The sequence below is a fragment of the Talpa occidentalis genome, unplaced genomic scaffold, assembly GCF_014898055.3.
Source record: "Talpa occidentalis isolate TD23 unplaced genomic scaffold, MPIMG_talOcc4v2.1 talOcc4.3, whole genome shotgun sequence".
In the NCBI taxonomy this organism is placed as follows: Eukaryota; Metazoa; Chordata; class Mammalia; order Eulipotyphla; family Talpidae; genus Talpa; species Talpa occidentalis.
Genome location: NW_023603184.1, coordinates 113,334,599 through 113,445,581, shown reverse-complemented (window position 1 = coordinate 113,445,581; position 110,983 = coordinate 113,334,599). Strand labels below are relative to the sequence as shown.

Genomic DNA, 110,983 nt, shown 5'->3' with positions numbered 1-110,983 from the left:
ATGGGCCCTAACTGTGCTATCACGTCTGGTACCTTCATAGTTGATCAATGATTTGACCAATTGGCTGTTCCCATTCCTCCCTCAACATTATGTGCCTTCCTCCCAATGTTTCCAACTTGCCAGAAAACAACAAACTTCTCAGTAGCGCAAAATTATTCTTTGGTCAGGGGAATGAAAGTAGTGTCTACCTTAACGGAATGACTTGTAAAACAGATGCTGACATGAGGACCCTCCGTCTGGACGCCATGGTTCACCATGCTTTGCCTCTCCTGTATAAGCAGAAGCAAGCAGGGAAGAGCGAATGCAGAAAGTCTTCATCAGCATCATCAAGCTGTTTTGTTACATTTTCTTCCAGCTTAACCTCTGCTCCTGGAAATGGAAAATGGAAACAGCTCCAAGAACCTGACTGGCAGATCAAGAAGAAAGGAACACTGCCAGGATTTCTGTCATCCTGCCTATGGTGGCCAAGTCATCTTAAATATATTAAAGCTGACCTCCTGGAGGCAAGCCACTAACTTCACGGCCCCCAGAGGAGGGTGGATGTCAAGTCCTTCAATACCATAGACTGTTTAAAGATGTAAAAGTTGTCATTCAAGATCATTTTTAAATTCCCTACTACTCATAAACAAGTTTAATTTCTGTGCAGTATACAAGAGCTGTGTTATCTGATGCAATCAAAGCTAGAAGCTGGTGAACTGAAAAAGTTGGTCAAGATAAAAATCAATATATCCTAAATATATTTTAACTGCTTATTTTAGCTTCAAATAAGTAAGATTTATTTTTATTTATTTATGCATTCAAAGAACTGGGGTATAGGCCAGAGGTAGGGGTGGTGAGAGGATTCACCAGAGACAGAGTAGGGAGCAGAACATGTGGATATACTGAAATACACTGCTGAGGGAAGCAGTGGGCAAGACAGGAGATGTCTGCTGTGTCATATGGGTTAGCTTCCTGGTCAGAGTAGAACTTATGCCACACTGGCTGGTGGTAGCTTAATAGTACCAAGACTTTAACCCCTGCGACACCAGGGAGGTCTCTCAATGGCCAATATTTTGATGTAGGGCCAATATTTTTTAAATTTCAGTATCTACTTCCTAGATATGGCATCATAAGCCACAATTACAAAGCACCCCTATGATTTGCAGTTTTAGTTTAAACAGTTCTAAAGACTCTGGATAAGCATTTTGAGTGCACTATCCTTCTATTTCTATTTTCCCCATGTTTTTCCATTTTTATTACCCTCTTAATATTGACTAGTTTTCATAGATCTATACACTTCATTCAAAGTTATATTTCATCCAGGGCCTCCCCTGGTGGTGCAGTGGTTGAGCGCTGGGCTGCGAAGCTGCCCACAGCCTTAGCAGCACAGGTTCGGAGGGTCCCACATGGCGCAACAGACCTCTCCTGCCCCGCGGGCTGCTCCCCTTAGCAGTGTGCTTCGGTCCTTCTGCCTGCTCTGCTCCCCACTCTGGCTCTGGTGAATCCTCTCACCTTCCCGCGCTTCTGACTGTACCCAGTGCTTGTATAAATAAATAAATAAATCTTTAAAAAAAAGAAATCAGAGTTATATTTCATCCATTCCTTATAACACATAGAATTTTCAAAAACAAACTTGTGACTATAGAGGGAGAAATAATAGAAACTAAAGGAGGTAACAAAGAGAAATTACATGCACAATGCTTAGTTTATTGCCATAGGAACTGTTCAGTAAACATCAGCTATTAGTTCTTTGGCAAACATAAGGTTGCTGTTATTTATTTATTATACTAGTATATTTTATAATATCTATAAAATTTCATGTTATATAAGTCAATTCCCATTTTTCTTGGTGCTTATGTTCTATAAAGGCACTTAAACATGAAATTAGCAAATACCAAACCATTGCTCCATGAAGAAAAACAGTCAGTTCTTCAGAGCCTCAGGTCAAAACATTTTCATCAACTGATAGTGCATAGCCTTAATTTGTGTGTGCTTTTGTTTAAAAACACCTTATTTATTATACACTCTTGGTTCATAAACATTGAGCTCATAGCTCATAACATTACACCTCCTGCCCAAACAAAACTTATCTAACACATGCATTTTCTCTATAAGGCACATCCCAGCATTCTTGTTTTTAGGAACACTATATAGCACCTTGGCACTATAATTGGGGGATATTTTAAGCAAGAAAATTACTAACAAGAAGTGCAAAGCTACAAGAAACCTAGCACTAAATAGGTCACATTAAAAAAAGAAAAAAAAAAAAAACACACCTATACCAGTATGACAAGTAGAAAAAGAAGAAAGAGCATTGTCTTGTTGGTAATGTCCATGATGGGCAACCAAGTGTTTCACTGCTCTGCACATTACCATGAGTAACTATGAAAGTACTGATTTGTGGGTTACAAATACATCTTAGCAAATAGGTAAATTCAAAAGTAATGAGAGGGCCTCCCCGGTGGCGCAGCGGTAGAGCGCTGGGTTGCAAAGCTGCCCGCGGCCTCTGCGGCGCCGGTTCAATCCCCGGCTGCTCCCCGGCCACCGGAGGAGGGTCCCACATGGCGCGCAGACCTCTCCTGTCGCCCGCTGCTCCCCTCAGCAGTGTACTTCGGTCCTTCTGCCTGCTCTGCTCCCCGCTCTGGCTCTGGTGAATTCTCTCACCCTCCCGCGCTTCTGACTGTACCCAGTGCATGTATAAACAAAACAAACAAACAAGCAAACAAATAAATAAAGAAAAACATGCCTCTATTAAAAAAAAAAAAAAACAAAAGTAATGAGAATTGCATGTGTATATGTATCTGACTATATATACATATATGACAGTTTCATACATATAGAATTATTTTGGTGGAAGAAAAAAGATTGGATAAAAGAAATTACAGGGAAGTCAAATAATTCTGGAAAAAATATGTTGGTTCCAAAAGTTAAGAAATGATGCTACTCTGTAATCATGAGCTCTAGGTCTACCTCAGTGCCAGGCTAGCCCCCTCCATGGCCCCAAACCAAACTTTAGACCCACCTCAGTCTCAAACCAGTCCTATACCACCAGGCTCTAAGCTCATCTCGGTGTCAGGCCAATATCCATACACCCAGGTTCCAGGGGACACAAGGTTCAACACTGCCTTTGGACCCGAGCTCCCCTCTATTATCCACAAATCAATGTGATACCATACTAACAACATGAAGGGAAAAACGCATATGATCAGAAAAAGCATTTAACAAAAGTCAATACTTTCATGACCTAAAAAAAAAAAACTCAACTAATTTGGTATTGAAGGAATGTACCTCAACATAATAAAGGCCAAAAGCTAACATATTTCAACTTGAAAGCCGGAGTTTTTCATCTAAGATCAGAAAGTAAAGATGCCCTTTCTTAGTTCTATTAAATATAGTACTGTAAGTCCTACTCAGTTAGGCAATAAAAAGCAATGCATCCAAATCATAGAACTATAATTGTTTCTGTAGATGGCATTACCTTATATATATAGAAAATTCTGAAGACTCCCCCAAGATGGTTAGAATAACAAATTCAGTAAAGTTGCAGGATACAAAATCAGTATACAAAAAGCCATTACATTTCTTTATACTAATAATGAACTATCTGAACAAGAAATGAAGAAAACATTCCCATTTACAATAGCTTTTTAAAAAGTAGGGGGCAGAGGAAGGGAAAGTGACAGGGTTGTGGCACTGGAGCTTTGGTGAAGTGTGGGTGAGGCACAGTGACAAATGGAGATGTGAAAATGTACTCCCCAAATTATAGTTATATAAAGTAATGGCAAATAAATAAAACAAAAAAATACATTTTAAAAAAATAGTATGAGTTGTTACTAAACCCCCCCACCCCGACACACACACACACACTGCTTCAGGAAATGGGACTGACCCAGGAAAATGAACCAGAGTGTAAAAGCCTCTAGCCCTATAACTCTAGGCAACACAGAACAATTCAGAAAGTAAACAAAAACATTACCTGGGAAAATATTGGTGTTGTACCAATTGATACTCAGACATCCCAGTCTGTTCGGTTCACTAAATAACAGCAAATCCCTTTTATAAACTGTGGTTAGTATCTATCTGGGAAGTGTTGCACAGAAGAAAGCACGCTGCAGTAGGATTTGCATACGTAAACTTCTGTCTTAATTCTGCCAATAACTGCTATGGACAAGTAACCTCCCTGGGCATCATTAACAGTGTGAAAGGGATGACGCTAAGCCCTTCTAATTTGTGGTTATCAGCAACTTTGACATAAAAAGCACTTATTATGTACATACATGGTGTTCTTTTTTTTTTTTATTTTTAGTTGTTTTTTTTTTTTTATAGAGGCATGTTTTTATTTATTTATTTATTATATTTGTTTGTTTTGTTTATACATGCACTGGGTACAGCCAGAAGCGCGGGAGGGTGAGAGAATTCACCAGAGCCAGAGCGGGGAGCAGAGCAGGCAGAAGGGCTGAAGTACACTGCTGAGGGGAGCAGCGGGTGGCAGGAGAGGTCTGCGCACCATGTGGGATCCTCCTCCGGTGGCCGGGGAGCAGCCGGGGATTGAACCGGCGCCGCAGAGGCCGCGGGCAGCTTCGCAACCCAGCGCTCAACCGCTGCGCCACCGGGGAGGCCCCATACATGGTGTTCTTTGTGACTGTCCTTTTTGAAGTTCATTGAGGTTTCAGAATTGGAGGTTATTATTGTTGTTCAAATTTGGGGATTTTCTGGTTCCAGAAACTTTGTCCAATTTTTTAAGAAGACCCTTTTTGGATGTAGATTGTTCCACAGGTGATTTTTGCCATCTGCTTCAGTTTGAACTCCACTGATCTCTAAATTTATTTCCTTTATTTGCTCTACTTTTAATTCTCCTCCGATGAATTTTATTTCAGCTGTACTTTTAAGTCCTTAGATTTCCACTTGAGTTTTTACCAGTCTCCAAAAATGCCTATTCCTTCACCCATAATGTTCCTGTTTTCCTAGATTCTTTAACATATTTAACATAGTCAAAGTGGTATCTGCTAAAATGTTTGTAGGACTGTTATGCTGACTAATTTTTCTCAAAACCAGAGGTCATTTTCCCTTCCCATTTTCATTTCCACACTAGACACTGTGGGTGAGGCACTGCGGTCCTCAGGCGTAGTCACCTTCCTCTGAGAGAGTAAATGCCTTTATGACCAGACAGTTAATTTATAGGAGGATAAGTTGAAACCTGTGGAAGCTTGGTTTTATGCTTCCTTATGCTAGACCACTTTGACTTGCCATTCTTTGGATGGAGTATTTATCCCTGAGGTATAGATCCTCCAGGGGTTCAATGGAAAGACATGGGTTTCCAAAGCTCTGTCAGTGGGTAAAACTCAATCTCTTTCTCCTGCAGTGGACAGTAGCTGGTCTGCTCAGGTCTTTGGGCATCTCGTTTTTGTTGAGGGGCTCTTTGAAGTGTCATAGAGAAGTATCAGCCAAAGATTTGAGGGGAGAATTTTTCCCACTTCACATGCTGTGGGTCCTTCCTCTCTCTCCAGCTCTCAGGCATTGATGGCAGCCCCATCATCCCAGGAAATTGAGAGGCCAAGTATTTTCCATTCTATCCACACAACAGAGACCTCCAGTTTCTAACTACTTTTGGTAACTTCAGTATCTTCAAAAAGTTCTTTTGAAAGTCCCCTTCTATTTTGCTCATCATTTATCACTGTTATGTGACACAAGGTTTGCTGTCATTGTAGGAATTAGAACCCCCTTTTAAAATTTAAATATCCATGATTGTTATGATCTGTAATTATTGTATTTTAATGTGAGGGCCCTTTGGCTCTTTTTGTGTTACCTTTTTATAAATAACTAAAACTCAAGAATTGAGACTTTTAGGTATTTCTCCTCTTTGAGGTAATGTTTTCAGTGACTTGTTACTGGCTCATGTGGTTAAGAAATGAAGCCTCCCTGGTGGCGCAGGAGTTAAAGACAGGGCTATTAAGCTATCTCCAGCCACTGCAGCACAAGTTTGATCCCCAGCCAAGCAGGGAGCAACCCACATGGCGCAGGAGACCTCTTCTGCCTCGCCCGCTGCTCCCCTCAGCAGTGTATTTCAGTCAGTCTGCCTGTTCTGTTCCCCACTCTGGTGAATACTCTCATCCCCCACAGCTCTGGCCTGTACCCCAGTTCTTGTATGCATAAATAAATAAATCTTTTTTAAAAAAGGAAATGAAACACATATTAGAAGGAAATATAAAGTCCATACACAAAAGTGGCAACATATGCTCAAGTTTATTGTACAATCACAAGTTACACACTGGAAACTAAGTAGAACACTGTACCAGTTTTCACTAACTCAAATCAAGTTTTTAGAACACACTCATTTTATGCCTCACCCAATGTGGGTGATCACAAGAGAAGCAGAACAAAAAAAAATTACTTTCTATGTTATGTAAGTAGGTAGCAAATTAATTTTATATACACAACTTCCAAATTACTTTAAGATAATTCAAAGTGTTTTAAAACTAGCAGGAAATAGTTTATGTCCAGTCTGAAATAAAACATAGAATGAACCGCTTAGGAGTAAATGTCCATAGCAGAACCACTCCTTCCTGCTAACAAAATACCAATAATATCTTCATTCAGATTAGGCTTACTAAATTAAGAATGACTAGGTTTGGTTACATTGTTATATTGCACTTGAGAACAATGACAATAAAAATCAGAAATTACGTACCTCTCCCAAGAAGTTCATATTGTATTGGAAATTACAATGAATACAAGCATAGATGCATGCTACAGGTCCATAGGTTCATCCTTCAGACTAGCCTACCAACAAGTGAAAAGAGATAACTCTCCAAAACAGAGTAGTAAGTCATTTCAGTCAATATTTTTGATCCTATATTCAATATTCAAATTTCATATATTTTTCTTATTACCAAACTACCACACATACAATCTATCCAAGAGTACAAATAAGGTGACACTGTGATAGCCAATGGTCATACACAGGTATTACAATAACAATTTATTTCTCCAGACTTGGGCGCTACATTCTCCATCATAGGAATGTCTATCAAGTTACAAGTTGTCTGCTTTATAAAAATCAGATGATCTATTACATACAATACTTTTGCCTCATGAAGCTCTCTCTTAGGGTCATGGTTTACTATCAAAAAAGCTTTCATAGCTCTCTTAAGCCAGTATAATCTCTTTTACTAATATTTATGTGTTTTCTTTATATAAATATAAACAATGAGAATTTTCCACAAGTAGTTTCAAAAGACAGAAGAATTGTGGCACTAATATTTTGAGTAATTGTTTTACAGCTCAGAATTAAGAACTTAATCAGCATGAATCATGAGAACAGTAAAAGCAAAGAATGTCCCTCAAATGTTTCTCCAAACATCAATTCTGAAATAAATGCATATATAAGAATTCAACAGTACCAACATTCCTTACCAATATCAACTGCTTTCAACTATTCTCTGCCTCAGTGATAACTGTTTTTTTAACTTAATCAGATTATAGAAATTTTATGTATTTAAAATGAATTTTAATTTTCAGTAAGTAAAAATAGCATTATTTAAAATGTGTGAAAATTAATATAGATTTCATAGGGTTATTTTTCACATTTGAACCAAGTACATTCAAGTGCTATTTTAGGGTAAAAATAATCCCAATATTTTCCCCAAGGGGCAGACTTTTAAATTACATTTCTTCCTTATTTTTATAGAGATATAATATTTCATTTTTTAAAAGAATATACTACTTCATTTCACAAAGGCTATTTAAAATGCATGGTAATTTTCAGCGACAAAGTCCTTGAATCTCCTATATAAAAATATACCTTAAGATAGAAGTCATAAGGAGAATGGACTGTGCAGAAGCAAATATTTTTTTCAAAGAGTAGATTTCTACCCAACATATTTTCAGGAATGACTGCTACTGGGGGAAAAACAGGTAATGTAGAAGTTGTTACAAACCAACTTTAAGTAGTTTATAACAGATCATCAGATAAAAATTTTTTTTTCTTAAAAAATTTAAAATATTGGTAATAAAAATACCTAATGCTTATGACTAGGATCTTTTAAACTATTAAAAAAAATCTATACTAAAAAATCTATAAATTTTGAAATTTACTCAAGTTTAATATAGGATCTTGTCAATGTTCTATTGTAACTTACCTACATGTGCATCCAATTTATAAATAGATGCTAAGCCAATTATGCAGGGAATTAGAACACCAGACATGGCAAGATAAATTTGTTATTTTTAAAACACAGAAAAATATTGTTATTTATGGAAAATATTTATCATTGCCTAATGAGAACAGTTAAAAACCTATTAAGCTCTCAATTTCTAATGTACAATATGTTACTGCATAAAAATAGCTGTAATTAATAGTCATCCCCAGGCCATGGGAAACTGAATAAATCATATATTCTCCTAGAAGTTTCACTGCTTTATAGGCATATAAAACTACAACTTGCCACCTGGTCAGCTTTTGTTTAAAAAATCTTAGAAAACTAATTTATGTTGCTATACCTAAAAAAGTTTAAAAAGGCTTCCATTTACTTGAATTGCTTATAAAAAGTATCTTTCAAATTCATTTTGATAGCTGAGACTGTTTTTTTCACATTACCTTGTGTAAGGTGAGGTAATATGCCTGTAAGTCGCATATGTTATTGCCAAAGTAAATTGGTGACTTACTTTAAGATTTTTAATTTCCAAGCATTTTTCACGGGAGTTGGAGTGGGTATAGATTCCTATAAGTTGCAAAGATTCCTCATTGATCTTGACAGTTTTGGAGTATAAGGAAAAATACATACATAGGTGGAAAATAAATTAATTCCAACTAGAAGCATTGCTCTAATCTGAGAATATACCATTAATAAACAAGAACTACAAATACAGTCTTTTAAGTAAAATGCCTTTTTTGTATTGTAAATAGTCAAGACTAATACAATAGAGTAAGTGTACTTTGGAAGTGATTTCCAATTTCATTTGGTTTTAAGCATTATGATGTTAAGCTAAAATTAAACTATTACACAAAAAGGCATTTCTGATTATAGAACTAATTTTTAGTGTAGGTTGGCTTAAAGAATTTGAAATTGAACTTAATTACACAAATTAAAATGTAATAAAATGACTGTGGGTTAAATATAAATAGAAATTTAATAGCATGTATCTAATTTTCATATTAAAACATATTACTGTAACTTTGCTATTAGAGGAAAAAATTTTGATGGGATCAGGTTTTTGTTTTTGCGTTTTAGTTCTACCATATAGAACCATTAAAATCCAGTTTCTGCAGTTATAAAGTCTAGTAGCTTGAAAATTCAACTGTAGTGTAATATGTATTAACATTAAGTATCTGTACAAAAGATGTGCATAGGACACAAAGGTTCAAATGAGATTGCTTTAAAAAAACAAAAATAATAGAAATGACAACAAAATCTAACATAATCAAAATTAAGAAATGTAAGAGGTACTATTTTATATATAAAGTAGTAACTCAAGCACTACCTGCCTTATGTACATTGAAAAACTATCACTTGAATTTTTTTTTAAATACCTAAAAACACAAGTCAGTAGATGTGCATTAAATGTATATCTGAACATATTTATAATGAAAAGGTTGACAAATATTGCTCTCATGTTGTGGTTAATACCAGTGGGTACCATCAGCAGTACAGTCTCGGAATTTTATTCCTCATGAAGGAAATCAAAATCTACAATGAAGTTGGTAATTCTAATGGGTCAGGATGTAGCATAACTTAAGAATCCCAGTTAAGTTTCTGAGTTTCCTTCACCATTTTCATGAGGCTGAAGCTGTTCCCTTTCCTGTTCTTCCTGAGGTGGCCGAACACGTTTAAAAAAGCCCATCTGTCAGTCAAATGAAAATCACCATTACTGCCACATCAGTGAAAAATACTAAAACTTTTCTGACTACAATATCATTAACAAAATAGGTACAATTTTCTTTCCTTCAAATAATATGTAATACTCAGCATGCATCATTATTAAGGTCCCTTTCACTTCCATTCGTCCTTTTCTCCTCCCTCCCTAAGTCCACTACTCACCCGGTACATTACAAATACCAAAACAGCCAGCAACAGCAATCCTGCTAGAACCGCTAAAATGATCACCCACACAGGCACAGGCATGGGTGCTGGCTGAATGCCCCAGGTGACATTAGTGGTAACCTGTGGGAAGGGAAGGTTTTTGAGTTTTAAAAATAACGCACTAAGAACAAAATGTAGTATATACAGATGCTGATTTATAATATCATGGACCTAAAACCTATATAATGGTGTAAATGAATGGCACTTCAATAAAAAACTTCCAAAAGTACAAATGTTATAAGTTTACCCAAATAATTACTCAAAAGTTTAATTATGAGTCTATTTTTCACTTATTTAATTTTGTGAAGTTTTCATGTGTGCACGTGTTTTTGTGTGGTGGTTTCTGGGTAACTTTGTCAGATTGAGGATCAGGAGCAGTGCATCACCTCCTTGGCCTCCAGGCTCCCCATTTCTATTTCTAGTGAATGTTGTGTTCATTCTCAGTCCATTCATTTGGATTACTTGACCACATTCTCCTTACATGCACCTTCTTACATTAAACCCTGACCTGCCTACTTCAAAAAAGTAAAACAAAACAAAACAAAAATATTCATTCAACAAATATTTGAATGCCTATTTATATTTTACTTTAGTGGTCTTCACATTGTTTTCTTCTTGTGTATGAAATTTATGATTATAAGTTTGATATTGACAGCATGTACACGTACACATATATACACAAATTCCCAACAATGGGCTAACTTCTGATTGCTTCTGAAATGATTTTTAAATAATCTAATCCAGTTCAGGACTCTGTAGTCCCATTTAATCCTCAAATTAAAGATCTTTAAAATACCTTCACTTGTTACATTTAATTTTCAACTATATAACTTTGTGGGGAGAAACTTCCCTCTATGGGGACCTCCCTGCTGGCCTAAGGGTTAAGTCTCAGTGCTATCACCTCCACAACCTGAATTCCCAGGCAACTAACCCACATGGTGCAGCAGACCTCTCCGGTCTCTTCCCCTGCTCCCCTCAGCAGTGTATTTAAATAGATCTGCCAGTTCTGTTCCCCACTCTGTCTGGTGAGTCCTCTCACCACCCCCCTCCACCCCTGGACTGCACCCCAGTTCTTTCACACAAAAATAAATAAAAATCTTTAAGAAAAAAAAAAGAAATTTCCCTCTATGAAATTTAGTAATATGCTAAGAATTTCTTAGACAGGACAAGATGCTAAAGGAAAAGGTCTACCTTTGATAATTCAGGGAAGGAGGGTAAAACAATATTAAAGTAGGTTATAAGTCTATCAAATAACTTAATTACTTTAAGTTGTCAAAATATTTAAACGGCCATCATTTAAATAAAATAAAAATACTCATGGCATTGAACTAAGTGCTTTTTTTAGAGGTTTTTTTTTAAAGGCTTATTTATTTATACAAGAACTGGGGTACAGGCCAGATGTGTGGGAGGGTGAGAGGATTCACCAGAGACAGGCTGGGGAACAGAACAGGCAGACTGATGAAATATACTGCTGAGGGGAGGAGCGGGCGAGACAGGAGAGGTCTGCTGCACCATGTGGGTTGCTACCTGGCCAGCCAGGATCGAACCCGTGCTGCAGAGGCTGCGGACAGCCTCACAGTGCTGCGCTCAACCACCTGCGCCACCAGGGAGGCCCTGAGCTGAATGCTTTTATTTAATTTCCCCAAATCAGTATCTTACCAATGTGGAGTTGAAGATATCCTCAATTGGAAGGTTCTTATAAGGAAATTCTATGACATTAAATGAAGCAGATGACTTCAGAGAATATGAATGATTCTGGTTTTCCTTCTATATGGAAATAATAATGAAGTTACTTCCTAGATATTAGGCAATTTCTTATATCTTTGAAAAACTGAGTAAGTTTGCTTCTGTCCACTTACATTCATAAAGGTCTCAGTCCACAGTAGAGACTTTACATACAGGATTGCACTCTTTCCTCTGTCTAATCGCCCAACCTGGCAGGCAATCTTCAAACACTCAGCAATTCCACAACCCTGCCAACAAATTAATTACATACAAGGAAATGTTATTCTACTCTCTCTCTTAAACATTTGAAAATTAGACATTTTGGTCATTTCATCTGAAAGTCAAAGATTTGACCCAGGTTCTTCTGACTTACAAGAATATGTTTGACATGAACAGGCTAGTAGTTGAGTCTGTTATGAAGGAGTTGGTTTTAACATGATGCTATAGAAGGATCTATAATTATAAGATATATAATATCAGAAGATTTGTCTTTATAGCTAAAATTTGGCATTCTTTAGGCAAATGCAGAGTGTAGTGATTTTAGTCAGATATGAAAACCAGATCACAAGATCCCTGTGGGGAAAAAAAGTAACAAGTAAACCCGTAATAGTGCTTCCATGTCAGACTTGTAAATGTCAAATGGTAAGCTGATGGTCTCTCCACAGTCAGAGATTTTTTTATCAATAACTTGAAGGTAGGTAGCCTGAAGGTAGGACAAATATTCACCACCTTCTATGTGTTGGTTAAACTGCATTAGATATGTCACCTTCATACAACTCATCATATTTCTAGCCTTTAAGTGCTAGAAATATGCTTGGGGCTGTCTGTTTGATGAAAAGTAAGATGTGCAAAATTGGAAGAGCAGAGTAAGGAGAGGAGATGAAACTAGTCAGAAAGGTAGAAGGGCCTAGACTGCGTTGGGCTTAAAACTATGCAGGCTTGGCTTTCTCTCTGAGTTAAATATGAAAGCACTGAAGTGACATGACCTGATCTTTATTTAAAAGGAAAACTGTGATTCCTGTGTAGCAAACAAACAAACAAAAAAATTTTGGGCAAAAGGGCAGAAGTATGAAATTCAACTAGAGGTTTGGCAATTGTCTGAAAGAGAGGAAGGTTCCTGGGTTAGGTCTGGCAATGGTAGAGCCACTGAGAAGGGGCCAGATTCTAGGTATTTTGACAGTACATATTGCTAGAGTTTGCTGATAAAATAGAATGAGAGGTTTAACAGGAAAAGAGAAGTCAAGCACATGTCCAGGTTTTAGACATAATGGAGTTTATATTTGCTAAAATGTAGCACATAATAGAAAGATAAGACTTGGGAAAACTGAAGGGTGTGTTGTTAAAACTAAGTTTAAGATTCCTATTAAGTAATTAAGAGGGATTCTAGGAAGTAACTGGAGTCTGGAGTTAATAAAGAGGATCAGGTAGGAAATAAACCAAAGTCATTCACATAGAGGTGAGATTTATAGCCATGAAAGTGATAAGATTATCTAGTGTAGCACTGTCCCAACTCTCTATGATCATGGAAATCATCAGTATGGAGATACCTGCACTTCTGGTACAGTAATCATTAGCCACGAGTGGCTACTAACCAGTGAAATGTGGCTGGTGCCTACAGGATTGGACAGCACAGATCTAATGGAGGAATATAGGTAGAAGAGATAAGAAATCAGATTATCTTAGTCCTGGAATACTCTATAGAGTTTAAAGGTCTGGAAATGGAGATTAAAAGTTGCCATAGTTGTGATGGGTAGAGAACCAAAGGAAAGTGGTGTCTGGAATGAGAATTTTCACAAAGAAGGAAATGATTAACTGCCAAAATGCCAAGTGAGCAGTTTAATTGGATGAGAATTAAGAAGGACCATGGGATTTGGTGATCTAAAGTAACTGGTGATCACTAATGAATATAAAAATTATACCAAGTTTTCTGCTAGGTGAGGTGATTGTTACAGAACTGCTGAATTTCAAAAACTCAAGAGATAAGTCCCTTTATAATGTTAGTCATTACACAGGATGACTCAACCAAAGTTAATCATCATGCTAATTATTCTTTTAATAAATTTTCATTGAAGACTTCTGGACTTTTCTTGCAATATTACATTATAGCCTCAAAGACTAGAGTGTGGACAAGGAGTCAGTTAAAGGAGTGCTATCAGAAAAATAAGATGGCTCATAAAATATTTTTATTAGCAATCTACAAAGACAGATCATTTGAAGAAAATGTGGTGATAATTTGACAAGGAACAAGGAAAGAAAGAGGCCTGAATGGTATAAAAATATATGTTGTTCTTTTAAGCACAGCTGTTGTTATTTTTGAAATGTTCTTTGGCATCAGTTCTATAATCACATATTTTTAAATGTTCAAAGTGCTTATTGAAATGGCACTTACCAAAGTGTGAATATCTCCTACACTTACGGTGAGATCTCGCTTGGTGATGAGATGGTTTCGGTCACCTTGTCCAGCAACTGTGTCATTCTTTTCATTTGTTTGCATATTTGAGATCTAGAATTACATTAATAAACTGATAGTAAGTAATAATCAAAATGCTTTACACTGATGTTTGGCATAAACTTTCATATGTGATTAAAACATGGTGACTAAAAATTTGGTATGACAGCAAATTCACCACTTGACACATATGGCAAAAAGTAAACAGAGAAAATAAAGATCAGTGTAGTGTCCTTAATATCTAGAAAAAAGGGGAGAGGGATCAGAGAGAGGGAGGGAGGAGCACAGGGGACTGAGATGATGGTGCACTGGTGAAGGAAACTCTATGGGGACTATATCTGAGGGGGAGGAGGGAAGCAAATATTATTAAAAATGAATAATGATGTAAAAAATTTAAAAAAATAAAAAAATTTAAAAATATATATAGAGAAAAAGGTACTTCTGCCTAGCTGTGATTGTCTTCTGTTGAATAGTTTGAGAGGAAGCTGATAATATACACAGAGTCTGAAATTTTATAGTGTACATCTTTGATATTTGTCAATCATGAGCACAGATTTTTTTTGTTTGTTTTATTTTCTTAGATTTCCTTAATCCAAACTGCAATAGTTCTCTATCCAAATAGAGGTGGCAAGGATGGAGATGACTACATCTAAAAGTATACAGAATTCCATAAAATGGCATTTACCAAGGTTATGGAAGTTAAGAGAGCCAGCAATAAAATGCTATATCTTGTCCCAAAGACAAAAATTTCAACAACAAAATGCCCTTGACACAATATGACAAGTGGGTGAACCACAGTGCTATGGAACCAAAATCAGATTGGGTCATTTTAAGAACATCACCTAAGGTGTGTGTGATATGGTGACGTACACTTTAAGGGTGTTATCCCAAACCTGTGAATCATACACAGTGTTGTAAATCAAGTTTACCTCCATTAAAAGAAATATATATTAAAAAAAGAACATCTCCAAAGGCTCCCAACATAAGACACAAATACCACAAATACAGGTTCCCTAGAACTTCATCAGGTTAGTCCCTGTTCATTACACTAATAAACAACTTGGTTATGAACTAAAGTATTTTTTTCAGATTGGGTTTTTGTATAAAATAGTTTCATTTTATGAATTTCTCTAATAGGTTTTGGGGAAAAAAGCAATAAAACATTGTCATAATGAAGAACTGTTGTTTAGCACATTACCTTAATTCTCAAAGGATTGATCTCCATATCTGAAGTGCAGTTCATTGGTCCATCAATATCATATTGAAGGATGTACAACAAAGTGTTATTGTTATATTTGTAAGGCCACTGAAGATTTAGCATCGCCTTGCTGAATGAACTTGGACCATTGTTTCTCAGCTAATGAAGAAAAGAAGACGTAAATACTTTAGGAAAAATCTATTTTATAATTCTTTCCCTACATAAGCTTCAGTAATCATTAGCAATAGGATTTGAGGAACAGCAGAGTTACCATAGTTACTCTAATATCATAATATGAATATCATCATGCAAAAAAGATCAAACTCAGTATCTGCCTCTAGTAGAGGGCAGGATATGTCAGGATGAAAATATAAACAAAAGAGGAAAATATAAAAAATTATTGATGAAAGATAACATGGAAAATTTTCTTCCGAAGGAAATAAAATTTTGATGATTTGCTATAGAATTTTCAATTTTTAGTTAAAACTACAAAATGTCCATGTGAAAATATTAATGACCTACTGCTGTCAGTCAAGTAGAAGCAACTAGTTTTAAGCAACAATTTGTCTAAACTGCCTTCTTTAACCACTTGAAACTACTTGTCTAATAAAAATGATCTTATGAGTCAGGAAAAAAATTGCAAGAAATCTCTGGTACAAACTTAAACTGCAGAATTTACATGAAAATTAAATAGGCTTGTCCTTGAAAAGAGCCTATCTGATCTTCCCATTGTTGGCTCTCCACTAGGTATCAGTTACACCCAACAACTGCAAACCTCATAGATGTGCTGAACAACTGGCCCAATGTCTTCCTCAGTCTCAGGGTTCTCCTTGTGCTCCCAATTTGGAATCGGAAGAAAGATATGATCGGGACTTGAGACCCTAAACGATAAGCAAAGAAAACTACTATGAATATCAACAGGATATGGTCAGTTTCAAAAGTACCCAATATCCAAATGAAGAAAATGAGAACTGATTAAAAAAAAAAAAACACACATTTTAAAAGAGAAAGAATGATGCATGTATGTGTGCCTGCACATATACATAAACTATTCTTCATTGATGTGATATAACAGGTAAATTGACAAGTCAGCTTGCATAAAAGTTCCAAAAACTTATTTTGTGACTGCTGTTGCTATCTCTGGTTCATGCCCAGAGTACACTAAAATATTTGTGACTTTGGAACATAGCTAGGACCTTCTTTCTGGAGAAGCTATAGCTTTGTTATAAGCAGTATGAAATACGGAGTGCTACAATCTGGAAGAAACTAGAGGGTCCAGTATAGCAGACTTTGAATCGTATTATTTTGCTTAACATCATTTCCTGGCAACATTGATGAGAAAAAAAGAATTACAGTTGACAATAACAAAAGATTGTTTGAGAACTTGCTTTCCTTATATGTTGCTTTGCTTTTAAGTCAGTTTCCAAGAACCTATGGACAACATTGAGAATTTACTGTAGTTACTTTTAGAAGTAACTACTTTTTAAGTAGAGACAATCCCTTATTTACAATGGTTCAATACAGGGTTTTTCAACTTTACAATATGCATTCAGTAGAACAATCACTACGATTCTTGCTCACGATGCTGTGAAATGGCAGTGAGCAGCAGCTCTCAGACGGCATTTTCAATTTATGACATTTTCAAATCACGATGGGTTTATATGGCTGTAACACAACCCTAAGTTAAGGAAGATCTATAGTTTAAATCATGAGAATGAGATACTCAACTTGGTAATCATACTGACCCTCTTATCTCAACAGCAGCTAAGACAGCAAGGTCAACTCTGTAAGATACAACTGGGCTTACTTTGTCAAAAAGATTCGAGCTAAAAAAAAGAAAAAAAATATGTATTATTGAACATAATCATCATCAAAACAATACAGAAGCTAATGCAATGAAACTAAAAATGAATAAATTAACAGCCACAAATAAATGACTTACAAATCGAAAAAAATATTTAGCATTTAATTCCAATGATTGTTTCATTTCTTAACTAAGTTCATTTTAAACCCTCAAAAGTGACAATGAAACTATTCTTATGATGTAAATACTGATTTAAAAAACATTATAATTAAGTCCTGAAATTTCAGTCTATTCTAGTACCTTAATACTTAAAGTATATTGAATGATTAATTTATTATTAATATTTCCTCAATAGTTAAGGATTAAAGTTGTTTTATACCTTTGGATTTGTAAATCAAATTTCACAGTAGTATCCATCTCTGATTGCTGGTGCACACTAAAGCGAAGACCAGCTAAGAGCTACAGGGAAGGAAAAGAAGGTTATGTTGGTTTCAACAATGTCTCAAATCTAATATCCAGATAAAAAAGGTTCCAAAAGTTTTTCCAAGGTTACAATATGAATGAAAGTACTCTAACAAAGGTAATCAAATCTGATCTTTTTTTTTTTTAAGATTTATTAATTAATTTATTTATACAAGCATTGGGTACAGTCAGAAGTGCGGGAGGGTGAGAGAATTCGCCAGAGCGGGGAACAGGACAGGCAGACTTGACGAAATACACTGCTGAGGGGAGCAGCAGGCATGGCAGGTCTGTCGCACCATGTGGGACCCTCACCGGGGGCCGGGGAATCTCTTTTATTTATGAAACTTGAGTCAATTCACATTGGAATATTATATTTCCTTATAACATCAATTATTCTACAACATATCTCCTCATAATATTAATAGTATAACTTGCTGAAAATGTAAAAGCAAATGTTGATCCAATGAAAATACAGCAATTATGTAAAAAGATTTGGTGACATGATTCTAACAACTGAGATTGTGTACCTCTCATATATCCTAGATCCCACAGGTAGAAAACTGTTGTTATAAAGAAAACAATTGAGCAACATTATGATTTGTCTTGATGCAGCGGATGGCAGATCTATTTAGAGTGGGCAGGTCTGGGGGTCCTGGGGTGCCCCTCACCCCACTCTGTAACAATTTCTCCTAATAATGATAATTTTGATACTTGTCAGACTTGTTTTTAAGGATTCACTAAATTATTATTTTAAAATATCGAAGTTACAATTTCAGTTCTTAGTTTAAACCATATTCTCATCCTCTTACCAAACTGAAGGCAGTATAAAGAGCAGCTTATTGAATACAGTGTAACAGCATAACCCATTATTCTAGCATCTTTGTCAAAAGTTAAGAAAATTTTGCTAATCATTACACTCAAAATCAAAATATATTTAAGGTCTTTATTATGTGGTGTTTACTAAAAAAAAAACCAAATTATGAACACATAAAAATATGCTATGCTCTTAAAAAGAATATTCATTTAATTAAAATATCTTACCTGAGTACCAGCCTTCATTGGGTTTCCAAGATCACATACCACCTGGCGGGTTTGGTTTTCTGTTTTAAATGCACAGGAAAGTCTTGCTAAGGCCTTTAGTAGACAAAGAAAGAGGATTGAAAGGAAAATAATGACCAAATAACAGCAGAAGCCATAAAACCATAAATTTTCTAGATAATATATGCAGTTGAATATCTGTTCCTTGCTTTACAAAGTAAATACATTTATTTGAGTAAAAAGGGGGTAAGAGAGAGGCTAGGAATGTGTATAACTGCCAAATGTAAATGTAAGTGTTTCTAATAAGTCCCGAGAGAACTTAAATACATAACTATAAACCCTCTCACAAAATATTTGATGGACAGGCTTTATTTATCTGACCTTGTTTTCAGGCACTTAGCTAGCAATTCTAGAAGTATCCTATCAGTGTATTATGCAAAGTATCAGGCTTGAAAGGTTATGTAAGAAAGGCATTCTATTGTCTAGCAATTTAGCCTTAGGTAGAGTGGCTAAACTGGTACAGCACTAAACTGGAAGTAGCTCATCAATGTTAATGAGACCTAAGAGTGCATTTCAATTTTTAAAGAGACAGCATACTTACTTCACTGTTGCGGACCACCCCGATGAAATCAGCCTGTGGTGGGATGGAAACAATGAGCTCAGCTTCATAGGCACCTTCTCCTTGATTTTGAGCCTTAACAATCAATGTCAAAGGGTTGTCATCCCCAACATAGATCTTCTTTTGATCACTGCAAGTTAATATAAATCCAGACAGTGAAAAAAAGACTACATGCCAAGAGCATGAAGTTCAAAGAACCAAGAGATAAATACACAGACAGCGCCAACATGTATACAAGAGTAGCTCAAGATACTTTAAACTACTTCTCTGCTCTACAGAAGACAGGAAATAGCACACTGCATGCAAATCCAATACTTGTCTCAGTGAAAAAAACACTGATGTCACTAAATATATCACTAATTGTTCATATTTGATGTGATAGGATTTTATATCTTTTTATACATGTGTATTAATTTCCCTGATTTTTTCCTAAAAGCTGGATTAATCATCTGTCTTGCCTCTAAACAATATTCTTTATCATCTATATATCATAGAAAATGGTTCACTTTGTGACATTACTCAATGTTGAATGGAACAGATTTACCAACTTAGGCAAATAGTGAAAACACAGTGCATACTTTTTTAAAGCTCAGTATTGGTAATTTTACTAATATAGAAAACCATGCATTATCTTCAGTGTAAAGAATTCTTATTAAAATGTCATTACAATACAAAAATGCATTCTCTATTTAAATTTCTTATTATACTGTTAATTTTTGGAGTAAAACTTACCTATCTACAGAAACTTCCAATTTGGGCTTACAGACATTGTCTTCACCACAGTCAAGTAGAATATGAGCCTAAAAAGAAAATATTTTATTTTTTTCTACATCAATAAATACCAAGAGTCACATATGCACCATACATTAATCATACAGATGTATATGAATAAACTTGTATGCATATACAATTATTTGTATATGCTCATCAACTTGTTTGCATATCTTAATGCACAAGGATCAAGGCTGCTTATTTTAAAACAGGTCAGTACAGCTAGTCAAATATGAAAAGGAAAAAAAAAAGATTCATATGATAAAATAGAATTACTTGGAAGCTTTTTGTGTTATCTCAAATTGAGCTGTTAGAATTCTGGAATGAAGCGTCATGTAAGAGAAACAGTCAAGAAACGAGAGTTCCATTGGATCTACTGTGGCTAGCTAGCTCCGTTGTCTGATCTTGGGCAAAATAAAATCCTTTCTAGACTTTCTCATCACAGAGAGTGCCTTGGCCAACATCATGGAAATATGGCTGTAGTGTGGAAAAACTAAGGAGCTGTGGAAATATGGCAGCAATTCCAACAGGCAGGTAAAAGGGAACAGAATCTGGACAAAAGGAGCACAGAGTAAGCACTGCCACTGGAAAGTGATGAAAGAAAATGAACTAGAAGCATCAAAATGAGCTGATCCAGGATAGGTGAGATAAACAAAAACCTGAACTTTCTCCTAGATCTGGCCATAAGTGTGTGCAGCTATAGTACTGAAACATGCTACCAGGGGAAAACTAGTTTCAGAAATAGAAAAGCACACTGTAATGTTCTTCGTGATCACAGAACCAAATATCTATAGTTATATATCTAACATCTTACACACAGTAATAATTAATACATATTTGAATAAATAAATGGAGGTCAGGGAGGGAAAAAAACCTCTTCCTGCAAAAAGTACTAAACTTGGGGCCTCCCTGGTGGTTCAAAGGGTTAAGTCTCAGCACTAAGAAGCTATTCACTGCAGCAGGAGTTCAATCCCTGGCCAGGGAGCTGACCCACATGGCTCAGCAGACCTCTCCTGTCTTGCCCCTACTCCCCTCAGCAGTGTATTTCAGTAAATCCACTTGTTCTGTTCTCCACTCTGTCGCTGGTGAATCCTCTCACCCTCTGCAACCTCTGGCCCACACTACAGTTCTTGTATGCATAAATAAATAAATCTTTAAAAAAAAAGCAATGTCATTGCTAAAACAAATGTGGCCACAAAGGAAACAAAAGATTCAAATAATTTTAATGAGAGCAGAGGAAGGAAAAAAGGAAGACAAATATTACTAAAATTATTACTTTCCTCAAAGGGTTTCAAAGTTAGCCTACTTGATTAGCTGACTTTAAAACCGTGTTGATATTAAAGATTGGTGATTGCAGTAAGTAAATCAAAAGTAATCCTAATGTTAATATGATTTTCAAGAAATTCTAAAACTATAAAGAGAAAATAATTATAATTCCTATATGCAAGGGGACAAGTAACAATTAAATAATTTTTTAAAATACTTTAAAAAAAGGAATAAAATTGAGTAATAGACCCTAAGAGGCTCACATGTTCATTACTAACTTATTAATCACATAATATTGTATAACCACAATAAATAAAAAATAATACATGGGTTATTCATAAATTTTCTAAAATACTATAATACAATCTTTGTGATTTTTATTTTGTTTTATGAAAAGAATTATTTATGTACTATATATGTACATTTATGATACATAAACTATTATTTAATGAAAGTAACAGATATAAAACTTGTTCAACAAAATACAAAAATACAATATAAATAAATGGACACAGTTGTATTCTGTGAATTATTTTACTGTTATATGTCTATATAAAATGGTACCCTATCTTCCTCTGCATACTATTAAGTTCTAAGTGGATTTAATTATCTCTGACCCAAAAATTCAGATTTCTTTCTCGCTGGCGTATTTGACTAAGTAGCTGTTCCTTATGATATTTAAAAATGTGGAATTGTAAGACCTCAAAAAAGGGCTAACGTATAAAATTAGCAATAAAGTGAGATAGTACAGTACCTGTCGACTAATGTTGGCAGGAGTGAACTGGTTAAGAATGGGTTGCAACCCCGTTGAATCGGCTGCTGTTCTATAATCTAGTCGATACTCCATAAAAATAGTAATTGGAGTGAGTTTGTCTCTGAATTCAGATTCATCCTAGAAATGGAAAAGCTTTGAATTAATAATGACATCAACCTATAACAGAAAACCATTTAGAGAAATCCATAAGGGCACAACACAATGCTGGATGTATTCATTCCCTGATTTGATTTTATCAAAACTCTCTGAAAAAGCACATTTACATTAAGATAGTGAAAGAGCGTTATTCAATGAGAACACTTAATCAGTTTTATTTTATATCTGATTCACATAAAAATATGAGGCATGTCAATAAACACGCAAAATGCATACCCAATGCAGTAACTAGAACGGGCCTGATGTCTCTTAAGTTATCCATGTACTCCTTTCTCTTTTCCTCCCTGTGTTCCTTCTCAGAGGTAACTCTATCCTGAATTTTAACTTCACCATTTCCTGGCTTGCTTTCAGTAGTTTTATTATAGTGTATATGTCCCTAAGTAATATGTTTTTCAGCTTGCTTTTCCTTTTTCATTTATTTAAAAATGAGGTCACATGTATTCTTCTGTAATTTGCTTCCTGCTCCTGCTCGATGTTCTTAAGATTCATCCATACTGTTGCATGTAGGGGAGGGTAATTTTTATTGTTGACTGATATTTCATCATATGATGAATACAGATCTTTTTATCTATTCTTCTGTCAGTTTTTTTTTTTTTTGATTGTTTGGATTTTTTTTGTTGTTTATTTTTACTATTACAAGAAAAATGTTGTAATGATTATTCTTCTACGTAGTGGCAAACAGAACTGTCAGCTCTATAGTACCATATTATTTTCCAGTATTCATAAAAATTTGGGCCTCTCTGGTGGTGCAGCAGCTATCAAACTATCCCCAGCCACTGCAGCATGAGTTCAATCCCTGGCCAGCAAGCTAACCCACATGGCACAGCAGACCTCTCCTCTCTTGCCAGTTGCTCCCTTCAGCAGTGTATTTTAGTAGATCTGCCTGTTCTGCTCCCCACTCTGTCTCTGATAAATCCTCTCACCCCCATACCTCTGGCCTACACCCCAGTTCTCATATGCATAAATAAATGAAAATTTTTAAAAATAAAAATTTATACCACCATCAACAATGTTTAAGAGTTCTCATCAATTGATAACTTGACCAACTAATAGGTATTGGCAAGCAAGATGGTATTTCTTCATAGTTATAATTTGAAATATTAGTCTTGTTTAAACCAGAAATTCAATCAAATGTTTTTTGTTGCCTTTAATTAAGATAGTCATTACTGTTTTTTTTCTCTTTGTCTAGTCATATGTTAAGTTGCACTTTTATTTTTTTAATGTTAACTCACGTAGGATAATTCCAAGTTGGTCTATTTATCTTTTTTATGAACTCCTGGGTTGACTTTGCTTATATTTGGTTGAATAATTTTATATCTATGTCTTTGTGTAAGACTGGCAAGAACTTCCCTCTGGTGAACTATCCTTGATAGGCCACACTATCAACTACACTAACATCAGCGTTAACAACATGAGCTGGAAGTATTTTGCTTTTCTATTCTTCCAAAGAGTTTAATATTAGAATGTCTTGTTCCTGACAGCTGTGTGGACAGTGCCTATAAAATCATTTTACTGCCCTATTTACTTTTTGAATGGCTATAGGATTGTTCAGGTTTTTTATTTCTTCTTACAGCAGTTACATTATATTTTTCTAAGAATTTCTCTGTTATGTCTAAGTTTTCCTATTTCTTGGCTGAAGGTTATTCATAATATTCTGTTATTTTAATCCCTCCTTTGACTGTAATTAACTTTCAATTCCAAATTTTGTGGATAATTTTTATTCTTTCCTTCAGTTTTAATCTTTCATTTAAATAACATTTAAAGCTATATATTCATCTATATATTTTGCTTCTGTGACATCTCACACATTTTAATATACAGTATTTTCATTATGATTTATTCTAAGTAAATTTGTACTATAATTTCTTTTTTGATCCGTAAGTTATTTAAACTCACAATTCGTAATTCCCAATTTGTTTATTACTGATTTCTAAAAATAATACCTTGACCAAAGATCATATTTTCTGTAACTCCACTTTTTAAAATTTTGTTTAGACACACACAGTTTTTATTTTTTACTAATTGATGGTAATAAATTCTATATAGGTTTGCTAAATCAAACTTGTTGATTATGTTATATATTCTAAGTCTCTACTAAGGTTCTTTGTATTTGTTAAAAATTACATTTTATTTCTTCAATAAATTTTATTTTTTCAATAAAATATTTATACAAATTTATATTCCATAGGTGATAATTTCAACATCTGAAGCCTCTGCAGGTCTAAATTCTGTGCTATTTCTTAAATGTTAGTACTTTTTAAAATGAATTCATACTTCATTGAATTTAATCTGTGGAAATTGTGGGGCCCATTGTAGACTGTTCTAGAGAGATTTTGTATTTGCTCTTGCTGGAGTTAGGGTGCAGTTTTGTCCTGGGAACACTTTAGCTTCATGGAAAGGTCTGAATCTCAAGCAGAGGCTCAGGCCACTCCCATGGCTTGCAGGAGACCCCAGGCAATTCTGAATGCTGAGCTGGTATCTGCAATCACTGCTGACTCTCTTCCCAGGCTCCACAGCTCCCTTGCAATCCTGGCTCACATATTTGCCTACTACTTACAAGTCAGATTTAGTCAATAGAATTTTTTAATTGATTGCTTATATTTTGGACTCTGGAGATTTGTCTACTGTTTTGACAGTCCAGCAATATTTAAGAAATGTTTCTCATAATTTATTCAGTAGCACTGTTGTGGAAAGGCCATTTGGAATATCTACTCTGCCAGGAAGAAGAGTCTACTTCTAAGGTTTGACAGTACAAAGTCAGATTTCCTCCATTGTATCTTTCTCTTTTTTTCCTTTTGAAAATATTTATATAAAAATCATTCAGATGGTGCTCGCTGAGGCAGCACAAATACCAAAAATCACTTAGATGAAAATGAGTAAAAAGAAAACGTAATGGAGCAAAAAAGTATGTCTTACCCGCAGATACGTTATCAATTCCTCACATTGCATCTGTCCCCCCTTTGAAATGGTCATGTTCTTGGAGTGACCTGGGGACCTGTTATGGAGAAACAGTGCTCGTCGAATTGCTCCCTTTTGTTTGAGCTTATCCAAGAGAAGCTCCACCTGGAAGTCTGTACAAATCAAAAAATTTATAATCTTTACAGACACCTAGGTACCCTAGATATCAAGAGTTCCCACATAAACCGAGATATTTATTCCTTAAAAAGTAATTAATTCATTAACTAATTCATTAACAATGTCTATATATTATAGTGAAATAACAACATATTCTGAATAAAGGCTTAATAATTAAATAATTAACCCAACTATCCTCAATGCAAAATCATATATTAATTCCAGAAAACAGACAATACTGGCAGTGAAACAAGTATCAGATAGAGGAGAAGCTTTTTCTTTTAAGCTCAGAGGAGAAAGTTCAGGGAGTATAATACATATCAATTAAGCCTTCCACCATTAATGCCAGTAGCAGGACTCTGGATGATTGGAATGAAAAAATATTTATTGACATGCACCCAGACCATTATATTAAACATTATGATGATTGAACAGTTTGCATCACTTACAGCGCCTACTTCCAATGAAGCTACTATATCAAATTATCAGATAAATAGGTCACTCTTGAAGTAAATGACCAAATACAGATGATTCAATAAAGAATCATCCTAAAATCAAAGTACAGCAGATAGTCTAAAGCAGGGTTGCTAGCTAGCATCACTGCCTTCTAAGACTCAGTTCTTCTTGAAGTACTTTCCCCGGTGGTGCAGTGGGTTGAGCACAGCGCTGTGAAGCTGTTCGCAGCCTCTGCAGCATGGGCCAGTAACAACCCACATGGAGAGGCAGACCTCTCCTGTCTCGCCCGCTGCTCCCCTCAGCAGTGTATTTCAGTCTATCTGTCTGTTCCAGTCCCTGCTCTGTCTCTGGTGAATCCTCTCACCCTTCTGTGCCTCTGGCCTGTACCCCAGCTATTGTATGAATAAAATAAATCTTTCAAAAAAAGAAAAAGTACTTTCTTCAAAAGAAATGAGTGCAGATCTTTAACATCACAAACCTCTTTCCAAGATTTTCTAACTGCTGAAATTTATGTCAAATTCAGGTAAAAATTCAGGGTTATTTTTTGCTTCCAGTTCTTTGTTCCACTCACAGTACCCTCCTTGCTGTTTTGCAAATACAATGATCATGTTCTTGCCTCAGGACCCTTGAAAAGTGCCATTTTCTCTGGGCAAAATACAACTCTGGATATGCCAAGCTCCTTCATTTCCTTCAGGTATTCCAGTTAGACCTTGTTTTGCACCCTATGTGGACTTTCAAGCACAAACCCAGCAGATTCAGCCCTCTTCCTTTGCTCTATCATTACTCTCAATACTCTTCACTAACTTACTGATAACACTTGGCAACAATTACTTAACTCTCCTACCTGGCTCTCAGGACCACATAAATCATGTTTTTGGAAAGGAAGAGTCAAGACAGAATTTGCTATTTGGGTTAAATTTAGTGCCAAACTTTTTCTTCTTTCCTAAACTCCTTCTGTTCCTAAAATCATGGCAGGAGGCATAGGAGAGGTGGGGGAGGGGATTTCTCCAAGATTTTTAGCAGATCATCTACTTACAAACACTGACACCCATTTTCCCTGGAGTTCATTTATCACACACTGGCAACCACCTAATTTTCTGAAGACCATCTTTAGCATCCCGTGGGCTTCTTTGTTCACAATATCAATAAATAAAAGTATTATTTCAGAATTTACTTAAAAGTTGTCACACAAACTAATGATGTTGCAATTTTAAATGTCTTTGAGCAAAAACATTCAAATAAAAAAAAAACAATAACAACTACTTGAGTAACTATTCAAATATCTTAAAACATTTTTTAAGAGCTGTTTATGCAGCATCATTAAAATAATAGTTTTTCAAACTTAGTAGAACACTTACTAAGTTTCCCGGGAAGCGCTCCTTTGCCATCTGCCTTTAAGCAGAACCTGACATTAAAACTGTAGGAAAATAAAATATATATACAAATCTGATAATCCAGTGCAGACATATTTTTGAATATTACCCAAATCTCACACATTTCAAATATACATTTACATTGTGATGACTTATATCTTTATGCCTTAATATTATTCTTAAAACATAAAATTACATAGAATAATCTAACTCTGTGAGGATTTAACATATTTCCTGTCAATGTACCTTTATGAGAAAAGGACAAAAAAGAATTTCCAAGCCACTTCTCAAGTTTATAGAACTTTTTGATAAATAGAAATGAGGGAAGTGACAGTCCAGATATAAAATAACAATTTGTTTAATAAAAGGCCCCACAAAATCTTCCTTTAATTAGCAAGCTCCTCTAAAACAATGCTTCTCAAAATTTATTAATAGGTTATTAGTGACCAGAATCCCAAAAAATTAAATAACTTAAGTATTAATTAAATGACTTTAGTATTAAGTGTAAAATTTTGTGAAACTTTTAATTACATACATGTGTTTACTGGATTTTGATAAAAATATACTTTGTATTATGTGCTATAATAAAAAATGTGAAAATTACTGTTCTAATGAGTATATGAGAAGTCTCTGAATTATTAGCACATTTATGAGCATATTATTAGCAACTTCACAGGGACATGAAATGTGAGTGAAGACAAGTAAGGCAGTAAAACCAAAAGTCAAAATTTTGAAAACAACTTCACTTGCAATCAGTAAAAACAAAGAGCAAATATTATTAAATTTTTAGCACAATTCAATGATAGAAATAAAATTTTGAGGAATGATTTCTAATAACTATAATAATAATAGTAGAAAAACAAAATGAGGGAAAACATCTTTTCATTAGCTAGCTCTATTGAAGTAAAATTTTCCCAATTTCAATTATTCTAATCTTCTTTCATAAATTCTCCCTGAGTTTTCTATATGAGCAAGAAACATGAGCAGTGCTTCCCAAAGTGGGGTACTCAGGGTGATTTTAACAGCATAGGGGGACAATATTTTTTAATTTCAGATCTATTTTTACAAATATGAGAAAAATATTGGTTTCCCCAATTTTTAAAAAGTGTTTTAAAATATCAATTTAAAGAAAAAACTTTTAAGATGATCATAAATATAGGCAAAATGAAAATAAGCAAAAATCATACAATATAGCAAAAAGTAGCATACAAATAACGGAGATTTGAGAAACATTCAAGAAAAAAATTCAGACATTAAATTTACAAAATACTGTATTTCTCTTTAGAAACTAGTAAAGAAACAAGTGAACAATATATTGTAGCAAAATAATATTTTTCATATAGCTATTCACAGACATTAAATCTGAAAATGATATTTTAAAAATTAAATGTTCATAGGCCTTTCTAAAATTAAATGAGGTCTCAGATCTTACAAGCTTTTCCTGTTCTTTTTTGAACATATTCATTGTGCATGCATCATTAAAAAAAATTTATACGAGTTTATAGCATATTTCCATAAGTCTTCTACTTATCATCTTTAGGACAGTATTTCTATAATCTAATCTGTGACATGAAAATATAGTATATCCATAGAAAACACTTCAGTCCCTACCTTCATTTGCATTTGTTTCTATAACAATGAACGAATAATCACAACAATAATAACTATCTTACCATGAAACTTTGATATCTGTCCCAGGAAGTGGGCAGGTTTTATTGTCTTGATTTAAAATGCTAGGGTATACTTCAAGGCCAGCATTTACGGTGATAACTGGTCTGGCCCTGATTAAAAAACATTTAAAAAAAAGACTGATCTCAGCATTTTAGTTTCACATTCACTGTATATACAGAGCAATATTTACTAAAGCATTGTTTATAATAGCAAAAAGAGCAGAAACAATCTCAACAAAGAATGACCAGCATTTCTAGTTTGCTAGAGGACTGTTTTGATTTTAATGCTAAAAGTCCCACATTCCTGGGAAATCCCTGCATCCAGGCAAAGCAGGACAGTACCAGCCATTTGAATCCAGTCTATTATAGAAGAATAGTTAAACAAAGTGTAGGATATCTACCTAATGGAATGACCTCTTTACATCCAAGATATAATTGTGGTATGAGAAAAAAAACACAATGTACAAAGGATGGGCACATACACATTGACACACACAACACACAGGCATGATTTTTTAATGTGTAGAACATTTCTGGTACAATATACTAATGAAATAGAAATTGGTGTAAGGGAAGGTATTTGTTTTTATTATATATCCTTTTTGTATTTGAATTTTTACTACATGCATGTAATAGTTCATTGACAGCAATTTTAAAAACTGAAGCACTAAATTAAAAGAAACACAGTTCTCCAAAATTCAGATAAGGGGCCTCCCTGGTGGCACAAGGGGTTAAGTCTCAGCACTAAGAAGCCATAGGCAGCCATTGCAGCAGGAGCTCAGTTCCTAGACACATGGCACAGCAGACCTCTCCTGTCTCACCCTCTCCTCCCCTCAGCAGTGTATTTCAGTCAATCTGCCTGTTGTGCTCCCCAACTCTGTCTCTGGTGAATCTGTTCATCCTCCCACACACACACCCCACCTCTTGAATTGCATAAATAAATAAATCTTTAAAAAAATTCAGTTATGTAGGTTTAAATTCTGAACAAAAACATAGTAGGCCAGGTGAGTGTGATGTCTCAGTTATGATAAATCCTGGTGTGTAAGCACATGCTGCCCAAGAGCTACAATCAGCTTGGCCCACCACAAACCCCACTATCCAGCACTATTTTTCCTGCTATGTATAAACAGAGCCCATAGAAGTGTAAACAGCTTAATCTCTTGGGAGTGCCAGATGATTCCAAGGCATGAGGAATTGATGAAACACCGAGAATCACTGGGAACATATATGAAGCCAGGAAACATAGGTGGATTATATATATATATTGCTTGAATTAAAACATTCATTTTCAAGTTGTTCCACAGTGTCCTTGTGAACACAGAATGTTGTGACACACACCAAGTTAATTTCTTGCCCCTTAGAGGAAAATGTAAGCTCAAATAATTTTTAAAGAGAGATTTAAAACACAGAGATGAATAACTCTGAACATAATTTAAAGAACAAAGAGGGAAAGTTCTGAATGCTTTTCTAATTAAAAAATCCATAGCCTTCTTTACTTTAGATCTCCTTATGTAAATACTATTTGCCTATAGCAAATTTTGAATTAAAAAAAAATTAGCACTATTTCAAGAACATTAAACTGGCTATAAAACTTTCAAATAATTCAGAATGAATCCTATGTTACAAGATACAGAAACAAGCTTACCTGTACAAGATGGCTCTATCTACACCAAAAGCTCCCACAATTAAGTCTTAAACAGAATAGAAAAGGCATGTTAATAGTAGTGGTTTTCAAAATTTATATACCACTCTATAAAACATTCAATTCCGATTTAGACATAGTCTCAAAACCATTCTTCAATAAGTTCTAAATAAGCTACCACCAATGGCAAATGTTCATCATAAAACTAGTCTTTCATTTCCACTGCCAAGATCTTTTTAACAGATACTCAGGAAAAAAAAACCAAAACAAGAAGGAAGAGTATACCCCACCACACACACACACACACACACACAGCCCCAAGGAAAAAGCAATATAGATGCTTATGCCTGTGGATTTTATATTTCATCATAAAAATGTATTTCTTAAATTTAATTATGTAGCCAATACAATACCAAACCAGAAAGGTACATTACATATATTGAGAATGATAGCAAATAACATTCAAATCAGCAGAAACATAATGCCTGATTAGTCTTTTAAAGTAGCTGGTACAACTATTTAACCATTAGGAAAAAAATGGAATCAGAGCTCTATCTCACAGGACACCAGGCCAAATTTGAGGAGGACGATTCTAGGCAGAACAGAACATGAGAAACCATAACACAGGACGACTCTATTATATAAAAATTAAGAATGTCTTGGGTGGGGAAAGGAGAGGTTGGGGTCAAAATAAGAGGGTTGCAATTGCGTGGGGAATATAAAAATAAAATTAAAAAAAAAAAAAGAACTTCTTGACTCTCCAAAAGCAAATATGACAGGAATTAAGGAGATGTTATCATCAATATTTAAGGTATTCATACAGTTTTTCAGGGAAAAAATGAGGAAAAATAATAACAACAGAAAAGGGAAAAAGGCATAAAAAGGAAATTCACAAAAGTAAATACAAATGCAAACAAAAATGCTTGCTCTCACTAATAATAAAAAAATAAAAAATTTAAGATATCATTTCCACATATTATGGTAAAACTTATTTTAAAAGAAGAAAAGGCGACACTCAGTATAGGCAGATGTGGGAAAATGATCATTCACTTACTGCTAATGAGTGCTTAAAAAGGTTGGAAAACTTTAATTTGGAGGGAATATCAAGTGTCTTAAAGAAAAAAAAGCGCATATCTTTGACACAGCAAATTTATATTTTTGTCCTAGGAAGTAATCAGAGGTATGTACCAGAACTATATATCAGACTATGATGTCTGCAAGTAAGGTCAAATAAGACATGATAGTTATTTCACAGAAAGACAAACATCAAATCTGTGCTTAGAAAGAATAATTAATAACATAGAGAAATATTTCTGATATTTGAAGATATAGACAGTGCATGAAGCATGTTGTTTTACTCGATAAGCATTAAAAATAGATTGGAAGATATGATTTGATATATTCTGTATTCTATAATAAATATATTGCATTATAAAATCTTTCAAAATAATAATAATGTCTTGAAACAACACATAGATTAGAATCAACTTCATGTGCTATTTCTAAAAGCACTTCAATGTACTTGGATATATTGTTCATGGTAACTGTTTCAACAAAAAGACAATCTAAGTTTTCTGCATTTCCTCTCATTTAAAGAATAGATTCATCATGATCCTAGAACCATTCTAATACTCCAAAGTATTAAGAACAAGAAAAAGTCCTCACTTACTATACTAGCTCAAACCAGTAAGCAACTTTGGGTAAATTACCTTTCTCAATCTGTTTTCTCATCCAGGAAAATGACATAGTAATGAGCTGAGCTAGCTTATACACTTCACAGTCTTTAATGGAAGAATTAAATGAAATATTTTTTAAAAATCACAATGACTAGTCAAGTCCATAAAAATTCTAGAATAAAAAAATTGACCACTGACATTTAAAAACTTAGAATGAGCATTTAGCTCTTCACATTTCATTGTTTTTCTCTCACATTTCATTACAGACTTCAAGACAATAAAAGAAGAAATTCAGAGTGCTTTACATTGGAAGTTCCCAAGAAGTAAAGCAGGCTTTGCTCCCTAAGCCCTTCAATAATGAGAAGAATACCTTGAAAATCAACAGCAGGGATTTAATATACTTGAAATAGTGGATTGAAATGATTTATAACAAATTAATAGAGCAATAATGTACTCTTTGCTACTAGTACAGAAAAATCATAGAGCTCCATGTATTCTAGAAAAGCACCTGGATATCCATTTTTGTCTATATCCGTGGCTCCTTTCATTGAATAACCAAAGCTTGGTGGCATGCTCCGAGCAGCCCACTTCCCTTCAAGGATTTGAGATGGTACTGCATTCAAGCCTGTCGATCTTCCATTGAAAATATAAACAATTCCTTTTTTATCTTCACCCCCATATGGAGCAGCAATTGCAATATCTGTGGGGAAAAGTAAAGGGAGAAGAGAGAAGGAAAAAGAGGAGGTAGAAGAGAGGCGAAGGAGGGCAAGGGTGAAGAGAAGTTTTAGTACTTATTATTTATATGGAGAGATCTTAGTATTTATAGACTCATTCATCACGGTAAATACTGATTCAAAGTTCAGTAGCATACTCTTCATTAAGAAGCAATGATCAAATTCAAGGATATTCAAGCAACTGGCTAGAGATGATATTAATATGGAGTCAGATATTCTGTATCTGACCTTAGACAAGTCACTTGACTTTTCTGAACCTCAAATGCCTCAACTTTGAAACAGGTAGAAGGGGACACATTAAAAATAATCATTTGAGGCTTCATTCTAGCTCTCAAAATTCTAAGTTAATTTATCTGTACATGGTTTCTATTTTTTTTTTCAGAGCTAAAGCCAATCTGGTTCAGAAATTAAACCTTCTGATTTCAGCCTCGATCTTGATCAACTTATTTTAAAATAATATCAGTGTGAAATTCTTAAAAATAAAAATAACACCAAACTATATATCTAAATCATTTACAGTGCCATAAACTGTTACCTCAATAAAAAGTAACATTAGATAAAAATAATGTAGTCTCATGTTTGAATATTATTTTGAAATAAGACTGAAACAATAAATCAAAAAAAGAAAAATGAAAGGTGAAAATGCCATAATGTCATTTTAGAAAGAATAATAACATGGGGAAACATTTCTGATATTTGAAGCTATAAACAGTGCATAAAGCATGTTGTTTTAATTAATAAGTATTAAAAAAGAGACTGGAAGATATGATTTGGTATATTCTGTAATTGGGTATATTCTATATATTTTGGTATATTCTGTATGTTAATTTTCATTTCTTTGATTATTAATAGTATCAGACATTTTAAAATATGCATACCATGTATGTGAAAGTGTATACATGCATGTGTGTGTCTTTTTTAAAAGACATCATCCTTATCATCCTTCATCTGTTCTTTAAACTAACTGTAATAGTTCTTCAAATAGGAAAAAAAAAAAACTTGAGTTCTTCCTCCCACCCATAATAACGTGAAATTCTTCAAAAAAAAAAAAAAACAAGCAGCAAATGATCACTATGACCTTTTCAAGCCCTAAAATAAATTACAAATAGGTCCATTTATTTCCATCTCTGTTGCTATCACCCTAGACAAGTCACTCTCATCCTTTGCTTGAACCCCTAAAGCAGCCTAAAAGGTCTCCCAATTCTCTAAAAAGGGTTTTAATGGTATTCTTTTGGTAATTTGTAATCTATATTTCATTCTCTACTAAAAAACCCTTTTTGAAAAAGGTATCTAAAGCAATTAATTAAATTATTAAATGGGGCTATTATAAAATGATGGGCTTTGACCTTTTTTTTGCAAGTAAAACCTCTGAGCTATGCATTGGAGTCAGCACTGCCTTGACAAATGTGCCGGAGAGCATTTTTTCACATGTATTCAAATGAACAGCAGAGGGCGCTGCCACTAAACAGACAGAAACAAAATCAGCAGGCTGGCTCCAGGTCCCTGGGACTGCAGGTTCCTGTCAGAAATAACCACTGTCTTGTGCTTTGAGGTTGCACGCATAATAATAACAGTAATAATAATATTGCTCTTATTTTTTAAGGAAAAAGAGCAACCTGTCATTAAACCTATTAAGTCACTCACTTTCACTCAATTCTTTCCAGGAAGGAGGCATACCCATGTGAACTTCTACAGACAAGGGAACAGGACTATCCCACAGTGGATACAAAAAAATCAGACTGACACTTGCTTAGCTTTTTGATCTTACCATTGAAGCCGTCCTGGTCTAGATCTCCCAAAGGTGCTATGGCACTGCCAAACCTTGCAAAAACTTCAAAACCATTCAGCTTGGTCGTCTGGAAGTCTCCTGACGGTCTTTGAAGAGACACTGAGACCTGCCCCACCTCTTGGAGTTTGCCATCAGAACCTCGATCCATGAAAAGAGGTGCTCCAATAAACACATCTGCATAACTAACAATAGAATCATTTTTACCAAACCAATATCAAATTCTACCTGAAAATAATTATTCTGTTTCTTATTAAAACTTATTTTAATAAAACTTAGTTTCACTCTTCATATATCTCTCATAGTCACATTGAAGCATAAAACGATCATTTCAAAATCAAACTGCTTCAATTCTTTTAAGAAAAACTACGAGTAAATTTTAACAGTACTTTATTCCTTCATATTTTAAAAGCTACTAAAAGAAATTATGACAATATAGAGGTTTTCTAGTATTTGTGATAGACTACTTCAAATTGTTCCTTAAATAGATAGTTTGCAGGAAGAGGACATAGAAACAGAAGAAAAAAATGTTTAGATTTTTATAGAGTGTTCATAAACACAAGAGGAAAACTGTCTCCAGAAATATTTTTTAAACTTACTCATCCCCATTAATGTCAGTGGCAGCAACAGAAAATCCGAAATATGCAGCCATCTGGATAATAAGATGAAAACAAAATGCTTACATTTGATCCAATTAGTTTAGATAATTAATATTTGTAGTATATGTATAGATATAAATGGTTATTTTTGTCCTCTGCATATGGTATTTCAATCTAAATTTCTTTTACTGTACCAACACAATGACAATTAGGTAATGAGGTTTAGTTTCAAAGATTTATGGGCAAAAATATATTCTATGTATGTCATTTCAATGTCTTCAACACATGCCATATAAGTACAGTCAATATTCCTTCCAGGCCTCACCTATTATCTCTCTGCTCCACAACCCAAAACAAACCAGCCACAGACATCCTAAAAGGACATGTCACAGACAGACATTTTAATTAACCCTAAGAACTTATAACTGGGTAATTATACAGTAAAGATAATAGATAATAATTATTAGTAGGTCATAATTGGCTCTCCATTTGTGAAACTACAATTACTCTAAAGAAATTACTGTTTGGTAATCAAAACTCTTCCAAAAAACAAAAGCCCAGAACCAGATGGTTTCACAAGCAAGTTCTAACAAAATTTGAATGATGAACTAATACCTATCCTGCTTAAATTCCTTCAGAAAACTGAGAGAGAAGGACTATTTCCAAAAACATTCTATGAGGCCAACATCACACTAATATCAGAATCAAACAAAACAACACAAGAAAAGAAACTACAGGCCAATCTCCCTAAATGAACACGGATGTTAAAATCCTCAATAAAATCTTAGCAAATCAAACCCAACAAAGGATTATACACCATGACCAAGTGGGATTTATTCCAGGGACACAGGATGATTCAACATTTGAAAATTAATCAACATAATTCAAAACATCAACAAGAAGACAGCTAAAAACCATATGATCATATCAATAAATGCTTAGAGAGCATTTCAACATTCACTTATGATGAAATCTCTAAAAACTTACGATAACAGGAACACATTTTAAGATAATAAAAGCTATTTATTACAAACCCATAGCTAGCATCATTCTTAATGGTGAAAAACTGAAAGCCTTTCTGCTAAGATTCTGTACAAGACAAGGATGATCACTCTCACCACTACTACTCAACACAGCATTGGAAGTCCTAGCTAGAGCAATTGGGCAAGACAAAGATATAAAAGGAATCCAAATTGGGAAAGAAGAAGTTATCATTATTTACATATGACATAATATATATGGATGCCTAAAAAATTTATGGAAAAACTAATCAAAACAATAAACCAGTTCAGTAAAGTGGCCGGTAACAAAATCAGTGCACAAAAATCAGTAGCTTTCCTATATGAAAACAATCAACCTAAAGAGGATGAAATTAAGAAAACCATCCCATTTAAAATCATACCCCCAAAATAATTAAATACCTAGGAATATACCTAACCCATGAAATGCTGTTAAAAGAAATAGAAGATGACACAAAGAAATGGAAAATATGCCCTACTCATAGATTGGAAGAATGAACATTATCAAAATAGCCATCCGACCCAAAGCAATTTACAAATTCCATGCAATCCCAATACAAATTTCAATGGCCTTCTTCAAAGAAATGGAACAAATATTGCTGAAATTCATATTGAACCACAAAAGTCCCTGAAAAGCCAAAGCTTTCCTGACAAAAAATAGGGGTATTATACTTCCAGATTTCAAATATACAGGAAAAAAATCAGAAATACAGACCAATGGAATAGAATTCAGAGCACTGAAATAAAGCCACACATATATGGAAAACTAACCTATGACAAAAGAGCAAATAATATACACTGGCACAAGGAAAGTGTCTTCAATAAATGGTGCTGGGAAAATTAGACTGCCATATGCAAAAGAAAGAAACCAGACCACTACCTCACACCATACATGACAATTAACTTGAAGTGGATAAAAGAATTGGATGTAAGACTTGAAACCATGAAATACATGGAAATGTAGGCAAAACACTCCATGACATAACCCAGAAACATCATTAAAGATGCATCTCTAGCAAGAAGGAAAACAATGGAGAATATAAACAACTGGGACTGTATCAAACTAAAAAGCTTCTGTATGGTCAAAGAGAAAGTAACCAAAATAAAGAGACACCCTACTGATGGGAGAAAATATTTGCACACTAAACATATGATAAGAGGCGGATATGGATGATCTACAAAGAGCTCATACAATTCAACAAAAACAAATGACAGAAAGGAAAAATGGGATAGGTACTTTTCCAAAGAAGATATACAAATGGTCAACAGGCATATGGAAAGATATTCATCATCACTTATCACAGAGATGCAAATCAAAACCACAATGAAATGCCACCTCACACCTGTGAGAATAGCCCATATCAAAAAAAAAAAAAAATCAAACAACAACAACAACAACAACAACAACAACAACAAAAAACAGACAACAGTGTGGAGAAAAAGGAACCCTCTTACACTGTTAGTGGGAATGTAGACTGGCCCATCTCCCATGGAAAGCTGTGTGGAAGTTCCTCAAAACACTAAAAATGGATGTGCCATATGACCCTACAATTCCACTGCTAGGTATCCACCCAAAGAATACAAAAACATTAATTCAAAAGGAAATTTGCAGTCCTATAATTTATTTCAGCACTATTTACAATAGCTAAGATATAGTAACAACCTAAATGCCCCAAAACAGATGAATAGACCAAGAATGTGTGGTATATACACAATGGAATACTACTCAAGGATCAAAGAAGATAAACCCATGTCATCTGTGGCAACATGGATGGAGCTGGAAGGGATCATGCTAAGTGAAATAAGTCAGAAGAAAGATAAATACTGGATAGCTTCACTTATATGTGGAAGAAAGAGAAACCAAACAAAAGGTCAGACAAAGACAAACTTTAAAAGCTAATCATAGATCTGAGATATCCAGGAAGGGAAGGGGAGAGGGAGGCAGAGTGGGTGGGGTGAAAATGCGAGAGGGCATAGAAAAGTGTTTTAAAAATTATTCCTTAGAAAGACATGGAACAAACTTCATTTTTGTCTTCTATCTCAATTACTTGCTAGAGATTTTGGTTTGGCAACACACACAGTGCAAATGTATTTGGGTTTATTACATCCTTAATATGTGAGTGGAGATGGAAAAGCCTCTCTCCTATCACAGGAGACTACTGGTCATCACAGACTGGAAATAAAATGTGAAAAAAGGAAAGTTGTAAACAGAACCCAACATTCAAAACAAAATTAGGAGAGATGACATATTAAAAGTAAACCAAAGCAAAGAATGAGTCAACAAATTAAGTAAAGGAAAGTTAGCAAAGCTTCTATAATTTGATTAGCTAAGCTATCAGGAGGGAATGAGAAGGGAAATTCCTACATCATCTTCTTGGGGGTTGATACAGTAGAACAGAGGAAATGAAAGGCACACTCTATATTCAATAATGAGGTCAGAGAGCATATAATAAAATGTATTGTGTCTGGGGTACCATGTTGATATACTGACTGGAATTTAACAGTATACTATTCTTGGCATTAGTCTCTCCAAGTGTTTGACCTGAAAATGTAAAGAGAGGATGACATTTACTGAGATAATTTTGTCCTGGTCATTGTTTGAAAGGACACTGTCCTTTCAGAGGACACAAGGACACTGTCAGTATCCCTGTATTAATAAAAGAGCAACCAATTAATAAAAGAGCAACCTGTATTAATAAGGGTAAATATCCTGTCTAAATACGATGGAGAATGGAGAGCCCCAGTCTGTCCAAATGCAAAGCCCATGTTCCCGCTGTCCCCTACCCCAACCCAAAAGCTGAGCAACAACAAGGAATTCATCGTGGACAGCAGAGAACATGACTGAGAGACATGCATAGGCATCTGCCAGGAGAAGCTGCTTGGGGTGAAGTCATCACAACAGCAAAACAGGATAACCACACCAACCTACACCCTAATCGCCTGTCAAATGCTGGTCATTCCACGCTGTGCACTAACTCTGACTCCTTCATAAATGGAAAAGAATTCCTGGACCTTGAGTCTACTTCCTCAAGCTATCATCATCTCACAAAGCCCAGAAATCACCAAACAAAAAGTGCTTTAAACCCTGATCTGCAAACTAAGACTTTTTTCTTTAGCTACTGACTGGATTTTCCTTTATCATTACTAATGATATCATCCAGTTCTGAGACACACAATACAGAATATTTCAAAATGCCCATACTTGCCTTGTAGAGAAAATCTAATACCTAAAAATACTACTTTTTCCCTTAAAGAATGTTTTATTTCATGTGCTACAAATAGTTTACTTGTAATATCTATGACACACACACACACACCTGTGCCATGCTATTTTGCATCTAATAAAATGAAAATATCAACAGCAAAGAAAAAGGAAGTTGTGGTTTTGTGGAGGTGACATGTATATGCGTAAGTTGATTGTACATTTCCCCAAAAAAAGGCATAACATGAAATTACAAAATACTTTGCTAAAACAAATTACTTTGGTTAAAAAAAAGGTAAAGTATGTAAAGTCTAAGTTATATATATGTAGTACTAAATATAAAACTAAAATTCATAATAACACTCATTATATATTGAATATTAAACCATTAAGATAGAGTCAAAGTTTTAAAACATTAGGAAATGCTGATATGAAAATGCAAGTAGAAAAAAATTTTAAAAGCATACCTGCTCACCAGTAAAATTATGCAAAGAGGACATATTTTTTCCATCATAAATATAAACCTGTGAAGGAAAAACAAAAGTAGATAAAATACATGATATAAAAGAACCCAGAGATTTTTAAAAACACCTTTTAACTTTCTTACCATTCCCAAAGTTCTTGCTGCTCTTGGCACTCCTGAAACAAAGTCTGAAAAGAAAAAAACATAATTACTCATTTTTAAGACAAATAATGGAAACCATAAGAGGAAGTGGCTATATCAACAAACTGTTTTATTCTCTCAGTAGGAAATACTGGTACCTCATAATAAATAACTCCACCATTTCTAACCACAAAATTAAATCTTTGCAAAATGTGGCAAGACTCTTGAGGACCCTGACATAAAGGCAAGCATGTCATCCTCAAGGCTTTTGTAATCTTGTTAAAAAGACAACAGATATGATAAAGTGATCCAAGAATGAAGAAAAGTAGTATTTATAGTAATGAAAAAAATGCTCAGCAAACTGAAATAGGGTGGGGGTGGGGGTGGCACAGACATTGATCAAAAACTGGTCAACTCTGTGAGTCTCAGATTGAATTGGGAAGGAAGACAGCTGGATAGAGAGAGGATGAGCTAACCACATGAGAGCCCAGAAGATTACAGACTACGCCTAAAGAAAGAAGACACAAAGACTTTCAAAAAGGACTGAATCTGCTGAAAATAAGGAAGGAGTTAAAGAAATAACTGAAAGCACTGGGGGCTGGAAAGAGGCAGGAAGGAAAGAGAAAGGTCCCGAGTTAGCAGCTGCTGGAGGAGGCTGAACAGAGACGTAGTTGTCATCAACACATTGATTGACATCTCCCTCATTTCTCCTGGTATAGTCCAAAACTCACGCATTCCTGAAATTTCTCAGTGCCATTTCTTTCAAATGCTTAGCCTAAATTTTCTTTAAAGGATGAAATATGGTTCACGTGCATCATACCGTCTATGCCGTCACCATTGAAATCTCCAACAGCCACGGAGTAACCTACACAGGGAAGCAAAGGTGTAGTCAGGCCAGCCTGTCATTCAGAATACTTCCTGACCAAGGGTTCTTGGAAAATATTTTCAAGTAACTCCTTTAATTATGTAATTTTATGTATGTCCTTTACGAGTGCGAGAGTCGTGTGTATATGACAAATGCATCTTAAAGAAAATAATTGAGTTAATTAACTCAAAAAGTACATCTCGATTAGAAAAATAAGACTGTTTTGTTAACTTTGCAAAGGTGTCAGCTAAAAACAGGATACATTTGCAAAAGGAGAATATAGCAGATTTTCTCAAATAGCAAAATGATGCTTCTGTCATGCATATTTGGTTTAATGAATAAAAAAAATTCAAAGAGAGAACAAGTTCACACATTCTAGACCAAAACTGTATTTTAACACAGTCAGGAGTCAGACTACTTGGGTTCGACTCTCAGAAGAGCAAGGGATAAGTGAGTGGCTATAGGAGAATTATTTTGTCTCTCTGTATTTCAGTTTTTGTTTTGTTTTAATGTATACAGTGGGATTGATAACTGTGTACTTCCATAGACTTATTGTGAGATTAAATAAGGAAACACCGTATTAGAGACTTAGAACAATGTCTAGAACATAGTAAGCATATCTTAGAGGTTATCTATTATTACCTTTGTTTAAATAATAACTCTTGCTAAATTCATTATTGAAATAAACATAACCTAAGTAGTCAATAACAATTTTCAATTGAATGTCCCTTATATTTCAAAGTAATCTGAATCTATTTCACATAAGAAATTCCTAAAGGACAAATAAGGACAAATACTCTATAACTCCATAAAATGAATTGGTATTTTGCTTTTACCTACCCAAGTAACTGTCATCAAAAATGGCTTGTGCAGTACGAGTTGCTAACTGATTATTATACTTGATGCTATAAACTTTGGGGTCATATTTAGAAACAATTTCTGCCACTTGATCCGAAATGAGTTGACCTGAAATATAAATATAAAATAAATAAACTTCTAATGAAAACTTTATTATACTGACAATGAATGGCCTTTGCATGAAAGAAACTAGCAAATATCAGATTTCATACTATTTTTTAATTATGTCTATTAAAAGTAGTACTAAAAATTATTCTCTTGTAATAACAAAGATTACAGACTTTATTTACTAAAATAACTAAATGGAATAAAAATCAAGGATTATTAACAACCAAATCCATTAAAACTTAAAAAATCTACTGAAATAACTAAATATGTTTACCTTTATAGTAAAAATAACTGATTCAACTGATTTTTTAAATGAATTATTTGTACACCTTTATGAAGCAGCCATGTAGGTGAGTTCACTTTTCTGTACACCCACGTCAGGGAGATAAGAAATCAAGATGGCTACATAAATGTGAGACTGCTAACTGTCCCAAGACAGGTTGACTGATCTGCCAAATGCCATCTCCACAACATGGGGAAAATAATCTCTTTATTCTGCTGTTTTAGAAAGAAATTCATAGTGTTCATTACTATTCCAATTTGTCCAAATTGGGTCTAAAGGCAAAGCACTTCTGAGTCACAACTCAATCTCTGAGTCTAAATAGTAACTAACATATAGGAAAAAAATAATAAATAGTTCTTGAATCAAAGAATAATTTATCATTTCTTCAAAATAAAACATTATCATAATTTTCTCTATTCTTACATAGACTAACATACATGGAAAAATTTATTCTTACTTATCCAGGGGGAAACCTACTCAGTTCAGTCTTATTAAAAGAAAATACTCTCTGGTTCTCCCCGGTGGCGCAGCGGTTGAGCGCTGGGTTGCGAAGCTGCCCGCAGCCTCTGGAGCGCTGGTTCAATCCCCGGTGGCCGGGGATCAAACCGTCGAACCGGTGCTGCAGAGGTTGCGGGCAGCTTCACAGCCCAGTGCTCAACCGCTGTGCCACCAGGGGAGGCCCATCAGTTTATTTTCTACTAGGAATATATGTAACAAATTATACTCTGTACATAGGTAATAAGCTAGGTAAGTCTGAGGCACAGTCATTATTGGGGAATTTAAAAAGATAGTAACTTACCTTGCCAATAAAAACTACCAGGACCACCAAGGAGTACTCGGTCAGCCTAGATGCAAAGAACAAAAAGATATATAAATTTAAAAACAAGTAGCTTTAAAAACTGAAAGTAATGCAGTCCACACAAAAGGTACATATAGATACGTAATTATATTATATATATATTATAAAGCAAACAAGTACATCTAAAGTTCCCTTAACTCAGTTTCAATGATTTTAATTACACCATTCAAAAATGGCAATACAATAAAATTTTAAAGTTGTACTGCATTCACTTATTATATTAAAATATAAAAGCATATTTATTTATTTATTTCCCCTCCCCACTTCCACTGTGGCTCTCAGTTGTTTTGTATACTTGATACAAAATACTATAGCAAAGTATTATGGGGTTACAATAATGGATAAAACATCACTTCTTAATTTTGTGTATAAGGTTTGGAACAACATGAGACAAATTCTCTTTCTAATAATCACTAAAGAACTTTCTGCAAAAGGAAAACTACTTGTAGTATCTTGCAGAACTAAACATGAATGAAGTTAGCAGGTGAATTTTTCAGGATATATTTTATATTTATTACACTTGTGTAGCATTTCTTATATTTGTGACATATTATAAATGAATAATTTAAGTTACTCAGTTTCATGGACAATATTTTGAAAACATCTTCTTGTTGGGGGAAAGAAAGAGAAAAATGTACATAGATCTTTCGACAATCTCCTGCACTGGTTATGTAATAGGTACTTCTAAGTTGTCTTCTTTAAAAATGTTATATTCTTTTCAGAAATGAGCTTAAGAACATGAACAGTTAATATAGAAATGACTTTTGGGTATGAGATTATTTCTGGAGTTATAGTTGTATACAGGTATAAAGAAAACACTTTTTTTAAAAGAACACTTTTTAAAAAATAATTTAACACCTCCTTTAACACATAATGCAAGTTTAAACCCAATAACTACTATAATTTATCTCTCCTTGTTCTGCCTCCTTAAATTTTGAATTATGAGTAATGTAATATCAAATTAAGTAAAAAAAAAAATCAACTACTTTAGCAAGGAAAGTTAACTAATTATAAGTCTAGAAAAGTTTAATAAAGACAAAATACAAAATTTTAACAAATTAAAAATACTTTATTAGTTTTTGTGTATCACATGATTGTAGTTTCTGCTATTTTCATACATTTAATGCACTCTTCTTGCTTCCACTCTCTAAGAAAGCCATGTTAAGCTTTCCAAGTTCTACTTGTAATCAAGCAATAATATATTTTTTAGATTTCTTTAGGAAGAATAAATATGCTCAATTTGACATTCAAAATGTTCATACTCTACCAAAAATCATACACACACAATAAAAAATTATACAAACAAAATTACTTAAGAAATTTTACCCTTAAATTATAAATGAAATTCTTATTTTAGAAAGCTAGTAAAAACTGTCACCTCTAAAGAGCACATTAGTTTAGTTAAAAATATGAAGAGCCCTGCATATGAGATTTCTTTTTTTTTAAAAGATTTATTTATTTATACAAGCACTGGGTACAGTCAGAAGTGCAGGAGGGTGAAAGAATTCACCAGAGCCAGAGCGGGGAACAGAACAGATAGACCAACGAAATACACTGCTGAGGGGAGCAGAGGGCGTGGCAGGAGAGGTCTGTTGCGCCATGTGGCACCCTCACCAGTGTCAGGGGATCAAACTGGTGCTGCAGAGGCTGAGGGCAGCTTTGCAGTCCAGCGCTCAACTGTTGCACCACGAGGGGAGGCCCATATGCGATTTCTTATAATGATTAAATTGCTTTATCATCAGCTTGATACATACAGGCACAAAACAGATGGCAAATAGCACATGTCTCAGCTTTTATTGTAAACTAAATTCTGATATTTCAATAAAGCTTTCATTGATAGCTTTTGTGAAAATTCAATTTCAGTTGAATGCAGGGAACTTTAACAGTCTATAGATTTATCTAACTGGAAATTTTAATATTAAGTCATAATAGTTACCTATCATTTACTGAGAAGACTCTCTACTGTCCTCTATCCCCATTTTGATGTCTACTTCAAATAAGCAAAGTCTACTAGGGAGGGAAGAACATGAGGCAAAGAATGTCAAATTGCAAGGGTCACTTTAATTAGCTGTTTTCATAAAACAGGAATAGTTATAGAGAAGCTAAAGTATTACCAATTTATTTTTAACCAAGATTTGGACAATAAGGTAGATTTGAATCTCTTTCAGTCTTAAAAGAGAACTTACTTTAGTAAAATCAATGCTGAATCCTCCTTGACAAAATCCCTGTCCATCAGCATCAATATTTTCTAAAATAAAAAGATTGGAAATATATACAAGCCCCAAAACAAACAAATAACAGATAATAAAACATGAGAAAAATCTGCTATCACTGTTATCATACAACAACAAACTAGTTTCTGGCAGTGCTCACTCACTCAGACACTAAATTATTTATCACATTCTAAAAAAGTTATTAATATGGATTTATCTGTATCATTTTCTCAATTATGAAAACAGAGAGCTTAAAGAACCTGGGCCAGTTACCAAGGAAACAGATAGTCTATGATGATGGATTTCAAATTTATTATTTTTACCCACAACTCACAGCAAGATCATACATTATGTCAAAGTCCACAAAGCCTAACAAATACACATTGTGTGTGTATCATAGATACAGAAATAATACAGAATTTCATTGTGTACAACATACTCTGATATTTTCTATTCTATTCATTCCATTGAGGAAAAATTACCAGTTAAGACAAAAACACACATGTGTGCGCGCACGCACGCACGCAGACACACACACACACACACAAGGAAGGCACTAAACATAAAAAATACAGCCATTTTGATTTCCTAAGATACTGATAAGTAGTGATATGTGAATTAAAACCTCCCATCTGGGATAGTAATTTCTTAGCACTATTACTCCAGTTTGCTAAGCTATTATGACTGCTAGTAAAAAGATACATACATTCTTAGTACATACATTTTTCTGTACATATTTTATACATGTATAAAACCCACATTTTATCTATAAAATACATGTGTAAAAACAACAAACTACAAGGAAGGAAGTTCTAGAAATACAGAAAACAGATACCCTAATTCAATGTTCTGTGAAGAGCAACTGATGCTCTTTGGGTACTGGGGTCTAATGAGACTGAACCTCTTTAAACATGACACCTACATACAGTTTCTCCATAACCGACGCAATAGTTTTACTACTTTGTAGCTACCCCTTTTTTCATAGTTCTCACAAAATGAGACACTTCCGGACAATTAGCCAATTAAACTCAATTCACTTCGATCATGAGTAATAGTGTACCTGGAATAGAGTTAAGAATGAACCTGAAGTCTCGCCCTTATTTCATTTTGAGGATAATAAGGAACTATGAAAAATGCTACTCTTGTTATCAAGAAGTTCTTATGGCAATGTCACAACATGTAAGTAATTATGCTATACCACTGCTGTATTTGCCACTCAAATAAAGAAACCAAAAATAATGATTTTCAGTCATAAGGGTAACTTACAAGAATTTTTGTCAAATACTCCCATCAAAAATTTTGAATCCACTTAAAAAAACCTGGGAACTGCCCCAAGATTACACATTAAATATTTAAATTTAGAATTTTTTTTTTAGAGTAGCCTCAAGAATATAATGCTACTTCAATGTAAATTTTTCTAACCAAAAAGGAATGGGAAAATGTGGGGCTGGGGTTTCCAGTGTCTAGTGAATCATACTAAGGAATTCTGCTCTGACCTCAAGTCAGCCATTTATTTCCTTTGTTCAAATTGCATCTGGGGATTATTTCAGGCTGTTTATAAAAACATCCTTTTTTCTTATTATTATCATACTGTTCATATATGTGTTTTATTTGGTTTTCCAGGAAATTCAACTAGAATATACGTTTACCTTTTTTTTTAAGAGGCACATATTAAAAAGGAAGGTTATGTCAAGCTAAAGAATCTTATGCTAACTATAACTTATTTCAGTGAAGGCTTTTGTTTATGTTTCTATGGACAATTAATATTTTTCTCAATTGTCTAGTCTGACATTATAAATAGTATGATTGATTATGATGGTATGAACAAGGTATGTAAGCCCTACTGGGAGCAGGTACTTTACTAAAGTATTTTCTATGGCATTATATTTTCACACCTTTACAGCAATCCTATGAGATACTATTATCATTCACAATTTACAGATAAGAAAACTAAGATTAAGGAAATTAAATAACTTGACAATAACCAATCAGTTAGCAAATAAGAGTCTGGATTTGAACCCAGGCATGACTACTTTAGACTTCACTATCTCAAATTAGCAATATATTTATAATTCCCTACATAATGACCAAAAAGGATAGTCAACTAGAAATTATAACTGAGAAAAATCTCAAATAATGTCAGAAAAAAAAAATCTGCAAATAATATCAGAAAGTAGAAGAAAGACTCTAGCCAAGCATGGATTTGAAAGAGTATTTAAGTCATATGATTTGTGGCTCACACTTTTAGACAGAAGGATACAGTGGCCTATTGTGTAATGCCAAGAATGGTCATGGGATACAATTATGAAAAACCATAAGCAAACATAATCAGCAATAAGAAAAAATTTTTACAGACAGTAAAGTTCTTTGTCCAGGGTATCCATATAGGTCATAAAAAGCAAATGAGCAAACAATTAAAAAAACAACACAATCTATTGCCACTAAACAAAGTTATGAAGAAGTTAACACTGTGGCCCTACAAAAGTGGCATCCCCATGTAAAATCAATCATTGCGCTGCAAAAAGTAGTGAAGTATGAAGGAGATACAAAATACTGAAATTGTACCATTGAAGTCTTAACATCAATCCAAATCATGGCTCAAATCAATGTTTTCTTTGTTTGGGTTTTTTTTTTAAAGATTTTATTTATTTATTGATTGATTGATACAAGCACTGGGTACAGTCAGAAGCGTGGGAGGGTGACAGAATTCACCAGAGCCAGAGCGGGAACAGAATAGGCAGACTGATGAAATACACTGTTGAGGGGAGCCGCGGGCGGCAGGAGAGGTCTGCACGCCATGTGGGACCCTCGCCAGCGGCCGGGGATGTAACCAGCGCTGCAGAGGCTGTGGGCAGCCTCACAGCCAAGGGCTCAACTGCTGCGCCACCAGGGGAGGCCCTCAAATCAATGGTTTTTAAGATGAAAAACAGGCAGAAAATGGTTAAGTGAATCACCCTCAGCTAAAGTCCGGTAATAGGCTGAATGAAAGAATATAAGCCAGGCTCTCATACTCACATTCATTTTTTCACCTGCACATATATAGCCCTTTTTTGTAAGTTGGGCCTGTAGGTTGCTAAATATTTCAAAGGTTAAACTAGAAAAGCATGTAAAAACAATCAAGGGATACTGAACATCATGTCTATTAGGAAAAAAAAAAAAACATTTACTTTGATTTTTTTAAGGTTGTTCTTTGTTCTTCTTTAAATATTTGAGGTTTTATTATTTAGATCAGGGCTCAGCAAACTTTTTCTGGGAAGGGTCAGACAGTAAATATTTCAGATTTAGGGGCTATATGGTCTCCATGGCAACTCCTCAACTCTCCCTTTATAGAAAACATGTAAACAAACGGGTGTGACTATGTTCCAATAAAACTTAATTTACAGGGCCTCCCTGGTGGTGCAAGGGGTTAAGCGCCGCACTATGAAGCAATCCCCAGCTTCTGAAGCACAAGTTCGATGCCAGGCTGGCCAAGGAGCAACCCACATGGCACAGCAGACCTCTCCTGATTCGCCCACTGCTTCCCTCAGCAGTGTATTTCAGTCAGTCTGCCTGTTCTGTTCCCCACTCTGTCTCTGGTGAATCCTCTCACTGCCCCCGCCCCCTGCCGATCTCTGGCCTGTACCCCAGCTCTTGCATGCAAAAATAAAATAAATCTAAAAAAACAAAAACAAAATTAACTTACAATAAAAGGCTCACAAGCCATAATTTGCTAAGCTAATTTGGATAGTAAATACTTCAGAAAATAAAGATTTTTATATCATTTTATAATTCCTGTGCCTAAACCAAGTAAGTGAAAGCATTATGTAATAGGTACATCATGCAAACATCACCATAGTCCTTTACATACATGTCGAGAAAAGAACTGGTCATTACTAAAGACACAAAACGGCAAGAACAATTAGTCTAACACAGCAATATATCTACAAGGGATCATAATTAGAATACTTTTTTCAGAGGGATTCTGTGCACTCTTAAACATAAAGAAATATCCAAATCCACACTCATGAAAGTGAATGTATTCTTCGTAGAAAAGCTGTGCTTAAAAAAAAAGAAAAAAAAAGCTGTGCTGAAGACAGAAGCAAATGAAATAAAAAACATTTACTGTTGTTAGTAATATGGGGGAAAGGTTCCTTTGGAATGAGACAAACCTGCTTCAAACCAAATCCTAATTAGGTGGCTTATTACCTTAAAATACAGGGAAAAATTACCTTCTCTGTTTGAATCTTAGTTTCTACTTCTTTTTTAAATTTTTAAAATATATTTATTACATCATCCTTCATTTTTGTACAATGTATGATTTAGGGGCAGGAACGGCCACCGGGCAGGTTTTCTGATCCAACAGACCAGGTAAAGGAGGAGTCCTGGAGCCCTCAGTGGCTTTTGCAGGCTTTTTATTTAGATTTACCAGGCACATGGCAGGCAGGGGTGCTGGGGGCCAGGAGGCTGGCAGGCTTCCCAGCCCCCAGCAAGTCTTCACTCTATCTGGGCTCTCCGGCGTTTTCTCATGGCCTTGCTTCTCTGCTCTCTCGTGGTTCTCTCTCTTGGCTTCTGCTGGCCTCCCCGCGACGCTGCCCCTAAAAAGCCCAGTCTCAGCCCAGGTGAATCCTATCTACATATGCCCACACCCTACTCCAGGTGCCCGCCATCAGGCATGCATTCAGGACCACAGGGTTCCATCATCTATCCTAATGGTAGGAGGGCAGAAAAGCCTGATACTTTTTACCCTACCCTACAATGATTTCCCTGTGAAATTCCCACCACCAATCCACCCGTGCACCATCACCATAATTGGAATGAGACAAACCATAGTCCCTTGTGCTCGTCCCATCCCTGACCTGATCCCTCTCCCTCTTCTTCCCCTACAGAATGTCTCTGGTCTATGGTTGCCTGTTGGTTTTGATTTTCACTTTATTATAGTTACTTTTTTTCCTGATCCCTTCTTTGGTTCCTCTACATTCCTCCTATCAGAGAAACCATCCGATATTTTTCTTTTTCTTTCTGGCTTATTTCGCTGGGCATAATCCCATCATGGAATATTGCTCAGCAATAAAAAGGATAGACTCTTAGTTTCCACTTTTATCAAATGAAAATGGGGGTGACTTTATATGCTTGTATGTTTGAAAATTTAAATGTAGCCTGCACATGTTCCGTCTACCACCAAAGATGGCAGCTCTGGGGACCAAAACACTAACACAAAGGTGATGATACAGACGCCATCAAGCCCGGAGTGTGTGACGCTGTGGCTTCCCCCATCCTGTGCAGGTTGTGCCTTCTCACACAGCCTAAAAGATAGCACAATTCTGGACAGATATTCCCTTGATGTTTGCTTCTTATGACAAGTAAGATTTACTAAGAAATACATGTTCAGTGAAATCATTTCCTATTTCTTAGTGGTTCAACTACTTAGAATTTTGAGATCTGAGTACTTCCTCTGACCTGGTGTCACAAGTTGCTTAACATGGGGGGAGAAAGAATCTAGGGTAAGAGTCTTGCATGGTGTAGTTCTGTTACTAATTCTCTCCACTAATTTACCATGGGATACAAAAAGTACTGGCCTACAAAGTGTTCCACTCCACATTGCAGTAAGTTGTATCTATGCATTTGGAATAAAGAGACTCTGCGCTGGTGGCCAGTTCAGCAAAGGTGGGGAGGCAGAGGGAATAGAATTTCCAAGGGGAAAAGGATGTGCAGAGTTTGGAGAAGCATAATCAAAATGGCAAGTGTTCAAAATCATCTTTAGTCACAGTATTAATTTCATTTGAAATTTCACATAACACCAGAGAACAGTGTGAGAACTTTAGATCTTCAGAAAAACAATAACCTCAGTAATCACATAAATAAAGTCTGGTTAAAGGCAGGGAACATTCAAATTCAGGTTCTTAAGCTTGATGCTTCAACTTCATATACAAAGTCTGCATCTTCAAAACATAATTTTTTGCTTTTAACATCATTTTAATATAAAACTGGTTTTCAAACATCAGTAACCACCAGAATTACCTTGCAGACCTTTTGAAAATGTAGGTTCCCAAGCCCCACCTATACCTAATGAATCAGAATCTTTAGTTATGGGGACTCCATACCTCTGTTAGAGCAGCTCTCAGAAGCATTTTAAGGCTAATGAAAGATACAAGTTTCCATTATCCCTTATTAATTACTACTAACCAAAGAAGACAAAAATTAGGTCTTTGGAAGAAAAGACAAACATATTGACTACGCATTCATAATTTCTGAATATTAATAGAAATGTTTTCAGTTTGCTGTCATCACATATCGCATTATCTACAAATTTTATCACACACACACACATACCACACATGCACACACATGTACATGTACACTTAAACTAAGCTTTCCACCCTTCTTCTGAAAAGCTGGTACAAATTCCCATACATACTCGATCTGCATGGAGCATACTCAACAGTCTTTGTCCCATCCTGAAGAAAGCATGTTCCAACTGGTTCTCTCTCCTGTTTCATTTCAGTCCTCCAGTGGTAAAGTGGGGCACAGGCCTAAAACCAAAGAGGGTATACAGTTCATTGCATAAAAATTATCTGAAAACATAGTGCTTCAGGCAATCCATACTACCTCAGAATATAACATCACTTTTTTATTTAAAGATTTATTTATTTATGTATACAAGAACTGGGGTATAGGCCAGAGGTGGGAGGGCAATGAGAGGATTCACCAGAGACAGAATGGGGAGCAGAACAGGCAGATCTACTGAAACATACTGCTGAGGGGAGCAGCAGGTGAGACAGGAGAGGTCTGCTGCACTGTGTGAGTTATCTCCTTGCCCGAGGATCCAACTCATGTTGCAGTGGCTGGCAATAGCTTGGTAGTACTGTGTCTTTTTAAGCACTAATAAAAATTATCCAAATCAGGGTGCCTCACTGGTAGTGCAGAGGTTAAAGAGACAGTGCTTTCAAGCTGTCACCAGCCACTGCAGCACAAATTCAATCCTCAGCCAGGGAGTTAATCCACATGGTACATCAGACCTCTCCTGTCTTGCCTGCTCCTCCCCTCCGCAGTGTATTTCAGTGGATCTGCCTGTTCTGTTCCCCGCTCTGTCTCTGGTGAATCCTCTCACCCCCCCATACCTCTGGCCTGTACCCCGGTTCTTGTATAAATAAATAAATAAATCTTATTTTGTTTACTTTCCAAATAAGTTACGACCTTTTTGTTTTCAGTTATAGATTTCAATACCATGTATAATCCGTATATAATGCAAGTTTTAATAGCATAGAAATCTACCAAAAGTGTAACAATAATCTGCTGAAAATGTTCAATAAATACTAGATAATATTTTTTTTTTTAATAGAGGCATGTTTTATTTATTTATTTGTTTGTTTGTTTTTGTTTATACATGCACTGGGTATAGTCAGAAGCGCGGGAGGGTGAGAGAATTCACCAGAGCCAGAGCGGGGAGCAGAGCAGGCAGAAGGACCGAAGTACACTGCTGAGGGGAGCAGCGGGCGGCAGGAGAGGTCTGCGCGCCATGTGGGACCCTCCTCCGGTGGCCGGGGAGCAGCCGGGGATTGAACCGGCGCCGCAGAGGCCGCGGGCAGCTTCGCAACCCAGCGCTCAACTGCTGCGCCACCGGGGAAGCCCTAGATAATATTTTTTGAAGCAAAAACACTAACACTCCTGATATCAAGATTGGGTTATTTTATAATCACCCTGAAAAACTACAAGTAGGTAATCGTTACTTCTCTATGTGTAGTCCATCTTCCCCAGTACATGGTTTGCTTCCTCTGCTTATTCTGTTTCTTTTAACCAATTTCTGGCTAGAATGACCCCACTCTCAACCCTATTCTTCAACTCCAACTGCTAAAATTTGACACAAATTTTAAAGCTCTTATGAAATTCTACCTCCCACACAAATTCTTCCCTAGTATTACACAATTAGATGAAAAAAGAGAAAGAAGTGCTTTGCCAATAATTAGAATAGGGAAGGGTCCTCTGAGGAAATAAATTTAAAGCTGAAACCAGAATGATGAAGAACAAGCCAAGTGAAAAACAAGATGACCATTACAAGCTGTGAGAACACAAACATTAAGTTAAGTTGAGATAATCTGGCATGTGGAAGGAATAAGACTATTGTAGCTAAAGCATGCACGGTGGATAATACCAGAGATAGCAGCCGGCAACCTGATTATGGAGATGCTATATGCATGAACATATATCATTGTTCTGAGAGAGATAGAAAGCTACTTGACTGTCTTCAAATCAAGAAGGTGAAATGCCTAGTTCACTCTGGTCCTTTTATGGAAAATGGATAGTTACTGAAGCAAGAGGGAAAACAGAGATATGAGAAAGGCTACCACATTGGCCCTGATTAGAAATAGAGGAAATGATGATTTCTGGATGGCTGTGGGATATATGTACAGGCAGAACTGACAGGGTTTGTCAGTGGATGGGGCAGAGTCATTCCTCTAAGATGGGGAAGTTTTCTGTGGAGAGTCATTTCGGTGTTTTCTCCTTTTTGACAAAGGGTAACAAGACTTCTACAGAGCCATCTTCATTTTGAGCAATATATGAGACATCCATATGGAAATGCCAAATAGTTTGAAAATATAACTTTAAAGATTCAATGAGAAATACGAGTTAAAGATACAGGTTTGGGGATGAAGACATATAGACTGTATTTATAGTTCAGGGATGAGCTAGGAACAGCTAAGGAAAAGGTATAGTTAGAGAAGACAGGGGTTCAGATCAGAGTTGAGGCAGACCCCAAGATTTAGAAATTGAGCAGAAGAGGGACCACTATAGGAGAGTCTTGCAAAGGAAAAACCAGAAAGATGGAAAACCAGGAAAGTAAAGTATCCCAGAAGACAAGAAAAAGATTTCAAAAGAATGCATCAGCTGTGCCTACCCGGTGGCGCAGCGCTCTGAAGCTGTCCACAACCTCTAAAGCTGCAGAGCGGGTTCGATCCCGGCCAGCCAAGGAGCTACCCACATTGCGTGGCAGACCTCTCCTGTCTTGCCTGCTGCTCCCCTCAGCAGTGTTTTCAGTTCGTCTGCCTGTTTTGCTCCCCGCTCTGTCTCTGGTGAATCCTCTCACCCTCCCGCACCTCTGGCCTGTCCCCCAGCTCTTGTATAAATAAAAATAAATCTTAAAAAAAAAAGAATGCATCAGCTGACCACGTCAAATGGTCCTGAGGGGAACAAGGAAGATTAAAAACAAGCATCAGGAGATTTCAGGAACCTGAGAGCTAAGGGTGACGTTACCCATACCCAGCAAGCTGCCTAGAGAAGCTGGAAGAGAATGTGAGGCGAGGAAGTAAATGTTTACTTGAGAAAGCGCTTTCAAAGGAAAGGAAGGGATGAGCTGGAGGATGATAAATAAAGAGAAGGTTGGACTTTTAAAGAGAGGAGGTACTAGAGCTTTTGATTAATCAAAGGCACAGTGTCCCTCAAACTGACTGGATAGAAACAAACTGATAGAAACAACCAAGTGGGTGGGAGAAATGGACAATGTAGGAATGAAGGTGGCAGAAGCGAAGTCTGTGAAACAAGAGCGATGGTGTCCTTTGATGAGGAAGCTTCTGATCGGAGTTATCTCATTATAACTGAGCCCTTAAGCACACTGCATTTGATTATCAGCTTTCAAATATAAAGCTCTGTGCTTCCATATAAATTGACTAAACTCACCCATGAAGAAATATCTAAAACACTTACCAATATTTTATCCTGCTTTGATCGTACAGATGCTCCAAACCACTGGTGGGACTTAAACTCCAATGGGTCATCTTTGGTAAAATCTCTATTGCCTGAAAAAAAATATTGTGAGGATAAGAAGAAAAATATATTTTCTTAGTACAATAGTTTATTTCAATCAGCCAGATTTAAGAGTCATGTGCCTTTGATGAATCAACCACTACCTTTGTCCTTTATCTTATACTTTGTACATTAGGGATTTTCGACTAATCAGGAAAATAAACAATATGACTTAGAAGTGTATCAGGGTGTTACTAATCAATTACCATAATGTAGGTGTGAAAAAGCAACAGTAAATGAAGCTTTTCAGTTGTTAAATTGTGAGATAACTATTCAACAAATACTTACAAATAGTTTAGTCCCTGAAATTCTGCAGCATAAAGATATTTCTAAAAACAAAAGGTTACGTATTGAAACAAAAAAAATCAAATACTTGGGAATAAACCTAACAAAAGAAGAAAAGGACCTATACAAAGAAAACTATAAAACATTGTTAAAAGAAATAGAAGTAGACACAAAGAAATGGAAAGACATTCCCTGCTCATGGATCGGAAGAATTAACATTATCAAAATGGCCATCCTACCAAAAGCAATCTACAGATTCAATGCTATTCCAATTAAAATTTCAATGTCATTCTTCAAAGAAATAGAAAAAATATTGATGAAATTCATATGGAGCCACCAAAAACCCTGAATAGCCAAAACCCTCCTGAAAAAAAGAGAAGGGAATGGAGGCATCACACTCCCAGACTTCAAACTATACTACAAAGACATAATAATCAAAAGTGCATGGTATTGGAACAAGAACAGACACACGGACCAATGGAACTGAATAGAAAACCCAGAAATAAACGCACAGATTTATGGTCAACTAATCTTTGACAAAGGAGCAAAGAATATGCACTGGAGCAAAGAAAGTTTGTTCAATAAATGGTGCTGGGAAAACTGGGTCACTATATGCAAAAGAATGAAACTTGACTACTACCTCACACCATGCACAAAAACCAACTCAAAATGGATTAAAGAACTAGACATAAGATCTGAAACCATAAAATATATAGAAGGAAATATAGGTGAAACACTACATGACATGCACCTCAAAGACATCTTTACAGACACATCACCCAAAGCAGTGATAGTGAAGGCAAAGATAGACAGCTGGGACTACATCAAATTAAAGAGCTTCTGCACAGCAAAAGAGACAATAACCAAAACAAAGAGAAACCCCACCGACTGGAAGAAAATTTTTGTACACAATACTAATGATGAAGGACTGATCACAAAAATCTACAAAAAGCTGATGAGACTCAACAAAAACAAAGAAAATAATCCAGTCAAAAAATGGGCAGAAGAGCTAAAAAGAAACTTCTCCAAAGAGGAAATGCAAATGGCCAACAGACATATGAAAAAATGTTCAACATCACTTGTAATTGGGAAATGCAAATCAAAACTACCATGAGATACCATCTTACACCAGTGAGAATGGCACATATTAAAAAAAACTAGCAACAACAAGTGTTGGCGAGGATGCGGGGAAAAAGGAACTTTCTTGCACTGCTGGTGGGAGTGCAAACTGGTCCAACCACTATGGAGAGCAGTGTGGAGAGTTCTTGACCTACTAAACATAGAGCTTCCATACAATCCAGCAATTCCACTCCTAGGTATTACCAAAGGACACAGAAACCTCAATTCCAAAGGGCACCTGCACACCTATGTTTATAGCAGCACTGTTTACAATAGCTAAGCTTTGGAAACAACTCAAATGCCCAAAAATAGATGACTGGATCAAGAAGATGTGGTACATATACACCATGGAATATTACTCAGCAATCAAAAAAGATAAACTCATGCAATTTGCAGCAACATGGATGGAGCTGGAAGGGATCATGCTCAGCAAAATAAGCCAGAAAGAAAAAGAAAAATACTAGATGGTCTCACTCATAGCAGGAATCTAGAAAACCTAAATAAGGGACCAGGAAAAAGAATAACTATAAGAAAGAAAAAAATCACAATCAACAAACAACTATAAACTAGAGACACACTATGGTGATGCAGGGAAAGTAGGGATTGGGGTCAAAATAAGGGGGGGTGCAATTGTATGGGGAATATAAAAATAAAAAAAATTAAAAAAAATTTTTAAAAAGCCTACGAAGTGCTCTTGTAGAACACCAGTAGTAAAAGATAAAGTAGAAAACTAAGACATGTTACTGACAGTATAACAAGAGTTAGAATCAAGGAGACATGATTTGGCTGGTGGGAATATGAATTAGACTTGGTATACAACATGCTAACATTTACTTTTAGCCTACATTATTGTGAAAATTACCAGGCACACATGTAAAAAGCACTGTAGATTAAAATAATATAAATAAGATAATAAAATCTAATTTTAAGGTATATTTTGTTCCTCTTAAATTCTATTATAACCATCATTCTTCATAAAAAAATATGTCAGTAATTACTTGGATAAGTACCCCAGCCATAACAATTTTAAGAATTCCATCCAACATGTAAATATTATCAAAAGATTTGGTTAAACCTGCTCCTTAAGCTTTACCCATCTAAGGTATTGCTAATGATTACTCAATTCTATTCTGAAGACTTAAAACCAACTGAAAAGTTAACAGTTAATGAGAACCTTAATAATGTTAGGAGCCATACAGATAAGATGAAAGGTGTAGCACTGTATATTGTACCAATTTTTTAAATTTTATTTTATATATTTTACATCATTTTTCATTTTCGCACAATGTATGCATTTTCATCTTGGTTATATTTCCCATACAATTTCCACCCCCCTTATTTTGACCCTAATTCCTCCTCCCCTCCCCCCCATAGTGTATCTCTGGTTTATAGTTGCTTGTTGATTTTGACTTTTACTTTATTATAATTAGTCTTAATTTTTTTTAACTTTTTTCATCATTCTGAAGCAAAAAAAATTTTTGTGTCCGTGTGGATGGTAGATATTTATTTATTTATTTATTTACTATTTTATTATTTTATTTAAATATTTTATTTTATATAATTCTTACATCTTTTTTCATCTTTGCACAATGTATGCATTTTCATTTTGGTTATATTCCCCATACAATTGCACCCCCCCTTATTTTGATACTAGTCCTTCCTTTCCCCACCACTCCTTCCCCACCCCTTGTAGTGTGTCTTTGGTTTATAGTTGCTTGTTGATTTTGATTTTTGCTTTGTACTGATTAGTCTTTTTCCTGGTCTCTTATTTAGGTTTTCCAAATTCCTGCTATGAGTGAGACCATCCGGTATTTTTCTTTTTCTTTCTGACTCATTTCGCTGAGCATGATCCCTTCTAGCTCCATCCATGTTGCTGCAAACTGCATGTGTTTATCTTTATTGATTGCTGAGTAATATTCCATTGTGTATATGTACCACAAATTTTTGATGTATTAAATCTCTGAAGGGCTCTCTTTATCTGTTCTTTATCAGTGGTCACAAAGGCAACTTTTTATAAGTAGGGGAAGAAGAAAGGAGAAAAGGAATTAGGTAGTATATGTCCTTCATTATGAACATGAAGCCTTCCTAACAATGGTATGCTGGTCTCTAAAGTCTATGTCAACATGCTATCCCGAGCTGAAACAATACATATGAGTGACCTTCAGATCCCCAAATGGCTCTGAGACTCCCTTACATTACCCGTCCTCCCATAGGTAGATGAATGTGCCATGTAACTAGTTCTTGCCAACAAAAGCAGAAGTGGCATGTGTTGCTACTGAGTTCAACTCAGTTATGCATGGGTATGAGCTCACTAATCATAGGAAATGCAAAAAAAAAAAAAAAAAAAACAAAAAAAACCTACAATAAGATATCACCTCACACAAGTTAGGAAAGTCATTATCAAAAAAAATAAAAGATAGCAAGTGTCGGTGAGACTATGGAGAACAGGAAACCCCTGTACACTGTTGGTGGGAATGTAATCAACACAGTCATTGGGGAAAACAGTAGGAAGGTTATTCAAAAGTTCCGAGCTACAATCCCACTTCTGATACATATCTGAAGGGAATTAAATTATTACTTTCTGCACTTCCATGTTCTGCACTTCCATGTTCATTGCAGCATTATCCACAGCAGCCAAGATGTGAAAACAATCTAAGTATCTACGGATGGACAAATGAACAACAGAAATACAGTATATACAGTAAATCCTCACTTAGGGTCAGCAATACGTTCTTGCAAACTGAGACTTTAAGTGATTTTAAAGTCCTTGAATGAGGTTGTTTCAGGTAAGTGATATAAGCAGAGACATAATGACAAAAACTTCATTTTATATAAAACAGTTAACTCATTTTAAAAAAGGGAGGGGGGCAGGTATTAGCTGTTTGTTTCCCTCTCCCATTGTAGAGGATGGAAGAATGGATGGTGGAATCACTTGATGGAAGCAGCCTCAGTCCAAGTTTCTAAGCCACCAAAACAGTCAAATGACCCACACCAGATGATGACAAGCAAAAAATAATCTTAAGTGAGTGAGCCTTGGTTATTTGTTTTTAAATAAACAAATGTAGTTACTGTGGTTACTAAAATATGGATTCTAACATAGCTTGAGTTATACTATAAAAATATAATGTATTTCCAAAAGGATCTGAGCATACAGAAGAAGTTTAACCTCTGGAAGAACTGGCTTTAATTGATAATTTTTAAAAGAATTTTAACCACAAAATTTATGGTTACAAGTTATTTAATAGTTATTTTTTAATCCCACAGCAGCTAACAGGGTTCTCTTGCTGTGTTGCTGGCTTTCCATTCTATTCCTTTCTACAAAGGAAATGAAGGCATTTCTTCCCCTTACATCAATGAAGCAGAGGAAGTAAGGTAGGATTGTGAAAGAAATAGCTGGGGATTGGAAATACTCATTTCCGCTCACTGTACTTTAAGTTCACAAGCATTATGCCAAACACACGTAATCACAGTCTGAGAGATTAGAGTTTATGAACAATTGTATTTGAGTAAAAAGTGCAACATTCTCATGACTGCTACCACCTGCTTCTGCTTTCAATTTAAACACAGTCCTCTTAGAAAGAACCTAAAGATGTCCGAGCAGAAAAAAAACTTTCCTATAATAGGGAAAACCTTAGTTTGAAGAGAAGTGTCATATCAAATAAAGGCTCCAATATTTTTCTTGTAATCTAAAAGATCCCACTTCAAAAACAAAATGATAGAGGAGCAATACCACTATATTCTTGCAAATACAAGCATTCCTGCCTACAAGACACCCGATAGTAGATTCCTAAACAATGTTGTGAAAGATAAAAAATAAGTAGCAACTGTTCAAGATTAAAAAAGAACAATGAGATGTTAGTATTGTGGTTATGAAAGAGAAGGTCCCAGTTCTTAAGAGATGTATGTTTAGGTACAAGGGGGGTGAAGTGCCAATATCTACAACAATGGATGAACCTAGATGAAGGGTATATTATTGTTCATTACATAACAGTTTCAAATTTTCTCTAAGTTTGAAAATTAAAAAAAAAAAGTACAGCAATCAACTAGCACACATTGTATATATTATAAGGCCGGCAACAGGTATCTTTTACTTCTTTTCACTTGAATTCTTTACTGTATTTACTGATTTTAAAATATTACAAAATGAATTAAAACATAAACTATAAAATAAAGCCATATGTAAAGACATATCTATTTTTTATAGGTTTTTTTTTATAGAGGCATTTTTTTTTTATTTATTTATTTGTTTGTTTGTTTGTTTTGTTTATGCATGCGCTGGGTACAGTCAGAAGCGCGGGAGGGTGAGAGAATTCACCAGAGCCGGAGCGGGGAGCAGAGCAGGCAGAAGGACTGAAGTACACTGCTGAGGGGAGCAGCGGGCGGCAGGAGAGGTCTGCGCGCCATGTGGGACCCTCCTTCGGTGGCCGGGGAGCAGCTGGGGATCGAACCGGTACCGCAGAGGCCGCGGGCAGCTTCGAAACCCAGCGCTCAACCGCTGCGCCACCAGGGAGGCCTGTAAAGACATATCTAAATGCCACAAGCCCCCTATGAACAAATAACCACTACTAACAATTTGGTGTCTATCCCAAAGATTTGTTTCATGAATATGTTTATCCTTTTACATGTAAAAGACATTTTAAGTGAACAGTTTTAAATTGTTGAAATTATTGTTTTATATATATATATATATATATATATAGCTATTATACACATTATGTCTTCTCCCCTTAATATATCAATAAAGGTAGATCTATAGCTTTGTTGTGTGACATATCATCATATAGTCACACAGCATTTACTGAACCAATCCCATTTATCTCTTTCAGTCGAAGTTTTGGAATATTTATATTTTGATTTAAGAAATATCTAGCGATTGATTGATGAATAGATAAGATAGATAGATGCCCTCAAATCATTATCTATCTCCTCTTCCAATGTACCAAAAAATCTTAGTATCAGGTTATTGTTAGGGAGTGAGGCAAGGACTCATGGTCAAATTAAGATGACAAGTCCTCTAGAAAATGGTAAAGACAAAATATTATTCTAATGGGTAAATTTTTATCAAGGTTCCAAGATGTACTCATTTTACGTGTATCAGTTCCTTTATCCTCAATCTCTATCCTTTAAACAAATCATGCTCCTTCGCACATGCAAGACTTCGTCGCCATGGCACTCTAACTCATAAAAAGTTCTTCCTCCTAGTCTTGATTCAAACTACTTGAAAACTCAGTGGTTCTCCATTCATGACTCTTAACACATTTCCTGAAGGAAATCTCTGTCTAACACTAGAGACAATCATGGGAACAAGTACTTATGGTGGAGCAATTGGTATAGGAATGAATAGAGTTATGGGGATAAGGTGGCAGAGTCCACAGGAGGGAATACTTTATGGTCAAGAGACTATCTAGTGCAAATAAATGAATGAATGAATATTCTTGGATTCTTTAGAAAACTATGAGCTGTTCACTCTGACTAGAGCAATCAACTAGCACACTATATGTCAGGAGGGGGGCTGTTAGCAAGAGCTTTTATGCTGTGCCAAGAATGTTCTGTATGGGGTTTTTGAATAACCTTCCATATTGAGTAATTTTTCTTTAACTGTATTCCTAGAAGTTGACGTTAAGTTTCCTCATCATAAAACATTATCCAGTTCTCTTTCTACCACTTTGAAAAGTGGCAGATAGGAATAATTTTACAGGTCACCATAAATTTTATTTTTTGAATAAATATACTTTTCTCTTTTTTTACAGTGACACAAGACACTGCTATTCAATGTCAAGTAACATGCATTTCTCATTATTAGCTATCATGTTCCATTTTCTATTTTTTTTAAGCATTCAATTTTTTAAAAAGGCATTATCCCCTGCTGTAATGATTATGGATATCTTCCTTCATGGACATGAAATCACACTTAAGCTAGAAAATGTCATGGTATACAAGTACAAATCTTACATATATTTTTGCTGTTATTTTTATCATTAAGCATTGTGGAGCACAAAAATCCATATTTCTTTCCATATGGCAAACAATTTACCCATAGTATTTAATTTGAATGAAAGAGCACCGAAGGTTAAAAAAAATCAATCAACGTGACTCTTGATCAAAAAAAAATATTTGAAAAACCTGGAACTTCACTAAAACAGTCATGTCCCAAAACAACAGCCATCTCTTAAAGCATCATGTGATTAAATATATTTCAATTACATTTCAGAAATCAAATATATGCAGCTATAATGCATTGGCATACAATGGTACGCAAAACTTAGTCAATACTCATCAAGAAAATATATATCATTCCTTGCCTTCAGATTCGACACAATCATCACCTCATAGTGATTTTTTCAATAGGAAGTTTGCTCAACAGGAAGTTCTTTACCAATCAGAACTCCTTTTTTTTCCAGAGACCAAATCTTAAAATACTTGATTCGACAACAGCAGAGGTTTCACTCTGAGGAAGTGTGAATAGAGGGTGGGTGGGGAATAAGAAAAGGGAAGCCTGCGCTCCAAACAAACTGACAAGCAGTTCATTCATGACCTGGCTTGAAACTGGCAGCTGTTCCGGGTAGGGAATGAAGTAAATATTTTGAGTCACAGTCCTGAAGTCACCATTTTGAGCGATGCTGGAACTCCACAGGCTGCTTAGACCATGCTGCCAACCTTGAAAAGGAAATCTCACACAGACAACTGCAGAAATTCCAGGGCTGGAGGAAATGCTTCCTCAGGCAACCGTCAAGAAAGAACTAAGATTTCTGCCCATAATTCTGTAAACCACCTTGGAAAATAAGCTCTGCTCTCCCAAATTATGAATAAAAGGGCATCTCACACAATGTTAAAGAAGAGAAGAAATTGTGCCCTATTATACAAATTAACATTAGATTCTATACTGTAACTTTCAAAAGATGAAAATGCTATTAGAGAAACTTGAAGGTAATTAGCAAATCAATCACTAGAGATTTAAACATGTAATGTCTACTTTTCTAGGCTTTTAATTCTATCAGCTGCAGTTTATTAAACTCCCATGATTGTGAACTTCAGGACAAAAGGATCTTAAGCAGAGCAGCCTGTCACAGCTTTAGATTCTGACCCCTGATTAGTAACCAATTCTCATTTCCTCAGTGTTTCAAGAGACCCTGTGAAACACTCAACTCGCCAGATAATTACAGGAACGTTTAAAGACAAATAACCTTATTACCCTAAAGTTAAAATTTTTGTTACCTCTCAAGTCCAAGAATATATTTTGGGGAAAAAAAGATTCTATCACCTTTTTGACAAGGTCAAATTCAGATGTACTAAAGCATTAGAAAAGCAAAACAAGGAATTTCTACTTGGAAGTTATCGTGCTTTTGGTTATTTAGTCTCATTCATTACCATACAACTCTTTAAATGAAATGCTATAAGCCACCAGAGGACTTATTTTTTGTTTAAAAAAAGTGGCTATAAATAAAAAAAAAAATTTTTAAAAGTGACGATGGGCTATAAAGATATAAAGCTATCCCCAGCTACTGCAGCCTGAGTTTGATCCCTGGCCAGGGAGCTAACCTATATATGGCCATGAGACCTCTCCTGTCTTGCCCGCTGCTCCCCTCAGCAGTGTATTTCAGTTAATCCACCTGTTCTCTCCACCGGTCTCTGATGAATCCTCTTACAGCTACCTGCACTACCCCACCCCCACTCATCCCGACCTCTGGCCTACATGCAAGTTCTTGTATACATAAATAATAAATCTTAACAAAAAAAATTAAATTCAAAAGTGGCTATTATAACACTGCTACCCCTCATTCACCCTTTAATAAAATAAACAAATTCTAGGCTTGCTTAAGCAGCTTTTTGTCTCAACATCACTTCTGCTCTGTCATATTTCCTATAAAGCATTTGCTTGAAAGCAAAATTTTCCAATACTTATTTATTTGAAAATTAACAGGTAAGAGGATGAAATTTCTTTGATCACTCATTTAAATAAGTCATGCATACCTCCTATTTACTGCTAAATATAAAGAATATAGCAGCAAAAGAAACAAAATCCTTGTTTTCAAGGCAGAAAAATAACAATCAATTATATTCTATGAAATGCTATGAAAGGTATTTGAAAGAAAATGATGAAAGGAGACCACTGCTAGAATCAGGTATTTGTAACCAAATGCTATTGTGAAATCATGTCTTTCATTGATTTGGGACTGTAAGTATTTAGACATTAGCATTTCTGAAATCTGGATTTATATTATAATAAACAATGACTTAAAATTAGCAGCATTTTTTAGTAGAATATGCATAATAGATTTTAACATCAATAGCACTCTCACATTTACAGTCAACTGATTTTTGATAAAGGTGACAAGATAATTCAGAGGGAAAAAAACAGTCCTCAACAAATGATGCTGTAACAATTAGATGTCCATAACCAAAAGTTTAATTTGGAACTCGACCTCAAGCCATAAAAAAATAAAACAAACAAACAAAAAAACCCCCACAAAATAGGTATAGGTCTCAGGCTTAAATAAAAAGCTGAAACTGTAAAACTTAAGCAAAGGGATAAACCTTCATGATTGTAGGTTAAACAATGATACAGGAAACCACAACTGTATTGACTTAAAATGACATAAGACAAAAGTCCTCACAAAAGATTTAGGAATTACGAATGAATGAAAAACTATCTGTGAATATAAAAATAAGTTCTGAAATTATAATAGATGATCATGAGAAAGTATGAGAAATCTGCATAAAACTGTACCAAAACATCTTTAACATAAAATAAGATATAACTGTTATCTGAAAGCAAACAAGAAGCGTCAGAAACGTAGAGCCAGAAGAAAACAGGGTAAGGCTTGTTTCACTGGAACTGGTATTTATTTATTTATTGAGTTATTACTACAACAGGAAACAGAGAATCAAAATCTCCCTCTCTTTCCATGAGCAATTCTGATGATCTTGCTGGAGGCAACACAACATACAGGCTCTTTGAAAATACCCACTGCTTTATCAATGCTGGTTTGTTTCCTCCTAGTGATGAGAAGGAAATGATCCTGAAAGCATTTAACATTTTAAAACAAAAACTCTTTGCTGAAGATTAAAAAAGGAAAGAAAGAAAGAAAGAAAAAAAAAAACCAAGTCAATGTTAAATCTTAAAATGGGTATGAGTTAGGTCAAAGCATGCAGGGAAGGGGATGGACTTGAACTTTAGAGAATCATATGAATATAGTTGGTTTCAGTAAAACATTTAAAGTATTAAAATACTAACTAACTGCAAGAGTGTTACTCAGTAATAAAGAAAATGGACTAATTGATTCCTAGGTGGTCTACAGTTGTCTGATTGTATAATTCTGTGCCAGAGGTAGACAGATTATATCAAGTAAAACATAAAACATCTTCATTTAAAAAGTATTTCTTTAAAATAAATTTATTTTGTATTCCAAGGGAAAGGAAATTATTTTTTCTTAGTTTTTGACTTTCTAGTTTGCAAAACTATTGCAACTATAGAGGTAGCTGAACACACTCTGAGCCAGAAAATTCACCCAGAGGCTAAAGTCAAACCTGGGCTGTTTTAGAGTCTGCATGTTTTAATTGTAATGAGTTGGAAACTGTATGGCACAGAGGCCAGAGAGCAGCTAAAAGTCTTATATAGTCTATTAAATACAAAAGCTTTGTAGTATACAGAAAATATTTCACAGCATTTTTCTTGACTAGACAACTGGCATGGCCAGGGTTTGCTCACAGCTTTTATATGAGAATATGGTTGCATGTTCCAGCAAACCATTTTGGGTGGGAGAGTGAGTAATCTCACTCCTGATCTTCTCTAGTACAGATAATGTTGGCCAGAGCTGACATTCATTCACTGAATTTGGAATATAAACATAGGAAAATCTTTTTTTTTTTTTTTGAAGGGATATATTTAACAAACATGCAGGCAACCCATATTTCTAAACAAAGGCTTTGATAGGGCCAGATGATACTTGTTCTTCTCCCTCAGTGCAGATCAGGCTTTGTTTTGGAAAAGATTTATTGTTGAGAAAATGAGGTGACAGTCTGTTAGTAACATCTACTTCCCTAGAAAAAGAAAGCACGTTCTAAGAAGATTTCCCAAATACTAAGCAAGATAAAAATCCATTTAACAATAGACACAATTATCTTTCTCTCCTTTTCCATAATTATTCCCTTCCCCACACTTTGTAGTATGGGCAAGATATAAACAATTCTTCCTTCATTCCATTGTTTACAAAATACCTTCACAGACATTCTCTCATTTGACCTACATTTCAACCCTGAGGGTTAAGTATTATTCTTATTTGACAAAATGGAAAAACTGATGTTGGCAAGCTTAAGTAAATTGTCCACGGTCACATTTTGTGACCACATCAAGTGAGTATCTCAGCCTGAATCAGAGCCTACATCTTCTAAGTCTACCAAAGCAAAAAGACAAAAGAAGGGGCAATGCTTACTTATATATACATGGCTCTTGCCCTAAATTAGTTTGCCATATCATAAATATCAAACAACAAAATACACAAAAGGGCACTTTATTAACACTACTCTGTTTTTTCTAAGGAGAAACACCCAAGATGAATAAGCCGAGAATATCTCATATGGTTAAAGACTTCAAATGTTGGTACAACAATCATCAGGGAGCCTTCTCAAGACTCAAACTTTCAAACTCACAAAACTACCACTGGCTACACCCCGCACCAGTTTATTTAGAGATTACAGGCCGGAAGCAGACTATCTCCATGATAGGAGTCCTGACATGAACTCTCCTGTGCAACAGTACACACAGCTGTCCAGAGCTCTCCCTTCTGCCCCACACATGGCAGAACCAAAATGAAGAAACAAGATCTGCTGAGTGTGGGAGCCACCCTGGCTTCAAAGCCTCATGCCCTGCAGGAATGGTATCTCTTGTAATGACTCCATAGTCATAGCTTTCAAAGATTCCACAATGGACATTCCAGCTAGAAGAATCACTATACCCAGGGAATCCCAGCCACAGCATCCCCATCAGATACTTATAGTCTATTCATAGCTTCTCACAATTCACATGCAATTTACTAATCAGGGGCCACTTTTAGCATAAGCAATGACAATCAGTCACTTAGCCACTCAGAGATGTTTGTGTTTGGTAGAGGATAGGGTGAGAGTTGCTCCACAGAGGAAAGTAAGAAATGTTTAAGGGGAGGCCTCCTTGGTGGCACAAAGGGTTAATAAGCACAGCACTGTGAAGCTGTCTGCAGCTTCTGTGGCATGAGTTCAATCCCCAGTAAAATAAAACAAGAAATTTAATAGAAGATCAAATTGGCATGAAGAATAGGAAAGGGTTTTATTTATTTATTTATTTTTAAAGATTTATGTATTTATTTATACAAGAACCAGGGTACAGGCCAGATGCGTGGGAGGATGAGAGGATTCACCAGAGACAGAGCGTGGAACAGAACAGGCAGACTGACGAAATACACTGCTGAGGGGAGCAGCGGGTGAGACAGGAGAGGTCTGCCGTGCCATGTGGGACCCTTGCCCGCTGGCTGGCAGGGACTAAACCGGTGCTGGATCGAACCGGCGACAGTTTCATAGTGCTGCGGGCAACCACCTGTGCCACCAGGGGAGGACCGGGAAAGGGTTTTAATAACCATTTCCAACAGCTCACTATTGGTTATATTCTATTTTACTGTCCCCACATATCTATTATTGAATTAGGCTGTTTTATGCTGTAGTAGCAAGTATCCCCAAAATCTATTAGTCAAAAATAAGAGGATTATTTTCTACATTCAGTTAGGACCATTGCTGGGTGAGGGTTAGGTAGCTGTGAGACTGGCTGAGCATGCAGTAATAAAAAGAAGCTTCCATATTCTGACGTGAAGAAAAGAAGACAGGAAAATGACTAAGAGAAGATATAAATTCAAAGGAAAAGCTGTTTTGATTTTTTTATTTTTTTGAGAAGAAACATTTAAATACATTTGAAAGTTAAAAAAGGAAAACGGTGAATGTATACCAGGGACATAAGGATAAGCAAAAGAACAAACAGGATTTCTGAGAAGCAAAAAGTACTAAGTAGTAACAATTTAAAATAGCTTATATTCACAGAGTCATTGCTATATGCCAGTCCCTAGAATAAGCACCTTACTTGTTAACTCACATATATCAATATGTAAATATAAACTCATTCACTCTAACTCCAATCTGTGCAAAGTCACCAGCAAGGAAATGGCAGACCAGGGCTTGAGCCTCCTGCAGTTTGCCTACAGAGACCATACTTAACCACTCAGCTCTTACCTCCCTTGACACAGGCCCGAGATGAGGGAAAAAGCGAAAAGCCACAATCTCCCTTGAGATGCAGAGAAAAAATAAAGATATCTGTGGTGCTGAGAGATTTGTGTTTGGTAGAGGATGGGGTGAGATTTGCTCCACAGAGGAAAGTAAGAAATGTTTAAGGGGGCGCCTCCTTGGTGGCACAAGGGGTTAATAAGTACAGCACTGCGAAGCTGTCTGCAGCTTCTGCAGCACGAGTTCTATCCCCATCTAGGAAGCTACCCACATGGCACAGCAGACCTCTCCTGTCTCACCCGCTGCTCCCCTCAGCAGTGTATTTTAGTCAGTCTGCCTGTTCTGTTCCCCACTCTGTCTCTAGTGAATACTCTCTCCCTCTGCACCTCTGGCCTGTACCCCATTTCTTGCATGCATAAATAAATAAATCTTTAACAACTAGAAATGTTTAAGGGGTGATGCTGGAAACTATATTCCTTTCATAAAGTCAAGAGACAGTCTACAGGTGCTACTTGTAGATATAGAGCTTTTCATGACTAGATGACTGAAATCTATGCTATCTTATTCAACAGAAACACTATTTGGATAATGTAAAAAAATAACTCTTAATTTGTATATTTCTTCAATAAAGGAAGCCTCAGATATTATACAAAAGATTACAGAAATATAAGGATGAAAGAGACAAAAAAATACATCCGTGTACATATATAACTAAAGGACTTCAGTAATATTGTCACAATAGAAAAGCTCTTCTGACTGACTGGCTGACTAATTGAGTCATTCATTCATTCATTCATCTACCCATCTAATCAATCTATTGGGCACCAAGTTGAATAGACACTGTTCTAGAACCCTAGGATTTAAGCAATCAACAAAATACTGCAAGTTTTAAATATGATTGTCAGGGCATCACTGAGATGATACCTGAGCAATTCTTTAAGGTGAGGGTGGGGGTGGCACCCATTAGGAATTGGGGAAACAAAATACCATGCAGAGCAGAGTCCAGGCAAAGGTGAGGTGGGAATGTGCCTACAGTCTTGGAGTCACTGCAGAGACCCAGTGAGATTGGAAGAGAATGAAGGAGGTAAGAACAGTATAAGATGAAATAAAACAGAAATATCGGGGTGCGATACTTAGTCCTCCCCTGAGACAGATGGAAAGATATTAGTGGAATTTGAGCAGCAGTGCTATGATTTGAATATGTTAAAGGAATCACTCTGGTTGCTATAGAGAACAAACTGCTGGGGGGTGTCTGTGGCAGAAATGCAGGAGCAGTCAGGAGGTATCTCCACTCTCTTCCAACAGTCCCTCCAAGTCTACACTGTTCTCCACCCTGTTCTTGGCCCCGGATGCTGACCAGCAGGAATTCTCAGCCTACTGGATTGGCCAGGGAGGAACACATACAAAAGATCAAAGGGAGGAAGGAGAGTGAGGTCAAGATTTTATTCCCCTACTCCTCCCTTCCGGTCACTTTGGCTGACCACTGCTCCCTAACAAAAGCCTCAGCTCCTGTCACGTGGTTCTCTCCACCAATAATTCTGTTTTTGGATTCTGGAAAATGTCCCCTTTCTCGTCTCCCTTCAGACCTAAAAGGCAAATTTGAACCAGTATCTACCAATACCTTGAGACACTGCATTGTCCTTTATAAATAGTTATTTTACTAAAATCTCCTCAAACTATCCCAATTTAAATGTGCATCTCTTTCCTGGCAGTGGTCTTACTAATTCAGGCATCTAGAGTGACAGTCCAGGTGGGAGACAATGGTGGCCAGGACCAGGATGTTAGCAGTGAAATGAAGTGAAGCAGTTAGATTTTGACTTACTGATAAGTTTCATGTCAAGCATGATTCTAGTTTTTGGCCAAAGCAGTCAAAAAAATGGAATGTCATCAACTGAGATTCATTAAAAAATTCACAAATCTGGGCCTCCCCTGGTGGTGCAGGAGGTTGAGCGCTGTGCTATGAAGCTGTCCGCCCATCCTGGGCGACTGGCAAGGGTCCCACATGGTGAGGCAGACCTCTCCTGTCTCGCCCGCTGCTCCCCTCAGCAGTGTATTTCCTCAGTCTGCCTGTTCTGTTCCCCACTCTGTCTCTGGTGAATTCTCTTACCCTCCCATGCATCTGGCCTATACCCCGGTTCTTGTATAAATAAATAAATAAAATCTTTTTTTAAAAAATCACAAATCCATAGAAAATACGTACAAATATACTAAAAGTAGTTCACAGAAAAAGGAATATGTATGGTTTACACACAAATACAAAGTAGCTTGGTGTTCCTGTTAATTAAAAGAATGCAAATCAATATAACGATATGAATCAATGCAATGTTATTATATATAACAATGGAAAAAAATAAAATTGACAAAAATAAAATTAAGGTGATAAGGGTTGGCACAAGTATCAAAAACATCATTAAAAGGTTCTGAACCTCAGGCCTCCCCAGTGGCGCAGTGGTTGAGCGCCAGGTTGTGAAGCTGCCCTCAGCCTCTGAGGCGCCAGTTCGATCCCTGGTCACCAGCGAGGGTCCCACATGGCGCGCAGACCTCTCCTGCCGCCCGCTGCTCCCCTCAGCAGTGTACTTCATCACTCTGCCTGTTCTGCTCTCTGCTCTGGCTCTGGTGAATTCTCTCACCCTCCCCCGCTTCTGACTGTACCAGTGCTTGTATAAATAAATAAATAAATCTTTAAAAAAAAAAAAGAAAAAGAAAAAAAGGTTGTGAACCTCTGTGAACCTCTGCAATATCTATCAACACTTGAAACATACATATACTTTGCATAAAATCTCTTGCCAGGCTTTTATCCTACAAACATACTTACAGATGTATGAATAATGTGTGTAACATTTCACTATATCAAGGTTTATGATAACAAAAGACTAAAAATAACCTAGATGCAAATCAATTAGAAATATGAGTTAAATAAATTACCAATATACAGCGTACCACCAGGGATATGCAAAGAAAGAGACAAATCCATATATGTCAATATGGAAAGCTCTATAAAGGATTTATATTGCTAGGTGTGGGTGGCTGGCTAACAGTATATTTAGCATATTCCTATTTGTCCGTTGTTTTTTGTAAGACTATTTACATGGGTAGGAAAAAGAAAATTCTAGGATCAAAGAAATTTAGAGTGATTGCCTCTAAGCAGACTGATAAAGATGGAAGTCCTATTTTTCATTATACATACCCTTTTGGACTATTTGAAATGCTTCCTACCAAGTGTAGATATTATTTTTTCAATAAACAAAATATTACATATTTTATATGTAATATATTTAGCTATATAAATTATATATAAATGTATATATGTAATATATACAAATATTTTCAATATTACATAAAGCCAAATTTCAAAAGACCAGCAGTAAATTATCTTGCATTGCACAAAACCTATGGCGCTAAATACAGAAACATATCTGAACAGTTCAACCTATCAAAACTAAATTACAATTTCATTTTATAAGCATTCATGTTTAGTTAAAAGACATAAATGCCCTGGCCCATAATAAACTGAAATACACAGGTATTCTGAAATGCATTTCTCTATTATGGTAAAACTGAGACTATTTTATATTCTTGGGGTTTTCCAAATGTCAGTCATATATGATAAAAAAAAAAAAAACAAAACAGGTTTAATGTAGATGGTTTCAAATGGAAAAAAAACATGTGACCCAATTCCTATAAAAGTTTAATGACTGACGTTCATTTTGGCACTGATCACAGTGTCAAATGGAAAGGTTCACATCATAATTCCTGTTTCACTAAGACTATAATTCCCAGAATGAATGAATATATTAAAAAAAAAAAACAACAGGAAACAACAAAAGAGGCAAAGTACTGATTTTCTTCAGTTTTATCTGAAAGTATTCTATCTAAGCCAGCAAGTCAGAATCATCTCAAAACATTGCAAAACTATTATGGCAGAAATATCACACTATTTTTTGAAGATTCTCTAAACACATGTACATAAATATCCCAAAACAAATATGAACAGGATTATGTACATTTTTTCCACTGAAGTAAAGGTAAAATTAAGTTATTTCCTAAGTCATTCTCACCTTCCTTATATATTTCTTCTTACCGTCACCATCCTGACTGACAATGACATTTGTCCCTGTAGATAAAATTCTTATGTTATCAGAAATATAACATAATTTTTCCAATAAATTTTGGATGAGCATTTTTTTTTCAGTCAACTGAAAAAATTTGTTCTACTTGCATAGAACAATTTCTCAACTAGTTTTGGCAGCACAACATAAGACTAAGATATAGCTAGGATTGGGAAGTTGATTTTTCACATTAACTTTTTAATTTTCTTACATTATTGTTCATTTTTGTACAGTACTTTTGACTTCTCCCCTCGGGTGTAGTCCCTGTAAATCTCCCACCATCACATCGCCTGTGAACTGTCACCACAGTCCCTTGTGCTCTTCCCACCCCTGTTTTGATCCCTCTCCCCTGCTATATGCCTCAGATGTACAGTTGCCTACAAATTTTATCTTTTTGACCCTTTGTTCGTTTTCCCTATATTCCTCCTATATTGATACCATCTGATATTTTTCTTTGTCCTTCTGACTAATTTCACTCAGCATAATCCAGGAAGTTGATTTTCTACGGTGAGTGAGTCAGGCTTAATTTTGCCAACACAGAAAAGAACAAAAAAGGCTTCCTCCCACTTTTCAAAAGAGGTGCAAAAAGATTTTAATAGATCTTCCCCAGATTTCTGCTGATAGACACTATCAGTTGAAAGCTAAAGACATCTAAAGCAGTGGACACACAATATATTTTTAATATTCTTATATGCTACAAAATGATAAGGAAAATATACAACAAATTAATTGTCTTTATGTAATTTTCCCTTATATACATTATTTCAATAATGTCTGCTTTTAAGCTAAACCAAATGCTTCCAAAAATTAATTTTTTTTTTTTAAGTGAAGATAATTAAGAAAGAGATCTCTGCATCAACAGTTTACCTGTGGCATCAAATTCAATTGGCTGGCACCCACGATGAGAAGACCAGTCACATTTGAGGACCTGCCCTCCTTCCACAATCCCAGGCTGGGTAGTGTTTGCTTTGGGAGCTCCCACCAAAAGAAATACCCTGCTAAAATACAAAAGGGAAGACAAGATTTTAAATGGCACAAAGCATAAATAATATTTCTGGTTTAAAATCAATCATGCTCTTGATATTATCTACAATATTTTTTAGTAGTTCACTAAATCTGTGCTACTCATTTGATGCTAATCTGTGCTACTCATTTGATGCTCTCTTACATACATACCTTTGTCAATACAGTTTACTCGTCCTAATAACATATAAGGCAACATCATGGTTACATGTTATTTAAAAACTTGTGCTGGCCAAGTTATATATTTGAAGTATGTTCAGTTTCTATGTCAACTATATCTCAATAAGGCTATTAAAAATGTATGCTGGTGGGCCTCCTGGTGAAGCAAGGAGTTAAGTCTCAGCACTATGAAGCTATCAGCAGCCACTGCAGCACAAGTTCGATCCCTGGCCAGGTTGCTGACCCACATGGCGCAGCAGACCTCTCCTATTTCACCCACTGATTCCCTCAGCAGTGTTTTCAGTCAATCCACCTGTTCTATTCCCCACTCTGTCTCTGGTGAATCCTTTCACCCCCCCTCCCCCACATCTGACCTATTCTCTAGCTCTTGTATGCATAAATAAAAATAAAATAAAACTTTAAAAATGTATGCTGGATAAGAGTCAGGGAAGATTTGTTTTGATTTTTTGGGGTTTGCTATATACTTAATAAAAAAAATTCTAAATAAATTATTATAAAATATGGTAGTTCTAATTATCCTTTTTCCATTCATAAAACTTACCTTAGTTTCAGAACTACTATCCTTTTTTAATGGTGACCAAATTTCTCTTCACAAAATCAATCTAATCAATCTTTTTCAAAGAAAAGAATCACTATTGGTTTCTTATCAAAGTAGGATTAGTGGAAGTCCAAACAATCTATAGTCAAAATTTTAAGTGAAAGAAATCTTTAATGTAGTTGTTTACTACTGAGAAAAAGGATAGAAATTAGAGCTTATTAGAGCTGGCACTAGAGATACCAAGATGAATAGGACAAGCGTGGTTCCTGTTCTGCATGGGGCTTACATTTCTTTGTGGGAGAAATCGAGAAATAATCAAAATATTGTTAAGTCGAAAACACTGACAACACATTACCATTGTACAGTATGCCTGTGTGGCTGACCAGGAGCTGTGGCTCCCTGACCCTCACTGTTCAAATGCTACTGTGATTTAGGATAAGAAAATATATTTGGTCTTCTTCCTAGTTTAAGGCAGAGCTCCAAAAACCTAATTCCCTAAGTGACTGGACTAACACGGTGTCTTTGTTACTTTGATGATGACTTTCAGAATGCACTTATGTTTGGAGGCTGCTGTTGGAGCTAATGATAGAGGATTGAAGCTTTCAGTCCCTTCCCCTGACCTCTCTCTGTGAAAAGAGGGATTGTAGGCTGAATTGATAATGGTCAAGGGTTTAGTCAATCACAACTATGGAACAAAGCTGCCATAAAAGCCCACCAGGACAGAGCTCAGAGAGCCTCAGGGATGGTGAACACAGAGGGGTAGGACTGTGGCACACCTGGAAAGGGCATGGAAGCCTCCAAAACCTTCCCCCATACCTTGTCCTGTTCATCTCTTCCAACTGGCTGTTTCAGAGTAATATTCTTTTATAATAAACTAGTGATCTAGAGTAAGTCAAATGTTCCTCAAAGTTGTGAGTAACTCTAGCAAATGAATCAAACTTGAACAGGTGGTCCTGGGAATCTCTGATCGAATAGACAAGCAGCCAAAAGTGCGGGGAACAACCTGGCTGGGATTGGCATCTGGAGTCCAAGAAGGGGGTCACTGGGACCCCCAATTTATAACTGGTCAGTTAGAAGCACAGGTAGCAACCTGGGCTTTCACCTGGGATCTAAAGTGAGGGCTGAGGGAGAACTGTACGGAGGTAAGCCCTTAATCTGTGAATCACACCCCATCTCCAGGCCAGTAGACATCAGATTGAGTTGCATTGTAAGACAAACAGGTGGCATCCCAGAATTGCTTATTGGATAAGCAAATCCATCAAAACTGGGTCCAAAGGAGTTATAAAGAAAACAAACAATTGACTAAGAAAGATTATTTAGAAATGGGGGTGGGGGGAGAAACCTTTAGTTAAAGGAAGACTATCTCTAAGGAATGGATGGGAGAGACTTCTTTCAGATAAAGTCTAAGAAAGTTAACTTTAAAGAAAGAGGAGGAAAGGTCTCTCTGAGATAAAGTAGCAAGTAAAGTAATCTCTAAGGAACTTACCAGAAAATTAGATACACAGGATTGGAAGGAGTTTTGTATGCTGGGGGTGAAGGGAGAAGAGGAAAACGCAGGATGAGTGAGTGGGAAGGTTAACAGGAGCACCCTAGGAGGGAGCAGAAATACCTTAGGCAGGAAAACACTTAGCTTTTAAGAGCTACAAGACCTGGGAGTGGCAAAAGATAAACTTAGGGAGTGTGGCAAGAGCCAAGTCAAGCAGGACCTTTCAGTCAATGTAAAATTTTGGATTTTATCATAAAGTCCATGTGAAGCCTTTGAATGTGTTTTAAACAGAAGAACATAAGCTAGTAAAACTAAATGGGGTGCCTTATGTGGAAAGGATTAAGAAAGGCAAAAATGGAATAAAGAAAGCAAGCTTACGATGGAGGTAATAGTAACCTGGAAGACGAAGGGAAAAGTGTACGGCGGGTAGATTTGAGAAATATCTGGAGTAGAAGGAACAGGAATGGCCGGTGGCTTGAATGTGAGAGTAAGGAAAGACTGTATGGATAGGAATGCCACTGACTGAGCTGAAAGTCTAGAGTAAGGAGGCAGAAGACAGAATAAGCATTGACACAAAAACCAAAAATTCAGTTCTCAGTATGTCAGTCTGACACATCTGTGAGACACCTGACTGGTAGTGGGGAGCTCTGAGTTCTTCCAGAGGTAAAATTCTGAGAACCATCAGCTGGGAATGGATGGATTCATGCAGGGAGAAAGAAGCTTCAGTGAGGCGGAGGACAGCGTAAGCTCTGAAGGGTAATGATATTTAGGGAGTCAGGTAGAGAAAGAGGACAGAGTAAATGAGGAGAAAATGGTTGAAATATAGGAGGAAAAAACAGGATATTATTAGACATAGAAAGCCCTTAATAAATGCTGTTACCACTAACACTTCATTTACTTGTTAAAATTCTAGCAAAGGAGCATTTAAAATTGCTTTTCACAGTTTTTGTATGAGACTATGAAGACATGTATATCTTAAATATGAAAAATGTTCATTTTCAATTTTATTTATAAATTTCAACCTCACTTCTTATGGGTGGTATCCATCAAATCATATTTAGACTAGTCAAGAGCTGGCTGCAAGAATCACTGGGTTACAGGAATCCTGCTCTCTGAAGCCTATCTTAAAACTCTATACTCAAAATAAAGACAAAACTTCCAACCAAACCACACCCTGTGTAATAAAGCCTTATGCAGTCATATTTGGCAACAGCAAAACACCAATGCTTTTCTCTTCCTAGCCAAATGACTATGGATAAGAAATCAACTTGGTTTACATTCAGTAAGAACATTTAAGAAAAAAACAAGGCTATGAGTAAGAGATCCCTCACCCCCTCAACCCCACCATGAATAACAGAATGTCTCATTGTCATCATATATATATACACACACACACATATGTATACATATATGTATAAATTGACCCATGAACAACAGAAATTTGAACTTTGCAGGTCGACTTATATGAGGACTTATATGAGGACAAGACTTATTTTCTTGTAAACAGAAGTTGTAATCTTACAGTATCACTAAAAACTGTACAGCACTATGAAAGCATTTTCTCTTCCTGATGCTTCTCATAATTTCCTTTTTCTAGTTTACTTTTTTGTAAGAATACTGTGCACAATACATACAACTTACAAAATACACGTTAATCTACTGTTCATGTTATGGTAATGTTTCACCCATTCATGTTATGGTAATGTTTCCTGGACCTGTCCTTGGTCCAGGACCAAGGGCAGGAAGAGGGGTACCCAAACCTGCTCACTCAAAATAGGTTCTGCCATCCACCACATCAAGACAGAAACATATAGACCTTTAATGGAAAAGAACTTTAATACAATTACTGTACAATACAGAAAAGGGGAAGAATATAGTTTCCAAATCAAGCACCCAAAGTTACCCATCCCCTCGTGGGTAAAAGACCAGCCAAACAGGATTGGCCCAAAGCAAGGCCCAAAAACCTTCCACAAGTCTAAAGCATCTTCTGGTGGTGAATCATAAAGAAGGGTTAAAAACAGTCAGACAAGTCTGGGAGGAAAAGAGCAAAATAAAAATCAAGATAAAAGTTGTCATTGTTAACCTCCCCACGGGTCTCTCACCCACGTCTGTTTCACCCAGTCCAGGACTAAGAAGCAAGCAGAGTTTCTTTCCATGTCTCTCTGTTCCTTGTGCCTCCTTCAAGTCACCTTCTGGCTCTCCAGCCTGTTTCCTTCCTTCTCCAGTCTCCTCTCCAGCTTCTTCTCCTCCCTGCTCAGCAACACCCTCCTTTGGGTGGGGCAGGGAACCTGGAACATCCCCTTTTCCTTGGGACCACCCAGTTACAGTAATGCTTCTGGTCAACAGTGGTTAAGTTTTTAGGGGAAGTTAAAAGTTACACGCATGGGCCTCCCCTGGTGGCGCAGGTGGTTGAGCGCAGCATTGTGAAGCTGTCCGCAACCTCTGCAGCACCGGTTCAATCCAGGCCAGCTGGCGAGGGTCCCACATGGTGCGGCAGACCTCTCCTGTCTCGCCCGCTGCTTCAGCAGTATATTTCATCAGTCTGCCTGTTCTGTTCCCCGCTTCATCTCTGGTGAATCCTCTCACCCTCCCACGAATCTGGCCTATATCCCCGTTCTTGTATAAATAAATAAATCTATCTTTAAAAAATAAAAGTTACATGCAGATTTTCATCTGTTTGGGAAGATAGCATCCCTAGCCCCAAATTGTTATATCTTATATGAAAATTTTCATTTCACTTAACTATATGAAATTTTCCATTTCAACCTGTCAAAACTTTGACCATAAAACTTCCCCTCTTCCTCTTACTGAAATTAATTGAGTGTATGACAGGGAAAAAGAACATTTCAAAAAGTGTAATTTTGGGGGTTTTTTTACACTTAAAAATGCATAGGGTCATTCCTTGAATAGTCCTAGTAAGAGTAATACAAACACAAGTATGTATGTAATTTTAGTGTTGTGGATAATTGTCAGGTTCCAGGAGATCAAGATAGAAGAACAGGTTCTCAGAATATGCCTAGAAACCTACAAGGAACTCTTTCCTAGATTGTCATCACTTGCATGTTAGAGATGCTTTTATAATTCTTTTCTCAAAGCTATTTTTTCAACTTTACAATGAATTTCTTCCTTGAATACAGGAAACTCTATTTCATCTTTGTGCCAGCTACATAATAAGCACTCGAGAGAAGTTTTTTTGTCAGCTAAGTAGCAAGTATTTTTGATAGCTATAGGTCTTAATCTTGATGTAGACATTTCCATTATCCCCAACCCCTGTAAAATACAGAATCCTTTATTAAACACCCAAATAAATTATCCTTAAATAAGTTCTTTGTACAGCATATCTCTTCTTAATTTTGGATTTCAGACACTTTCCTTGCTTGGCACTATAAGACAAAGAGGGCTGGAAAGTTATTAGGGAACCCAGCCTTCAGTAAAACAGAAAAAAAGGACACAGTAGGAGAGTTCTGAATGGAAACTGCACTCTATTGGCAGCACATAGCTGAGTTCCTTGGATAAGACCAGGAACAAGCCTGCTGCTTTTCATCAGACCATTTGCACATTATAGGCATGAAATGATGGTAATTAGATGTACTAATAATGGGTGTTCATCAAGTTTTCCTAAGCATACCTTCATGTGCTGTCTTGCACACTGGTGAAATGCCACTGAAAGGGTAGAATAATATGAAAGGAATGTGTGAGCACTGTCAATTTCTAAATGCTAGGTTAACGGTGGGGTGGAGGGACCCGGAGGGATAAAGTTCTTTGTCGAAAATGTCAACATGATATTTAAGTTATTTTTAAGAGTATTGTAGAAAGTTTTTTAAAGAGAAAAATGGAGATAGTGATACTGTTTCAGGCAAACGTTAAGTCTAAGAAAGAGTTGAATAGAGAAAAATTAAATATCTGTAGAGAATAAAGGGTACAAGATGATAAGTGCCGCTACACGAGGAAATGAAGGACTATAAAAGCAAAAGATATTACAAAAAACAAAAGCCTATTAATGTGTTGGGAGGAGGAATCATATGTCATGAAGGGTTTTTGCCACGGTATTTAAAAGCCTGTGAATGAAATGCTTTATAAAAAATTTAGCGTTACTTGAAGTTCATCTATGTATGTTTAATGAATGTCTACAACAACTTAATTAGGGTAAGAGAAGTGACAGACCAGGAAAAATACTTGCAATATAAGTAGCACTGTCTAAAGGATAGTTTGAGACTAAAGGCTACAATCACCATATAAACCAACAGAAAATCACTTAAAATCACTGAGCCTCAGTTTCCTCTTCCATTGAATAAAAATACAATGCTCACTGTTAACTACCTAAAAAAGAAATTTTCTGAACATGGATAGTAGAAAAAAGCAAACTTAGGAAATCTGTAACTAACATAAAAACTTAAGATGATAAACTAAAAATAACAAAAATATTCCTTAATAAATTAGGAAACATGAAAGTTAAAATCTATTTTAAAAAGGGTGCAAGGGGTTAAGCATCGCACTATGAAGCAATCCACAGCCTCTGCAGCACGAGTTCCATCCCGGCAGGCCAGAGAGCAACCCACATGGCACAGCAGACTTCTCCTGTCTCGCCCGCTGCTCCCCTCAGCAGTGTGTTTCAGTCAGTCTGCCTGTTCTGTTCCCCACTCTGTCTCTGGTGAATCCTCTCATCCCCCTGCATCTCTGGCCTGTATCCCAGCTCTTGTATGCATAAATAAATAAATCTTTTTTAAAAAAGGGCTTTTACTTTCTCTGTTATCTGCAAGGTCGTTAATGAAAGCAAATACAAGATCTCAAGTGAAAAGAAAAGGGTAGGAAATAGTTGAATTGCAATATCCCCTGACAATGATGAAAATTTGGAAAATGTACAGGGAGTCGAGGCTAACAGATTTCACTATCAGAGAAAATCTGAAACTGAGCAACTTAGTTCCATTTACCTGCAACTTTCACCTACAGACTCCATCTCCCTCCAGAAAGTTTGCCCAAGAATAGTATCACAATACTCCTCCTCACCATTCCTTTTTTTAAAGACTTGAGACATTTCCAAATGAAGGTTTACATACATGAGCAGACTATTAATAGCATGCCACAAAATTCTAAAAGAGAAGGGCAGAGTGAGCGTTTGGAGGAAGAAAGGGGGAGAACAAGGGAGAGAGAACAGTAGAAGGATGGGAGAGGGAAGGAAGGGCCGGGGAGGCGAGGGGAGATAGAGGCCAGCCAAGGAGAGGAAGACATTAGCGACAGACAAGATCTTCAGAAAAACCAACCAGAGATGTCCTTCGATGCACTTCCTACCCAAAGTGTACTTTCAGGGCAGTTGCTTCAGGGAATGCGACCTTGACTACCAAGGAGGGGCAACCAGCCAAACAATGACAAGTACATTTTTTAAAGCCTCCAAATGAACTAAGTTATTTGGCTGCTTTCAGCACTGACTTCTCCAAGATAAAGCATGTTTAATATATTTGACTGCCTCTGGGCTGACCAAGAAGCCTTCACCAAAATGAACTTCTGAAAAATTATCATGTATGTACATAGAAAGAAATGTATATAAGATAGTGCTGAATGTTATTTCAGAGCTACAATTTAAGTCTCAGATTTCATTTTCATTTTTAAAAAATGCTAGTGTCAACACTGATATTATGTAAAACAAGTATTATAGTATCTATAAATCCTATCCATTTCCCCATAATGACCTACAAACCTTGGGCCTTAATCAGGAATAATCAACATAAGATTTACTTTCCAAATACTAAGACTATAGTCTGTGCATGTATATTATTTTTATGACAAGACAAATGAACCAATATAGCCAGTGCCACACAGATGTTTATGACAATGAGCTGGCCTCCTTTTATAAAGGGTTGGGAAGGTGGTTACAATGGTGAAGGGACACACGAACTTTTAAAAGGACATGCAGTTAAGTCAAGCTACAAGGGGCTTGCATTCAGGTTAAGCAGTTTGGAATGTCTCTCTGGCTATGGCAGAACGTGGAGGAAATTTTAGCAGCAGCACACCAGGATCAAAGAGAAACTATAGAAAGGCAAAACTATGAGAAACACATATGATATTTCACAGGTCTCAAGCTAAATGATGAGCAGAGGGATGAGGGCTTGAAGACCATACTTGAGACCACACTTGAGAAGACAAGGCTGAGATATGGATGCAAGAAACATTAACCAGTAAGAATTTTAGGGCTTTCCGCCTGGTGAATAACCACTTACTAATATTAGGGGAGTACAGTAGAAGACACAAAGAAAAATAGAAAATGAGAGGGAGGAATATGAAATTATTTCCAGGGTGACAGAGAAAATGATGGTACTGTTAATAGAAACAAAGGTGCAAATGACATCTTTTGGTGAAAGAGAGTTCATTTTTAGTTAAACTGAGGTAAAACGAACTAGTCACGGAGAAATAATCCAGTGGCAGTTGGAATCTGAAATTAAAGCTCTACTTTCCTATGTACAGCCAGGACAGCAGCTGTGGTTTAAAAACTCCCCAGGTGTTGCAAACAGGATGGCTGAGAAGCACTGAATGTTCTGCAGGATCTTCTGCTACCTGAGCCTACTCACCCACACTTTGTCTTTGAGATCAGAAGAACAGGAAGTAGCTGTTAATAAGACTCCTTTAGTTCTAATTTAAGGGAAAAGGGCAAGAATTCCAATCCAGTGTTACTCATTACCAGCATTATTGAAAAATAAATTTATCTGAAATATGAGACCTATATAATTTCTATTTTAATAAAGAACAAAGTTGTTCAATTATTTTATTCTGAAAAACTTAAAATCTGAAGATAAACATTAAATGGAGTTTGAATGTCATACCTATCTTTTGATGCTCCCCTTCACCTTGCTCCTCAAACCCACACCAATCCTTCTCAAACAACTAAATCAATCCTTCTCAAACACAATCCTTCTCAAACAACTTGTGTCACCTCTGGTGGCGCAAGAGGTTAAGTCTCAGCACTCTGAAGCTATCCGCAGCCACTACAGCATGAGTTCCATCTCGAGCCAGGAAGCTAGCCCATATGGCACAGTAGACCTCTACTGCCTTGCCCGCTGCTCCCCTCAGCAGTGTATTTCAGTCACTCTGCCTGTTCTGTTCCCCACTCTGTCTCCAGTGAATCCTATCATCCCCCTGCACCCCTGGCCTGCACCCTGGCTCTTGTATGCATAAATAAATAAATCTTTTAAAAAAAAAAAAACTGCAGTCTCTTCCAGCTTCAGTTTCTTCACCTATAAGAATGAGTTTCTATATTGCCCCATTTCCCCGGTGTGTGTGTGCCACAGAATGAAATGAGACATCCTAGTAAAAGTGCTCTGTAAATTATAAAATAGGATAACAAATAAAAATGTCACTACTATAATTAAACCTAGGGTACGATTTTCAATTGCTCCAATAATTCTCTGTAACTTTACTTCTCAGCCTGTGATCTTTAAATTTTACCAAAGTTCTTCAATATAGTAACTACAAATTAATGCATACAGAAAAAATATGGAGTGCTAATTTTTTATTTTTCATAATATTTAAATCACTATTCTTGTGATTTTTATTTTTCACTTCAAACCTAAGACTCATTTCTGGAGAGATTTTCTGGAAAAGTCACCTTAATATTTTTGCTTAGTACTTTATTTTGCTATCTCTTTAAAAATCATTCACTCGTCTGTTTTTACAACATGGAAATTATTCAATAATTTTTTTTACAAAAGAAAAATAAGACATAAAACAATTTCATAGCTTGCCCCAGATACTAAGACACCTATAGAAACTGGAAGCAGAAGGAATAGACTTCATTACATTGCTTCCTTACTAATCCAGGCATTCTTCCTTCAGAAGAAAAGAATCTTTTACTAGCAAACACTTTCGTATTATGTGGATTTTTTTTTTCTTTAGGAGTTTATAATCACACCAAGAAACGAGAATGAATGAAGCTTGTAATGTTATAAATGGCATTTGCCATGTACTTTGAATTCCAATACTTGTAAAATGTAAAAGTACCTTTTTATAAAATTAGGTGTAATTTTAAGTTTATCTTTGTTAAATGTGACCAGTCAGTAGGTAGAAGCCTTTGTGTCTATTTAGTTTTCAAAAAACCTTAAAGTTGATTTGTGCTTTTTAAGTTACAACTTACCAGTCTACCACTTCAACACTGATGAAGATTTCAAAATACTATCTGAAACAAAACCTAAGTTCAAGTTTCCCTTACCACCAAAAGCCCACTTGGGAAGTCATGTAAAGCTGTGGTTATACTTCACTCCATGACCACAATGACTGATCAAATATTAGCCATCATGCCTTATAAAATAAAAACAATAAAATAGTAAATAATTCATTCCAATAGTTCAATGTTACTGCATTTTCAACAGTACATACACTTAAAGTTTATCATCTTGTCATGTAAATTTACACCACTAAACTCAGAACTTGTGCAGAATAACAACATTCACAAAGCATTCCAGTGAAGTACTTAAGTGTAAACTCTTGACAACAGATATGTAGCTTCAAAAGTATTAAAATTTCCATGCAAATTAAATCTAAAAAAGCACATTTGGGAGCAACTAAAATCTCTGTACCTCAAAGACACACACCTAAAATATCTGGTAACAAAGAGCTTTCAAAATAAAAGATAAGGTTGAAAAGACTATTGAATCAAATGAGAAGGTTTGTATATGCTGCCCAAAATTAATGGTTATTTTTATTTTGGAAAATATGTGCTCGGATCCCATAGAAAACAGGGAAGCTGGAAACAAAATTGAGTTCATTACATACAACAGTGTCTAGGTTCCACTGACTGTTTGCAATTTAGTTGTTGCTGCAAAAGCTGTCACCAAAATGAATGGTATCCAGTAACAATCAGAAAGACCCTGAGTCTTGAATCTTCTAATAACCTTAGGAAACTATTTGGATCATCCTCAAATGAGGCAGACATGAGTTGGAAAATGGTCCTATCCCACTCCTGACCATCAAAATTATCCTCCCCCATAAAACACAAGACTTTAAAATACAGAGAAAATTTAGAAACAAAAATATACTGTTACAATTATAAGAACTTAGAAAGAATCCCAAGAACACGTCTCCTTGAAGATAGGATTTAAACATCAGAAGACAACCAAAGAACACTCATTAAATCAGTACTTCTAAAGTTAATATGGGGGTGGGGTGGTGTGAATGATGTCAGCCTTCAGTAAAGTCAGAGACAACTTTTAATCCAATAATGACAGCTGTCACACATCCTGACGGTGATTGCCACGCGAAGTGTTGGCAATCTGAAAATATAACTGAATTCTAAAATATTAAGTTCCAAAAGACCTGCAGTGAGTGAAAACTGCAAACACCCTAGTTCTTTGTGAACAATGACCTAAATAATAAAACACTATAAAAAGAACAGATGACACATTCAATTCATCTGCTCCCCTCAAACGAGCAAAAAGTCTGACAGTCCCAGAGATAAGACAAAAAGAACTTGGTAGGACAGTATGGTCATTTTAGTGATCATAATGTCTAGAAAAGGAGTAAATGAAAAGAAACAGAATCAGGCTCAGAGGCGGAGAAGAATGGGGGAGGGCTTGGTGAGGGAGAACGAGCAGGACGGGTGTTTGCAGAGAAGGGATACAGAGAAGGCTAGCCCACCGCGGAGAAGAAGAAGTTAGGCGAGGAAACTGACCAAATCCGGGATCCTGGCAAAGGTGGTGCAGAGACCCACGGGACCAAGCACTTTCCTGAATTTTAAGCACAGGTCGACTTCAACGCTCTCCCTCAGAGGAAAGAAGAGGGAGGGAATTGGGTGGTGGGTGCCTCAGGATTTCATCTCCCCCAATTTTTCTACCTAAGCCTAAATCACCCTGTGGGGGGTAGGGGTGACGGGCGGACGACGCTGGGATCCCCCACCAAAGATCTCTCCCAGGGGGTAAACGAGGGTGGGTGCGCCTAGTGGGGGAGGGGGCCGACTCCCCTGCCAAGTGTGGCCACTTACGAAGACGCGCTGGGAACGAAGAAATCCACCGCGAAGCCGAAGTAACTTCCCTCAGGGCCGGAGTACTCGGCAGGACTATCCACGTCTAGGTTGAAGGCGCTGCTGAGAGGCAACAGCAATCCGGGGAGAAGAAGTAGGAGGCGGCGAGGGCGAAGGCTCAGCAGTCGCCGCGGCAGAGAAGCCATCGCCACAGTGCGCGCGGGGCGCCGAGCCCGGAGTCGCGGCCACCCCTCCCGGAGCGCACGGTGCCCACGGCCCGCCGCCTGGGCGCGCTGAAACTTGCCAGCCGCTCGCTCCCGGCGAGTCCGGGACAGCGCCAGGAGAGGCAGGAGGGCTGAGCTCCGGAGCAGCCGCCCGGGAAGTGGGGCGCAGGGCGCTGGGGCGGGGACAGCAGCACGGGCGGCCCCTCGCCTGCCTCCTGGGCCGCTCCACCGGGGGGGGGGGGGGAGGGGGCTGCCGGGGTAAGAGCCGCACCCCCGGCGGGAGAGCTCCGGCTGGCAGTGGGAGGAGGCAGGGAAAGAAGGAGGAGCCAGCTCGAGCCGAGCCGCCCCGCCAGAGGAAGTGGGGGAGGAGGTTCATCCTCCTACCCGAGCGAGCCGCGCGCACTTCCGTGCGCGGTCGCTCTGTCCAGAGAACCCGGTGGCTGCGCGGAGGCTCCAGACTCTCAGAGCCCTGGATTGCTGAAGAGCTGCTAGAATAACCCTCAAATCCAGCCTCCGGAGGGTGCGGGGGATGGGGATGAGGGTGGTAAGGGTGGTCCAGGGGTAGTCAAGCGTTTCAACTGGCGTTTCAACCTGGTGGCTTCCATCCTAGCGCCTGGCCAACTCCATGGCCCCTGCTGGTGCAGAGAACGTCCCTGCGATTTTTGTTTTAAAGGGAGGAAGGTTTTACCCGCCTTCTCGTGTTTCTGCTACTTGAAAACCTGGCAGGCTCTCACAAACTCTGTAGTTAATGGTCGTGTTCCTCCCCCACTCTGTGCAATACACAAACACTGAACTTAATTATAAACTTCCAGAATGCTAGCACAGCCTCTTCCAGACGAGTTGTGTTAAAGCTAAACTGAAGCGGTCCACGAAAGAATTGGCGAGCCAAAGAATGGGCAGTAATCCTTTTAAATCAAGACTTATTCCTACTTTATTAACTGGAGCTGCATAATTTCCAGTAGCCTGTCGATTTAGAACGTGAGATACAAATACAATTTCATAGTTAGAAGAAGGGATATGCAACACTGAAATAAGGCCCCTTGTGACTTGCTTGCTGTGGGTATGTTCTGCCATACCCAAACCCTTCATGCACAGCTGAGAGACTTCTTTGCAGGCAGGAGTCTTGATCTTTTTCTTTATATTCCCAAATCCTAGCGTCTTAAAATAATGAATGAATGACTAAACGAATGAATGAGGGAATGGAGACGAAATGATGAGGAAACTTTGCCCAGAGAAGTGATTTTCCCATATTGTGTATCACCTGTAAAGAATTTGGTGAACAAGACTGAAAGGCTAAATGCATCGTGTAGACCTAAAAAAAACTTACAAGTACTACTACGGTAATTTGGGATTGTTTTCCCAAAGTAACTGTTAAAGCTCAATCACAATACACATTAATTAAGTTTAATTAATCCTGTGAAAGTTATGTGGATTTAACATGCAATGTCGGATTTAAATTTACAGTTCTTAATTACATTGCATATACTTTGATGTTTAAATTAAACTAAAAGATGCGGAGCAAAACCTTGAGTATGTTTTACAAGTCATAGTCAAGCACTTGTATGAAGGAAATTACAATGTGAGACACTCAATCCTACATAAATACTTATACATACAAATGTAACTTTCTTCTCAAGATGTTCCCTAATTCATTAAAGAGATTGTGGGCATGTATGCACCCACAAACCCAAAGGGTCTTTATGCCTTAAAAGTCTGGGAACAAATCACTTTGGAAAACCATTCAGAGAGGGAAGGCAGAAGAGTGTGGAGGTTCAAACTCTGGTTGAACCCAGAAAACCCTCACACTCTTGAGTTCTAGGACTGAGATCCGACAGACCAGGGTAGAGGAGGAAAGAAATGAGGAGACCAAGAAGGGAAGGAACTAAAAAACAAATGCAACATCCACATGCTCATCCAAACTTGAGTAAATTTATAGTATCACATTTCTACTTGGAGACAGTGTACACATGCACACACTAACCTAATGCCTTAAGGTGCTCTGGGTTATAAAGTCAGGCATTTTTGTAATCTTTGTAACAGAATAGTCATGCTTAACCAATCATCTACCTTGCAAACTGAGTTTATTGCAGTACATATCAATTTTATCTTGCATATTCAGAATCCACAATGAGCATAGTGGAAAAAAACAAATTATTCTATGAAAGAAAAGCTATGGCTCTCCCTCATTCCCATGGCATGTGACTCTTTACAACAATTTTCCAACTAAAAAAAACCCTGCTATTTAATAAGGGCCCCCCCTGCTGGCACAGGGGTTAAAGTCTCAGCAATATCTATCTATTGCCAGCCACTGCAGCATATGCTTCTATCCCTGGGCAGGGAGCTCTCCCACATGGCATAGCAGACCTCTCCTGTCTAGCCCCTGCTCCCCTCAGCAGTGTTTCAGTTGATCTGCCTTTTTCTGCCTCCCACTTTGTCTCTGGTGAATCCTCTCACTCCCTTACCACCCTCTCCCCCGCCACCCATCCCACCCCTGACCTATAGCCCAGTTCTTATATGCATAGATAAATAAATCTTAAAAAAAAAAAAATTAGCAAACATCTAAAAACCTACTACACCACTGGAACATAAAACCTTTCAAAATCACTGCTTTATTTATATCATGAGTCATAGAAGGAATCACATGGTATAATTTTAAATGTTTCTGGTACTTGAGAGATGATTGCTAATACTTTGCTTCTAGTAATCATTTTATATAAATGTAGCCTTGCTATTACTGAATATTATAAAACCAAACATTTAACTCTTTTTTCTTTCAGATTTATGGTAAATGTAAACATTCATGACTAAAGTATTTTTAAAAACGGTAATCTACAAAGTTACACATATATTTTTCCCTTGGAAAATAGCAAGAAAATTTCATTAACGAGAAAACACACCATTTATACCTTGCATATGTATATATAATTCCCAAAGACATTTTCCTAAAGCTTTAATCCTCTTATTGTTTATTCTTAGTAATATTCCATCTAAATGATTATTAAAATATTTTCTTTTGTAAGTGAAATCATCTCCATGTCTCAAAAAGATATAGCTAAACATATGTCTATGAAACACAATTTTGCAGGGGAAATTTCAATATCAATAAGAAGATATAACAGCATTACATATACTAGTGAATATTATTAGTTAACAGCTATGAAACTTAGTACATATTACATTAGGATATACTTTTTCATGTTCTATTATATAAACAAGTATAAAAATCTGATTTTGAACACAAATATAACAAATTTATTCCCTTTCCACTTATAGAAACATTCCACTTAACTGATCTTATTAAATAATATGCTAGTCATTTATTTCTTCCTCAAATATTTGTTAAGTGCCCACTATATGCCCAACATTTTAATTGGAACTCAAATTACCAAAATAAATTGGACATGACCCCTGCTAGGAAACTGTAGTTTAATTAAGTAAATACTATGTAAATGATATTAGCTAACGTTTACTTAAGTACATGCTTTACTCTGTGCTAAGTGCTCTATTAAAATATATCACATGAGTTATTCCTCTTCATACTATTACTCCAGGTCGGTAATTTAACCCATTTTACAGATGAGAACAATGAATGTGCTACGTTAAAATATATTCCCTTCAAGAGGTGAAGTTTTATTGTCCACCCTGAGGTTGGACTGGACTTCATGAATTTTTTTAAATATTTATTTTATTTATTTATGCATACACGAGCTGGGGTGGAGACCAGAGATGCGGCTGGGGCAGGGAGAGGGTGATTAGATTCCCCAGAGACAGAGTGGGGAGCAGAACAGGCAGATCTACTGAAATACACTGCTGGGCGAGACAGGAGAGGTCTGCTGTGCCATGTGGGTCAGCTCCCTGGCCTGGGATCAAATAGTGCTGAGACTTAGCCCCTTGTACCACCAGGTAGGTCCTTCATGAATTGTTTTTTTTTAAGATTTATTTATTTATGCATACAAGAACTGGGGTACAGGCCAGAGGTGCAGTGGGTGAGAGGATTTACCAGAGACAGAGTAGGGAACAGAACAGGCAGACTGACTGAAATACACTGCTGAGGGGAGTCCCGGGCGAGCCAGGAGAGGTCTGCTGCACCATGTGAGTAGCTCCCTGGCAGGGGATTGAGCTGCATTAGCTGCAAATAGCTTCATAGGTCGCGTCTTAACCCCTTGTGCCACCAGGGAGGCCCATGCATTATTTTTAATGAGTATAATAAAAAAGAAGTGACTACAACTTTGGTTAGTAGATCACAAAAGGACTGTGGCTTCCTTCTGTTCTCCAGGATGGGAAGCCCGGTGCCCTGTTGTGAGAACAGACAAGCTTCCCAATAGAGAGACCATGAGGAGGGAGCTTGGGGCCTCCTCCCAGCAACCATGTGTGAATCATCCTCAAAGCAGAACTTTCTTCCCAGGTCTTCAGATGATAGCAGCCCTTGCCAACTTCTAACCTCAAGAGAGTGAAACAGAAACTGTTCATCTAAACTGCTCCTTAATTATTGACCCACTGAAACTGTGAGATAATGTTTATTGCTTTGAGTCAATCCATTTTAGGGATAATTTGTTATTTAGCAATAGATGACTAATATAATTGGTTTAGAGAAATCATGTAATTTGCACAGAACTAAAAACTATTGAAGATATCCTAGTCTGTCTATTGTACTAAAATGACCAAATAATTTATCGTCCAATTGGGATACTTCAGAGAATAATAAGGATACTGATAATAATAATTATCTTGGTATAATATGTACACACTGGAACTATCTAGGGCAAACTGGGACATAGGATCACCTATTGCTCATGTTTTTACTGCTGTACCATTCTATTTCTTACATAAATAAATATGTAATGTGACCGGACCAACAATGGAAGTGTAGCATGGGGAAATGATAATCCATCTGCTCTGACAAAGGCTGCTAGCTACCTGCCCAATATTCATTGTCCCTTTTCTGAGCAAATGCTTTAATTGTGTGATGGCAATATGTGTCTAGCTGGAAAAAAACAAAAAACTCTGTATATTCTAGCTCCCTTGTAGATGACCAAAAGATATCAATATGAGTTGTCAGTTGGAGATAGTAGGAAAGGCTTTAAAAGGGGAATATTTTTAATCAGGATTGTTTTTCCTCTGCAACTTCTTTTTCCTGCCTGCAATTTCTTTACAGCTCATGCCTGGGACATGGATGTGTTGGTTGGAGCTATAGTAGTCTCACTGTAAACATGAGGCCACTTTGGTAAGAGAGATCGTGATCTATGAATCACAGAACAATCTGGTTTTCTGATAACGCTGAACCTATCATTCCTGTCTTGAACTGTAAATCTGGACTATATTATGTGAGAGAACACACCCACTCCTATTTTTCTTTAAGCAGATATTACTAGGGTTTTCAGTTATACTTGATTAACATAATGCAAATTGATATATCCAACTTCATTTCCTCAAGAAACAGATTTAAAGTTTGAGCGCCAAACATTCGCTATTAACCAATCTGATAGAAATTGTGACACAAATATATATATATATGAGTGTGTGTGTATCTATTTATCTATCTGTCTGTCTGTCTGTCTGTCTGTCTATCTATCTATTTATCTATCTACATACCACTCATCTTACTTTATAGGTAATTAAAACCTAAGCATTGTCTGACAGTTTTCTTAATAATATAAAATAATTATTTTTAGAAAGCAGAATCAGTTCATTTTTTTAGTGCCTAAGAGTTTTACATGCCATATAGGACCTCATTCATTTGTTGGAATTAATAAAACAAGTATCATCAAATTATTATGAGTAATACTTTTTTGGACGGGCTGGCGCTTTCACCAATTTTGTTGCTTTTAAATGATTCATTTGGGGGGTTCTGAGCTCATAACTCTTACTGCCTTTAAAAACCCTCAGATTAGTTAGGATTTCCACTTTTCAGTCATTACAAAAATGTGCCAGAGGATTTTCATGAACTGTTAAATATTTGATTTAATAAGAAATGATCATATTCATTAGTTAGATACAGAGCTCTTAATTACATAATTGTACTAGAATTAGCTCATAGAAATATAAAAAGAACTAAGTAAAAAGCTTGGTGCATGTTTGACATTTTTGTGAAACATAAGGTGTTTCTACACTTAATTTTTTTTCTTTTGAGTTTTGAAAAAAATAATGGTTAGTATGGATATAGTTACATTAATCAATGCTACTTGGCTTATAAATAAGATTCTTTTAAGAAATTCAGTTAACTTTTTTATTCTAATTTTTTCAGGTTAGTTATTTTATATCAGGTTAGAATATCTTTATAACAAAATTTTTAACAATTAGTGCAATCATGTGAATATTAAATCTTAAAGTGAATTATATTTTTAATAAGAAGGACTCATTGTAAAGTGATTTGATTGTATGCTCTATAGTGGGCCAATCATAAAGTGGAACCTACAGTATTGTAATGTCCTAGTCAATCCCAACAAACACAGATGTGTCAAATTGCAAGTATGTACAATTTAAAAACAAAAAAATTCTCGATGTAATTATGCAAATATCATACATTTTCCCTTATTACCATATATAATTTATACTGTAGGCAAAAATCACATCTATTTGTGTGATTTCCCTATGCATGATAGTTAATTCCACTTGTTTTCCAAGAGAAAGGGGGAAAATCACAATTTGGTGAGTCTTGAAACCTATAAAAGCCAGCAAGGATCTTCCATGCCAACTATATGTACATAGCTATTCTTTTTTCCCTTACTTTTAATTTCCATTACTAAAGTTTCATGATAACTCCTCAAGATGGAGATTTCTAAGTAGATGTTATATACTGCTCTTCTAGAAATTGGGAGTTTTACCACCAGCTATTTCACTTTTACTATGGCAAAGAAAATATAGGCTGATCTCATCAAATGTCCAAAGAGATGACATTTCTTGAGGGTTTTCTGGATTCTCATAATCTCTTAAGGGCAAAAGAGAAGCAAGAGAGAAAAAGGTGTGAATTTTCATCTACCACTGAGAAGCAGCCATGTCTGAAACTAAAATATCACTTGCTTGATAATCTTTCTCTTTCATTAAATAACATTTTCTCATGCTTTAACTCATTGGTTTTTGAATTTGGCAATGGAACAATCTTTCAAAGACATGCTAGCAAAAATGCATCATATATAAAGCAAATAAAAGCAGGATTCAGGGGCCTCCCTGGTGGCGCAGGGGTTAAGCAATGCACTATGAAGCAATCCGCAGCCTCTGCAGCACAAGTTTGACCCCTGGCTGGCCAGAGAGCAACCCACATGGCGCAGCAGACCTCTCCTGTCTCACCCTCTGCTCCTCTTAGCAGTGTATTTCAGTCGGTCTGCCTGTTCTGTTCCCTACTCTGTCTCCACTGAATCCTCTTACCCCCTGCATCTCTGGCCTATACTCCAGCTCTTGTAAGCATAAATAAATAAATCTTTAAAAAAAAAAAAAGCAGGATTCAGATGTTCCAAGTATCACCATTTAGCAGGATAGAAAGCCATGGCTTCCAACACTTGAAACAAGCTTAGTTTTATGATGTACCTTTTTGAGGTGATATGATGAAGACAAAAAAATAAGAAAAAGATAGTTGTTTCTCTCAAACAATTTCACCTTCATTTTTCTACAGTGGTTTCAGAATACTCATCTGTCATTTAAATTATTCCCCACAAAGATTAGGTGCCAGTATGTATGTGGATTGATTTTTGGACTTTTGTTTCTATTCCTTTGGTCTATGTATCTGTTTTTGTGCCAATACCATATAGTTTTCAATACTGTTGCTTTACATTTATTTCTTTTTGAAGCAATTATAGATGGAGTTATTTTCTTAATTTCATTGGCTTCTTCATTGTTTGCTGATTTTGTAACTTGCCATTTTGCTATATTCATTCAATGTTTCTGATCACTTTTGAATGGAATCTTTAGGATCATCTATATGTAATATATCATCTGTAAATAGTGATAGTTTCACTTCTTTTCCTGTTTGGATTCCCTTTATTTCATTTTTGTCTGATAGCATCTATTCCCATCTTGTTGAGAGTTTTCATCATAAAGGGGTGCTGAATCTTATCAAATGCCTTCTCTGCATCTATTGATATTATCATATGATTTTTATATTTACTTTTGTTGATATAATGTATTCCATTAATTGATTTATGTATATTAAACCATCCCTGCATCCCTCGGATACATTCCACTTGATTATGATATAATATCCTTACGGGATACGGTTGAATTCAGTTTGCTAGTATTTTGTTGAAAATTTTTGTGTCATTGTTCATCAGGGACATTGGTATATCATTGGTATATCACTGGTATATAACTGAGCTGGTTTTGTCTGGTTTCATAATTAAGGTGATATTGATATCATAAAATGTATTAGGGAAGATTTCTTATATTTTAACAACTTGGGGCAAGGCTGGCATTAGTGCTTTAAAATTTTGATAAGGGCCTCCCCTGGTGGAGCAGCAGTTGAGTGCTGGGCTGCGAAGCTGCCCGCAGCCTCTGCAGCGCCAGTGCGATCCCTGGCCACCAACCGGGCGAGGGTCCCACATGGCGCACAGGCCTCTCCTGCTGCCAGCTGCTCCCCTCAGCAGTGTACTTTGGTCCTTCTGCCTGCTCTGCTCCCAGCTCTGGCTCTGGTGAATTCTCTCACCCTCCCGCGCTTCTGACTGTACCAAGTGCTTGTGTAAATGAATAAATAAATCTTTAAAAAAATTTTTTTTTTAAATAATAAAATAAATAAAATTTTGAGAAAACTCATCTGTAAAGTCATCTGGTCCTGAGTTTTAGTTTTTGGATAGATTTTTTACTATTGTTTCAATTTCCATGCTCACAATCATTTTGTTCAATTCATTTGTTTCTCCCTGGGTTAATCTTGATAGACTACGTTAAACTAGAAATTTATCCATTTCTTCTAGGTTATGAAATTTATGGAGTTGTTGTTCATAGTAATCTCTTACAATCTTTTGTATTCCTGTGCCATCACTGGTAATTTTTCCTCTTTCATTTGTGACTTTGATAATGTTTTCTCTCTTCTTTATTTTCTGTTTGTTTAGTTAGAGGTATATCTATTTTATCTTCCTTTGTTACATTGATTTCATTTTTCACTCTTTTAATCTCTTATTTATTTCTGCTTTTATTTTTATTACTTCCTTCCTTCTACTAATTTTGAGTCTTAATTTGTACCACTTTCTCAAATTGGTTGAGGTGTGATAGTTGATGATTTGGGATTTTTATTGCTTTTTAATGTGGGCCTGTACTATAATTATCTTTCTCCTTACAACAGCTTTTGCTGGGTTCCACAGATTCCTGTAGTTCTATTCAAGTATTTCTTTGTTGGGGGTAGCAGATGTTTTGAATAGCTCAGGCAGCAGCCTCTGCTATGGGGAAGTCCAGGGGCTCTGACGCTATTCAGGCTACTGCTATTTCTTTTTTTTTTTTTTTAAGATTTATTTATTTATGCATACAAGAACTGGGGTACAGGCCAGAAGTAAGAAGGGTGAGAAGACACTTGAGAGAAAGTGGGGAACAGAACAGGCAGACTGACTGAAAATATACTGTTTAGGCTAGCAGCGGGTGAGATAGGAGAGGTCTGCTGTGCCATGTGGGTAGCCCCCTGGCCTTCCCTGGATGGAACTCCTGTTGCAGAGGTTGCAGATAGCTTCACAGTGCTGTGCTTAACCCCTTGAGCCACCAGGGAGGCACACCTACTCTGTTTCATGTTAAAATCCTCAGAATCAATCCAGTAGTCTTTATTCTGTGCCCTTACTTCAGCAGCTCTCCAGCAATGCACCCTCTGTCCTGGGGGCCTGCTTGTGCACCCCTTTATCCAGCACAATGCTGGGTCTTTGCACCCCGCACCCCCAATATTGGTGAGTACATGAGCCAGCAGCTATAAGGGACTCATCCTGTTATCATCCTAAACAAAGTTCACTTAAAAGTTTTTCCTACCCCTTTCCTTCAGATTGATGCTCCTATTATATGCTGTGGTCCTTTTTCCCTCAGGGTTTTGGCAGTGGTAGCTGGAGTTGGTAAGCCAGGTGTCTTCACTTTGCTGCCATCTTGCTGGACTCTGCCAGATTTTTGCGATCAAAAATTTTCCAAAATAAAAAAAAGTCAGAATTGGCTAATGTAAAGTTAGTTTCCGCTTCTACCAGAACTATCCCATAGTGATTTGGATAACAAGAAGTCGTACCCTTTAAGAGGATAAAATGATAGAACAGAATAAAGAGGAATTGAACTGAACCTGAGGAGCTAGGTACAGAGTATAAAATCTGAAAATTGTGTCCAAGAGAGGAATGAGATATCAAATTGGCCTATAGTTACAAAAACTATTGTGAATCAGTGACAAAGGGAGGGTGGCTTTCCAATCTACTCCCATTATCTCTAATCCTGGGAATTTGCTACTTTGTTTACCAAGTACAAGGAGTAATAAGAAAAGGAATCTAAAATGTATTCTGGGAAAGTGGCCTGTGAAGGGACTTATATATCAGTAATTCTTAAGAAAAACACCAGCCTCTGAGTGCTATAGTGGAAAAAAACATGAAAATGTCTTCTAGTTAACTAACAGGAAACATGTGATTACAAGCCTTTGAATTTGCCTGCTGTCTCAAGTTAAGGCATTTTATATATTGTACTGTATTTAAAATTTCCTTTGGAATTTTTTTCTTTTGGTTAAGATTTAAGGAAAAGTTTGCCAAGGTTTATGTCTTCCTGAGTCAGCAAGTAAATTTCCCATTCCTCTTCCAGTTGGGTGAGTCATCAGTCAGGCTTAGGGAAGTTGTAGAGTCCTGGCTGTCTGGGAGGGATGAGAAATAACATTACAGTCAATCAGTCTAGACTGTTTGAGGGACAGCAGCTTGGCCATTTATGGTATCATTTCCCCTTACTAGACAGCAAAGAGAAACTCCTGGGAATATATGTGGGGTTACCAGATTTAGCAAATAAAAATACACTGGATACATTTTTAACATATGTATGTTCCAGTCAGTATTTTTGACACTCTTTTACTGAAAAAAATAATCCTCACTTATCTGAAATTCACTTTTATCTAGGCAGCCTATATTTTATCTGTCACCCCTACATATATGGATCTCACTTCATATCATCTACCTTTTACTGCTCTGCAGAAAACAATAGAGATGAAACTCTACAGTCTTTAATTTTAGGAAACACACTGCAGAGAAAATGAAAGCTTTAAGTCCCCGTCCCCAGGTCCCGGCCCCCACCCCCACCGCCCTCCTGCCATTAGCACCTATGATTGGCACCTGTGGTCTTACACGCACGCCTGATGCGGCATGTGGAGCATGCTGTGGGCGTGCGCAAGAGACTGAACATGTAAGGGCAGAGACACAGAGGACAGTGGGGGGCGGCAGAAGACCATAGCGGAGTGCAGTGGAGCCTGTCAGAGAACAGCTAAGAGAGGAAAGAGCACATAGGGATTCGCAGGGTGGTCCAAATTGCTGTCTCCCAGCTGGCTTGTCTCCCCTACCCTGTGGGGATGATGCCAAAGGCATCAAGGGTCTCCTTTGAGCTGCCTGAACCGACAATGAACCTACCCGGCCTGGGATGGTTACAGAACGCACGACCAGAGCTATTTTTTCTTTCATCGTTTATTAATCATGTAATTAATGTTTGACATCAGAGAAGGAGAAATTATCAATGCACGAATTCCTAAGAGCATGCTTCTCAGACTTTAACATGCACATAGTCACTTGGGGATTTCAGCAAAATTCAGAATCTAATTCAGTAGCCTGAAATGGGTCCAGACACTGCATAGTCAACCAATTGCCTGGTGACAGCAGTGCTGCTGGTGCTAAGCAAAGTTTTCAGAGTTTCTTAAAACTTTGCTGCATTTTAAAATTACCTGAGGAGCTTTTAAACCCCTTAATGTCCACACTAAATCCCATCCAAATTAAATTAAAATTGCTGGGAGTGAGATCTCTTTTGCTTCCAGGATGCAGCCAAAGTTGAGGACTGCTGTCTTTGATGGATACACTTTGACTCTGGTCAGTGTTTATTATCACCTGACTGTCAGGCAGTCTTAAAAAATATGGCAAGGTGGTTATCACAAACTAACTGTAATTCTTAGTCTAACTGAAATGTGAATTTTCACCACCAGTCTTCTCAATGAGTCCAATTTCAGTTACACTTTCTAAGCAATTGAGAAAAGCAATAGATTTTACTATTTTCAATGTTAGACCATGAAATACTTTCCAAATTTGGAGATGTTATATCTGTTACACACATTTTTCCATGAGTCTAAAATAATTTATTTCTCTTAATGTTTCTAATGGAAACCAAACAGCCACTACCTCAGAGTTAGTCTGGCTTGGAAAGGACTGGAATTTATCATCTGTTACTCTTTGTGAGGCTTGGCTGGAGTCAAGGAATGTAATTTAAGGAAGAAAATCAAATCTTTAAGTTCTTGTTTTTCACATAAAGTCCTGTGAACAAAAATAAAGTTCGCCCTCAAAACTATTGATAAGAACATAGCATTTACTTAACACATAGTAGAATAAAACAGGTTGTTAACATAAAATTTACTATGGGAAATTTCTATAAAAGCTTTGTTTCTTAACCAAACATCTACCTCTTTTTTCTTCTAATTTTATCATGTTAATGTCATCTATTTTTTATGCCATCTTCCTTAAATCACAATCTCTTCTGCAGTATTGTTTAGCCTGATGAATGCTTTTCTTTTTGGGTTCCTTGTAGTTCACATGATAGTGCTATCCCACAGAATATTTTTTCTTTACCTTTTTATTTAGCCTGTTTTTTTCCCATCCACTTTATTGGTCATGCATTCTCCTCTCTCCTGTTCATGCCTAGCCTACACCTCTATCACTTCTCTGTTCAATTTCTTACCTTGTACCCAAACATTCTAGAATCTAGACCTTATGCTTGATCTTATGCTTGATCTCTCATCAATTCCAGCAGTAATTACTATGCCCTGGGAAACAACCTTAGAAGCCCACACATGCCCCTGACCCTCAGGCACAGGGTTGGCACAGCTGCCAACATGAAAAGTTGGCTCAGAAGATGTATAACAAGGCCTTAGGGGGTGAGTGGCAAATTGTTGTGCTAGCTTTTAACTGTGGATTCACTCCTTAGAGTGCCTGGTCAGAGAACTTTTGCCTGGAGGAAGGCAACATGGAAAGCGACTTTTAGGCAACAGATATCTCCTGTGGAGAAGTAAAATTTAACCTGAATCTCTCTTGAATGCAAATCAGCATCTAAAAAATGCATTTGTTCTTAAATAAGGGCAGTTACTCTTCTTACCGCTCTTAAAACTTAGTGGACAGCATAGCAGAATAATTTTTAATATGACAAAACAGTAATACTTAGCTAATGTTTATAAGCTAGTAATGAGCTAATATTTACTAAGCATTCACTGTGGTTTTACCTGCATTAGGTCTTCAAATCCTTATACCAACCCCCAAGAACTGTTGCTACTCCCATTTTATTTTGTTTTATCTTATTTCTTTTTTAAAGATTTATTTATGCATACAAGAACTAGGGTCCAGACCATAGGTGTGGGAGGGTGAGAGAATGGATTCATCAGAGATAGAGTGGGGAGCAAAAGTGGTGGATCTACTGAAGTACACTGCTGAGGGGAGCAGCGGGCGAGACAGAAGAGGTCTGCTGCACCGTGTAGCTTAGATCCCTGGCCTGGGATCAAATTCATGCTGCAGTGGCTGGTGATAGCTTGATTGTGCTTTGACTTTAACCTTTGAACTACCAGGGAGGCCCTACTCCCATTTTAAAAATGAGAAAAACTGAAGCTTCAAAAGTAATGACTTATCGGGGCCTCCCCGGTGGCGCAGCAGTTGAGCGCTGGGTTGCAAAGCTGCCCGCGGCCTCTGCGGCGCCGGTTCGATCCCCGGCTGCTCCCCGGCCACCGGAGGAGGGTCCCACATGGCGTGCAGACCTCTCCTGCCGCCCGCTGCTCCCCTCAGCAGTGTACTTCGGTCCTTCTGCCTGCTCTGCTCCCCGCTCTGGCTCTGGTGAATTCTCTCACCCTCCCGCGCTTCTGACTGTACCCAGTGCATGTATAAACAAAACAAACAAACCAGCAAACAAATAAATAAAGCATGCCTCTATAAAAAAAAAAAAAAAAAAAAAAAAAGTAATGACTTATCACACAGAAAGTTGGGTAGTAAAATCCACACAAATCTAAGTGAAACCCTGAGTACAACTTAGCTATTATATATTTGAATATATCCAGGGTCCCAATTATGCCTTAAGTACATAATAGGTCAATATGAAGACAAGTCAAAAATCATGCCATTAGTATCTCCAAGGCTTAAGTCTAGAATACATCAAATAAAATGACTAGGAACATTTACTAGCTTCTCAAAATTTTTTGAATAAAAGAAGAAATGAAAAGTCTAACCCTAAAGAAAACAAGATGGTAACTGCTTTTGAATTCCCCAGTCATAGGTTCTAGGGTTCTAGACTATGGAAAATTAATTATTTCTCATGCTTTGCCATAAGGCTGTTCTGTATTATAGAAAAGGCTCTTAAGTCACTTTGAGAGACTGCAGGTTGGATCCAAGCTTTGACGGTAATCTAACACAAGTTGTAGCAACTACCTCAAATTTAGTTTCTCCATCAAAAAATAAAGGATTAAATTAAATTTTCTTCTAGCCTTTCAGTCCTTGATTCTATACTCAACATGTCCTCAATGGCCTGCACATTTATTTGCCTTTCTTCCTAAGTGCTTATTTAGGTGAAGCTTTGTGTGGGTCTGTACAAGTAACATGTTTTTTGAGAGAATATTAGTGTTAGGTGCTTTACTTTGTAAATCTTCTGGCTTTGTTATCAAAAGTGACCAAACTTAAATGTTCCTTTGAGGTTGGAGGGCAGTTACTATCACAGGTCAGCTGCCTATTACAACCTGATATTCTGAGAGAAAATGAGCTGTCACTTCCTTTACACCATTCAAAGAAATTATCCTGAATTCTGAGAATGTGTATGGCAATTGTCAGACACTGCACTTACCTCTGTGTTTCATTTTATTAGACACAAAGTTCAATTAATTACCACTGATCACTAGAATAGATTGTAACTATGGCCTGAAGGATGACCAAAAGCTTCCTCCTGTTGAATGACTAACTACAAAGACACTTTTCCAGAACTGCTTATCTGCATGATCAGCTCTGCACCATTGCTTGAGCATATCCTGGCCCAGTTTAAGTTAGTGCCCTGAAATATCCCAGATTGTGGTAGCCTAACAAAAACAAAAGTCGGGGCCTCCCTGGTGGTGCAAGGGGTTAAGCACCACACTATGAAGCAATCCACAGCCTCTGCAGCACGAGTTCGATCCCCAGCTGGCCAGGGAGAAACCCACATGGAGAAGCAGACCTCTCCTGTCTTGCCCACTGCTCCCCTCAGCAGTGTATTTATTTCAGTCAGTCTGCCTGTTCTGTTCCCCACTCTGTCTCTGGTGGATCCTCTCACCCCCTGCATCTCTGGCCTGTAGCCCAGCTCTTGTATGCATAAATAAATAAATCTTAAAAAGAAAAAAGTCAATTAACACTGAAAACACACAAAATATCATAAAACACAAGACCAGTCCTTGTTAACTGTGTAAGACCATTTAAACCTGTAGCTGCATGATTCATATTTTTATCAACATGTTTTCTAAGGTTCTAGCATATTTAGCGGAGAGGAGAAACATCTGTCCTGTAATCAGGTATTATTTAGAAGGAGGGCTATATTGTATACATTTCATTATAGTTTACAACCTGGCATCAATCGCATAATTCTCAATTCTATTCTTTTATGTGTTCACTAACATTTTGAGCACTTTACGCAAGAGATGGCAATCATGAGACATGAAAAGTGTGGAAAGAACAGTATGATATCTTAACTGCATTGAGATCCTAGAAATGTGGAGATAAATACCTGTAAAATAAAGCTAATCTATGAGAAGAACAAAACAATTTGTCAAAAATAACCATCTGTATATGTCTTTGCACTAAGGAGCAAATTACTTGAAAAGGTGTATTGGTTGATGCATCAAATGTACATATCCAGTACAGCAAACCTCAGAAGAAAATGTGACATGGAATATGGCTCAGGGTGTTTCTGTAATTAGATTACTGCCAGTTCTCTAGAGAGATAAAAGCAAGCAAACTTGCAGTCTCTATTATTGCTCAGTTTGAAGTAATCATCTATAAATTGCCTGTGTGTTGGGACTGGTAGAGCAGTTATGGGGAAAGGAAAGAGAGCTACCTAGATGGGAGAGCATCTAAATTTCTCAGAACAGTCATTACCCTCAAATCTTTTCTTAAATATGTCACCTCCATAGCTCAATGATCCATCTCCATCAGTAATTTCCTAGACTCCTACCCAACTCATCCAAATAATTGCATATTACAAATAACAAACAGCTCAGAAGGTTAAAGAAAAAATAGACGATTTGTGTTATTCATTGTTAAAGGTGCCGGTAGGTCCATTTGAGTCCCAGGGCAATTTAGGGTTAATTGGCAGCTTCAGGGACTTTGAGAGAGTTAAAAAGGCCTCTGAGATAAGGACAGTAAATTCTAATTGGCGCTAACCAAAACATACTCCAGAGATGAGGACAAAAAGTCCAGGAGGACTAAACAAAAACAAAACTTGAGAAAATAAGACCTTAAACAGGGGAAGTAAACTCTAAGATAAGAGTGAAAAAGGGTTCAAATACCCCTAGACACAGGCCCATCATGGCGTCTTTTGCCTCTCCTTGGCAAAGTCGGCTTGGAGTCTTTGCTTTTGTTCTTTTTCCTCTAAATACACTTTTTCTTACTTTCTTAAATAAAGTTTGCTTCTCTCTGCTTACTTACCTAAAAAGTCTGTGAATTCCTTTTTGCGGCTTTGTGGGACAAGAACCCATGGTAATTCAAGGGTTAAATTAACAGCACATGCTGGCTTCCCATTCACTTAGTGATTTAGAAAAATATTACTGTTGACCATATAATTTCAAAATCTTTTTTGTTGAAATTTGCTAATTCTCTACAGATAAGCAAAGGTTTAGTTTTGCTTTACCTAAAGGCCTACATGTGTTTTTAGTAATATACTCACTCTAAAGAGATTTTGCCAAGTCAAAGAAGGGAGGTTTCCTGTGGAATTCCTTTGCTTAGATTTTGATCTATAGAGAAGGAGGTTGGCTTGAGAGTGTGGGATAGGTAAAACTGAGTTTGAGCAACAGTTCTGTCATTTTCTAGCTGAGTGACCTCAAGCAAGTTACTTAATCTCTCAATGACTATACTTTTCCTTGGGGGTATTATTCCATCTGGTCCTTTTTCAAATGCATCTGTTCTGTTTCATTTTTTTTTTAAAGATTTATTTATTTATACATACAAGAACTGGGTTATAGGTCAGATGTGTGGGTGGAGGGGGGTGAGAGGATTCACCAGAGACAGAGTGGGGAACAGAACAGGCAGATCTACTGAAATACACTGCTGAGGGGAGCAGTGGGCGAGCCAGGAGAGGCCTGCTGCATCATGTGGGTATCTACCTGGCCGGGAATCAAACTCATGCTGCAGTGGTTGCAGACAGCTTCATAGGTTGCACCTCAATCCCCTGTACCCCAGGGAGGCCTGTTCTTTTTTCATTTTAATTTATAATTTATTTTTCTTCTCCTTATGTGTCTCTTTTTTAAAAAAGATTTATTTATTTATGCATACAAGAACTGGGGTATAGGCAGAGGTGCGGGAGGGTGAGAGGATTCACCAGAGAGAGAGCAGGGAGCAGAACAGGCAGATTGACTGAAAATACTGGGGGGGCGGGGGGGACAGCGGACGAGACAAGAGAGGTCTGCTGCATCATGTGGTTAGCTCCCTGGCCGGGAACAGAACTCATGCTCATGCTACAGTGGCTGGTGATAGCTTGATAGTGGTGAGTCTTAACCCCTTGCGCCACAAGGGAGGCCTAGTTTCTGCTAACTCTTGCTCATAATTATCTTTTCATGTGTAATGGCAGGAACTGACAGAGAGCAGGATCTCTATGACTGGAGCAGATGGGTGAAGGAGAGCCCTGGAGCCCTTGCTGGCTTTTGCAGGCTTTATTAGGATTTTACCAGGTACACGGTAGGCAGGGGAGCTGGGGGGCTGGGAGGCTGGCAGGCTTCCCGGGCCCCAGCAACTCTTCACTCTATCTGGGCTCTCCGGAATTCTCTCGTGGCCTCTTCGCTCTCGTTCTCTCTGCTTCTGCTGGTGTACCTGTGACGCCGCCCTTATAAGCTCAGTCTTAGCCCAGGTGAATCTCATCTACATATGCCCACACCCTATTCCAGGTGCCCGCCATCAGGCATGCATTCAGGATCGCAAGGATCCATCATCTATCCTGATGATGATGCAGAAAAGCCTGATACTTTTTCACTTACCCTACATCATGTATCTTAGAATTCATTAGAGGTTGTTTTTGCTGTGGATACTTTCTGTGTGCTTATTTATGGACTTGCTTTTTGCCATGCTCTTTCGCTAGTTTCTGCCAGGCATCACTGAGCATCACTGGCCCGGAACCAAATTGGGCAGAGATTAAGTTTTTTTGCAGTATCCTGGAAATTCATGGGCAGACTCCTTAACTTCTCCTTTCGTTGAGGACAGGGACCTTTGTGGGTCTTGGTTCATACAGAGGTGTAGGGTAAGGGAAAATGTCAGGCCTTTCTGCCCTCCCGCCATCAGGATAGATGATGGATCCTTGCGGTCCTGAATGCATGCCTGATGGCGGGCACCTGGAGTAGGGTGTGGGCATAGGTAGATGGGATTCACCTGGGCTAAGACTGGGCTTTTAAGGGCGGCATCACGGGGACACCAGCAGAAGCTGAAAGAGAAGCCAAGAAAGAAGCAGCAGAAGCTGAGAGAGAAGCAGAGAAGGGCAGAGAGCCCAGATAGAGTGAAGACTTGCTGGGGGCTGAGAGGCCTCCCAGCCTCCTGGTCCCCCAGCACCCTTGCCTGCTGAGTACCGGGTAAATCCCAATAAAACCTGCAAAAGCCACCGAGGGCTCCAGGACTCCTCCTTTACCTGGTCTGCTGGGTCATAGAAAACTTGCACTGTGGTCCTTCCTGACCCTGCAAGAGGTATCCGTTTTAAATCACTATTTTTGTCTCTTGGTTTCTGTTAAGTGCGAAAGTTGAAATCTCTAGTCTTTAAGACCTATTTCAAACTTATAACCACCTCGGTACAAATATACTGTCAGTTCACCTTAACACACCAAGTTGTATTTCCCTCTTAATATCAGGTAGTTACCTATCTTCCTTTTTTTTAATGCAAGCTCCAATAGATGTTGAAAATATAATTTAATTTTTCTAACTCCTAGGTACTGGTAGGAACTAGGTACTGGTAGGAAGGGATCATTATTTAGTCTACTGTGCCTCTAGAACTGTTTTTTTTTTTAACCTCTGAAAAGCTGGTATTGTGTGTGAAATAGAAGTAATGATGGTATGTATCCTATGTGATTTTGGTTAAAATAACAGCTTTGGTTGGACCTGCAGCATGAGTTTGATCCCTGATCAGGAAGGTGACCCACATGATGCAGCAGACCTCTCCTGGCTTGCCGCTGCTCCCCTCAGTGGTGGATTTCAGTCAGTCTGCCTATTCTGTTCCCCACTATGTCTGTGATGGATCCTCTCACCCCTTACACCACTGGCCTGTACTCCAGTTCTTCTACACAAAAATAAATTAAAAAAAATTTAAAAACAACAAAAACATGATTAAAATCCTTAACATATTTTCAAAGCCCTATGTGGCACGGCCCTTCCATGGGTTACAGCCACACCACCTTTCTTCAGACCCTCAGCTGTGCTGTGTCCTCTTCCCTCACAGGCCTCCTACTCGTCTATTAAGCATTCACCTCCTTCAGGTCGCCCTTAAAGGAAAGCTGCCCTCATTTCCCTCACTGGACACTGCCCCTGTCACATCTCTCCTCATAGGCTCTCATAGCTATGACCATCCATCCCTCTTTGGAAACACTTATGAGCTAACAATTATAAGCTAATACTTATTTGTGGAATATATATATACTGATAATGTAAATAAGCTCCATTAAGGCAAACACTGACCTTTTTTGTCAATGATTGTATTTCCACACTTGGCTAGTACATAATAAACAATCCATAAATATCAGCTGATTTAATGAAATGAATATGTAGAGGACACACTGGTAGGAAACAAATCTTGACAGACTACCTAACTAGACAAGGTTTCTGGAATGGGGCCTCTCAAAAATAAAAAAAAAAGTCCATTAACTTGTGAGGTATCTCTTCTTTCCAGGACAGTCTTTGCTACGAGCCATTGCAAATTGGAAGACATCAGTTTCCTTATAATTATACATTATCATTCTGTTCTTTCCCAGTCTAAATAGATCTTACATAGATTCTTTTACTTTAACTCTATTTAACTGAATTATCTAGTCTCTGCCTAGCACTGGTCTCCTTTTCCCTTCTCCCTCCCCAGTACTATGAAATACACAAATGATCACTATTTGGAGTTCAAGAAAGCACTGCCAAGATTCACAGGAGGATGTAATATTCCTTCCCACCTTGTGATATTGCTACTTACTGGTTGTATGACCCTGGGGCATTTATTTTACTGCCTTAATTCCTAGTCTGTACTGGGAGAATAATGTTAATCCCACAAGTCAATGTCGTTAAAAAGGATCATATGAAGTATAGCATAAAGTTCTTAGTAGTTACTGTCGCCTGATGTGCGTTCAACATGTGTTAACAATTATTACTTGCCCACAGAACAGAACACTAGGAGATGATGCTCACATTTGCCAGGGTAGGCAAGACCATTCCTCAGCAATGACCACACAGGAAAACTGCTGACAGGAAGGAGAGCAGCAGCAGTAGTGACACTGGGGGAGGAGGAGAGAGGACTTTCCCAGGTCTCACACCCATCAGTGGCAGTACCATGAGATAGGAAGGTGGAAGAGGATCAAAAGGTCCCACCTTCAGACTGGCTCTTGGGGAACCTCCATGGTCCATGGGTAGTAGGGGAAATCTGATTTGAGTATTTTCTTACAGAGGAAGCAACAACCCTGATTGCAGCCACCTGAGTCATGGTTCTGGAAAAGAAACAACACCGACTTAAAGGAATGAAGAGAAAGGGAGTTTCCCAAGGTCTGGCTCCAGAACTAGCCACTGTTTGCTTTAAGGTAAGATATACCACAATTGCAGGTTAATCAAAAACCAAATGTAAAAAACTCTCAAACATGAACAAGCTTAGGAAAGGAATTTAGTGGCCCACATAACTGAACATTTCAGTGGCAACAAGTTCTTTGTTTCTGCCTATCTCTTAACTTTAATCTCTAATGAGGATCCATGTGTGATATGCTCAGCTTTCATTCGAAGGCTCCTCGTCGTGACAAGAGAGCTGCAGCAACCCCTGCCGCAAAACCTTTCTGATTACAGTCTAGCAGGAAAGAAGCCTGCCACTTTGATGGATCCAGCAAAAATGTGAGATTCTCATTAGCATAATTGACTTGTTTGTGAATTAGTAATGGATTCCTTATAAAATGATGCTCTGGCCAAGTTTGGGTTATGGATCAATCATTCTCCAAAGCTAAAAGTGAAATTAGCTGCAAAGGAACTACATGGACTGAGGATGGGGAGCCATCAATCTCTAAACACAAATTATAGCTGTTATCAAAAGTAGGGGAAATAGATGCTGGGGCACCAGAAAAATAACATTAACTACATTTCCCATTATTCTATCTTGCCATATGCTGTAGGCACTGTTTAAAATGCTACTGTATTTTACACAGCGGGAATCCTGAGAAAACATCCTAGTTCTGGCATTAGGTGTGAAATTCCCTTAAGGATAAAAGTCACCAGTACTTGTTCCACACTCCAGTGTAGGTAATCTGATCAGTACTGGCCTATACTATTCATCAGCACAAAATTTAGACCTTTTTTTAGTGTTCACAATGTCTGTATCTATGTATTTACATATAGATATACACCCACACATTGATGTGTATGTGTATATATATGTGTGTGTATACTCGGGTCTAGCTGAGTACCCTAGATAATGTCACTATTAATAAATAATTTTGTTCAATGATTCATTCACTTAAGGCCTCTGTTTCCAGTCAGATCTGACATACTCAGAGGCACCTGAGCTTTTGTTAACTTCAAAACAGGAATTATAATTCTTTTTGGCAAATGTGAAATCATCATAACTCATGTTCTTTAGAAAAACACATATTGAACAACATCCTGCTGACTGGAAAGATGTATACAATCCCTCAACAGAGCAATTGCTCATTCAACACTTAGGTTTTCATTGGAAACAAAATTTTAAGTAATTAATTTTGATCATTTACTGGTCTGTTTTTAGTAGATAGGTCCATTTTCATTATTCTTTTCAATGTAGACAAATTTTTCAGAGCAAGACAGTGCATTATTTTCCCTGTCAGTTGTAAGAAAGTTGTAAATTCATCAATTTAGAGGTTGAGAAGTATCCATTTAAATTTGAGGCACTGAACCTAGGCTTTGATTCTAGGGTTGTTGCTTATGATGGAGGGACACAGAGAGATAAAGGCAAAGACAGACAGAAACAAAGAAACAGAGAATGATGAATGCTAACCAGTTGTTGGGGGAACAAGGATTTCAGGGTGATACAAGAAAGTGCAAAGAAGAAAACCACAGTCTAACCGAGATTGAATCTAAGAGGAACAAGCTGAGGCTGAATCCAGGTAAAAGACACTAGGAAGTAAATTGAGGGTGGTGATGATGATGGTGGTGATGATGTTCTTTACATAAGAAAGGGTATTCTCTAGTCTAGACAGTAAGCATGACCAAGGGACATCCAAGGACCCCAAACTCTTAAGGAATGTATGCTGTGAAATGGACCAAGTCAAAGGCTTGTACAAAGGAAGCATAATCTCTGTGTGGTTAATTTTTAATGGGATTAGTGTGTAGAGAGAGAGAAGAAAGAATATTCCTAATAACAGTATCCATCTCCACCCCAAATACCCGTCCCCTTGTGGACAAATGCCCAGCTAAACAGGATTAGCTTGAGTGGGATTGCTAAAGCTCAAAATCTTGCCACAAGTCCAAGGTACTTTCTGGTGGGGAATCACAAAAAAAGGGGTTATGCAGGTTCCAGAGAGCTGGGACAGGAGGAGAGAGAGAAAATGTAAATACAGCACACAATACAACATGAAGTAAAGGTAACAGCTGCCTTTGTCTCTGCCAAGGACTAGGAGCAGCCTCCCCAGTCTCTCTCACCCATGTACTTCTTCCAAGTGCCACTACAAGTTTCTCCATTATGTGTCTCATCCTAGCAGTACAGGGGTGCAAGTTGGGCTACAAAAGCAAGAGAGAGATGAGCCCCCCTGCCTTCTGTGTTAAATAGGTTCAAGTGGCTGCTGAGCTCCAGCCCTAGTTCCCAGTAATTCCTCCACTCAGGAAGTCCAGTTCATGGAATACTGGGATTTGTAATCCAAAGCAGCTCCATAGAAGTGGGGGTGAGGAAAATGGTGCCTCCACTTAGAGGATGTGTGTCAATAACAAGACTGCAGGTTTAATGAGGGGAGGGACTGTGTTTATTTTATGTAAGTCTCTTGCTTAATAAACATCGTCAAATAATAATGACACTGGATTTGCCAAAACAGAGTAAGTGGGATGAGGCATGGAATGTTGGGGGCAGATACAGAGACATTCCTTGGGCAGCTAAGTGAAATTTTTGATTCTTCTTATAGAGTGTCCAAGGGTTTTGCTGTGACTGAGAAGGGGCTGTTCAAGTGTGCTAAGTCATATCAGACTCTACCCAGATGTTGTCCACATTCCAAAGATAATTCAAACCTTGCTTTTCATTAAAGCAGTCATTAAAAAGCAAGTGAATAACTGTGGTGCTATAAGAATTAGTGTGTGTGCACTGCTTTTTTCACCTTATCCTGCTTCCCCTCCCTACCCTGCCCAGCCCTACACTACTCATGCATTCCAGGGTATTCTGGGACTTCTGAAGTGGAAGCAACCACATCTCTACTTGCAGTAGTGCTGGGTGGAGTTTATCTGGAATTAGGCTTGTGTGTGGGTGTCTTTCTGGAGTTTTTTACAGATAACAGCACAGGACACAAATGCCCTCAATAACTAAGTACTATCTATACCCACTTTTTTTGGTAATACTTTAATCTTGATTAGTGCTACACTCAGTGTATCCCAAGAGATAATCATTTTAGTCTGCTAGGCCTGCATTTAATCAGTAAGGAATTTTTCATTCCCATGCTTATGCCTTCATGCCACACAGACTCTAATCATGTTTTCCTAACTAGGCAAAGTGTCTTGGTAGCAAATTCAACCTTTTAATGAAAAAAAGCAACACATTCATGGGTTGGGGCATGGGAGTGAGGGAGAGAAGCATCATCTTTAGACAAGAGACTTTATCACTTAAATGTACATTTAACAACGGAAAGACAAGCTCATGAAAAAATAGAACAAATGAAGGATGTTCTTTGTTATTTGCAGAAGTCTTTGTTATTAGATTATTCCTCAATGCATTATCAGGTTTTACTTGTGATAGAACTACCCAATGGTTTTCCATTTATAGGTTACCAAACCTATAATAACCTATTTGTGACAAAGAAACCTTGAGTTATAGGAATTGCTGGGAGTGGGGAAGTAAAGTATGAGCTGGAGTGTCAGCAAAATGAAAAGGCTCATTAATTTATTTCCACTTATAAATGGTTGGATTTTAGAGGGACACTGAGTTCCAGCTGTGCTGCTGGAGAGGCCAGT

At 36.9% G+C, this 110,983-nt stretch overlaps 1 protein-coding gene across 2 annotated transcripts; it reads right to left on the bottom strand.

Moving 5' to 3' along the window:
• Nucleotides 1–6,183: 6,183 nt before the first annotated feature.
• ITGAV (integrin subunit alpha V) lies at nt 6,184–86,480 on the bottom strand. Of its 2 annotated transcripts, none has more exons than XM_037523677.2 (30): nt 86,068–86,480; nt 73,744–73,874; nt 55,022–55,113; nt 51,738–51,852; nt 45,317–45,378; nt 43,071–43,116; nt 41,863–41,988; nt 40,978–41,022; nt 40,161–40,204; nt 40,021–40,077; nt 35,333–35,385; nt 34,716–34,918; nt 32,722–32,913; nt 30,541–30,586; nt 28,899–29,006; nt 27,211–27,269; nt 25,238–25,392; nt 22,145–22,282; nt 20,086–20,153; nt 19,336–19,483; nt 18,738–18,830; nt 17,614–17,693; nt 17,176–17,256; nt 16,206–16,311; nt 15,431–15,589; nt 14,173–14,286; nt 11,918–12,031; nt 11,718–11,825; nt 10,017–10,139; nt 6,184–9,819 (listed from the first exon to the last, which is right to left on the bottom strand). In XM_037523677.2, the coding sequence occupies exons 1-30, from the start codon at nt 86,250–86,252 to the stop codon at nt 9,724–9,726; spliced, it is 3,147 nt and encodes a 1,048-aa protein (XP_037379574.1). In that variant the 5' UTR covers nt 86,253–86,480; the 3' UTR covers nt 6,184–9,723. The 2 variants fall into 2 exon arrangements, with proteins under 2 accessions (XP_037379574.1, XP_037379575.1); XM_037523678.2 differs by having other exon boundaries at nt 73,744–73,871; nt 86,068–86,323.
• Between the last annotated feature and the right edge of the window lie 24,503 nt (nt 86,481–110,983).

What these genes read in the sequence shown, in the direction of transcription:
- ITGAV (XM_037523677.2), bottom strand. Translation starts at nt 86,252, where the DNA reads ATGGCTTCTCTGCCGCGGCGACTGCTGAGCCTTCGCCCTCGCCGCCTC. An exon ending in TCAGCATTGATTTTACTAAA is followed by an intron (nt 43,117 to 45,316) that starts GTAAGTTCTCTT and finishes CTTTGCATCTAG; the next exon opens with GCTGACCGAGTACTCCTTGG. An exon ending in TTTTGATGACAGTTACTTGG is followed by an intron (nt 41,023 to 41,862) that starts GTAGGTAAAAGC and finishes TTCCCTGTGTAG; the next exon opens with GTTACTCCGTGGCTGTTGGA.